The 144179-nt window shown below is 38.3% G+C and overlaps 5 protein-coding genes, 2 long non-coding RNA genes and 1 pseudogene across 7 annotated transcripts; 5 read left to right on the forward strand and 3 right to left on the reverse strand.

Annotated features, from left to right (window-relative positions):
- Window positions 1–2956: 2956 nt before the first annotated feature.
- On the forward strand, window positions 2957–4688 carry LOC135671037 (ethylene-responsive transcription factor CRF1-like). The gene is made up of 2 exons (XM_065178910.1): window positions 2957–3176; window positions 3503–4688. The coding sequence occupies exon 2, from the start codon at window positions 3564–3566 to the stop codon at window positions 4482–4484; it is 921 nt and encodes a 306-aa protein (XP_065034982.1). The 5' UTR covers window positions 2957–3176; window positions 3503–3563; the 3' UTR covers window positions 4485–4688.
- A 4507-nt stretch (window positions 4689–9195) lies between these two features.
- LOC135670942 (large ribosomal subunit protein uL10-like) lies at window positions 9196–11813 on the reverse strand (annotated as a pseudogene).
- A 1156-nt stretch (window positions 11814–12969) lies between these two features.
- On the forward strand, window positions 12970–17673 carry LOC135671038 (protein ENHANCED DISEASE RESISTANCE 4-like). Its single transcript, XM_065178911.1, has 5 exons — window positions 12970–13489; window positions 13661–15737; window positions 16549–16609; window positions 16693–16916; window positions 17464–17673. Exons 1-5 carry the CDS (start codon window positions 13366–13368, stop codon window positions 17516–17518), a joined length of 2541 nt encoding a protein of 846 aa, XP_065034983.1. The 5' UTR covers window positions 12970–13365; the 3' UTR covers window positions 17519–17673.
- A 4078-nt stretch (window positions 17674–21751) lies between these two features.
- Window positions 21752–25537, forward strand: LOC135671027 (protein trichome birefringence-like 26). Its single transcript, XM_065178896.1, has 3 exons — window positions 21752–22160; window positions 23635–23912; window positions 24620–25537. The coding sequence occupies exons 1-3, from the start codon at window positions 21944–21946 to the stop codon at window positions 25394–25396; spliced, it is 1272 nt and encodes a 423-aa protein (XP_065034968.1). The 5' UTR covers window positions 21752–21943; the 3' UTR covers window positions 25397–25537.
- Window positions 25538–59198: 33661 nt separating this feature from the next.
- LOC135670999 (uncharacterized) lies at window positions 59199–68581 on the reverse strand. The gene is made up of 3 exons (XR_010512603.1): window positions 67133–68581; window positions 61538–65131; window positions 59199–59503 (listed from the first exon to the last, which is right to left on the reverse strand). It is a non-coding gene; the product is annotated as an uncharacterized LOC135670999 (long non-coding RNA).
- LOC135671000 (uncharacterized) lies at window positions 59512–62192 on the forward strand. Its single transcript, XR_010512604.1, has 2 exons — window positions 59512–60322; window positions 60355–62192. It is a non-coding gene; the product is annotated as an uncharacterized LOC135671000 (long non-coding RNA).
- Window positions 68582–96653: 28072 nt separating the features above from the next.
- Window positions 96654–98238, reverse strand: LOC103999681 (hydroquinone glucosyltransferase). Its single transcript, XM_009421500.3, has one exon. The coding sequence runs from the start codon at window positions 98175–98177 to the stop codon at window positions 96768–96770; it is 1410 nt and encodes a 469-aa protein (XP_009419775.1). The 5' UTR covers window positions 98178–98238; the 3' UTR covers window positions 96654–96767.
- An 11758-nt stretch (window positions 98239–109996) lies between these two features.
- Window positions 109997–121316, forward strand: LOC103999698 (transcription factor SPEECHLESS-like). Its single transcript, XM_009421517.3, has 3 exons — window positions 109997–110482; window positions 110579–111097; window positions 121238–121316. The coding sequence occupies exons 1-3, from the start codon at window positions 110168–110170 to the stop codon at window positions 121301–121303; spliced, it is 900 nt and encodes a 299-aa protein (XP_009419792.1). The 5' UTR covers window positions 109997–110167; the 3' UTR covers window positions 121304–121316.
- Window positions 121317–144179: the final 22863 nt, after the last annotated feature.

Genomic DNA, 144179 nt, shown 5'->3' on the forward strand with positions numbered 1-144179 from the left:
ATATGTTTCTCATGTACATACAATTGATCGCAGTTAAGATTTCCTCAATTGAATGAGGAAATCTCTTGAGGAAATCTCACTAGACAGTTGAGAGAAATCCTCTCTTTCCACATGTGTAAATAAGATATTTTATTCAAGCATTTAATATGTGATTTTATCATTATAATTCAACTTATCAATATCATCATTTGACACCACCGACATCATCTATCATCACCAATTGGAATATTAAAATTATATTTTTGCCCTTTGTTTCATGTTTTTGTTAGTAAAACTAACGATATTAGGATAAATAGACGTAGATATTTCACTTTCGTAATTATGGATATGTCAATATAATTTTTTAAAGTGTAGGAACCGAAAACTAAATATAGCTAACTATAAGGAGTAATATGTAATTAACCCATATATAGTTAGTATAAAATTTAAGGTATTGATTCGTATTTGCAATATGGTCAAGGAATTTTTTGTTTATAGAGTTAATGCACATGTAAATCTTATATATATGGAGAGATGCTAGAGAGATTAACGTTATTTTAGAAAATAAAATATAAAAATATTTTTTTCAGTCACATTTAGATCTCATATTGATGAGAGAGTTAAGAACCACTTTTAACCAAAAAGCTAAAGTGGGTTCATCCTAAAAGAAGAAATTGCATGGAAAATTTTGATCCAAGAATAATGCTATTCGGAGGAGTTCTAATCAAATTCAAACTCTTTAGTGGATTAAGAATTAGATTTAATTAAAAATTTAAATAAAAAAGTTAGAATTAGGATTTATCTTTATAAATACATCTTTAGTCTCAAAGTTTTGACGAGAGAGAGAGAGAGAAGACACTTAGTGATTTGAGGGTTTCTTTTTAGTGAATCTAGAGAGGATTGAAAGAAAAATTTTTAGAGTTTCTAGGAGAGAGCATACAAAGAGAGCCATGCTTGAATATAAATAACTCAAGGATATTGTAATTAATCTCGTATATTGAATAATTCAATTTTCTCTCTATATAGATAGAGAGTTACTGAACCATATTACATTGCATCAACTTTTTGGTATGTTGCTTATTCATTGATCTCTTGATTTATTCTTTTATTTTTGAAGTTGTCTTCTATTCGTTCCTATCACTTTCATGGGGATCCAAAAGACTTGGGTTTCTCGACTAAGGGCTTATATAAGATCATATTGAATTTGGTATTGATCGGTGACTTGAAAAAGTTAAGACTTATTAGATACTTGTTTTTGGATGAACGATAAAATGTTGCTAGGTTTACTCAAAAGCAAATAATTTCTTATCAGGACTCAGAGAATTCATGCAAAGTATATCAAAAGAGAATCAAAATTTTCATAACCCAAATGAAGAGAAATAATAGACATAACATATTCATCAAGTTAGAAAAAAAAAACAAACAAAAAGAAAATATCGAAACGGCTAATTAACGATTATAATATTTGCTAAAAATAAAATGAATTTAGAATTAAGAGAGCCATTTTGAGTTTTCCTCCATCGCATCTTAGCAGATACTTAGTCTAACCCAAATTGAAGCGTTGGAATTTTGAGAAACACTCAATTGTTACCTGCATTTATCTTTTTTTTGAATGGATTAGGGTTTCACTTTTGTTCCATAGCTGAATGAGGTCATTTAGGAGTTGCAAACCCCAACAGATCCTTAATGGACACTTGTTGGGAGTTGAGAAGAAAGGGATTAGGAAAATAGAACCACTAATAAAAGATTGAATCATCCACGAGATGATCATGGAGGTTGGACCAATTAATGCCAACCCTTCTTGTCCAACTGATGATGATGATGATGATGATGATGATGATGATTGTGATAGAGAGAGAAAGAGAGGTTTGGGAGTGTTTTTGTACAAGTCAATGAATTCATTTGAAGGCAAGCATGATGAAAAGACACCCACAGTAAAGAGTGTTGGACTATGTGTTGACAGGTGTAAGTCTCGGCCACTAAAATATGCACGTGAATGCTTTGTTCACTTCCTCTCGTCTCTCCTTAATTACTTTAGCTTTCTCCTCATATGATAGTGTTTGGGGGGATTCCCAACTCCTAAGAGAGTGAGGAGAGAGATGACTTGGGAATGCTTCAGCCTCATCATCTTTTCATTTCTCATATTATGATATATATATATATATATATATATATCATGTTAATATTAAATCAAAGTAAAAATATATATTAAAATAAAATATTTATTATGTTCGTCTTGATTCAAAAGAAAAAAAATTAACATACAACAGAAAAGAGGACTCTTATAAAGTGAAATAATATCGATTAAAAAAAAGCTCAAATCCTAAAAAATTATGTTTACGTTAGTTTAGAGTCCTAAAAATTTAGATAGATTATAAATCTTTATAAGAATAAATATACTAAAAGTTTAGAGGGGTCTTTTTATAGTAATTTTTGGGATTATTGTATTCGATGTCATAGTTAAATTCTCGAAATAGTTACTAGTTTTCATAAATTGAATTGATCATCACAACGTTTCATCCGAAAGATACTAATGTGTTGATCACATAATGGTGAGGTATTGATTATGTGGTGGTGATATTTCACGTGATTATGAGATATCGATAATCTTTCCTATGTCATTATATTCATATTATAATCGAATCAAGTTTATTTCTAATTTAATATTATCATTATAAAAAATAATCAGAGGATGGTGAAGGTTTTGAGCTTACACGCCCGTACAGTGACAAGTCAGCATCCTGCTAGGCTTCCCATTGGCCCACCTCTTGGTGGGTTCCACCTGCCAGCTGTCATATCGGAGGATGCGGCGGTCCGTCGAAGGTGGCTGGCGGCGCCAGATGGGTTCACGGGCGCAGCCTCTGTCATCCAATTCATCGATTTTACTTTTAATTCTAATTATAATGAAACACAATAAAATAAAAATCAGAAAATAAAATCAATTGCAGCGCGAGATTTCCCATTCAGATCCTATTAAAGTTCGTGTTCCCGTACTCACTCTTCCACCACACACACACACACACACTCTCTCTCTCTCTCTCTCTCTCTCTTACTGTTCCCTGCTGTGTGTTCTGCTACTGCTGCTGCTTTCTCTCTGCATCTTCTTCTCTTATCAATTCCCAAAACCAGAAGCCCGTCCTGAGGTTAACTCCGTTCCAACCACTCTGTGCTCACCTGCTGGTCCTCCACTTTCTGAGGTTAACTCTGTTTACTCTCTCTCTCTCTCTCTCTCTCTCTCTCTCTCTCTCTCTCTCTAAAAGCCCATTTCCTCTTCTGTATACAATCTATGAGGCTTATTTGCTGCTGTGTTGGGGTGTTGTAAGTCGTCACTGTTTCGCTGCTTGATGTTCCTTTCATCAGTAAAAACCTCAGCTTTGAGTCTGTTTCTTATCTGCTTGGGGTGCCTTCTTTTGCGGTCTGCCATATAACGCTTTTGTTTGGGCCTTCAGTTTCTCTTGGAGCTTTTGGGATGCCAAAGATTAGATTTTTATGGCTGGTTTCTTGTCGTCGTGTTGGAATGCAGGCGGAGGAAGAGGAAGGAAGCCGATGGCAAGAGAATAGAGTAGCATCGTGGAGTGAGTTCGATGGATGCTGCTTTTCTGGTGCCTGTGAAACGGACGGAGCAGGTGGTGGTCGTGACGACGTCCAAGCCCCTCGCGCCGCCTCCGCGCACCGTGCGCGTCTTCTGCAACGACTACGACGCCACTGACTCATCCGGCGACGAGGGCGAGTACTGCCGCTCCCGCCGCCGCGTCCGGCGGTACGTCCAGGAGATTCGGTTCGAGGCCCACCGCAACGCGGCGGTCGGGAAGAGCAAGGCCGTCGGGAAGAAGCGGAAGGCCGCGCCTGCTGTGGCATCCGGCGGGGAAGACGGCGTTCGGAGATTCCGCGGCGTCCGGCGGCGGCCGTGGGGGAAGTACGCGGCGGAGATCCGGGACCCGTGGCGGCGCGTCCGGGTGTGGCTGGGCACGTACGACACCGCCGAGGAGGCCGCCAAGGTGTACGACTCCGCCGCCATCCGGCTCCGCGGCCCCGACGCCACCACCAACTTCGCCTGCCCCCCGCCTCCGCCGCCGCCCACGAAGAACCTCAACCTGACCCCCGTATCAGGCAGGTACGACTCCGCCGAGGAGCCCCGAAACCTCTCCTCCCCGACATCCGTCCTCCGCGGTTTCTCCACCTGTTCCGCCGCCGCCGCGACCAAGACCAGCGACCCGGCGGAGCAGCAAAAACCGCCGGTGGAGCAGGGCGGGTTCCTGCCGCCGGAGGAGGAGGAGGAGGCTTTCTTCGTGGACTTGCTCGGCTTCGGCGCGTCGGATCCGGTCAGCTTCTTCTACGACGGCTCGGCCGAGGTGGGCTCGCTGGCCGATGACTCGAGAGACGGGTTCTTCCTCGGCTCGAGGCTGGACCTCCTCGAGCTGTCATCGACGTGGCAAACGGGAGACGGTCTTTTCGCAGACTTGGGCGATTTCTTCCCGATCGAGCTGCACCCCGCCGCAATCTAAGCCTTTCAGTTCGCGATTCCGTCGCCTGACGCCGATTCATCGGCCGATTTTGCCATGGCGTTGAGCCATAAATATCGGCAGTTTATTTCCCTCGTGTTTATTTTTTTGTCTCTCTAAAAAGAATCTCCGTCTGTTAACGGTGACGGGAACTTTCCGTGTAAGATAATAAGAGGAAGAGATTCGGAGCGGTGTGGTATTATTTAAGACGGAGATCTTTGGTGCGTCCTTCTTATTTAACGACCATCAACACGTGGAGGTGTGGCGCTGGGCGTCGCCGTACGCTTTGGCATCCCAATGACGGACTCGTGGCCGTATTCGACGGGCTTTGCCGACGCTTTGTCGTTGGCTGACACGTGGAGCCCAGACGTGGGTCCCGACGTACTGATGGCGGATTAGGCCCAATCAACATGTTTTAGAAAAATGAGAGAGGAGAGAGATTGGGGGGAAAAAATATTTTGCGGAGATTTTTTTTTTTCTATAAATTGATCCGAATCAGTCCAATTATAATAATTTTTATACAATATTTGCATTACTGAAAACTATAACTTAATATAATAAATACTATATGATAATATTTTTTATAAAATTTATATAAAAATATTATGTTACGATGTTTTTATACCGATATTTTTTGGATGTTATTGAAAACATTATAACATAGTGCTTTTTTTTAGGAATTCGTCCGGATTAAAATTTAGAAAGATTTCAATATAAAAGAAACATCATGTAAATTAGGATATGATTGTGTATGAATTATCTAATATATCTTTAGATTTTGATTAAAAAATAGTATAAGAAATGATTATCTAATATAACGTTTGAAGTGCGAAGCTTATTTTTGCACAACCAAACTGCTATAATTTAGAGAAATTTCATATGGTAATTGATGTATGTGAGTCACTGTCAATTCTTTTGAGATAGGAGAACTTTATACCAGCAATGTGTGGGGAAATATTCTTCGGACAACAAATCTATAAGGGAATCTCACACCTCCTTAAATTCCCCCCAATTTGTTAAGGCAAAGAAGGTGGATCAAAGTACAATTGGACACCTCAACATCTCTTTAGTAAAGGCGGATTACAGGTGATGGATTGATTATTCTCCACTTGGCTTGTTTGAATCTGAGTTGGACAGAACAGTCCATCATGCGTATCATTGTGCAAACTTTTTTCATGTCACACTCACTAATCTCTTGAGATTATGTATCGCTGTGTCAAGCAGCAGTGGTTTAATCCTATATTAAAAGTGGATAAAGATAAAAAAAAGGATTAATTTATAAGGATAAGTCGAGTATGCTAATGTTAAATTGTGCTTAATTATTTTCGATCGGTGGCTCAGACAAAAAAAATTATCAAAATCAATCTAGTATTAGATCGACAAAGCAAGAGGACGATATTATTGGATTAAATCTCAAATTAAATGACAATATTAAGCATAAGCATTTTGGATTGATAATTTAAACTCAATGAAATTAATATGAGATAACATTGCTTTTACAATGTAGGCATGCATTGGAGTGCCTATACCTTAAATGAGATGAGAATTGTCCACATAGTAGGCATGCTTGTTTGGAAGGTGGTGGGTAGGATGAATGTTTCTGAATAATGCTGCTGCAAAGTGATGTGATTCTAAAGATCTACCAAACAGAAGCATAAGAAAATAAAAATATTTCTTAGTGGAGATGCATCAGAATATTCTTAGGTCAATGCTTGAAGCATGTATTTAATAGTGGAAATGCTTTCAGGTTGGAGTTGTAACAATGTTTCTCCATTCTGTCACCCTTCTCTGCTGATTTATTATTCTGATTCAAGCATCCTGATCTTTAGTAGCTCATATCATCTCTCTCTCTCTCTCCCTCTCATTCTCATTCTGTCATATAAATCTGATTCACCTCTACTTTTGAAGCTTCCTATTAAGTGCAACTCCAAGCATAAAATCAAAGGTTTTGGATGCTTACAGTGTAGTCCTTTAAAGAACTCAAAGCACTATCAGCTGATTATTTTCTTGATTTATTTTGACCAACCAAAATCTATTTCTTGAGTCTGATATTGTACCAAATATGATCATCCTAAGCTTTGGCAAGTGTGTATATGTATGTATACATAAGCTCACCTCTACATATAATTTGGTTATATTTTTTCTTTTATGTCAACAAGTCTTTTGAGAGAGCTTATGCTTATAGTAAAAGAAAATTAGTTCATCTTTTAATTTAAGTTGTCAAAGGACATTGATTTATTTACTATGAATTAAAGTACATTGTAGCACTCTTCCATACTGATTATTGCTAGTTATCATATATATATATATATATATATATATATATATATATATATATATATATATATATATATATATATATATATATATATATATATATATATATATATATATATATATATATATATATATATATATATATATATATATATATATATATATATATATATATATATATATATATATATATATATATATATATATATATATATATATATATATATATATATATATAAAGAGAAATCATATTAAACATGTTGACACTTCGATTAGTACCCTCCAACATCAAACATAACAATCAATTAAAGGGCTCCCTTTGGGTATAAACTCATAGTTTAACCATGTGATTAACATTTATGACGAATTTAACTTTCCCTTTAATCAATCAACAAAAAAAAAGATATAATAGAATACCATATAAAATAAATATTAAAAAATTAAAATCAAGAAATAAAGAGGTTGTTTTCATGATTGAAATCATTTAGGTCATAAAGAAATAATTATATCGATATATCGACACCCATCCTTCTCGATCTTGGAATTAATTCAAAGGTTAAATGATATGCTGGTATAAAAAAATAATATAGATTTAAAATTTTAATTTTGTAGTTCTTTTCCTTTTTAATGCCTTTTTGTACAAACCATACAATTTAGGTGACAACAATTGAATTCTTTCCTTGGAAAAAAAATGCTGGTAGAAGTAATGGCTGATGGTACTAAGTTCATTAAAGTATGGCATGAAGAGGGCCATAAATTTGGGACAGGTCAGATCTAAAGCTTGGGTCAAATTGCCACCGAGAAAATCTACACCAAGATATCCAAGAATCTATGTTTCCATTCAACATTATAGCCCTATTTAATTTGAGGTACCATAATTTTGATGGCATGTCTCAAAATACTAAATGCATCGCTATTAAGTCCATTTATATCTGTATAATATAATTCATATATTCTCAACCTCTTTCTCCCACTTTCGATGTGACAATGACTTATAAAATAATTAAATTATATATATATCCTTTTATAAAATAGGTGTCAAAAGTTATTGCATGACTTAGACAAAACAAATGAAGTTTTTAACCTATCATTATTTGTCCCAAAAAAAAAAGATTAGTACTCATTATGATGAAATTATTAGGTATTTTATTATTGTTAAATGACAATTATATTAGATTAGATTTTATGGAGAACCCTTGATTATCCTTCACTTAAATAAAATAAATTTTTTTATAGGTATTTTGCCTTAAAAAAATCTTTCCTATTGAAATTTTACTAATGACATCCCTAATTGGTTGTTACTTAAGGGAACCTTTTATTTATCACTTTGACGAAGATATCTCCTTGTTGCAACCCCCATCCCTAATCATCGACACATTGTTGCTAGCACCACCATTGCCATCCTTCCTCACAGTTGTCTTTGTTCTATCATGAGGTGACGTTCATCCTTTCTCATCGTTTCTTTTCCCTCATTTCCTCCTCCTCACAGTTGTCTTTGTTCTATCATGAGGTGACGTTCATCCTTTCTCATCGTTTCTTTTCCCTCATTTCCTCCTTGCTTTCCCTTGCTCTTTTGTCTCTCTACTCATCGTGAAAATAGAGAAAAGAAACAATGAGTAGAGAGAGAGAGAGAGACAGAGGCGGAGAGCAAGAAAAGGATAAGTGGCAACAAAGGAAAGGATGATGCCAATAATGGGGATAGAGGTAGAGGGGATCAACGAATACAACGTCGTCATGGTGGAAGAGTATTTTTATCAAAATATATCATTAATTAAAAAAAATTTTTCTTATTGGGGGTTTGAGTTTGAAGAATTTATATCAATTATAAGATTTACATATTAAACATATTTGATTTAGGTGGTGCAAAAAATAATTTCGTTAGAAAACTTGTAAAATGTGGGAATATATCAAACATAATTATCAAATACATTTTGTTGAATAGAGAATAAAATAATTATCAAATATAATTACCTAGGGGTACCTTTTTTTATCACTTTAATGAAGATATCCCTTCGCCACCACTCTTGTCCTTAATCATCGACACATTGCTGTCAGCACCATCGTCGCCTCCGTTTTATCATGAGGCAATGTTGCCTGTTTCTTTCCCAACATTTTCTTTTCTTTTCTCCCTTCTTCTCTTTTGCTTCACCTCTTCCTCCTCTTTGCTTGTTAGAGAGAAAAGATAAGTGGTGATGAAAGTAATGATAACGACGATAATGGGAGTAGTGGTAGAGAGGGATTTTTGTCAAAATGACAAAAACTATACCACCAAGTGGTCAAAAGACATTTTTATCAAAATATATTATTAGTTAAAAACCCAACAATATGAGCCTTTTTTTCTAAGGGGTTTGAGCTTAAAAAATTTGTATTAATTATAAGATTTACATGTTAAACATATTCAATTTAGAGAGAGCAAATAATAATTTAGCCTGTAAACTCGTTAAATGTGGCATGGAAATTCTAATATAACAAACATAATTATCAAATTGTTTAAGAACTACATAAACAAAACTTTGAAAGGAATCCAAGCCAAACATGGAAAAGAGAAGAAAATATGGTAGAACAAAGGAATGCCACTACCATTCATACTCTTTTGAATACAGTCGAAACTAAACCTAGAAAATCATAAGACGATCCTTGAGCTCCCTAGTCGAACAAGCTAAAGCCCATACCGTCCTCGGATTCCTCAGCAGGCTGCTCTTTCTTTTCTTCCACAGGTACTGCTGCAGGTGCAGCAGCAGCCTCCACTGCAACCACGGTAGTGGCAACAGCAAACTTGCTTGGATCCTGCACCATTTGGAGAATTTAGAACACTGTACAAACTTGTAATGTCGTATTTGGTCAAAATCCAATGACTACAAGTATGCAATCTACCTTGAGGTACTCCTTAACTTTCTCAGCCTGTGGGAAGGTGTACTCTGTCGCAATTGCAACTGCTAGCACATTCTTGTATGCGTTGATGAACATAACGGGGAGCTGCCGCAAGTGACCGGTAAGAAATGGCCAAAGACAGTGAAGTAACCATGGAAAGACCAGCTGCAAACTTTTCAATGAGGTCTTCCTCCGTGAGATCTAGCACCTCAGGACTGAAGACAGATCCATTATCATACACAGACAGAATAACAAGACCATACGAAAAAGGCCTTATCCCAAGCTTTGCAAGGAGTGCAGCCTCGGAAGAGCCCACTTTGTCACCCTTCCTGATCAGCTCGACGGGGGTAATGATTTCTACAGTACCTTTGTTAATTTTGGTTGGGATGTTGAGCACCTGATAGAAAGCAAAAGGGGCGGGCTTCAAGAAGAAACTACAGGAAATATTTTGTATGGCACACAAGACATATATCTTATTAACCTGAAAGAAAGATGTCTGTGAAGGGTCCAATCCAGTGTTGCCAGGAGGGACAACAACATCGATAGGCGCAACAAGCCCAACACAGGCAGGAGCTCCAACCTGAATATAAAGGAAAAGAGGATAATTGAAGAAAACTTCCAAGTTTTACCAACAGAAGATTTTCATCCATGAACCAGTCCATCGAACAAGATGAGCAGTAGATCAGTGCCAAAGATATCAGCAGAAGGAACAAAGGAGAGTACTATACTGTATAGACCTTAAAAATGATATCTCCAAGTAATCAGATAAATAGGATGCCCAGATCTTATAGAAAATCTTACTAATTACTTTTGCATGGACTATTTGCATTTTCAAACTTTTTTTTTTTTCAGAAGTAAGGCATTCCCAAATTTGTTTCTCATATTGCAATAGAATGGCTTAGTTAGATACGCAAGAATATGATTGTCATATCATCAGTGACAATCTAACATTCAACCTAACTATGATGAGTTAGAAATTTGTAAAACTAATGTAGAAGCAAAATGGCAGGATCCATCAATTTCTTCTGGAGATTTACACATTATCTTGCTCCTCAATGCAAAGTTTCTACCACTAAATAAAGATGAATCATTTATCTAGTATGATCTGCAAGATTACACAAGAAAAACTTTGATAGCCATATTCGGCCATCATATTCTTTTGGGACATTACAAATCATTCCAACTCAGCCATTATACACCTTATTATGGCTTCTTAAGAAATGCAACATCACAAAGAACTTTTTGCATCAAAGATACTTCATAGTCAACATAACTCATCACAAATATATCAAACATTGGTGCATGTTGAATTATAATGAACATCTGGATGGAAACACTGTAAAGGCTTGAACATTGGCATGATTCCAGCATTTTTTATATTTGATCTCGTTTGCATTCCACAAATTCTAACATATATAACTTGAAACGAACCAAAGATATTTACGATGATAAAGTTGTCATATTCAACAGGATCTTAAACAAGCAAAAGGCTAAACGAACATGATAATAAAATCTCACTTGATCATATAAAACAGGCTAACTTTTTTCGGTACAAAGAAACCATTTTTGACCTCGAAACCAATCCGCTAGCAAGACAGGAAAGCATACCTTGTACTTGGCAACCTCCTCACTAACTTCCTTGAGATCTCCCTTGGTAAATATCAGTCCCACATTTCCCTGAATCGGACGAATAATACAACCACATAAAGAACGTCATGAATGAGTGAGAGAAAGAGATATCGGGCACAAAGCCATGGCTTTTCCGGTAGAAGAGGGGGAAACGCACCACGAGGAGGGGGAGGAGGTTGAGGGAGTTCTTGTTGCGGGTCTTTCAGCGTGGATCTTGATGCAGCGGCGTATGAGAGTGTTCTTGCCCATGAGGACGATCGAGTCGCCGCGGAGGCCCTTGCGGATGTTCTGGAGCTGGTTGGAGCCAACATTGTCGGCGCCAGCGATGAGCACCTTGCTGTACTCGTCCAGCAGCGCGCACAGCTTCTTGTCGTACACCACCTTCTTCTCCGCCTTCGACAGCTTTACCGTCATCTTGCCTTGCTTTCTTCTATACGACCGGATCAGCAAAAGAAGAAGATAACAACACCGAAAGCAGAAGCAACAAAAGATCTTCTTTTGAGGACCAAAACGAGGCCAAAGCTTCGTCAAGGCTGACAGAGCCGGCAACCGTGTCTCTTTGACCTCTCGAGAAGAAGAGACGAGAATAAAAGAGAAAACCCTAAAACCTAGCAGCCAGCGAGTGAAACCCTAACGGTCCTCGCCGCCGTCCTCTTATAGCCGACGGCGGAGGGATGTGGGTGCGAAATCTGGGCCGTGGACGGTCCAAGATCGAATCAAATTGCTCCGGCCCGGGTTTGAAGAGGGATTCTGGAATTTACGGCTCAGGATTCGACGCGGTTCGACCCAAATCGATGAGTCCTCAATGAACTAAACCAGGCCGGGCCGGGCCGGGCCGGGGGGGTCATCGTTTTAGACCCTTGTGCTTTCCCTTACATTGGACCCGGTTCGACCCAAATCAATAGTCCTCATGAGCTAAACCATGGAAATAGATCTCGTGGTGCGCGCCGGACAAGCGTATAAAGCAAGAGCCTGGACGCAGCAACTTGTCGCCTTTGAATTCTTCTGCTGACCGACACCCAACCCCACCTCGTTCTGCACGAAGCACAGAGCTCTCGAATTCCCCAAAAGCCCCTCTCTTTCCCGCCCCTCCTCTTCTTTGATCCCGGTCGAGTCTGGTACACAACTGGCTCCTCTGACTCTCTCACTCTCTCTCTCTCTATTCTTCGAGGGAGAAGGTCAAAATGGTATTTTTGCGACAGAATGGTAATTGTGTTGGAAGGATTCGGCGAGGGGTGCTGCAGCGGCGCTGGAAGACCGAGAAGAAGCCTCTGCAAGAAGACAAACGTCACATGTTGATATTTTATGGTCAAGGTGCATGATGAACCAGGTAAACGATGGAGACATTGATGCCAAGTTCAAAAGAGGAATGAGTCAGAGTGTGATCGGCGGTGTGTTAGATCGAGAGGGATGTGTGCATCAGACTTGTCCTCTTCCTCCTCCTCCTCCTTCCTTTGACAGGGACAGCAAACTGTGGCAGCAGCGGTCGGAATAGTGGTACATGGGTCACCACGTTAAAGCGACGTTCTGGGTGGTGTGGAGGGACTCGGAGAAGACCTTGACGAGGTAGTAGAAGCAAAAGCGCTCGTGCTATGCTCAGTGGGTGGTCACTTCACTTGTGCCCGTCATTGGCGCGCTTCTGACGACCGAGTTCAATAAATCGCACCGCCATTCGCTTTCTCCTCCCTCCTCTCTCTCTCTCTCTCTCTCTCTCTTAATTACTCCAACCAAAATCCCGCCTAACCTCTCTTGCTTTCGAATCCCCTTTCTCTCTCACATGGTGGAAGGGCGGTAGAATAAAGCTGGGGGAGGAAGAAAGACAGGGATGCTTTCCCCATTACCGAGAAAGGAGAGGCTTTGATCTCAGTTTCTTGCAAAAGTTCGAGGAACTGGGGTCGCTGTCCTGTTCCTGAGCTGCAGTTGTTCTGGCTTTCGCCAAGGTGACTCCTTTGGGTTCCATTTATCTCCCTCCTTTGGTGGTACTGGTATAAAGGAGGGATCTTGGTGGGTGGGATTTGAGGATGTGGAGAAAGGTCGGAGCTTGGCGTTTCCGGTAGGGTTTTGAAGGGTTTAAGGGTGTTCCACAGGATCTATTCATGTGAGCAAGATGGCGGAGGAGGGATTCAGAGCGAAGGTTCGAGTGGTACGGTGCCCCAAGTGCGAGAAGCTTCTCCCTGAGCTCGCCAACTTCTCCGTCTACCGCTGCGGTGGCTGCGGCGCGACTCTCCAAGGTGAGCCCCAAGCTTCGTTTCACTGTGTATACCTTCACTCAGCAATTTGACCCACATCTGTGGGACTTTCATCTTTATGCCTTGATTGATCTGAGCATTCAAGCCGACAAAGTTTTGATTTTTATCTGGTCCTCCTTGCTAACAGCAATTTGTTGTTTGGAAATCATGCAGCCAAGAAGTCTGTTCCAGGCTCGGTGGTTTCACTGGAGAAATCCGAGGCAGAGGGCATCAAAACTATCGAGGTCTTTGAGCTTGATACAGAGAAACATGGTATGGTCTCCGATGCAAACTTGGAAACCGATGACAAGGGCAATATAGCTGAGAGCAGGTCAAAGAAGTCCCTTCCACAAGGGGCAGCGAGTTCCCATGATGTATCTGTGACCGGAAATGGAGGTAGTGGTACGAGGAAGGAACACATCGTCTCAAAGTCAGATGGTCTTCCCAAAGAAAATGGAGTGGATAGTATGGAGAGTTCTAAATCTCGGTGCCAATGCAAAACACCATCAAGTGAACACAGCCGACATGTGACCGAACACCCAGAGAGGGACCGAACACCCAGATCTCCTCCCATGGCAAGCGTTCATCCTGATCTACATCCCACTGAAGGCCCATCCGATCACCTTCGGAATCCTAGGCATCCTTTTGCCAATGCTGACGGAGAAAGCAAGCAGAACTTGGATGGCGCTAGCAGAGTTGGCCACCTCGAACAAGATCGAGCAAAGCTCTTGAGAATGCTTGATGAATTGAGAGATCAAGTACGTCGAAGTTGTGAGACTACAGACCGGCAGAAGACAACTGCTCCAGTGGATAACGTGACAACCTCATCGAATTCATATGTCCATCATGACAATGCCAATTGGTTTCCTGAAAGCTCGTCATCCTCAAACTTGAATCCGTCTCGGTATTTTCCAGTGCGGCATGACCATCACACCAGCATGTTCAATTTCTATCCTAGTATGCCTGCTCAGAGTGACATACCCATTTATGGGGATCCATTTGGTCATAGGAGAGCTCCTCTTCACCTGCCCGGAGAGTGCACACAAAGACAAATGGACAGTTTCCTTTTTGGACACTTTGATCCTGCTCCTGTCATGCCTTATCATCACGATGGTTTCTATCACCAGCCTGCTTGCTCATGTCCCCAGTGCTACCAGAGACCATTCGTGCTTCCTGCAAGAGCCCCACCAACAATCTTGGGCTATCAGAGGGTTCCATATCCCACTACTAATCATGAGCTCTATGCAGTTGATGGTACCAGAAGTTACAATTCGAGGGTTGGAAATGCTGCTTTGCACAGGTTTGAACCAAGATCGCAATATGATTCAAGGTTGAGCAAGAATGCTGCACGTTCTTGTCAACCTGTTGTCGGTGCTGCTCCATTTACTGTATGTCCTAGTTGTTTTGAACTTCTGCAACTACCTGAAAAGTCTTTGCTACTGAAGAATAAGTTTGATCTGCGATGTGGATCTTGCTTCAAGTTAATTTCAATCCAATATGAAGGAAGTAGGCTTGTTCTATCTGCCATCACAACAGTCTCACATGTATCTTCCGAGAACCATAACTCCTCCTGTGATAGCCCAGTAGGTGGAATCCGGTCTATTGGTGAGAAGCTAGTTTTACCTTACATTTTCACAAGTAATGATCATGAGATGATAGAAGGGGGACATGATTTACACTCAAGTGAGTCAGAGAAAACGCATGGGTTGTCTTTATCTTCCACTACATCTGGGTATGTTGAGAGCCCGGAAAGTGCAATTTCACAGAAGGATGTTCCAATCTCGCCTGGCGTCTCCTTAGAAACTCAGGTGATCTCACGAGTTCCAAGTTTACCGCTTCGTGAACACTTTGGATACTCACTATCTGATCAAGCAGTTGATGGATCTGGCAATGGAAGCAGGAGTACACGTTCTGATCAAGTGAGAAATATATCCCTAAATGGAAATTTCAAGCAGAACTCAGCAAAAGATGTACAAATGGCTATTCAGATGGATTTATCAGATGACGAGGATCCACCTGCTGGTTTGTCTCAAGACTCTTGGCACATGATAAGCAAAGATGACTTTCAACCTAGATTCATGAAGGCTAATGATTCGTTCCTTGCTGGCTTCATAAAGAAGAGCCTTCGTCCTTTTCACCAATCACTCGGGCATGGTGGATTTAAAGTTTCAATTAACGGCCAATCTGTCTCTGACCGTTCAGTTAAAAAGGCTGAAAAGCAAGCTGGTCCAATCTTTCCTGGTGATTATTGGTGAGCGTCTTCTTCAAAAATGAGTTATATGTTTTGAGCTTCTTTAGATGCATGTTTTTGTGTGTAACAATTGAACTGAACTATCATGTTAAAGGTTCGAATGCAGGCTAATAATAACAAATTAGTAAATATTTCACAGGAACACATGCCTTTTAGTTTTCTTGTTGTCTGGGGACTCTTTTCCCCTCCATCGAGCTGGTGCTCCAATATGTCTGGTGAAATCTTTATGATCAATATTAGTTATTTGAGTCTGTTCCACGTGCAAGTTCCTTGGTTTGCTAGTATCATTGTCATGCTTCTATGCATATCGTCTAGTGCCTGCCCTCATGCGTGTACATTAGTAGACTGATATGGGTGGGCATGCCATAATTATGGCACTAGTGTGCTCTATGATATTATATTCTAAAAGGAGTATGGTAGCTGCCTTTGAATTGCTCGTCTGTATGATATGTGACTTGTCTGTATATTGTTGATCATACAATGCAGATTCTATGGATTGCTTGTGGTGCGCTTTGCTTATTGAGCAGTGCAGTGCTATTAACATGACATGATGCCATGTCCTACCCTGCCAGCCCAATTCTCAAACATGCCGAGGCCTCTGCTTGTCACAATGCAAACTTTTATACTAATAGGTTATAGTGAATTTGCTGCCACCCAGTTGCCTGAGCCCAGTTTTATGAAGTATTTGTTTGTGCATATCGTTGATCCTATTGCTAAACAAATCTATCTACATTTCTTGTTCCTCAATGGTAGCTTTCTTTTTTGCTGGGTTGTAATTCATCATTTATGGATCTTGTGCTTCCTCATTCAGGTATGACAACCGTGCTGGATTTTGGGGTGTGATGGGACAACCATGTCTTGGAATAATTCCTGTAAGTGTAACTTTATAAAACAGAAATCTATAAGCATTGCAATTCGGCGGACAAGAAAATTTAATGATATATCCTTTCTGCAGCCATTCATTGAAGAATTTAATTATCCTATGCCCAAGAACTGTGCTGGGGGAGATACTGGTGTTCTTGTGAATGGGCGAGAGCTCCATCAGAAGGATCTGGATTTGCTTGTTGGTCGTGGGCTTCCACCGACCAGAGGTTCTTCCTATATAATTGAGATTTCTGGGAAAGTTTGGGATGAGTCATCCGGTGAAGAGCTAGACGGTCTTGGCAAACTTGCGCCAACGTGAGTTCTTGCATTCTTTTTTTGATTTTGTGGAGTTAATTATTTGTGCCATCGGAAGCATACTACATAAGTTGTGTTATGATCTGCATATCCTTTATTGCTCAAACTTATTTCATACTTGTGTAGCAAATTTGCATTTTACACGGTCATCTACTTTAAGAAAGATAATTAGGATGCATCCTAACCTTCTATTTACGTGTCTGTCGCATAGCCAAGAAACATAAGTCCTGGTAGGTGCTTAAGCAGTGTATACAAACTCGGCAGCCTTCCTGCCATAGGAAAGCAACCGTTCTCCAGTGTCTTTGCTGAAGCATTGAGGTTCAACTAGGGTTCTTTAAAACGTAGGCTTGATTTCTTTCTGTATCTACGTGCAAGGATTTGTGTTGCTTGTAATCGTCCAAAGGTTTAGTTAACTGCCCTGCATACTCCTCAACTGCAATTAGGTAGCTTTCTTGAATGTACATGTCTATGTTTGGCTACCATTAGTCTCCACTATCTTGCATCAGATTGTACATATGATTTTTCTAATTCCTGATGCATTCGACAGAGTTGAGAAAGTGAAACATGGATTCGGCATGTGTCTTCCATATGTCTTTGCTTAAGTGATGATCTAAAGGGACGACGGTGATGACACCAAATCATCCGATGCAGATTTCAGTTCCCACGGATGTAAAGGGCATGAAGTCAAGACTAATGTATGCGGCTGTTCCGCTCCGCTTATCTACTGAATTCATTTGTATCTTAACGAGGTTCTTGTTTGCCAACTTTTCGTATCTATCGTGGTTTGTCTTGGAAAGCTTCAGCCGTGATGTATTGAGATCAAAATACTTTGCTCCTAAAAGCTTGTGTGCAGTTGTTAGTGTTGTATTTCTAACCATATTGGAAAATTGGTAACTCTCTTTGTATTTATCTTGAAATAGTTGGTAATGCATTCTGCTTGGACTTGAAGCTTCCGAGTGTAGATAGCTATCAATTCAGAACTAGATAGATGTTTTGATTTGATTGAAATCATGCCAATAGAAAGAATTCAATTCATTGATTCATCTTTTCATTGATGTGTTACAATGTTCTAGTTCTATTTATGGACTCAAACTAGAAGAATAAAAAAATATATTATATATATCTCATTTTCATCACTTATTTTTATATAAAAAATAAAAAAATATAATCGTATCAAATCAAATATATTTTTTCTTTGAAGAATATAATTTCTTAATTTGATTTGGGAAATAATCTTTCTCACTAATTGATATTTTTGATTGATAAGTTTCCATCTTTATAAAGATAAATTTTTAACATATTCAATTAAGACTTATAATCTTCAATACTATGATTTCTTTAATATATATATATGTATATATATATATGTGTATATATATATATGTGTGTATATATATATGTGTACATATACATATATATATATATACATATATATATATATATATATGTGTATATATATATATATATGTATATATATATATATATATATATGTATATGTACACATATATATATATACACATACATATATATATATATACACATACATATATATATATACACATATATATATATATATATATATACACATATATATATATATACATATATATATATATATATATCTATCATACTGATTTAGTAGATGTTGATATATAACTTATTGAATATACCTAAATTATATTATGAATAAATCAACTAAAATGTTTCTACAACAATAATGACATCAATAGATGAGCATATGTGATCGTGAGATCGAGCGGTGTACAATTTTATGGTAATTGGATATTGTCATCGTGCATCATTATCGACACAACTATCTCGAGTCAGCTCCCTTCTGATTCGGAGAAGAGTGTGGCTCCGGTCGTCTATTGCATCTCTCGTGTGCGTGGTTTGCATGCCAAGAAAGGTGGAGGTGTTGATGCTTGCATCGAGTAATTTAAGCTTGCATGTTTGCTTCGTCATCCATGGTGGACATGCTTCGTTTTGGTGTCTTTCTTACTTGCATTTGTTGGATGATAACGTTGAAATTATCCTTTCCTAAATTGAAATGTAGACACTAATGTGAGTGAACATCAACATCGACACCTACGATAAAATCTATTATGCTTGATTGATCACATCAGTAGTTGTTTCAATTGAATGAATTGTTCACTATTCGAAGAATGTTTTCCTAATCATAAATAGTTAGGGAGCTTCGGTTATAAAGAATCTTGATTGCAAGTAATCCCTTGAAACTCCTCCGTACAAACATAAGTAGGAAAGGAATCAAGTTAAGAATATCAAAAATTACTTCTCTATTATATATGTATCTCCGAAAGGTCGAGAGTTCCATTTCAAACTCCTCGCTAATATAGGTATCGAAGGGATCAAGTCAAGATTATCTAATAGAGAGATAAAAGAAGATAATACATAAGAATAATCAATCCTTTTTTTTTCTCTCAATAAATACCTTATCAATAATGACCATTTTAAACTTATAATAAACTCGAATCGATTCCACGTGACTCATGATAAACTTAGATGGATCATGATAAATAATCTAACAAGTAAATCGGATAGATCAAAATCGAATCTAGCTCTTATAATTCAGATCAAGACTGGACTATATAGTGAGGTTATATTTTAGATGATCAAATAAGTGGATCAACTTATAACTTAGCTTAAGACCAGATATTATAGATGATTCCATAGGGTTGTCTTCTTTCTACAAATAAAGAAAAGGATATATGGTTGGTAATTAATATTTTTTGTTGCCAATGGATTTCAATTTGTTAGAGAAATGATAAATCATAAAGATATTCTGATCAATAATATAATAAAATAATATATTAAAAAATTAAAATAAATGATTCAAAAGTGTCAGGTGACATATTGTCCCAAGGTAGGAATTGATCGAAAAATCATCATAACATACAATCAAAAATTGTTTATCTACGAGCAGGAACACGAGAGCGGAAAAGACTTTCTTGTGCTAGCAAGATAAGATAAGAAAAAACTACATCCTTAGTTATTATTTATTGTTTGAACCAAAATTTTAATGTTCTCGACCCAAAATACATAACCTCTAAAGAATCGTCCCTACAAGTGATATTACGAAACTATCTTAAAAACCCAATAGCATGATGGTATCTATCATAAGAGAGATGTTAAATATAAATAGAATTACATTAATTATATATTATTATTATTTTATAATAAATATTTTTAATTTTTTTAAAATATAAATAGTATATTTTATTTTTTTGAATTATACTATTAGTATAAGATCGAGCTTGATATGAATAAAAATAAAAATAAAAATAAATTTGATGATGATGTGATTGATAAGTGTACTTTGGTGGAGCTGAATAGGGCTGTCGTGGATAAGATGATGATGAAATCATTATTGGAAGGCTTCTCACTGTCTGAGTTTTTGTCCCGACTCTTCGCTCTCATCTCCTCACACCGAGAGAGAAGCCAATGTGCTCGTCGCTTGAGAGATGGTGACAAGGCATGCATCCTTTGGCCCGCCCTTTCATGAACTGCCAAACTCACATCCTCTCTCTACTTGTATCAACTTCTTTAAATGATACTTTGGAATCACAGTGACTGACTCAGATGTGTTTTTGATGATGTTAATGACTCCCATCCCCATAGCATTTGGCATCCAGCAATGCTAGAGCTGAGCTACCAAACTAAACAGGTTAAGTTCATCATACTAATCCGAATCTTTACTGTCATCTCATATCATCATCCATTTTCTTCTTGGGTTCTGAAGATTTAGTATCAGCAAAAGAATAATTCAGTCACAGTAGTTAATGATGTAAGCATAAAAATATTATTATATATTATATATAATACGAAAAAAAAATTATATTAGGATTGAAATTAAATAATTATTAGATCGATTTTACGATATGTATCTTTTGATGCAATCTAAAAGTGATCTCTGTGTGGTGATCTGTAAAGGCATCGCCTTTAGATCCAAAACCGTTGACAAGAGAACGAGACTTCATTTTCTTATCTTTTTATTTTTTTCACAGGACTACTTAGATTGATGCGTTATAACATGCCTTATCCGGTCTTTAAAGATTATGTCTGTTAATAGGCGAGAGCAAAGGATCTAAAATAAGTTATTAGGAGAGTTTCTCCTATCAAAGATATTCTAAAAATCTTATTATAATATAATTTTTTTTTTTCTATTGATCAATATCTATTATCAGAATTGTAGCAAAAATCTTGTAGTGTTACACACTCGATTCTCTTTCAAACCTACTTATGGTGCTTTCATGATAGATATTTTGATTGGATTAGTTCATTTGAATCTATCTTAATTAGAACAGTTTGTCACTCTTCAACCTATTCCTCCACCATTATCTTCCTAATTAAATGTTCCCAAACAATAAGAAAGAGAACTTCTCCAAAAAAAAAAAAATTCTTTATTTGAGATCTCCAATTAGGCATCTTAATACCAAGAGAGGTAAAAGAAAGCCACTCCTAGAAAGATTTTAACAAAAAAAAATATAAATAAAATTTTATATTTTTTTATTTAACTAAAAATATAGTTTTTTTTTAATTTATAGATTTCAATAGCCAAAATAATTAGGACTTTATAGTTTTTTATTATTATTACTGTATACTTCAAATTTTTTCATATAAGATGGAAGAACATAAATAAGCTATAAGACAATATGCATATAATAATAGCTAGATTTGGATCTCCATAAAAAAATAACAAGTAATTTTCTTACATGAAATTAATCCCTGCACAGTGCTCAGCCACATTATTCCTCCCAACAGTAAAAAGGCCAACAAAACAAAAAGGCTCTGTTTTGCTCCTCCCCAGACCGCTTTCTCTTGGCCTCTCTCTCCTCCTCTCACCCTCTCCCTCTATCTTAAGACTCCCTTGGCCTCCTCCGGGTGGCTCTTCTTTGGTGCACAACGCCACCCTTCCCTTCTCTTCCTTGCTGTCTCTCGTCAGGTTCCTTCTTTCTGGGTGAACCTCTCGTATTATTTGGCCATCGGAAGAGAGAGGTGGTGCGGAGGGATGGGTCCGCAGCCCTGGACAGGGGTCGAGCGGAGGAGCAACCACATCCCCGTCAAGCTCTTCGCCCTTGTGCTCCTTGTCTACCTCACCTTCCGCATCCTATTCTCCGGCTTCGTCGTGCTCCTGCCCGTGCCGGAGTCGCCCGCGGTCCCGGTGGACAGATCAGACTCGAGGGAGGTGGCCGTCGGCGTCGTCTCGGACGCGAAGCCTCGCAAAGGTTGGTGATTTCTGATCGAAAAATCTGATCTTTTTTGGTGGAAGGCGTAATGCGGGGCTCCGGCGTTCGACAAAGAGCGTAAAGGAGAAGTTTTCGGTGTCCCTCTTCGTGCTTTCCTTTATTGGAACGGTTAAAGAGCCGATTTTGGATGGTTTCGCTGTTGGATTCTGCATTTTTAGCGTGGAGGGTTGGGAACTTTCCACAAGAGCGAGGCCTATCTTTTTAACATCTGGATTTTATGTTAGAGAGAAACTTCACCAAATTTCTGTCCTTTAGTTTGACCAGAGAGTTTATATGACCGAATCTTGTAAGGTCTTTTTTTTTTCTTTTTTCTTGAGAAAGAATTGATTTTTCTTTTCCCGTTTCTGAATAAAGTCAAGGTTCTTGAATTATGTTGGTGGGGTTGAGATATCGAGAAATTAGAGGCTTACTGTTATGGAGTATTAATTCAAGAGAGGATGAGAAAGCCATGCTTTAAAGGCTTACTGTTGTCAACACCACTTCTAGGAAAGCCGTAAGGTAAGAATTTAATATATGTGATGTTATTAGTTGTTGAATTTATGTAAGTGTTTCTTCAACTGTTTTGTGGTTGCATTCGGGGATCACATCAGGATGATCTGTGATACTGTCATCGAATGCTAGTGAAGTGCATGTAGAAAAAGGCATTATTCTAAATCTATGAAAAACCGAATGAAACTGATTGGAGACTAGATTTGTTGATCTGTTAAGTTTACATTGTGTAAGAGAGAGCTATATTTCGGAAGCTTTAGCGGTAAGATTTCACCAAAAAAGCTTGGCAGCTGTTGTAGTTTATTGTGGCCATTAGATATCATCCCAATGCAATTATCTTCTCATCTCATGTTGTTGAATATCTTTTGCTTGCTCAATGACTCATCGTCAACAGATTCTGATTATCCAGTTCCAGAAGCTGCCCCGGTGCTTGGAGAAAAAAAAAAATGAAATCAACAAGGTAGTGAGTCTCAGAATTCAGATTTGAATTCTGATGGAAAAACAAATAGGAAAAAATAGTTCCTAGTCAAACTTGCACAACTTTTTTGTTGCTCTGCCCTGTCGAGCAGCTAAGTTCAGCCAGGAAGAAATTGTCATTTTTGTTGCTGAATAACTTCTCCCAAGTCCTTTTCCGTGTTCTGAGACAGAATGTAACTGAAGCTGAAGTGAATTGTACGTCATTCTTGATATGATCGGACAGAGTAAAATCAATGTGCCTCTTGTTTGTTTGAGACATAGCAAATAGCATGGCTGATAACGACATCTTAACTGGTGGCAACTGATCTTGCGATATTCGTCTACTTTTGTGGTTGTCCATTGTGTAATGTGTTTTAAATCTCTATTGTAACATTTTCATAGTTTTCTTCTTTTCCCTCCCTCTCTCTCTATTTCATTTGTCATTTTCTTTGTTTTGCATGCTTATTGGGCTGGTATTTGAATTGGGTTATGCACTATGGTAATGCAGATAAGTGTAATCTTTTTACTGGGGAGTGGATTCCAAATCCTTCAGGACCAGCATATACCAACGAAAGCTGCCGATTTATAGAATCTCCTCAGAATTGTATGAAGAATGGGCGTCCTGATATGGGATATCTATTTTGGAGATGGAAACCACACGGTTGTGATGTTCCTCCTTTCAGTGCCCAGAAATTTATGGAAGTTATGCGGAACAAAACTTGGGCGCTAATTGGTGATTCAATTCTTCGCAACCATGCACAGTCATTGATTTGTCTCCTTTCTAAGGTGAATTTCCTTGATGTTATATCATCTAACTAGCCTTTAAAGTTTAGTCAAAGCAATTTGTCGGATTTTTATTATGGCGCGTTGTAACCAAAGTGAATATCTGATATCTTACGACTAGCATTCCACATTTTCTCCAAGATGATTTCAGATAACATATGGCACATTGTAACCAAGATGGACAATTTGAAACAGGAAAAAGATAAGTTTGAGAATGAGGATACCTGTGCAAGATGCACATAAAATCAAAAGCTTTAAATTAAAGTTTTGGGTAAACATGAAACAGAACTTTTGATAAACTTGTTTGTGGCATGATGGAAGCATTATGAGGTGACGAACCATATCTTCAATATTAGAGTCAATAGCTTTTTGATGATTTCTCTTTGTTATCAATCCTTGATAGTATGTTATGCAGGACTATATTTTCTTCATCCTCACGTATCGTCTTTTGTTCAAAGCGTTGGCCCAGACTGGGGCTGGATTATCATGGTAATATCAGTCGTAGGTTATAGAACTTATTGAAATGGTGTGTTGTGCCTGGATCCATTAATGCAATCCTGATACCGGTCGGTTGTTTAGAACCGTACAGACTAATCTGAGTGTTAAACAACATTATGGTTTGTATATTTTGGTTCACTGCTTCAAATGTTGCTATAGTAAAATCACACGTGCTATTTGTAAGCCAAATTGACCATCTTATCACATTTCAGGCTGAAGATGCTGTTGAGATCTATCATGACGAACAATACAAATCGAGAACGTGGCGCTTTCCTTCCCACAACTTCACCATCTCACTCATCTGGAGCCCGTTCCTGATTAAAGCAGAGATTTTTGAAAATGATGATGGTGAGTCAAAATCTGAAAACCGGCTCCATCTTGACACCCTCGATGACAACTGGACAAGTCAGTATACCAGCTTCGACTACATGGTCGTATCGGGCGGGCAATGGTTTTTGAAAACTGCAGTCTATATGGAGAATAACACAGTTGTTGGCTGCCACTACTGCCCCAAGCTGAACTTATCAGAACTCGGTTACGAGTATGCTTATAGTAAAACCCTCAATTCGGTCTTCCATTTTGTCGCTACTTCTGAGCACAAGCCGATTGTTATTTATAGGACATGGGCGCCAGACCACTTTGAATATGGTGAGTGGTTCAGTGGTGGTGTTTGTAACAGGACCGCACCATACAAGGCAGGGGAGTTTGATGGCAGAGAAGTGGACCGTGTGATGCGAAAAATTGAGCTAGAGGAGTTCAACAGAGCGGTGGCACTCGATGGAACAGAGAATGTGGCACACCTCAAACTCCTGGACACTTTCCAACTCTCTTTGCTAAGGCCTGATGCCCATTCAGGACCTTACAGGAGATTCCATCCGTTTGAGAAGGATAAGAATGCGAAAGTTCAGAATGATTGCCTGCATTGGTGCTTGCCTGGCGCAATCGATGCTTGGAACGACTTGATAATGAAGCTTATATTGGATGAATGATCTCGGTTACAGATTTTTCGAAGCCGATATCCCTGCTGAGATTGATTTATTTTGGACAGCCAACGGCGAGATTGTCGAACAGCTGCACCGTTCCACTGCAGATGATTTAGTATGGTAGGCTGTTATTAGGTTTAGATTGTAAATCTTGGTTCATGAGAGTCTTAAATTGGCTTGTCATGATTTTTTTTAGACATTCTTTTGATATCATAAGATATATGCTTACTGTGGTGTGCTTGAAAAGAAAGTTGCAAGTCCAACTACTCTGATGTGTATTCTCTTAGTTATTTTCTCTCTTCTCTTTATGTAAAATTTAATTATGAAAAAAAAAAAATCGTGTTAGCTGAATCCCAAATAAGTCAAACGACGTGAGTTGTTGTCGTTATTGTTAAATTATCCTTTGACTATGCTGATCAACTCCATTGATTAGCTTCATCACTAGTAAAACTTGAAGCTTTCTTTTCAATGTTAGACTAATTTTAAAGAAGACAGACCTTAATTAAGATTTGTGGCTCAACTCATTAACCACATGATAGTACTTATTTAAGTACCACTAACCTACAAAACTTAAGTATTTCATGTTGGTTTAGAAGACAAATAACAACTTAATTAAATTATTTATATATATAAGGAAAATATTTGTTTAAACTAATAAAAAAATTTATTATAGTATCCTATTCTTAGTTTCATTTGTATCCTACATATATGACTCTAAAAGTAGGATGTCACGATAATCTTAAAATTAAAATATAGTATTACTAAACAAAAAGTGTTATGGACACTTGTATATAATTATAACAACAAATCAATAGAAAAATATAGATATAATATGTCCAAAATTTACATACAAAATGCTCACATTGATACTTGCTCTGGCATGTGCACATGCTCACTTAATTGGATAGGAGACTAATTCTACAAAATATGGTATATAGTTAGTAATCGCTTAGTAGGTATAAGTCTTTATAGATTTATTTAGGTAAGCATACGTCATGTCATGTCATGTATATAATATTTCAAAATCATCGATATAAGACATTTAATGATAAATATTTCATCATATGACTTTTTTAGAAAGTATAATCGTACAATATAATATATACAAAAATAAAGAGGTAAAATTCTACGTCAAAATAATTCAAAATATTTATATGCATATATAGGAAACATAACAAATTCATAGACTTCTATACTCATATCATAGCATATACATATACTTCTAAACCATACATTATCGTAATATATATGTGCACTCCCACATCGCATGCTATAATATATATACACATCCTGACCATGTTAGAATCTTAATGGCACTAAGAGAGGGGTGAATTAGTACGATAATATTTTTAGTCAATTTTAAAACTTGATCAATAAATCAACACGTTTTTCGAAACTCAATTGATAAAGTTAAAGTTACAAGAGAATAAAACTACGTCCATAATTAAAAGGTAAATAAAGAGAGACAAATCAATTTATAGCAGTCCGATCTTCCCAATCTACGTTCACTTCTGGTTCTTCTTCTCTCGAGGCCATCAGTTTTCACTATCGATCTTCTTTCTAATGGGTGAAGATCGACTACTCTTGTTACACCTTTCTCATTTTTCAGGTTGAGGAGATAGCCTTCATACTCTCTTTTTACATAAGATCTCTTACCCCTTATAACTTAGAATTATAATCAAACTCAAGAGGAGGAGACTCACACTATGCTCAAAATAAGAGTTTACAATACTTTTTTGCTTAGGAAATAAATACTCTATCAACCAAGCCTGAGTGGATTATTTATAGATCCCAAAAGACTTCAAGAATGGAGCCAAAAATTCAAATCCTTGAAATTTCAAGATATGGGCATTACTACCATCAGTATTGAATGGTACTATCGTCACAACCAAGCTGTGAATATTGGCTTTGATGGTACTACCATTGCCCTAGTTGGTATTACCATTATCATAGGTGGTACTAATATTGGAAAGTCTAACAAGCACAAAATATTACTTGTGAACTGAATTAAGTGATACTATCACCTTAGCCTAATAGTTTTATGCCTATGCCTGCTTAAGCCCACATGTTTAGCCTCTTAAGCCCATTGACTTTCTTGACAAGTTAGCATTTCGACCCAATACCAACTTAAATTGATGTAAAATGATCATGATCAAGACTTTAATTAATCAACCATATATTCCACACATTTAGGAAGCTTTCAGCATGTTGTATGCTCTCTTTCGACATGTTGTATGCTCTCTTCTGCCACTTCGTCAAACATCTGACATATTGCTCTTTTCTTTGGCATATTACTTATTTCACCGACATATTGACTTTCTCACTGCTAGTCATAGGTGCCCTACAAGCCAATCACGTGAGTGATGGCACGTGTGACTTGACACGTAGTCTTTTTGCTTATTATATTTTGACATATATTATTATATATATATATATATATATATATATATATATATATATATATATATATATATATATATATATATATATATATATATATATATTGTGATGTCCTTGGATCTATGCAATGAGAATCAAATCGTGATGAGATCACGATAATGAGACCGATTTGCCTTTAATCACAGATCCTAAATAATCCCGGTCATATGTTACTCAAGAGAGACATCGAGATAACCGGACAAACTGATGTGTTGTATACCTATCCATATGATGGATGCAGTTGGTCTCATAGCTGCTCGTGTGGGGACACTAGGGATACAATACAAGTGCTCATTGGGGAATGAGTTCACTGATTGATCCGCTTACGAAATGTTGAATTGTTGATGATTACTTATTGTCAAACAGTGATTTTGCAATCATAGTGGTGTATCTGATCCTTAGACTTGAGACACCAAGGATGTCCTATATGAGTGCTCCACTCTTTGATACCAGACTTATAGGTTTGGATGTCTCAGATCTAACATAGTCAATCATCGAGAGTGGTAGTCAACCTTATGAGGACTATTGAGTGTCGATAGAGGATCATCCACTCTCGGTGTCATGAGAGGAATGTCCCATATGTTCTTGCTAAGACAAATTCCTGGCTAGGGTCATTCGGATTGAGAAAAAAAAAATTCTTCGGGAGAATCCGATTAGAGTAAGACTCGAGTAGAAACCATATAGGTCTAATAGCACCATGCCCGATATACAGTTTCTGGAATATTAGATAGATGAGGGACTATAGGTACACGGTAATTGAGGACAGATAGATTCAATGGATTGGATTCCCTTGTATCGTTTGGGGACTGCGACGTAGTGGCCTAGTACATCCGCAGTCGATGAGTCGAGTGAATTATTATGGAGATAATAATTCACCGAGCTAGAAAGAGTTCTGACAAGTATGACTCACGGCCAGCTCGATATTGGGCCTAGAGGGTCACATACATATGATAGGCATTGTGATGAGTAGAGGTTCACATATGAGATATCCGCCAAAGCCACTATCTTATTGGATATCAAATAAGCCCTTAAATTATTGGATCATATGGATGAGATCCAATAAGAGCCCATGAGAGATTATTGGATAGAGATCCACTAATCTAAGAGGCTTGGGTAGTTGAATGAAGATCTAATACCCAATATGAGAGGATCCATTAGAGTTAAGTTGACAAGGAACCTCTATAAATAGGAGGGTTTCAATAGTTTATAGGCTAGAGCTTTTTGCTTCCTCTCCTATTCTTCTCCCCCTCTTCACCTCAGAAGGCTTGGAGTTTTGAGTTTTGAGAAGCGTCATCACAGCTCTACTATGTGGATCACTACTAGAGAGGAGGGCGCTTGACCTCCTTTACCCTCTCATAGAGATCTGTAGGGATTCAAGGATATACGATCTCTCTAGGTAACACAATTTATCTCATAGGTGATTTTCTATTTCGTGGATTTTTGCGCACCAATCTTCGCACGATGACGAACATATCTTTGGGAATTAGGGATTTTGTTTTCTGTTCTTCCGCTGCGCATGTGATGTCACCCCGTAGATTTCCCAACACCCACGACATTCAATTTTTTGACGTAATATTTGATTCTTTCGACACAATGCTTGAACATATAGCACAATGCTCGATCTCTAACACGTTAACCAATTATAGCACCCGAGTCTTACACATTGAATTTTGACTAACTTATCAATAAAAATATAAATAATATATATATGTTATCTTCAAAATATCTCATTTTCAGTGTTTTACAAATGACTAAGCATGCATAACATTAACATTTACATTAAATGTAGTGTAACTAGTGACTTTGATACGATATTAAATTATCTTAATATTTAAGATCAAGTAGCAATAATTGTATTCGAGGATTAATAATTCAAATGAAAAATATCTTAAGTTTTATATGTTTTAACATAATTAATTATATGTGATGTCATGATATAATTGATATGTAAAGATATATTAATCTTGAATATTTTATATTAGATATGTGAAGTTTAAAGGATTAAAATCTTCATTTAAATAGAAGTAAGTGATTTTTATGTTTATGAGGATCTGTTTATAAATATAAATATTATATATACTAAATAAAAGTAAAAAAAATTGAGGAAAAAGGGTGATTTTTATCCCTGCGCCTCCCGCTCACCAATGCTTCCGGCACGAGGAGAACAGAGCACGGGTGGTGCGTCGGTGGAGGAGAAGAGAAGGGAAGAAAGAGAGAAGAGAAGAAGAAGAAGAAGAAGAAGAAGAAGAAGAGAAGGGGAAGAAGAAGAGGCTGCGGCTGGGGGAGAAGAAAGGACGGAAGAAGAGAATGGGAGGAAGGAAGGAAGGAGAGGAAGGGGGCTGCAGCTGCGACTGCGGCTGTGGGAGAGAGAAGAAGGAGAGGAAGAAGAGAAGGGGAAGAGGGGAGAGCAGGCGACTGCGCTCCTCTACCTTCCACACGAGGAGCTGCGGAGGCCGAGGAAGAAGGGAAAGGGAGAGAGAGAAAGAGGAAGAAGGAGCAGGAAAGCAGAGGAGGAAGGAGAGGGAAGAAAGGGCTGCGGCTGTGGGGGAGAAGGGAAGGAAGGGAGAAGAAGGAGAAGGGAAGAAAGGAGAAGAAAGAAAGAGGGGAAGAGAAGGGAGAAAGTAGAGGAGGAAAGAGAGAGAAGAAAAGGCTGCGGCTGTGCGAGAAGAAGGGAAAGGGAGAAGAGAGAATGAGGAAGAAGGAGAAGGGAGAAAGCAGAGGAGGAAGGGAAGAGGACGAAGGGCTGCGGCTGTGGGAGAATAGAAAGGAAGAAGGGAAGAAGAGAAGGGGAGGAAGGAGAGGAAAGAAAGGGCTGGGACTGTGGGGGAAGAAGGCAAAGGGAGAAAGAGAAAGAGGAAGGAAGGGAGGAGGAAAAAGAAATGAAAAATTAAAAGAAAGAAAAGAGAATAAAAGAATGGGAAAAAAAAAGAAAAAAAAGGAAAGAAAAGGTGAGGAAGAAAGTTAGAAAAGAAAAAAAAAAGAAAAAATAATAGTTGTATCAGGTAAGTATAAGTTTAATTACTGTATGTAAAATAGTAGTTGTACGTATTTTTACATGCATAATATATTTCAAAAAATATATTTTAATTTATTTTAACATAGAATTTTATGTTTGGAATGTGGAAGTATGTTCCGAATTATTTTAAGATAGAATTTTATATTTTAAAAATATTTAAAAAAAATATGTTTTGAATTATGTTAATAGAGAATGTCATGTTTTGACTGATATGAACTCGAACTAAATGTAAATGCATGTGTTTTGAAAATATAAATATATATAGATTATGATGAAAATATTTTTATGCATATATATATATATATATATATATATATATATATATTATAGTAAAGATGTATAATTTCATTAATAGTTACATTTTATCCATGTGCACATATTTATATGATAAAGATACATAATTTCATGAATAATTATGTTTTATCAATGTATGCATGTTTATACGGTAAAAACATATAATTTCAGGAATAGTTATATTTTATGTATGTGCGGAAAAGATGAATAATTTCATGAATAGTTATGATTTATTTATGTGTACATATTTATATGGTAAATACACATAATTTTATGAATAGCTATGTTTTATTCACATGCGCATATTTATATGGTAAAGACACATAATTTCATAAATAGTTATATTTCATATATGTGTAGACATGCAAAAGAGGAGTGGACTTATGTATCATGGTAAAAGTGCATAATCTCATGAATATGTTTTTCACATGTGTCCATATTTATTATGATGTGGGGAATGTAAAATTACTTTACGAATTATTACATTTTTGTATGTGCATATAAGAATTTTAAATTATTTTAAATGTAAAATTTTTCGCCCCGGGTAAGATTAAATGTTTTATGCCAATCATTTTGAAACATTATATATATGACATGATATATATGTTCATTTAATTAAAGCTAGGAAGGCTTATACTTATTATCCATTATATATCATATTTTGCAAGGATACTAGCACCTCACCCAAGTAACTGGGTAGGAAAGTGAGCACGTGCAAGCTCATGTCAGCGCGGATATGGACGATGACCTATGAGCATTTTGTGTAGAAAAATTTTGGATATGTTATATTATATTAATTTTAAAAATATTATGTCTAAGATTTTTTTTATTTAGTTAAATAATATATAAATCTTACCGGCATCAAAATTATTATGTACAAGTGAAATCTTATTGTTTTGTTTAGAAATTTGCATACTTCAAAATTTAAAATTTCACAACTTTCGTTGCATTCATATCGATAATAGTAGTAATATAAATGAAAGAAACATGACATCCCATCTTAGTTCGACATGTAGAGTATCGATGGGACTAGGAGTGGGCTACTATAGAAATTATGATATCAAACCCAAGTCATGAGTCCTATAGACTATTCGTAGCTTTCATATCGATAATAGTAGTAATATAAATGAAAGAAACGTGACATCCCATCTTAGTTCAGCATGTAGAGTATTGATGAGACTAGGAGCGGGCTACTATAGAAATTATGATATCAAAGCCCAAGTCATGAGTCCTATAGACTATTCGTTTCTACAAAAGAATGGGTGCACTGCTCAACTATTCTATAAGTTTTAATAATTGAGTTGCATTGATTTCCTTATCATTTTATGATGCTCTTATATTTGACAACTAGGGTGTGAGCAACTTGGGATTAATTATGAAGATATCATGAGAACCAGATAACAAGCAAGCAGTTTTGGTAATATTCAGGAGGAGACTCTCGATGATAGAGAGGCATCTATACAGGGAGATCAAAGAGATATGATAATAAATAGACTAGCGGTGAAGGGACAATCTTGATAATTGGAATAGTTATTGGTTCGAGGATAGGAGATGGTACCGGTGGTAGTTTGAGTACATAGTGTTTTAGAATTAGCAAGTGAGTGGTTTAGAAAAAAAAAAGATTCATTACTCTTTGAAAGTGATATAGATCCACTAGTGAAAAGTAAGCACATAATATTTGCCAAATGTGATTGATACTTGTCAGGAAATCTGGGGCAGCATCACATGTGTAGCGGAAGAATAGAAAAATAAAATCCCAGAATATCCCGTGAAAAAAGTGTTGAATCTCATATTTTGATGATGAAACCAATTGTTAAGTGTTTATGATTTGATCTGCGTTTTGAGTGACGCAAGATGCTTCGATCAGGGAGAGACATTTAAAGTAGGAAAAATCATGTTGGGATGGGGAAACATGTTAGAAGGTTGGGCGTCGCACCGAAGGATCAGTTGATGTATCGATAGAAGGCTTTGGGCCAAAAAGAGCGGATATTACGCCAAGTGTTAGGAAAAGAGTCGGCACTAAGAGGGGGGGAGGCGGGGGGTGAATAAGTGCAACGGTAAAATTACATCGGTTCAAAAAAACCTTCGTACGATAAAAACTGATTTCGACGAAAATCGTTTTGAAGATAGGTTAACTTTAAAGTGTTTTCGTAAAGATAGCTTGAAAGCGTACAGAAGATGCGTAGTGGATATAAAGCAAGTTAAGAGGTTTGCAGTAAAGTAAATTGCTCAAATATAGAAATGCAAGCTAGAGAAGATCACGCCAATTTTATAGTGGTTCGGTCGTCGTGACTTACATCCACTCCACCGATTCCTCTTCCGTCGAGGCCACCAGCATCCACTATCGATCTTCCTTTATAGACAAACATCAACCTCCATTTTATAGCCCTTTTTCCTTTTACCGGGTTTAGGAGATAACCCTTACACCCCCACTCACTCCTCTCTCAAACTATTCTAACACTTAGAACTTTGAGAGAAGTTTCACACAAGATTATAGCATATTTTCTTTTCTTTTTATTCTCAATACTTATGTGTATATTAACTAGGGATGAGAGGGTTATTTATATGCCTCAAGTTGATTCAAACTTGGAGCCTAAAAATATCTCATCCCGGGTTTCCTGGCTTCGGACAGTACCACCGCCTATGTTGGGCGGTACCACCGCTTGTGTTAGTCTGACATTGACACTGCACTAGGCAGTACCACCGCCTAGGATGCTGTGTTGGGTGGTACCACCGCCCAGACTAGTGGTACCACTGCCTGAGCCTCTTGAAGGTGTTGGGAAATCTTGGGGGCGACATCATATGCGCAGCGGAAGAACAAGAAAACAAAATCCCCGATTCCCAAAAAGATGTTCGTCGTCGTATGAAGATTGGTGTGCAAAATCTGTGAAACTTAAAACTCCATATAGAGTAGATTGTGTTACCTAGGGAGATCGTATATCCCTGTTTCCTTGCAGATCCTTAGGAGAGGATGAAGGAGGTCAAGCGTCCTCCTCTCTAGCGGTGATCCACACAGTAGGGTTGCAACGACGCTCCTCAAAACTCCAGGCCTGCTCTGAGGTGGAGAGGGAGAGGAGAATAGAAAAGGCAAGCAAAGGCTCTAGCCTATGAGGCTCTGAATCCCTCCTATTTATAGAGGTCCCCTGTCAAACCCTAATGGGTCCTCCCCTGGTGGGTATTGGATCTGCATCCAATAAGACAAGGGCTCCGTCGGATATCTCATATCCGAACTTCTACTCATCGCAATGCCTACCATATGTGTGTGACCCTCTAGGCCCAATATCGGGCTGGCCGTGAGTCATACCCGTTAGAACTCCTTCTAACTTAGTGAATTATTATCTCTGTAATAATTCACTTGACTCATCGACTACAGACGTACTAGGCCACTACGCCGTAGTCCCCAGACGATACAGGGGAATCCAATCCATTAGACCTGTCTGTCCTCATTTACCGTGTACCTATATGTAACACCCCTCATTTCCGAATTTTCGTATAAATTTCTGGTGATAATGTAAGCATCTATTTTAAATTGACAAAGAAATAGAGTATGAATTAGAGGTAACTTATTTTTAAGATTTGGGAGATCCGTTCAAAAAAAAAGAAGAAAGAATCTAAGGACCTATATGTAAACCCTAAGGACCTAATCGTGAATATGATAAAAACAAGGACTAAACTGCAAAACGCATAAAATGACAAATTCCACCGTTTAAGCCTCTCTGCCTTCGTTCTTAAGGAAGCAGAGAAGGTAGCTCGTGGGTGATCAGGGAAAGAAAGAAAGAAGAAGAGGAAGAAGAAGAAGAAGAAAATTGGGGCTTTTGGGGTTCTTGCTTTAATCTTTTCACTTCGGGTCAAAATTCTCAAAGGCAAGTGTTTCTAACCCCATCCTACAAAAAATTAGTCTCTGTTTTTATGTTGTTTCAAAATAAACTGAAGGATTTCTATCTAGAAACTGATATGTCTCTCTTTGGACATAGAACCATGGATTCTGAAATTTTTCGATAAACTGACCCCTATACACTGTTTCAGCTATAATTTTTAGTACAAAATGTGAATTCAGGCAGGAACTATTTGGTTTGAAATTAGACTCTTATATCTTCCTTTTGACACTGATTTTGTAGATTTTGGACACCGAATACTTACCAAAACATCTGTTTCAAATGAGCCTATAGACGCTGTAAAACAGGGTTCAAGATTTCTGACCTGTCGATACTAAAATGCCTATAACTCCCTGTTGAAAATTCTGATTTGTACCAAATTGATTTCATTTGAAACTAGACTTGAAAATCTTTCTTTTGACATATAGTTTGAAAATTTTGGAACTCAACTGCCTACCCTATTATCTGTCGAATCCGACCCTATAAATTATGCAAAATAGTGATTGTGTTTTTGACCTTGTGTTACCAAATCAAAGGTAACTCCGTGTTGGGAACCCTGTTTCATATGAAATTTGTTCCATCAGAATATAGATTGATCTATGGTTCGACCATAGCTTTCTTATGGGTATTGGAGCATAATTGATATTCTGAAATATTTGTTTGATGTGCCACTGGAATTCTGTCCGAAATCGAGCTTTGGTCGATTTCGCGTATTCTGTTCCATTCCTTTGGATATTTGAATTCGTCTAACCTTCTTATTGGAATTGAGCTAAATATGATTGCTTGGAATCCCTGTACACTCTTGTTTTCATTTCATTCCAAATCTGAATACATTTGTGAGAGATTTGTTCTTTGTTTCATATTGTCTCGAAAAGGCACATGCACGTTTTGTTGTTCCGCGTGTGCTTCCGATATATGCTACTTATTGTTGAAACTGACCTCTTGTACTCTGGTGTGTGGGATTGTCTGGACCTTTGCCAGAAATGGTAAAGGGTATGCGCTTATTGCCCGCTATGTGGGGTCCTGCTATGTGGGATGTTCTGGACCTTTGCTAGAAATGGTAAAGGGTATGCGCTTATTGCCCGCTATGTGGGGTCCCGCTATGTGGGATATTCTGGACCTTTGCCAGAAATGGTAAAGGGTATGTGCTTAGAGCCTGCGATGCTCTGCCGGCCCCTCTGACTTCACCTAGACGTGGGTGGATGGAGCTCCCAGACGTGGGAGACTTTTGTCAGGTGGTCATTCAGAAATGGATGAATCACATTCTGACTGAGATCCCACTACACCTTCTATATGTTTGATATGACATCCAGAGTTTTGGTGAGTTGTTTCTGTTCATGCTCTGGATAAGAATGATATGATTGCAACGTCAAGGACGATGTTTGAGCTTCTGTACGATATTTGTTTTTTATATGCTCTGAAATACTTCATTCACTGATGATTTTGCTTCGAAATGTTCCATATGTCGTTGATATGCTTCGGAACATTTTATATGCCATTGATAAGCTCCGATATGTTTCTTTTGTTTCTAATATGCTCCAATCACTCTATGCCCCATCTGTCAGGAACCAAATATGTAAGATTGAAAGGACAATTGTGTTTCTTCTCCTAATGATATTATGTCTACGAAATCGTATATTCTGCCTTGTATTTTGAAACTGTATCTCTTTGGAAATTATACTATTTTGATATGGATATGTTAGTCACTTGCTGAGCTCTTTATACTCACCCCGTTTGTTGATAAATTTTTCAGGATAGCATATCGCTTGCTTAAATGTTAAGATTGGGCTGAGGCAGTTTGGGCAGATCTTTGTTAGCATATATGTTTTTGTTGTATAAGATACTCTGCATCTTATGAAATGTGACGATGAATCTAAACCTGTGGATTTTGTGTAAGATAAAGGATCCCTCATGTATAGAATTTTGGAATGCTAAGTTAAATTCATGTAATGATATGATCTTATGGTAATCGTTGGTTGGTGACTGTATAGACTTCCCCATTTGTGAATTTATGTTGTGGTTATTATTTTGACGAGTTGAGTTCAGATTGTATGAATTATCGAGTGATGTGTGGTATGTTTATGAATTGCACAGGGTTATGAATTTGTAGTCTATAGAGGTGAAATTTTGATATGAATGTTTTCTTAGTGACCTCAAATGTGTGTTTGGATCCTGGGTTAGTTATGATGAAAATTTTAAATATTGTCGATATTTGGAGGGGCGTGACAGAGGTGGTATCAGAGCATGATTTGAGAATCACTAAGAATATTATCTTTATTTGAGGTTTATTGACTATCATTAGAGATTGATCAAAGAAAATGTTCTTTTGATGTTTTAGGAAGCGAGGATGACGAGATCATCCGGTTCTCCTGTTGCATCTACTGCTGATCAATTGAGTGGTATTATGCGGACTTAGGAGACTATGGCACAAGTGATGCAACAACGACAACAACCTGTCCAACAAGGAAGTAATGATGGAACAGAGACATCAAACCAGACGGGGTTGGGAATTGGACAGTTTAAGAAGCTTAGTCCTCTCAGTTTTAGTGGTGAGTCTGATCCAATGGTGGCAGAACAATGGATGATGCAGATAGAGAAAATATTTGATGCTTTAAATTACCCTGATGATCAAAAGGTTTTTCTTGCCACCTTTATGCTGGAAGGAGAAGCTGAACACTGGTGGAGAATGATTAAGAGGATGTCTGAAATCAAACATGAGCCAATGACATGGAAGTTATTCCAAGAAAAGTTTAATGACAAATATTTTCCAGATTGCATGAGAGAGCAAAAAGAATTGGAGTTCTTGAATCTTATCCAGGGAAGTATGACGGTTACAAAGTATGAATCTAAATTTACTGAGCTCTCCAGGTTTGCCACACATATGACTGATGATGAATCTAGAAAAGCAAGAAGGTTTGAAAGGGGATTATGGCCAGCAATAAGAAGCCGAATGTCAGCTTTAAAATTACAAACATATGCTGATACGGTAGAAAGAGCTTTGAAAATTGAAAGAGACATGAAGGAAATTCAAGAAATCATCGGCAAGAACAAAAGGGACAAATTTATTAGCAAAAGCAGGAGAGAAAATGAATATGAAGATAGTAACAAGAGGTTTAAGACATCTGGATTTGAGAAAAGGAAACCATTGTGGAGGACTCAGTCATGTGCAAAATGTGGATTAAATCATGAAACAAGTCAGTGTTTTCGGGTGACTGGAGCATGTTTTGGTTGTGGAAAGTTGGATCATCAAATAAAGGATTGCCCTTTGAGGAAGAAGAAAGAGCCACTGTCTCCTAGACCCTCAGCCCATGCTAGAGTGTACGCTATCACTGAACAAGATTCTAAAGCTTCTAAATCAGTGGTGGAAGGTATTCTTCATGTTTCTAAAAGAAATGCAAAAGTTTTGTTTGATCCCGGCTCTAACTTATCGTTTGTTTCACAATACTTTGCTTGTCACTTGGATATTCTACCTAAACCCCTGGATTATATGTTATATGTAACAACTGCTGTTGGAGATTCATTGGCAACAAACTTGGTCTACCCATCTTGTTTGATCTCTATTGGAGACCACGAACTCCTTGCTGATTTGATTCTCCTAGAGATCCAGGGCTTTGATATTATACTTGGCATGGATTGGTTATCTTCTCATCACGCTAGTATTGATTGTTACAAAAAAATAATTACTTTCTGCATACCAGATCAACCTATATTTTACTTTGAGGGCATTAGGCATGATTTGCCTCCTTGCTTGATATCAGCACTTCAAGTTTATCGTCTTATGTAGAAAGGTTGTTTTTGTTATATGGTGTGTGTAAAGGAGCATCCAAATCAGGAAACCCACCTAGATGAAATGGTAGTGGTCAAAGAATTCCTTGATGTATTCCCAGATGACTTGCCTGGTTTACCTCTAGATAGAGAGGGTGAATTTGCTATTGATCTAGTCCCTAGTACAACCCCAATATCTAAGCTGCTAGTCATAGGTGCCCAGCAAGCCAATCACGTGAGTGATGGCACGTGTGACTTGATACAGAATCTTTTTGCTTATTATATTTTGGCGTATATCACTTTATAACTATTGCATAAATGCATATATATATTGTGATGTCCTTGGATTTGTGCAATGGGAATCGGATCATGATGAGATCACGATAATGAGATCGATTCACCTTTAAACACATATCCTAAATAATCCCGGTCATAGGTTACTCGAGAGGGACATCGTGATAACCAGATAGACTAGTGTGCTGTATACCCGTCCATATGATGGATGCAGCTGGTCTCATAGCTGCTCGTGTAGGGACACTAGGGACACAGTACAGGTGCTCATTGGAGAATGAGTTCACTGATTGATCCGCTTACGGAATGCTGAATGGTTGATGATGCCTTATTGTCAGATAGCGATTCCGTAGTCCTAGTGGTGTATCTGGTCCTTAGACTTGAGACACCAAGGATGTCCTGTATGAGTGCTCCACTCTTTGATACCAGACTTATAGGTTTGGCTGTCCCCAAATCTAGTACAACTGGTCGTTGGGAGTGGTAGTCGACCTTACGAGGGCTATTGAGTGTCAATAGAGGATCATCCACTCTCGGCGTCATGAGAGGAATATCCTATGTGTTCTTGCTCAGACAAATCCCTGGCCAGGGTCATTCGGGTTGAGAGAGAAAGATTTCTCCGGGAGAATCCGATTAGAGCGAGACTCGAGTAGAAACCGTATGGGTCTGACAGCACCATGCTCGATATACGGTCTCTGGGATATTAGATGGATGAGGGATTATAGGTACATGGTAACTAAGGACAGACAGGTCCAATGGATTGGATTCCCCTGTATCGTCTGGGGACTATGGCGTAGTGGCCTAGTACGTCCGTAGTCGATGAGTCGAGTGAATTATTACAGAGATAATAATTCACTGAGTTAGAAGGAGTTCTGATAGGTATGACTCACGGCCAGCTCGATATTGGGCCTAGAGGGTCACACACATATGGTAGGCATTGCGATGAGTAGAGGTTCGGATATGAGATATCTGACGGAGCCCTTGTCTTATTGGATGCAGATCCAATACCCACTTGGGAAGGACCCATTAGGGTTTGACACGGGATCTCTATAAATAGGAGGGATTCACAACCTCATAGGCTAGAGTCTTTGTTTGCCTTTCCTATTCTCCTCTCCCTCTCCACCTCGAGTTTTGAGGAGCGTCGTCGCAACCCTACTGTGTGGATCACCGTTAGAGAGGAGGACGCTTGACCTCCTTCACCCTCTCCTAAGGATCTGCAAGGAAACAGGGATATACGATCTCCCTAGGTAACACAATGTCTATACGCAGTTTTGTGTTTTGCAGATTTTTGCGCACCAATCTTCGTACGACGACGAACATCTTTTTGGGAATCGGGGATTTTGTTTTTCTTGTTCTTCGGCTGCGCATATGATGTCGCCCCCCAATGATTTCCCAACAGTGGTATCAGAGCCCGGTCGTTCGTGCGAATGATTGGTTTTGAACTGCGTGTGTTGTGTTTAGGAAGAATATTGACGTGAAAATCGTTGACGCAAAAGGGGCAGCAACAGTTGCTGCCCTCGATATGCGTGCGTGCAGCGCAGCCGAAGGCGGGCAGCGCAGGGGCTGCGTCTGCAGCAGCCGGCCGGCGGCCTGCTTGCAGCAGGCTTGCTGCCGGCGGGGCTGGCAACCCACGGGCAGAGGCGCCGCAGGGCAGCGGCGCCTGCCGCCGAAAGGAAGCGGCGCCTGCCGCCGCAGGGCAGCGACGCGCGACGCCTGCCGCCGCTGCTCCCGCGGGCGAAACCCCCCCCCCACAGGGGCGGCCGCCCGGCGGTACAGCACCGCCTGCGGAGGCAGCGGCGCCCGAAGGGGGCGCCCACCCGCAGCGGCATCGCCGCCAGCGGGCGTGCCGCCTGCAGGCGAGGGCAGTGCCCTCGCCCCGCCGCACAGGCCGCCGCCGGCAGGGTGGCGGCGGCGGCAGCATCGAAAGGGGGAAAGGGTATTAGGGTTTTCTGGGCAAAAGACAGTTTTGCCCCTCGGAATTTCAGAAATTCCAGTTTCTGTCTTTTGTCCAAATTACGAAAATACCCTTAGGAATTGAGAAATTCCCTATATGTCCCTGATTTCAGAAAAATATTAATTAATTAAAATGTTTAGTTGATTATTATTATTATTATTATCTAGTAGTCCTACATGATGATGATTATTTATACATGTGATGTATGATGTGTGGACGAATGATCATAGACCGTGTGATGTGTGTACTTGTGATTATTATTATTGAGGTTTGCGAACCTCTATTATATTTCTCGTTTATTGTCGGGCCTGCGTGCCTATGATTAAGTTGTAATCATATGAGGAGGTGCAGCGGGAGCGTGGATGCGATAGCGGGACTCACGAGACGGACGATCGTGATGCATGGAGATGCATCAAGATGTCGACGGAACCGACGAGGACGAGATGGATGATCACAGGGCATGGAGATGCACCGTTGCACACATAGATCTTGATGTGAGTGATTAGGCCTACTGGCTCGGGCCTAATCATATTAGGTTGTGGTCCATGATCATCTGGTGTGATTGCTTATACACATACTAGATATGTATATATATTTGCATGCGATGTAGATATATATTAAATATGTATATGTGTGACATGTCATATTAGGAGACCAAATCATAGAAACATCTCTCGATAATATTAAGTCGATAAACGTGAGGCAATTAGATTGACCCACGTGGCCTTCCATCGTTATGAGTAGGAACCGATTCCCGGTGTAGGTTGAGTTTGTCGAGTCCCTCGAGACTCACCTATATCGTGATTCGCTATCTTGCTTACGACATAGAGATGTCACCGGTGACCTGAGGGCATGGTATGCTTGGTCGAATCCCTCGAGGGTATATCATCAAATCATACTCATCTTGTAACGAAGGTGTTGACTTAACTGAGCATCATGGTTGGTCGAGTCCCTCGAGGCCATGGTGATTCGGAGGCCGAACAAGACGGGAATCACAAGGAGTTGTGATCGGCAAGAGTTGCCTACATTTTAGGCTTAGTGTGATTGGTCGAGTCCCTCGAGGTTACACTAAGACGCTGATTGGATCCTGATCCCCACTAGAAGTCTGCCGGAGACTTCCGTTTCACGTGCTGAGGGTGTCGCGTGACTCGCTAGTAAAATAGTGGGAGCATATTAAGATAGAAGTCCATATCTTGATAGTTTATTTCTTGCAAAATCTGCATGTTATTCATTTCTGCTACATCTTTATTTTCAAAAAATGTCGCTTTCAAATCTCTTACGTGGCATACTTGATGTCAACCGCCTCACTGGTCCAAATTATACGGATTGGCTCCGTAACTTGAGAATTGTTCTCACAACGGAGAAAATCGTGTACGTCCTTGATACAGTGATGCCTACGCCCGAAGAAGGGGCAAGCGAGGATGAGATCGCTCGTTACGTGAAGTACATTGATGACTCCACTCTTGCTCAGTGCTATATGTTGGGCTCTATGACTCCAGAGTTACAAAGACAACATGAAAAGATGGATGCCAGATCCATTCTCCTACATGTCCGCAAATTGTTTGAGGAACAAGGAAGGACTCAACGATATGAGATATCCAATAGCATTTTCCGCTCTAGGATGATTGAGGGGACACCGGTTCAGAACCATGTCCTAAAGATGATTGAGTGGATAGAGAAACTCACAGGTCTAGGAATGGTCCTAGAGGATAACTTGTGTGTGGACATTGTGCTTCAGTCCCTACCAGATTCCTTTTCACAGTTCATAATGAATTTTAATATGAACAAGCTTGAGGTGACTCTCCCAGAACTCCTCAATATGTTGAGGGAGGCAGAGAGTACTATTAAGAAAGAGAAGCCAGTTCTCTATACTGGTGAGACCAGAAAGAAAAGGAAAGTAGAAAGGTCCCTTAAGAAGGGAAAGGGCAAGGGCAAACCAAGTAAAGCAAAGGTTGCTAAGAAAGACCCAGCAAAGGACAAAGGCCAGTGCTTCCACTATGGTAAAGATGGGCACTGGAAGAGAAACTGCAAAGAGTACCTTGCAGAAAGGGCGAAACAAAAGCTTGATGAAGCTTCAGGTACATTCATGATCAGTCTCCATTTGTCAGACTCTTATGATAACACATGGGTATTGGATACCGGTAGTGCTTATCATATATGCAATTCGTTGTAGGTTCTGGCAAGGCCTAGGAGACTAGAGAGAGGCGAGATGGACCTCAAGATGGGTAATGGAGCAAAAGTTACTATATTAGCTGTTGGCGAGGTCGCCCTACATCTGCCTAGTGGAGCTTTTATTGCATTAGATGCATGTTATTTTGTTCCTTCTATTATCAAAAACATTATCTCCATTTCATGTTTAACAGTTAGTGGATATAAATTTGTTTTTGAGAACAATGGTTGTTCAATATTATTAGATGATAAGATCATCACGAAAGGAACATTGCATAATGGTTTATTTATGTTAGACACTACTCCACATATCACGAATGTAAATGTGTCTAAGAGGAAACGAGATGAGGTGAACAGTGCATACCTATGGCATTGTAGGCTAGGTCACATCCATGAAAGAAGGATTCAAAAGTTGCTAAATAATGGATATCTAGATCCATTTGACTATGTGTCATATGCAACTTGTGAGCCTTGCATTCGTGGAAAACTGACCAAATCTCCATTTAGTAGAACTGGAGAGAGAGCCACTGAGTTGTTGGAACTCATACATAGTGATGTATGTGGACCCATGTCAATTCATGCCATTGGAGGTTACTCCTACTTCATTACATTTACTGATGATTTCTCAAGGTATGGATATGTGTACTTAATGAAGTACAAGTCCGAGGCCTTTGAGAAATTCAGAGAGTATAAGAATGAGGTGGAGAACCAAACTGGAAAGAGTATCAAAACTCTTCGATCAGATCGAGGAGGTGAGTACTTAAGTATAGAGTTTACTCAATTCCTCAAGGACTATGGGATATTATCCCAATGGACACCTCCTTATACACCTCAGCTCAATGGTGTCTCTGAAAGGAGAAATCGTACATTATTAGATATGGTACGGTCAATGATGAGTTTCGCTGACCTACCCATCTCATTCTGGGGATATGCCCTAGAAACCGCAGCTTACCTTCTGAACAGAGTTCCAACTAAGTCGGTAGTGTCTACACCATATGAGATATGGAAAGGGAAGAAGCCTGATCTTAAGGTTGTTAAGATTTGGGGCTGCCCAGCCCACGTTAAAAGACACAACCCCGAAAAGTTAGAATCAAGGACAGAGCGATGCATATTTGTGGGATACCCCAAGGAAACTTGTGGGTATTACTTCTATCATCTCGAGGACCAAAAGGTCTTTGTAGCTAAGAGAGCAGTGTTCCTTGAGAAGGAACACATTCTTAGCGGAGACAGTGGGAGAATGATAGAGTTGAGCGAAGTTAGAGAACCAAGCTCAAGCACCACTCTACAACCCGAGTCTGTTCAGGTACCTAATACACAAGTTTCAACTTTACGCAGGTCTGATAGAGTATCTAATCCTCCTGAGAGATATGTGGGACATATTAGAGGAGAGGATGTAGAGGATATTGATCCTCAGACCTACGAGGAGGCTATTATGAGTATAGACTCCGGGAAGTGGCAAGAAGCCATGAATTCTGAGATGGATTCTATGTACTCCAATAAGGTTTGGAACCTAGTTGATGCGCCCGAAGGTATTGTACCCATCGGTTACAAATGGATCTTTAAGAAAAAGATCGGAGTAGATGGAAAGGTAGAGACCTATAAAGCAAGGCTAGTGGCTAAAGGGTATCGTCAAAGGCAAGGTGTTGACTACGACGAAACCTTCTCACCCGTAGCAATGCTAAAATCCATCAGAATTCTATTGGCTATTGCAGCACACTATGATTATGAGATCTGGCAGATGGATGTGAAAACCGCATTCCTCAATGGGAACCTCGAGGAGGAGGTGTATATGATGCAACCTGAGGGATTCGTGTCCAAGAACTGCCCAGATAAGGTGTGAAGGTTGCTTAGATCTATTTATGGACTAAAGCAAGCTTCCCGAAGTTGGAACATAAGATTTGATGAGTCAATCAGATCTTATGACTTCGTTAAGAACGAAGATGAGCCTTGTGTGTACAGGAAGGTAAGTGGGAGCGCTATCACCTTTTTGGTGTTATATGTGGATGACATCCTCATCATTGGGAATGACGTAGGAATGCTATCCACTGTAAAGACTTGGTTATCTAGACACTTCTCCATAAAGAACTTAGGGGAAGCATCCTATATCTTGGGGATTAGAATCTATAGAGATAGATCCAAGAGGATGCTTGGCTTGTCCCAGTCCAGGTACATAGAAACCATTGTCAAAATGTTTGGCATTGAAAATTCTAAGAAAGGGCGAACATGGATATGATACCCTATGCCTCAGCGATATGGTATATCATGTATGCCATACTATGTACTAGGCCTGATATAGCGTATGCTCTGAGTGTCACGAGCAGGTATCAGGCGGATCCAGGCTTAGAGCACTGGAAAGCAGTAAAGTGTATCCTTAAGTACTTGAGAAGGACTAAGGATCTTTTACTAATATATGGAGGTAATAGCCTTAAGGTTGAAGGCTACACTGACTCAAGTTTTCAGTCTGATGTCGATGATAGCAAGTCGAATTCAGGGTATGTGTACACCTTGAATAGAGAGGAGCAGTGTGCTGGAAGAGTTCCAAGCAAGATACCACTACTGACTCGACCACAGAGGCGGAGTACATTGTTGCATCGGATGCAGCAAAGGAGGGAGTCTGGGTGAAGAAGTTCATCACAGATTTGGGAGTCGATACAGATAGCGACAAGTCGACTTCCTTATATTGCGACAACTATGAGGTGATTACTCAAATAAGGGAACCCGGGTCTCATCAGAAGTGTTCTGAGGAGGTTCCAGCTTATCAGAGAGATCGTAACCCGAGGATATGTAGCAGTGGAAAGAGTTCCATCCGAAGATAACATTGCAGATCCACTGACAAAGCCGTTGTCTCAGATTATCTTTGAGCGTCACAGGGGTCTGATGGGGATCAGACACATAGGTGATTGGCTTTAGGTCAAGTGGGAGATTGCTAGTCATAGGTGCCCAGCAAGCCAATCACGTGAGTGATGGCACTTGTGACTTGATACAGAATCTTTTTGCTTATTATATTTTGGCGTATATCACTTTATAACTATTGCATAAATGCATATATATATTGTGATGTCCTTGGATTTGTGCAATGGGAATCGGATCGTGATGAGATCACGATAATGAGATCGATTCACCTTTAAACACATATCCTAAATAATCCCGGTCATAGGTTACTCGAGAGAGACATCGTGATAACCAGATAGACTAGTGTGCTGTATACCCGTCCATATGATGGATGCAGCTGGTCTCATAGCTGCTCGTGTAGGGACACTAGGGATACAATACAGGTGCTCATTGGAGAATGAGTTCACTGATTGATCCGCTTACGGAATGCTGGATGGTTGATGATGCCTTATTGTCAGACAGCGATTCCGTAGTCCAAGTGGTGTATCTGGTCCTTAGACTTGAGACACCAAGGATGTCCTGTATGAGTGCTCCACTCTTTGATACCAGACTTATAGGTTTGGCTGTCCCCAGATCTAGTACAACTGGTCATTGGGAGTGGTAGTCGACCTTACGAGGGCTATTGAGTGTCAATAGAGGATCATCCACTCTCGGCGTCATGAGAGGAATATCCTATGTGTTCTTGCTCAGACAAATCCCTGACTAGGGTCATTCGGGTTGAGAGAGAAAGAGTTCTCCGAGAGAATCCGATTAGAGCGAGACTCGAGTAGAAACCGTATGGGTCTGACAGCACCATGCTCGATATACGGTCTCTGGGATATTAGATGGATGAGGGATTATAGGTACATGGTAACTGAGGACAGACAGGTCCAATGGATTGGATTCCCCTGTATCGTCTGGGGACTATGGCGTAGTGGCCTAGTACGTCCGTAGTCGATGAGTCGAGTGAATTATTACAGAGATAATAATTCACTGAGTTAGAAGGAGTTCTGACAGGTATGACTCACGGCCAGCTCGATATTGGGCCTAGAGGGTCACACACATATGGTAGGCATTGCGATGAGTAGAGGTTCGGATATGAGATATCTGACGGAGCCCTTGTCTTATTGGATGCAGATCCAATACCCACTTGGGAAGGACCCATTAGGGTTTGACACGGGATCTCTATAAATAGGAGGGATTCACAGCCTCATAGGCTAGAGTCTTTGTTTGCCTTTCCTATTCTCCTCTCCCTCTCCACCTCAGAGTAGGCCTGGAGTTTTGAGGAGCGTCGTCGCAACCCTACTGTGTGGATCACCGTTAGAGAGGAGGACGCTTGACCTCCTTCACCCTCTCCTAAGGATCTGCAAGGAAATAGGGATATACGATCTCCCTAGGTAACACAATCTCTATACGCAGTTTTGTGTTTTGCGGATTTTTGCGCACCAATCTTCGTACGACGACGAACATCTTTTTGGGAATCGGGGATTTTGTTTTTCTTGTTCTTCCGCTGCGCATATGATGTCGCCCCCCAATGATTTCCCAACATAAGCCTCCCTACAGAATGGCACCACTCGAGCTAGAGGAGTTAAAGAAGCAAATACAAGAATTATTAGATAAGGGTTTCATACGACCCAGTGTATCCCCATGGGGTGCTCCGGTACTATTAGTGAAGAAGAAGGATGGGACATTGAGGCTTTGTATTGATTATAGACAGTTGAATCAGGTGACCATCAAAAACAAGTATCCCATACCTAGAATTGATGATTTGTTTGATCAAATGCAGGGTGCACAAGTATTCTCTAAGATTGACCTGAGGTCAGGTTACTATCAGTTGAAGATCAAGGAGGAGGATATTTCAAAAACAGCTTTCAGAACTCGATATGGTCATTATGAATTCTTGGTGATGCCTTTTGGTTTGACAAATGCCCCTGCAGCTTTTATGGAACTAATGAATAGGATATTTCAACCGCTCTTGGATATTTGTGTAATTGTATTTATTGATGACATATTGGTGTATTCAAAGAGTAATCAAGAGCACGAGGAACACTTGAGAGATGTATTGTCCATACTAAGAGAAAAGAAGTTGTATGCGAAGTTCAGCAAATGTGAATTTTGGTTGAATGAAGTTACTTTCTTAGGCCATGTGATTTCAGGGAAGGGTATATCTGTTGATCCAAGGAAAATAGAAGCTGTAGTTGAATGGGAAGTACCAACAAATGTAATAGAGGTTAGAAGTTTCTTGGGCATGGCAGGTTATTACAGGAGATTTGTGGAGGGATTTTCTCGAATTGCTCAACCTCTCACCAAACTCACTAAGAAGAATATGAAATTTGTATGGGGTGATGATTGTAAGCAAAGTTTTCAAGAGTTAAAAAGAAGATTGACTAGTGCCCCTATTCTCACTATTCCAAGTGGTAGTGATGAGTTTGTAGTTTATACTGATGCTTCAAGAAAAGGCCTAGGATGTGTTTTGATGTAGGAAGGGAGAGTAATTGCTTATGCTTTTAGGCAACTTAAAGGTTATGAATTGAATTATCCAACTCATGATTTGGAATTAGCAGCAATTATTTTTGCTCTAAAGATTTGGAGACATTATTTGTATGGTCGACAGTTTGAAATCTTCACTGATCATAAGAGTTTAAAATATATTTTCACTCAGAAAGAGTTAAACATGAGGCAGCGAAGATGGATAGAACTTCTGAAGGATTATGATTGTGCCATCCGTTATCACCCGGGCAAAGCCAATGTTGTAGCTGATGCACTTAGTAGGAAATCTACAAGTTTTATGGCTAGTCTGGTTGTGAAGCAATGGAAGTTATTAGAAGAAAATTTTGATTTGAAAGCTTTGAGGAAAGAGCAAGACTCGATGATATTGATGACCTCCATTCAAGTGCAATCCGATCTTATTCAACAAATTAAGGAAGGACAATTACGAGATCCACATTTAATCTACTTGAGGAATGAAGTAGAAAAGGAATTGAAGCCACAATTTCAAGTTTCAAAGGATGGCCTATTGAGATTTGGGGAGAGGGTATGTGTACCAAATGAACCAGATATCAAGAATCAAATCCTAAATGAAAGTCATACTTCAAAGTACACCCTACACCCTGGGAGCACTAAGATGTATAGAGATCTTCAAAGTCATTATTGGTGGGAAGGCATGAAGAAGGAAATTGCAATGTATGTTTCAAAATGTTTGACTTGTCAGCAGATCAAAGTAGAACACCAAAGACCTGGAGGATTGTTGCAACCTTTAGTTATTCCTGAATGGAAATGGGAATGTATTACTATGGATTTTGTTTCGGGACTACCCAGAACCTCGAGGAAGCATGATGCTATTTGGGTTATCATTGATAGGTTAACAAAATCTACGCATTTTCTACCGATTAATATGACTTATTCGCTTGATAGACTTGCAGATTTATATGTTAATGAAATAGTAAGACTTCATGGTATTCCAAAGGAGATCATCTCTGATAGAGACTCCAGATTTCTCTCTAGATTCTGGAGAAGATTGCAGGAGTCGATGGGCACTAAAGTTAAGTTTAGTACTGCATATCATCCTCAGACTGATGGTCAGTCAGAAAGAACAATTCAAACACTTGAGGATTTGCTTAGAGCCTATGTTATGGATTGGAAAGGTGAATGGGATAAGGATATTTCACTTGTTGAGTTCACTTATAATAATAGTTATCATTCAAGTATTCAGATGGCTCCTTATGAAGCTTTATATGGGCGAAAGTGCATAACACCTATATGTTGGGAGGAAGTTGGTGACAGAAAGTTATTAGCACCGGACAAGGTACAAGAAACTATCGAGAAAATTCAAGTAATAAGGAAAAGGTTAAAAACTGCTCAGAGCCGTCAAAAGAGTTATGCCGACAATAGAAGACGAGATATTGAGTTTGAAATTGGAGATTTTGTATTCTTAAAAGTCTCCCCTTCCAAAGGCATTATAAGGTTTGGGAAGAAAGGAAAATTAAGCCCAAGATTTATTGGACCTTTTGAGGTTCTTGAGAGGGTTGGTTCTGTCGCTTACAGGATTGCCTTGCTATCAGCATTGTGCCATGTCCATGATATATTTCATGTCTCGATGATTAGGAAGTATATATATGACCCTTCTCACATCATTAAGTATGAGCTGGTGGAGATCGATAAAGATTTATCTTATGTGGAAGAGCCTATTCAGATTGTTGATAAGAAAGAAAAAGTCCTAAGGAATCGTGTCATCCCACTGGTTCAAGTAATTTGGAGACATCATTCTGGAGAGGAGACAACTTGGGAGCTAGAGGAGGAAATGAAAAAGGTGTACCCCCGTCTTTTCATCGATAGAGGTACGATAAATTTAGAGGACTAAATTTTTCTTTTAAGGGGGGGAGAGTGTAACACCCCTCATTTCCGAATTTTCGTATAAATTTCTGGTGATAATGTAAGCATCTATTTTAAATTGACAAAGAAATAGAGTATGAATTAGAGGTAACTTATTTTTAAGATTTGGGAGATCCGTTCAAAAAAAAAGAAGAAAGAATCTGAGGACCTATATGTAAACCCTAAGGACCTAATCGTGAATATGATAAAAACAAGGACTAAACTGCAAAACGCATAAAATGACAAATTCCACCGTTTAAGCCTCTCTGCCTTCGTTCTTAAGGAAGCAGAGAAGGCAGCTCGTGGGTGATCAGGGAAAGAAAGAAAGAAGAAGAGGAAGAAGAAGAAGAAGAAAATTGGGGCTTTTGGGGTTCTTGCTTTAATCTTTTCACTTCGGGTCAAAATTCTCAAAGGCAAGTGTTTCTAACCCCATCCTACAAAAAATTAGTCTCTGTTTTTATGTTGTTTCAAAATAAACTGAAGGATTTCTATCTAGAAACTGATATGTCTCTCTTTGGACATAGAACCATGGATTCTGAAATTTTTCGAAAAACTGACCCCTATACACTGTTTCAGCTATAATTTTTAGTACAAAATGTGAATTCAGGCAGGAACTATTTGGTTTGAAATTAGACTCTTATATCTTCCTTTTGACACTGATTTTGTAGATTTTGGACACCGAATACTTACCAAAACATCTGTTTCAAATGAGCCTATAGACGCTGTAAAACAGGGTTCAAGATTTCTGACCTGTCGATACTAAAATGCCTATAACTCCCTGTTGAAAATTCTGATTTATACCAAATTGATTTCATTTGAAACTAGACTTAAAAATCTTTCTTTTGACATATAGTTTGAAAATTTTGGAACTCAACTGCCTACCCTATTATCTGTCGAATCCGACCCTATAAATTATGCAAAATAGTGATTGTGTTTTTGACCTTGTGTTACCAAATCAAAGGTAACTCCGTGTTGGGAACCCTGTTTCATATGAAATTTGTTCCATCAGAATATAGATTGATCTATGGTTCGACCATAGCTTTCTTATGGGTATTGGAGCATAATTGATATTCTGAAATATTTGTTTGATGTGCCACTGGAATTCTGTCCGAAATCGAGCTTTGGTCGATTTCGCGTATTCTGTTCCATTCCTTTGGATATTTGAATTCGTCTAACCTTCTTATTGGAATTGAGCTAAATATGATTGCTTGGAATCCCTGTACACTCTTGTTTTCATTTCATTCCAAATCTGAATACATTTGTGAGAGATTTGTTCTTTGTTTCGTATTGTCTCGAAAAGGCACATGCACGTTTTGTTGTTCCGCGTGTGCTTCCGATATATGCTACTTATTGTTGAAACTGCCCTCTTATACTCTGGTGTGTGGGATTGTCTGGACCTTTGCCAGAAATGGTAAAGGGTATGCGCTTATTGCCCGCTATGTGGGGTCCTGCTATGTGGGATGTTCTGGACCTTTGCTAGAAATGGTAAAGGGTATGCGCTTATTGCCCGCTATGTGGGGTCCCGCTATGTGGGATATTCTAGACCTTTGCCAGAAATGGTAAAGGGTATGTGCTTAGAGCCTGCGATGCTCTGCCGGCCCCTTTGACTTCACCTAGACGTGGGTGGATGGAGCTCCCAGACGTGGGAGACTTTTGTCAGGTGGTCATTCAGAAATGGATGAATCACATTCTGACTGAGATCCCACTTCACCTTCTATATGTTTGATATGACATCCAGAGTTTTGGTGAGTTGTTTCTGTTCATGCTCTGGATAAGAATGATATGATTGCAACGTCAAGGACGACGTTTGAGCTTCTATACGATATTTGTTTTTGATATGCTCTGAAATACTTCATTCACTGATGATTTTGCTTCGAAATGTTCCATATGTCGTTGATATGCTTCGGAACATTTTATATGCCATTGATAAGCTCCGATATGCTCCAATCACTCTATGCCCTATCTGTCAGGAACCAAATATGTAAGATTGAAAGGACAATTGTGTTTCTGCTCCTAATGATATTATGTCTACGAAATCGTATATTCTGCCTTGTATTTTGAAACTGTATCTCTTTGGAAATTATACTATTTTGATATGGATATGTTAGTCACTTGCTGAGCTCTTTATGCTCACCCCGTTTGTTGATAAATTTTTCAGGATAGCGTATCGCTTGCTTAAATGTTAAGATTGGGCTGAGGCAGTGGAAAGTTTAGAAGATTTTGGACAGTTCTTTGTTAGCATATATGTTTTTGTTGTATAAGATACTCTGCATCTTATGAAATGTGACGATGAATCTAAACCTGTGGATTTTGTGTAAGATAAAGGATCCCTCATGTATATAATTTTGGAATGCTAAGGTAAATTCATGTAATGATATGATCTTATGGTAATCGTTGGTTGGTGACTGTATAGACTTCCCCATTTGTGAATTTATGTTGTGGTTATTATTTTGACGAGTTGAGTTCAGATTGTATGAATTATCGAGTGATGTGTGGTATGTTTATGAATTGCACAGGGTTATGAATTTGTAGTCTATAGAGGTGAAATTTTGATATGAATGTTTTCTTAGTGACCTCAAATGTGTGTTTGGATCCTGGGTTAGTTATGATGAAAATTTTAAATATTGTCGATATTTGGAGGGGCGTGACACTATAGTCCCTCATCCATCTAATATCCCAAAGACCGTATATCGAGCATGGTGCTGTCAGACCCATACGGTTTCTACTCGAGTCTCGCTCTAATCGGATTCTCCCGGAGAACTCTTTCTCTCTCAACCCGAATGACCCTAGCCAGAGATTTGTTTGAGCAAGAACACATGGGATATTCCTCTCATGACGCAGAGAGTGGATGATCCTCTATCGACACTCAATAGCCCTCGTAAGGTCGACTACCACTCCCAATAACTAGTTGTACTAGATCTAGGACAGCCAAACCTATAAGTCTGGTATCAAAGAGTGGAGCACTTATACAGGACATCCTTGGTGTCTTAAGTCTAAGGACCAGATATACCACTAGGACTACAGAATCGCTGTCTGACAATAAGGCATCATCAACCATCCAGCATTCCGTAAGCGGATCAATCAGTGAACTCATTCTCCAATGAGCACCTGTACTGTATCCCTAGTGTCCCTACATGAGCAGCTATGAGACCAACTGCATCCATCATATGGATGGGTATGCAGCATACAAGTCTGTCCGGTTATCACGATGTCCCTCTCGAGTAACCTATGACCGGGATTATTTAGGATATGTGTTTAAAGGTGAATCGATCTCATTATCGTGATCTCATCACGATAATATGCAATAGTTATAAAATGATATACGCCAAAATATAATAAGCAAAAAGATTCTGTATCAAGTCACACGTGTCATCACTCATGTGATTGGCTTGCTGGGCACCTATGACTAGCAATCTCCCACTTGACCTAAAGCCAATCACCTATGTGTCTGATCCCCATCAGACCACTGTGACGCTCAAAGACAATCTGAGACAACGACTTTGTCAGTGGATCTGCAATGTTATCTTCGGATGGAACTCTTGCCACTACTACATCTCCTCGGGTTACGATCTCTCTAATAAGCTGGAACCTCCTTAGAACACTTTTGATGAGACCCGGGTTCCCTTATTTGAGTAATCGCCCCATAGTTGTCGCAATATAAGGAAGTCGACTTCTCGCTATCCGGAACGACTCCTAAATCTGTAATGAACTTCTTCAACCAGACTCCCTCCTTTGCTGCATCTGATGCAGCAATGTACTCCGCCTATGTGGTTGAGTCAGCAGTAGTATCTTGCTTGGAACTCTTCCAGCACACTGCTCCTTCATTCAAGGTGTACACATACCTTGAATTCGACTTGCTATCATCGACATCAGACTGAAAACTTGAGTCAGTGTAGCCTTTAACCTTAAGGCTATTACCTCCATATACTAGTAAAAGATCCTTAGTCCTTCTCAAGTACTTAAGGATACACTTTACTGCTTTCCAATGCTCCAAGCCTAGATCCGCCTGATACCTGCTCGTGACACTCAGAGCATGCGTTATATCAGGCCTAGTACATAGTATGGTATACATGATAGACCCTATTGCTGAGGCATAAGGTATCATATTCATGTTCGCCCTTTCTTCTGGAGTCTTTGGGGAAATACTCGTAGAAAGCGATATCCCATGTCTCATCGGTATGAGACCTCTATTGGAATTTTTCATGCCAAACCTTTTGACAATGGTTTCGATGTACCTGGACTGGGACAAGCCAAGCATCCTCTTGGATCTATCTTTATAGATTCTAATCCCCAAGATATAGGATGCTTCCCCTAAGTCCTTCATGGAGAAGTGTCTAGATAACCAAGCCTTTACTGTGGATAGCATTCCTACGTCGTTCCCAATGATGAGAATGTTATTCACATATAACACCAAAAAAGGTAATAGCACTCCCACTTACCTTCCTGTACACACAAGGCTCATCTTCATTCTTAACGAAGTCATAAGATCTGATTGCCTCATCAAATCTTATGTTCCAACTTCGGGAAGCTTGCTTTAGTCCATAAATGAATCTAAGCAACCTACACACCTTATCTGGGCAGTTCTTGGACACGAATCCCTCAGGTTGCATCATATACACCTCCTCCTCGAGGTTCCCATTGAGGAATATAGTTTTCACATCCATCTGTCAGATCTCATAATCATAGTGTGCTGCAATAGCCAATAGAATTCTGATGGATTTTAGCATTGCTACGGGTGAGAAGGTTTCGTCGTAGTCAACACCTTGCCTTTGACGATACTCCTTAGCCACTAGCCTTGCTTTATAGGTCTCTACCTTTCCATCTACTCCGATCTTTTTCTTAAAGATCCACTTGCAACCGATGGGTACAATACCTTCGGGCGCATCAACTAGGTTCCAAACCTTATTGGAGTACATAGAATCCATCTCAGAATTCATGGCTTCTTGCCACTTCCCGGAGTCTATACTCATAATAGCCTCCTCATAGGTCTGAGGATCAATATCCTCAACATCCTCTCCTCTAATATGTCCCACATATCTCTCAGGAGGATGAGATACTCTATCAGACCTGCGTAAAGTTGAAACTTCTGTATTAGGTACCTGAACAGACTCGGGCTGTAGAGTGGTGCTTGAGATTGGTTCTCCAACCTCGCTCAACTATATCATTCTCCCACTGTCTCCGCCAAGAATGTGTTCCTTCTCAAGGAACACTGCTCTCTTAGCTACAAAGACTTTTTGGTCCTCGAGATGATAGAAATAATACCCACAAGTTTCCTTGGGGTATCCCACAAATTTGCATCGCTCTATCCTTGATTCTAACTTATCGGGGTTATGTCTTTTAATGTGGGTAGGGCAGCCCCAAATTTTAACAACCTTAAGATCAGGCTTCTTCCCTTTCCATATCTCATATGGTGTAGACACTACCGACTTAGTTGGAACTCTGTTCAGAAGGTAAGCTGCGATCTCTAGGGCATATCCCTAGAATAAGATGGGTAGGTCAGCGAAACTCATCATGGAAAATACCATATCTAATAACATACGATTTCTCCTTTCAGAGACACCATTGAGCTGAGGTGTATAAGGAGGTGTCCATTAGGATAATATCCCATGGTCCTTGAGTAACTGAGTAAACTCTGTACTTAAGTACTCACCTCCTTGATCTGATCGAAGAGTTTTGATACTCTTTATAGTCTGGTTCTCCATCTCATTCTTATACTCTCTGAATTTCTCAAAAGCCTCGGACTTATACTTCATTAAGTACACATATCCATACTTTGAAAAATCATCAGTAAAGGTAATGAAGTAGGAGTAACCACCAATGGCATGAGTTAACATGGGTCCACATACATCACTATGTATGAGTTCCAACAGCTTAGTGGCTCTCTCTCCAATTCCACTAAATTGAGAGTTGGTCAGTTTTTCACGAAGGCAAGGCTCGCAAGTTGCATATGATACATAATCGAATGGATCTAGATATCCATCATTTAGCAACTTTTGAATCATTCCCTCATGGATATGACCTAGCCTACAATGCCATAGGTATGCACTGTTCACCTCATCTCGTTTCCTCTTAGACGCTTACATTCATGATATGTGGAGTAGTGTCTTGCATAAACAAACCTTTATGCAATATTCCTCTCGTCAATCTCCCCTCGGCTTTGCTAGAATTTACAATAAATTGTAGATATAATAAGCAATACTGGTATCCAATACCAATGCACTATCACATAAATCTACCAATTGGAGATTGATCATGAATGTACTTGAAGCTTCATCAAGCTTTTGTTTCGCCCTTTCTGCAAGGTACTCTTTACAGTTTCTCTTCCAGTGCCCATCTTTACCATAGTGGAAGCACTGGCCTTTGTCCTTTGTTGGGTCTTTCTTAGCAACCTTTGCTTTACTTGGTTTGCCCTTGCCCTTTCCCTTCTTAAGGGACCTTTCCGCTTTCCTTTTCTTTTTGGTCTCACCAGTGTAGAGAACTGGCTTCTCTTTCTTAATAGTACTCTCTGCCTCCCTCAACATATTGAGGAGCTCTGGGAGAGTCACCTCAAGCTTGTTCATATTAAAATTCATTATGAACTGTGAAAAGGAATCTGGTAGGGATTGAAGCACAATGTCCACACATAAGTTATCCTCCAGGACCATTCCTAGACCTGTGAGTTTCTCTATCCACTCAATTATCTTTAGGACATGGTTCTGAATCGGTGTTCCCTTAGTCATCTTAGCGCGGAAGAGGCTCTTGGATATCTCATATCGCTGAGTCCTTCCCTGTTCCTCAAACAATTTACGGACATATAGGAGAATGGATCTGGCATCCATCTTTTCATGTTGTCTCTGTAACTCAGGAGTCATAAAGCCCAATATATAGCACTGAGCAAGAGTGGAATCATCAATGTACTTCACGTAGCGAGCGATCTCATCCTCGTTTGCCCCTTCTTCGGGCGTAGGCATCACTGTATCAAGGACGTACACGATTTTCTCCGCTGTGAGAACAATTCTCAAGTTACGGAGCCAATCCGTATAATTTGGACCAGTGAGGCGGTTGACATCAAGTATGCCATGTAAGGGAATTGAAAGCGACATTTTCTGAAAATAAAGATGCAGCAGAAATGAATAACATGCAGATTTTGCAAGAAATAAACTATCAAGATATGGACTTCCATCTTAATATGCTCCTACTATTTTACTAACGAGTCACGCGACACCCTCAGCACGTGAAACGGAAGTCTCCGGCAAACTTCTAGTGGGGATCAGGATCCAATCATCGTCTTAGTGTAACCTCGAGGGACTCGACCAATCACACTAAGCCTAAAAGGTAGGCAACTCTTGCCGATCACAACTCCTTGTGATTCCTGTCCTGTTCGGCCTCCGAATCACCATGGCCTTGAGGGACTCGACCAACCATGATGCTCGGTTAAGTCAACACCTTCGTTACAAGATGAGTCTGATTTGATGATATACCCTCGAAGGACTCGACCAAGCATACCATGCCCTCAGATCACCGATGACATCTCTATGTCGTAAGTAAGATAACGAATCGCGATATAGGTGAGTCTCGAGGGACTCGACCAACTCAATCTACACCAGGAATCGGTTCCTACTCATAACGATGGAAGGCCATGTGGGTCAATCTAATTGCCTCACGTTTACCGACTTAATATTATCGAGAGATGTTTCTATGATTTGGTCTCCTAATATGACATGTCACACATATACATATTTAATATATATCTACATTGCATGTAAATATATATACATATCTAGTATGTGTATAAGCAATCACACTAGATGATCATGGACCACAACCTAATATGATTAGGCCCGAGCCAGTAGGCCTAATCACTCACATCAAGATCTATGTGTGCAACGGTGCATCTCCATGCCCTGTGATCGTCCATCTCGTCCTCATCGGTTCCGTCGACATCTTGATGCATCTTCATGCATCACGATCGTCCGTCTCGTGGGTCCCACTATCGTATCCACGCTCCCGCTATGCCTCCTCATGTGATTACAACTTAATCATAGGCACGCAGGCCCGACAATAAACGAGAAATATAATGGAGGCACGTAGACCTCAATAATAATAATCACAAGTACACACATCACACGGTCCATGATCATCCGTCCACACATCATACATCACATGTATAAATAATCATCATCATGTAGGACTACTAGATAATAATAAAAATAATAATCAACTAAACCTTTTAATTAATTAATATTTTCTGAAATCAGGGACATGTAGGGAATTTCTCAATTCCTAAGGGTATTTTCGTAATTTAGATAAAATACAGAAACTGGAATTTCTCAAATTCACAGGGGCAAAATTGTCTTTTTGCCCAAAACCCTAATTCCCTCTTACTGTTGCCGCCACCGCCACCCTACTGGCGGCGGCCTGTGCGGTGAGGCGAGGGCGTTGCCCTCGCCTGCAGGCGGCGCTGCCGCTGTAGGTGGGCGCCTCCGCGGGCGGTTCTACCGGCGGGGCAACGCCCGTAGGCGGTGCTGTCCCGCCGGGCGGTCGCCCCTTTGGGTGGGGGGGCGGGGGGGGTTTGCCCGCGGGAGTAGCGGCGGCAGGTGCTGTCACGCCCCTCAAAATATCCATGATTTTTAAAACAATTTTCATCACAAACCAATCCAGGATCCAAACTAACGTTTGAGGACACTGAAAAACATTCTATTCATATTTACATCCATAAAACCTGTGCAGTTTAAAATCATATATCACATCACTCGATAATTCACATTTATGGCAACCCAAGCCAACTTGACAAAAAAATGAACAACATTTATAAATCCACAAGCTAAATAAATTATACAATCAGAACTCCAACTATTCACCACAAGTTCATATCACCATAAATTAGACTTAACATTCTGAAATTCCAAATAAGAGAGATCTCCTAACACTTGGACACAGTATATCCATTTCGGTTCATCGACAACCTTTCATTATATACAAGACATACTTATACAACAATATCGTAATAACCAACCAGACTTGCCCATTATTCTGAATAGCTATCCACTGCCTCAGCCCAAATCAAACATCTCGAAGAGTGACAAGCTGACCTGAAAGATTTATATAACAACGGAGTGAGCCAAAAACGGCTCAGCAAGTGACAAAGCATATTCAGAACAAAAGGAACGGTTTCAAACGAGTAAGGTATCATAATGCAAGGCAGAATACAAGAATTCTCAAGGATACCATCTCAATAGATACCAAATCATACGTATCATGTCATTCAAAACATATTTGATCCATAAGGAATGGGGCATAGAGTAATTGGAACATATCAATGGCAGATAGGACATTTCAGAAACATATCAGTTCATAGCAAATGGAGCACAGAGTAATTGGAACAAATCAATGGCAGATAGGACATTTCAGAACATATCAGTTCATAGCAAATGGAGCACAAAGTGATTGGAGCATATCAATGGCAGATAGGACATTTCAGAACATATCAGTTCATAGCAAATGGAGCACAGAGTAATTGGAGCATATCAATGGCATATGAAATGTTCCGGAGCATATCAACGGCATATGGAACATTACGAAGCAAACTCAACAGTGAAGGAAGCATTTCAGAGCATATCAAACTCATATGTCGTACAGAAGCTCAAACGTCGTCTTTGACGTTGCAAACATATCAATCTTATCCAAAGCATGTACAGAAACACATAACCAAAGCTCTGGATATCATATCAAACATACAGAAGGTGTAGTGGGATCTCAGTCAGAATGTGATTCATCCATTTCTGAATGACCACCTGACAAAAGTCTCCCACGTCTGGGAGCTCCATCCACCCACGTCTAGGTGAAGTCAGAGGGGGCCGGCAGAGCATCGCAGGCTCTATGCATAACTCCCTTTACCATTTCTGGCAAAGGTTCACAACTCCCTTTACCATTTCTGGCAAAGGTTCACAACTCCCTTTACCATTTCTGGCAAAGGTTCACAACTCCCTTTACCATTTCTGGCAAAGGTTCACAATATCCCACACACCAGAGTACAAGAAGGCAGTTTCAACAATAAGCAGCATATAACGGAAGCACACGCGGAACAACCAAACGTACATGTGCCTTTTCAAAACAATGATGCAAGGAACAAATCTCTCACAAAAGTATTCATTTTAGGAAAGAATTGAAAGCAAGAGTGTACAGGGATTCCAAGCAATCATAATCAGCTCAATTCCAATAAGAAGGTTAGACAAATTCAGATATCCAAAGGAATGGAACTGGAATAGGCACATATCAAAAGCAAATGCGGAACAATAGGATATACATGTGCCTATATGAGTCAATACGATATAGCATAAACGTTACACAACAGTTTTCAAGAATGCAATAATTTTAAGGACAAGAGCATACAAGAATTCAAAGCAGTAATATAAAGCTCAATTGAATGAGAAAGCTAAAGGATATCAATTTCCAAAGGAATGAAACCAGAGTATGAGAAATCGACCAAAGCTCGATTTCTGGCAGAATACAGAAGGCACATTGAACAAATGATTTCAAACTATCAATCGTGCTCCAATTTACTCAGAAATAATCATTGGATAATACTTTCAGATAAGATAGGCTTCATATGAATTGAACTGTCCAACAGAGAGAGTTACAAATAATTTGGTAAGCAAGTGTCGTATAACAAAATCTCTGTTGGCAGAATTCATAATGTCAGATTCAACAGATAACTGGACAGGTGTTTGGATTCCAAATCTTTCAATCCATATATCAAGGAAAGGTCTACGAGTCTAGTTTCCAATGAAATCAGTTTTGAACAAATCAGAGTTTCCACAAAGACTTATAGGCAGCTCGGTATCAAAAGGTCAGAATCTCAGAAGTTGCACAGATTCGAATCGTTACGTCTAAACAGGAGATATAACAAATGCAAGGCTAGAATGATTCAAAGTTCCTCATATTCAAAGCAAATGTAGAGATAAAAATGGCAGTGAGAAACAAATCAGGATACTTGCAAGAGAAAAGATTAGAAAGCTTGCAATAGAAAAGGTTAGAACACTTGCAATAAGACATATCAGAGCAATTATAGGAGAAACGATCAGGGAACTTGCAATAGAAAGGATCGAAACAAGCGGGAAACTTGCCTTTCAAATATTTTGATCTGAATATCCAAGGAAGGTGCCAATCCAATCTTTCTACTTTTCCTCCGTGTCCTCTCTCTGTTTCGTTTTGTGCTCCCGTTTTCTTCCTTTCTTCGTAACTACATCACGTGTCGAACATCGAGGCACAGTCACCTGCTCTCTCTTACTCTCATTCCTTCTTTTTCTTTCCCAAACACAGCTGCCACAGCCGCCGTCGCTGCCGCTGCCACAATCGCAGCCACGACCGCAACTGCGATCACAACCGCAGCCCCTTCCACTGCACTATTTCCTTCTTCCCTTCTCTCGTTCCTACTCTTTCTCTTTCCCAAAAGCAGCTACTGCAGCTACTGCAGCCACCACCGCTGCCGCAGCTACCGCAGCCAACGTCGCAGCCGCAGCCGGAGTCGCAGCCACGGCCGCAGCCACCACACTCGCAGCCTCTTCTTCCTCCCCTGCTCATCTTCCTCTCCTTCTTTTCTTCCAACTGCAGCTGCCATCGCCGCAGCCGTAGCCCCTTCTCTTCTTCCTCTCCTTCCCTTCTTCCTTTCTCTTCTTCTTCCTTTCCTTCTCTTCTTTCCCAGCTGCATGCTGCAGTCGCAGCCTCAGCCACGGCCACAGCCTTTTCTTCCTCCCCTGCTCATCTTCCTCTCCTTCTTCTCTTCCAACTGCAGCTGCCATCGCCGCAGCCGCAGCCCCTACTCTTCTTCCTCTCCTTCCCTTCTTCCTTTCTCTTCTTCTTTCCCTGCCACAGCTGCAGCTGCCACAACCGCAGCCGCAGCTACTTTCTTCCCTTCTCCTCTTCCTTTTCCTTCCTTTCTTCTTCTTCTCTTCTTCTCCTTCCTCCCCTTCTTCTCCCCGACGTCACCCACACGCTCTCCTCTGTTTCGTCTGCAGGAAACAGAGGTATCACAACCTCTTCCCCTGCTTCCTCTTCCTCTTCTCTTCCTCTTCTTCTTCTTCTCCTCTTCGAACGCCCCACACCTCTCCTCTGTTTCCACCTGCAGGAAACAGAGGTGCTGCAGCCCTAGCTGCTGCCACCTCTTGCTCCTCTCCCTCTTCCCTCTCTTTTCCCTCTTCTTCTCCTCTTCCCTTTTCCTCCCCAACCCCACACACCTCCTCGCTGCAGCCTTGCCGCAGCTATCCTCTTCTCTTCTTCTTCTTCTTCTTCTTCTCTTCTCCCTCTTCTTCCTCTCTTCTTCTCCCCACGCCCCACAGCTTCTCGCTGCAGCCACCTCCTCTTCTTCTACCACTCTCCTTCTTGTCCTCACGCCCCACCGCTCTCTCTGTTTCTGGAAGAAACAGAGTGCGTGGGAGGCGGTGGGATAATACCGAATTTTCGGTTTTCCCCTTTTTTTTTCTTTTTTGCAACTTAGCAGTTTAGTCCTTGTAATTTCTATATTTACATATAGGTCCTCCAATTTACATATAAATCTTTATTAATAATTTTTAAAAGCGAGGGATATTACACTCTCCCCTCCTTAAAAGAAAATTTAGTCCTCTAAATTGATCATAGCTCAATCAACGAAAAGATGAGGATTATGATATCTTTATTTCCTTCTCCTGCTCTCAAATAATTTCATCAATACAATATAATTACACAATTATCCAAGAGTGACCGAAATATTCTCCTCCTTGATTCTCAATAGACGGTAACCCGACCTTCAATCAATTTCTAAAAATACTTGCGCACCCTACAGTTAATCAAGCAAGTCGTTACTCCAGAAAATACTCATTTTTTATGGTCATCTAATTCAACTGTCTGTAATCATTACAAAGCCTCAATGTTCCATACATCTTTTTAACTAACACCGGAGCACCCCATGATGAAATATTAAGCCAAATAAAATCCTCATTTAACAATCCTTGTAGTTGCTTTTCTAATTCCACTTACTCAAATGATATCATTGTGTAGAGAGGCTTAGATTTTAGGATTGTCCCAAGGACCAAATCAAAAGCAAAGTCACGTTTGGAGGTAATCCAAGCAAGTCATTCTGGGATACATTAGGCAAAGAGATAAATCATGTCCAATACTCTCAAAATAAAAGATCGGCTGATCAAATATGCAAAAAGTGATAATTGGTTATATGCCAATTCATACCGGTATGATAAGAAGATAGCCAATGCATACCAAGTATAATATCATAACTCCAAATCTCTAGGAGAACTAAATCAGCAAAAGTTCAAGTTCTCCAACAAAAATCAGACAAGAGGACTAGATTCAAGTTCGTTATCAAAGAATCTCCAATGATTGTACTTACATATATCACATAATACAGTGGTCTAGGTTGAATACCCAAGTGATAGGCAACATGTTACGAATCAAATCGTAGATAGAACCCATGTTCAAACAAATATTTGCATTCTTTCATAAACATGCATAATACCTTTGACCACTAATTCATAAGTTTCAGAATCATATTCAGTGATAGCATACACTCTGACATGGGCTGATGATTTATGAGGCAGTGACTCTTTCTTCTTGTTCAAAGGGCAGTCTTTTATTTCATGATCCAACTTTCCACAAGCAAAATAGACTCCAGTCACCCGAAAGTACAAACTTGTTTCATAATTTAACTTGTAATTCACACATGATTGAGTCTTTTGTGATGACTTCCCATTTCAAATCAAAGGTCTTGACCCTCTTGTTATTACTTTCTGATTCATTTCCAATCATATTTTTATTGCTAACTTATCCTTATCATTCTTGCCATATATCTCCAAAAATTCTTTTCATTGTTGCCATTAATGATCAGCCTCTATTTCCAATATAAGGTGGCAAAAGAAATCTTTCGATCATCAGAACAATTTTGTACATCATATATCTTCTCTGTTTGCATCATTCATTTTTCTACCACCAATGAAATTAGGTCCACCATGCTTCCGCTGCGCCACTCTGATTCAATATCCTCGATCAATCCTTTCATTCCCCTTAATTAATCAGAAACAAATGAAATAGGAGGACCAAATGTCCTCATCATCTCAGATTCCTAAAATACATCAAAGAAAATTTCCACCAATCACTATAGTTCACTAGACCTCAATATATTTTGCACGTCAACATATCAAATATTTCAGTGATCCTCAAACCATGCTCTGATACCACCTCTGTCACGCCCCTCAAAATATCCATGATTTTTAAAACAATTTTCATCACAAACCAATCCAGGATCCAAACTAACGTTTGAGGACACTGAAAAACATTCTATTCATATTTACATCCATAAAACCTGTGCAGTTTAAAATCATATATCACATCACTCGATAATTCACATTTATGGCAACCCAAGCCAACTTGACAAAAAAATGAACAACATTTATAAATCCACAAGCTAAATAAATTATACAATCAGAACTCCAACTATTCACCACAAGTTCATATCACCATAAATTAGACTTAACATTCTGAAATTCCAAATAAGAGAGATCTCCTAACACTTGGACACAGTATATCCATTTCGGTTCATCGACAACCTTTCATTATATACAAGACATACTTATACAACAATATCGTAATAACCAACCAGACTTGCCCATTATTCTGAATAGCTATCCACTGCCTCAGCCCAAATCAAACATCTCGAAGAGTGACAAGCTGACCTGAAAGATTTATATAACAACGGAGTGAGCCAAAAACGGCTCAGCAAGTGACAAACATATTCAGAACAAAAGGAACGGTTTCAAACGAGTAAGGTATCATAATGCAAGGCAGAATACAAGAATTCTCAAGGATACCATCTCAATAGATACCAAATCATACGTATCATGTCATTCAAAACATATTTGATCCATAAGGAATGGGGCATAGAGTAATTGGAACATATCAATGGCAGATAGGACATTTCAGAAACATATCAGTTCATAGCAAATGGAGCACAGAGTAATTGGAACAAATCAATGGCAGATAGGACATTTCAGAACATATCAGTTCATAGCAAATGGAGCACAAAGTGATTGGAGCATATCAATGGCAGATAGGACATTTCAGAACATATCAGTTCATAGCAAATGGAGCACAGAGTAATTGGAGCATATCAATGGCATATGAAATGTTCCGGAGCATATCAACGGCATATGGAACATTACGAAGCAAACTCAACAGTGAAGGAAGCATTTCAGAGCATATCAAACTCATATGTCGTACAGAAGCTCAAACGTCGTCTTTGACGTTGCAAACATATCAATCTTATCCAAAGCATGTACAGAAACACATAACCAAAGCTCTGGATATCATATCAAACATACAGAAGGTGTAGTGGGATCTCAGTCAGAATGTGATTCATCCATTTCTGAATGACCACCTGACAAAAGTCTCCCACGTCTGGGAGCTCCATCCACCCACGTCTAGGTGAAGTCAGAGGGGGCCGGCAGAGCATCGCAGGCTCTATGCATAACTCCCTTTACCATTTCTGGCAAAGGTTCACAACTCCCTTTACCATTTCTGGCAAAGGTTCACAACTCCCTTTACCATTTCTGGCAAAGGTTCACAATATCCCACACACCAGAGTACAAGAAGGCAGTTTCAACAATAAGCAGCATATAACGGAAGCACACGCGGAACAACCAAACGTACATGTGCCTTTTCAAAACAATGATGCAAGGAACAAATCTCTCACAAAAGTATTCATTTTAGGAAAGAATTGAAAGCAAGAGTGTACAGGGATTCCAAGCAATCATAATCAGCTCAATTCCAATAAGAAGGTTAGACAAATTCAGATATCCAAAGGAATGGAACTGGAATAGGCACATATCAAAAGCAAATGCGGAACAATAGGATATACATGTGCCTATATGAGTCAATACGATATAGCATAAACGTTACACAACAGTTTTCAAGAATGCAATAATTTTAAGGACAAGAGCATACAAGAATTCAAAGCAGTAATATAAAGCTCAATTGAATGAGAAAGCTAAAGGATATCAATTTCCAAAGGAATGAAACCAGAGTATGAGAAATCGACCAAAGCTCGATTTCTGGCAGAATACAGAAGGCACATTGAACAAATGATTTCAAACTATCAATCGTGCTCCAATTTACTCAGAAATAATCATTGGATAATACTTTCAGATAAGATAGGCTTCATATGAATTGAACTGTCCAACAGAGAGAGTTACAAATAATTTGGTAAGCAAGTGTCGTATAACAAAATCTCTGTTGGCAGAATTCATAATGTCAGATTCAACAGATAACTGGACAGGTGTTTGGATTCCAAATCTTTCAATCCATATATCAAGGAAAGGTCTACGAGTCTAGTTTCCAATGAAATCAGTTTTGAACAAATCAGAGTTTCCACAAAGACTTATAGGCAGCTCGGTATCAAAAGGTCAGAATCTCAGAAGTTGCACAGATTCGAATCGTTACGTCTAAACAGGAGATATAACAAATGCAAGGCTAGAATGATTCAAAGTTCCTCATATTCAAAGCAAATGTAGAGATAAAAATGGCAGTGAGGAACAAATCAGGATACTTGCAAGAGAAAAGATTAGAAAGCTTGCAATAGAAAAGGTTAGAACACTTGCAATAAGACATATCAGAGCAATTATAGGAGAAACGATCAGGGAACTTGCAATAGAAAGGATCGAAACAAGCGGGAAACTTGCCTTTCAAATATTTTGATCTGAATATCCAAGGAAGGTGCCAATCCAATCTTTCTACTTTTCCTCCGTGTCCTCTCTCTGTTTCGTTTTGTGCTCCCGTTTTCTTCCTTTCTTCGTAACTACATCACGTGTCGAACATCGAGGCACAGTCACCTGCTCTCTCTTACTCTCATTCCTTCTTTTTCTTTCCCAAACACAGCTGCCACAGCCGCCGTCGCTGCCGCTGCCACAATCGCAGCCACGACCGCAACTGCGATCACAACCGCAGCCCCCTTCCACTGCACTATTTCCTTCTTCCCTTCTCTCGTTCCTACTCTTTCTCTTTCCCAAAAGCAGCTACTGCAGCTACTGCAGCCACCACCGCTGCCGCAGCTACCGCAGCCAACGTCGCAGCCGCAGCCGGAGTCGCAGCCACGGCCGCAGCCACCACACTCGCAGCCTCTTCTTCCTCCCCTGCTCATCTTCCTCTCCTTCTTTTCTTCCAACTGCAGCTGCCATCGCCGCAGCCGTAGCCCCTTCTCTTCTTCCTCTCCTTCCCTTCTTCCTTTCTCTTCTTCTTCCTTTCCTTCTCTTCTTTCCCAGCTGAATGCTGCAGTCGCAGCCTCAGCCACGGCCACAGCCTTTTCTTCCTCCCCTGCTCATCTTCCTCTCCTTCTTCTCTTCCAACTGCAGCTGCCATCGCCGCAGCCGCAGCCCCTACTCTTCTTCCTCTCCTTCCCTTCTTCCTTTCTCTTCTTCTTTCCCTGCCACAGCTGCAGCTGCCACAACCGCAGCCGCAGCTACTTTCTTCCCTTCTCCTCTTCCTTTTCCTTCCTTTCTTCTTCTTCTCTTCTTCTCCTTCCTCCCCTTCTTCTCCCCGACGTCACCCACACCCTCTCCTCTGTTTCGTCTGCAGGAAACAGAGGTATCACAACCTCTTCCCCTGCTTCCTCTTCCTCTTCTCTTCCTCTTCTTCTTCTTCTCCTCTTCGAACGCCCCACACCTCTCCTCTGTTTCCACCTGCAGGAAACAGAGGTGCTGCAGCCCTAGCTGCTGCCACCTCTTGCTCCTCTCCCTCTTCCCTCTCTTTTCCCTCTTCTTCTCCTCTTCCCTTTTCCTCCCCAACCCCACACACCTCCTCGCTGCAGCCTTGCCGCAGCTATCCTCTTCTCTTCTTCTTCTTCTTCTTCTTCTCTTCTCCCTCTTCTTCCTCTCTTCTTCTCCCCACGCCCCACAGCTTCTCGCTGCAGCCACCTCCTCTTCTTCTACCACTCTCCTTCTTGTCCTCACGCCCCACCGCTCTCTCTGTTTCTGGAAGAAACAGAGTGCGTGGGAGGCGGTGGGATAATACCGAATTTTCGGTTTTCCCCTTTTTTTTTCTTTTTTGCAACTTAGCAGTTTAGTCCTTGTAATTTCTATATTTACATATAGGTCCTCCAATTTACATATAAATCTTTATTAATAATTTTTAAAAGCGAGGGATATTACAGGTGCCGCTGCCCAACCCCGCCGGACGCAAGCCTGCTGCAAGCAGGCCGCCGGTCGACTGCTGCAGACGCAGCCCCTGTGCTGTCCGCCTTCGGTTACGCAGCACGCACGCAGATCGAGGGTAGCAACTGTTGCTGCCCTTCCTTGTTTTTGCGTCAACGATTTTGATGTCAAAATTCTTCCTAAACACAACACACGCAGTTCAAAACCAATCATTTGCACGAACAACCTGGCTCTGATACCACTGTTGGGAAATCTTGGGGGCGACATCATATGCGCAGCGGAAGAACAAGAAAATAAAATCCCCGATTCCCAAAAAGATGTTCGTCGTCGTGCGAAGATTGGTGCTCAAAATCCGCGAAACTTAAAACTGCATATAGAGTAGATTGTGTTACCTAGGGAGATCGTATATCCCTGTTTCCTTGCAGATCCTTAGGAGAGGATGAAGGAGGTCAAGCGTCTTCCTCTCTAGCGGTGATCCACATAGTAGGGTTGCAACGACGCTCCTCAAAACTCCAGGCCTGCTCTGAGGTGGAGAGGGAGAGGAGAATAGGAAAGGCAAGCAAAGGCTCTAGCCTATGAGGCTCTGAATCCCTCCTATTTATAGAGGTCCCCTGTCAAACCCTAATGGGTCCTCCCCTAGTGGGTATTGGATCTGCATCCAATAAGACAAGGGCTCTGTCGGATATCTCATATCCGAACCTCTACTCATCGCAATGCCTATCATATGTGTGTGACCCTCTAGGCCCAATATCGAGCTGGCCGTGAGTCATACCCGTCAGAACTCCTTCTAACTCAGTGAATTATTATCTCTGTAATAATTCACTTGACTCATCGACTACGGACGTACTAGGCCACTACGCCGTAGTCCCCAGACGATACAGGAGAATCCAATCCATTGGACCTGTCTGTCCTCAATTACCGTGTACCTATAGTCCCTCATCCATCTAATATCCCAGAGACCGTATATTGAGCATGGTGCTGTCAGACCCATACGGTTTCTACTCGAGTCTCACTCTAATCGGATTCTCCCGGAGAACTCTTTCTCTCTCAACCCGAATGACCCTGGCCAGGGATTTGTTTGAGCAAGAACACATGGGATATTCCTCTCATGACGCCGAGAGTGGATGATCCTCTATCGACACTCAATAGCTCTCGTAAGGTCGACTACCACTCTCAATGACCAGCTGTACTACATCTGGGACAACCAAACTTATAAGTCTGGTATCAAAGAGTGGAGCACTCATACAGGACATCCTTGGTGTCTTAAGTCTAAGGACCAGATATACCACTAGGACTACGAAATCGCTATCTGACAATAAGGCATCATCAACCATCCAGCATTCCGTAAGCGGATCAATCACTGAACTCATTCTCCAATGAGCACCTGTAATGTATCCCTAGTGTCTCTACATGAGCAGCTATGAGATCAACTGCATCCATCATATGGACGGGTATACAGCACACAAGTCTGTCCGGTTATCACGATGTCCCTCTCGAGTAACCTATGACCGGGATTATTTAGGATATCTGTTTAAAGGTGAATCGATCTCATTATCGTGATCTCATCACGATCCGATTCCCATTGCACAAATCCAAGGACATCACAATATATATATATGTACATATGCAATAGTTATAAAGTGATATACGTCAAAATATAATAAGCAAAAAGATTCTGTATCAAGTCACACGTGCCATCACTCATGTGATTGGCTTGCTGGGCACCTATGACTAGCAGAAGGTTGTGTCTGGGTGGTACCACCGCCCAAACCAGTGGTACCACCGCCTAACACAATCTCGGAGAATGTGCTATGACGGTGCCACCTCTTAGGTCACTATTTGGGCCTTTCATTGGGCCTAACATAGCCCCAATCTCAATTATATGCTAACTACAAAATCTAAGATATTTACTAAGCTAAACAAGTCCTATGAGTCAAGTTTGCTTCCAGTGAGCTTCCGATGATCTTCTGGCGAACTTCTGACGATCTCTCGGTAATGTTCCAACGGACTCCCGGTAAGCTCCTGGACTTCATGACGATCTACTTGGCGAGTTCCGACGAGCTTCGTTAGCAAGCTCCGAGACTTCTTGGCTGGTTCCTACAGAACTTTCGATGAATATCCGGACTTCCGATGAACTCTCGAACTCCCAACGAAATCGCGTTCTTGACTTCGGGACTCCATTTTGCTTTATGCCTTGCTATCGTAGTTAATCCTACATATAAAAATATACTTTGATCTAGACAATTAATACTAAGCATGAATCATGTTGTCCGGTATGTCATTGGTCCATCGACACTTCGTCCGATTTTTCGGCGCATCGTCCTCTCTTGCGGCCTATTGCCCAATCGGTCAGTTAACCTCCGCAACTCCAATATCCTTAGCGCAATATTCCCTCTTCTTGGCCCAATGTCCAAATTCGTGGCCCGAAGCCTTTGGCCGATACGTTGACCGATCCTTCAGCGCGACATCCAATCTTTTGATATTTTTCCTCTGGCCCAACATGATTCTTCTTGCTTTAATTATCTCATCCTGATCGAAGCATCCTACGTCAATCAAAACGCAGATCAAATCATAAACACTATCAATTGGTTTCATCATCAAAATACGAGATTCAACAATCTCCCCCTTTCTGATGATGATAATCAATTGATGACGGAGTTAACCTTAACTCCCCGTATCAATATACCATATTGATAGAACCTTGAATTCAAGTTAAATTCAAGTTATTGTAAATTTCATTATGAATATTTGCAACACGTCATCATGCATAACATGATCATACTTCTATTGGGAAAAACCTATTAAAGCGGAATATTCTTTTCCCTCTTTGTGTATCAAAATGGGTTCCTTATCAAAATACCAACTTGATATCCAAATGAAAATATCAACCAGCACAATATAAATAATAGAGCAAAAAATCAATCACATAGTGAGACCAAATCTTTTAACGTGAAAAACCCAATGTGGGAAAAACCATGGAACCGTAGTCCACCTCAAACTTTCACTATCAATAATAATGATAACAGGTTTACAGTAAGTCTTTTTCTAGAATAATCAGAGGATCACAATAACATCAAGAACATAGATCTTGACTCTAGTATATCATCATATAGGATGGATCTCCTCAAAAGAGAATTCTAGGTCTCACAAAGTAGATATAGCAGGAAAGTACCTTAGAGAGGGTAAACTATAGATCAACACTATTAGGATTGTAGAGTTTGCTACAAGGATTTTACACATAAAATTTGGGCCAAAACTGACAACGTTTGACCACCGATCGTCAAGTAGAAATATCAAAAAACCTTACTTTCTCTCTCTATTTCTCTCTCCTCTTTTCTCTGCACGCCGCCGCACACGTTCACTGCGCCTGCACACGCTCACTACACCAAAACCTTCCTCTTGTTTTCTGCCTTCAATTAGTGATTTGGGCTCAATAGGCCCAATTGTCGAAGCCAACATATGGGCTGGACCTAACAATTCTCTCCCTCCAGCTCATATGGTGGGCTGTACTAAGCCCGCTCTTCGCCTACATACTTCAAGCTTCTCCTTAGGCAAAGACTTTATCAATATATCTGATTCATTCTCATTAGTATGTACTTTTTTCAACTGTAATTCTTTCATCTCAAGCACATCACGAATCCAGTGATATCTCACATCAATATGCTTGAATCTAGAATGATATGTTGAATTCTTGGAGAGGTGAATGACACTCTGTCTGTCACAATAAACAATATATCCTTCTTATTTCAAGCTCAATTCCTGTAGAAACTTTTTCATCCATAAAGCTTCCTTGTAGGCTTCAGTAATTGCTATGTATTCTGCTTCTGTGGTTGATAGAGCAACACACTTCTGTAACTTAGACTGTCAAGAGACTGCTCCTCCTACAAATGTCATCAAGAATCCCGAAGTGGACTTCCTGGAATCAGTATCACCTGCCATGTCTACATCTGTGTACCCTTCTAACACAGGTTCATCATTACCAAAACATAAACATAACTTGGAAGTACCTCTTAGATATCTTAATATCCATTTCACTACTGCCCAATGTTCCTTTCCAGGATTAGAGAGAAATCGGTTGACAACTCCAACTGCATGAGCTATATATGGCCTAGTACAAACCATAGCATACCTCAAATTGTCTACTGCAGATGAGTAAGGTACTCTGAACATTTTCAGATGATGACATTATTCAAACTAAGCTTGAAAAGACCTGCAAGTGGAGAACAAACTGCTTTGGCTTTACTCATGTTGAATTTTTTAAGAACCTTTTCAACGTAAGTCTCCTGAGATAGCCAAATCTTCCTTTTCTTCCTATCACGAAGAATCTTCATGCCAAGTATTTGTTTTACCGATCCCAAGTCTTTCATGACAAAAGACTTACTTAGCTCTCTTTTAAGCTTTCCAATTTTTCCAACATCTTGACCAACAATCAGCATATCATCAATATATAGCAGTAAAATAATAAAATCATCATCTGAAAATTTCTTCATAAACACACAATGATCATATGTGGTTCTATCATACCCTTGGCTCATCATAAAGGAATCAAACTTCTTATACCACTGTCTAGGTGCCTGTTTGAGTCCATATAAACTTTTCCTAAGTTTACACACCATATTTTCTTTTCCCTTGACTTTGAAACCTTCTGGTTGCTCCATATAAATTTCTTCTTCTAAGTCACCATGAAGAAATGTTGTTTTTACATCAAGTTGCTCAACTTCTAAATTCAAGCGGGCGGCCAAACCAAGAACAACTCAGATAGAGGACATTTTCACAACTGGAGAAAATATTTCTTTAAAGTCAATACCTTTCTTCTAATTGAATCCTTTCACAACTAGTCGTGCCTTGTATCTTTGTTGTGAGCTATTATTTTTAGTCTTCAATTTGTAAACCCACTTATTCTTGAGAGCTTTCTTCTCTTTAGGTAATTTTACCAAGTCATACGTATGGTTCTCAAGCAAGGATCTCATCTCTTCTTGCATGGCTTTAACCCACTCATTCTTATTCTCATGTAGAATAGCTTCTTGGTAAGTTTCTGGCTCTCCCTCGTCAGTAAGCATAACATACTCATGTGGAGGATATCTAGTATATGGTTGTCGCTCTCTAGTAGATCTTCTCAATGAAATCTCAACTGGTGGTAGAGGTGCTGGTTTAGTTGGTTCAGCATCATCAACTATAGGTGTATCATCATTGGTATTCTCACCATAATCTTCTTGTTCATCTCCCCCATGATCATCATGAACTATAGGTGAAGGAACTGGACCCAAACTCTAAGGAATATAAACAAAGGTTTCTGGCTTCTCAATATTATCACCATCATTAAACAATTGGTCTTCAAGAAACACAACATCTCTGCTTCTAATAATCTTCTTGTTCACTAGATCCCATAATATGTACCCAAACTCTTTATGACCATATCCCAATAAGATACATGCTTTTGCTTTACTATCAAGCTTAGACCTCTCATATTTGGGAATATGAATAAATGATTTACACCCAAAGACTCTTAAGTGATTATAAGATATATCTTTTCCTCTCCATACTCTCTTTGGAATATCACATTTCAGAGGAACTGATGGAGAAAGATTTATCAGATCAACTGTAGTTCTCATAGCCTCCCCCCAAAATGACTTTGGTAACTTGGCGTGGGAAAGCATACAGCTAATCCTTTCTTCAATGGTTCTATTCATCCTTTTTGCCATACCGTTCTGTTGAGGAGTTTTAGGAACTATTTTCTCAAGCCTGATACCATGGAACCTGCAATAATTCTCAAAAGGACCCCTGTACTCGCCACCATTATCTGATCGAATACACTTTAGTTTTCTGCTAGTTTCTCTTTTAACACTGACATGAACTCCTTGAAAACATCGAGTACCTGGTCTTTAGATTTCAAAGCAAAAGCCCATACTTTTCTAGAATGGTCATTAATAAAAGTAACAAAATAAAGAGCACCTCTAAGAGTTCTAGTTTGCATAGTACAAACATCAGTATGAACTAAATCAATAACATATGATCTTCTAGATGATGGATATGTCTGAAATGCAACTCTATGTGTTTTTCCAGCTAAGCAATGATCACAAGATTTAAGAGATGTACCTTGTAACTCTGGTAAGAACTGCTTTCTAGCAAGAGTTTGAAGTCCCTTCTCGTTGATATGTCCAAGCCTCTTGTGCCAAAGATCTATACTTTCACCTTTTTGAATTGTATTAATCTCTCCTTTGTGTAGCTTAGCTTCCATGACATAAAAAGAGTTAAGTTTCTTTCCTCTTGCCATAATCAGAGAACCTTTAGTGAGTTTCCATTTGCTTTCACCAAAATAGTGTGCAAAACCCTCATCATCAAGTCTACCTGTAGATATTAAGTTAAGACGAATATCTGGAACATGACTTACATCTTTAAGTATCAATTTGCTCCCAATACTGATCTTCAAATAAATATCTTCAATACCCACAATCTTAGATGTACCATTGTTTCCCATTCTGACATTACCAAAATCATCAACAGTGTAAGATCTAAAGACTAGCACAACCTTCATCACAAATAATAGTGATATAACTTTCAGCAGCAACTGTATTTGTCTCTTTCTCATTTTTCTTCATTTCATTATGTTCTCGCTTCCAAAACATACACTCTTTCTTCATGTGACCTGGCCTGTTACAGTGAAAACATTTGATATCTCTTCTAGACTTGGATCTTCCTCTATATCCATGTGGGTTTCTACTATGATTTCTTCCATGTCTTTCTTGTTTTTCAGTAACAAATGCACTAGAAGAAGATTCATCTTGTTCTTTCCTTCTAGCATCTTCATTTAGTAAACTGTCTTTAACCATATCTATTGTTAGAGTTCCCTCTGGCGTGGAGTTACAAATAGTCACCACATACGTTTTTTAACTTTCTGGTAAAGAGCTGAGAAGTAATAATCCTTGCATCTCATCATCTATATTCATTTTCATAGCAACCAACTTATTTGCAAGACTCTGAAATAGGCTTATGTGCTCAACAATATTACCACCATCTTTATACTTCAAATTTACAAGTCTTCTGAGGAGAGAAATTCTATTTTTTACTGTTTTCTTCGCAAAGAGATTTTCTAACCTTTGCCAAACAACATCAGCTCTGGTTTCATCTGAAATATGCTCATGCAAGTTTATATCAATCTATCTTCTAATATAGGCAATAGCTTTTCTATGTTAAACTTCTCATTCTTCATTGTCAATAGTAGAAGGTTTATCTTTAAACTTGATGAGCTTATACAAATCTTTGCAATAAAGTAAATCTTCCATCAAATGCCTCCAAGTGGAATAATTTGATGAGTTCAATTTAATCATACCATCTGACTACTCCATTTCAATCACATAAGAAAAACTAGCACCAAACAACATGTTGCTCTAATACCACTTGTTGGGAAAAACCTGTTAAAGCGGAATATTCTTTTCCCTCTTTGTGTATCAAAATGGGTTCCTTATCAAAATACCAACTTGATATCCAAATGAAAATATCAACCAGCACAGTATAAACAATAGAGCAAAAAATCAATCACATAGTGAGACCAAATCTTTTAACGTGAAAAACCCAATGTGGGAAAAACCACGGGACCGTAGTCCACCTCAAACTTCCACTATCAATAATAATGATAATAGGTTTATAGTAAGTCTTCTCTAGAATAATCAGAGGATCACAATAACATCAAGAACATAGATCTTGACTATAGTATATCATCATATAGGATGGATCTCCTCAAAAGAGAATTCTAGGTCTCATAGAGTGGATATAGCAGGAAAGTACCTTAAAGAGGGCAAATTGTAGATCAACACTGTTAAGATTGTAGAGTTTGCTGCAAAGATTCTCCACATAAAATTTGGGCCAAAGCTGATAACGTTTGGCCATCGATCGTCAAGCAGAAATCTCAAAAAACCTTACTTTCTCTCTCTATTTCTCTCTCCTCTTTTCTTTGCACGCCGCCGCACACGTTCATTGTGCCCGCACACGCTCACTGCACCAAAACCTTCCTCTTGTTTTCTACCTTCAATTAGTGATTTGGGCTCAATAGGCCCAATTGTCCAAGCCCACATATGGGCTGGACCTAACAACTTCTCCCAACTTGTCATCGATAGAAAGGAGAAGTGTAACTTTCATTTCTTTGAGATACAAATTCAAATCATTATATAATAAATCTCAAGTTTTATCATCATGTAAGCTAGCAAATTTAGCAAGTGCTATATCATGCAAGCTATCAAGTTTTAGATATGTAAGGTAGTATGATAGCAAGTTCTACAACATACAAGCTAGCAAAAAAAATTTTTCATCATTTTAGAAAGTGTAAGCTAGCAATATATCGAAAGCAAATGCAATATAGCTTTCTAATTGAAGTGTGCAAGCTAGCGATTCTTGCTTCCTTTTTCAAGTTGCAAGTTTTGCTTCTTGAAATCAGCAAGTTAGCATTCTTTGCTTCTCTAGCATATTTTTGCATCTTTTTTGAATTGTGCAAACTAGCAAATCTTTTTCTTTTGAGACATGCACACTAGCAATTCTTTCTCCAACTTTATCATTGGCAAAAAGAAGGGAAGAAACAATGTTGTAATTCTTTTCCCTTTACAACAATTTCTAAATCATGACAAAAGTAAATAACAAAGATGAAAAATCAAGTCATGAATATCAAAATAATTTTTTATCATGAATATTCATCATTGCATGCATCATTATCATAAGTTAAAGTATTGCATGCATAATACCAAATCATCATGTATATAAAATATAAAATCATCATTATATGCATGATTCCAAATCATTATTCTAGAGTATCATTTCATAAAATGATAAATATTGATTTTAACATCATTAAAAAAAATCATAGTGTTGCATGCATTTTTATCTAAGGGAAAAATCATAGTGTTGCATGCATCATCCCAAATCATTTTAAGGCATACAAGCCATAAATACAAAAAAATCATGTCATGAAATATAAGACCACTTGAATACTAAAAGATATGATTCATATAGTAAACCTCTTCTTTAAATAAAATACCAAGAATAAAAATCATAAGTGTACAGAGAAGAGATCTTGAAAAAAAATCTCAAGTAATAAATCCAAGAACTCACAAGAAAAATCAAGATTCATTTAGAAAATCTCCTCTTAAGAAGATAACAAGTAGAAACATAGGAGAACGATTTATAAAAAATCTTGATTCATAATAAATCTCTCGAGTTATAATCAATTCATGAATCCCGAAAGAACATTCATGATTCATTTGGATAATTTTTCTCTTTTGTGAATGACAAAAAGAAGCATAGGAGATATAAGATTTTGATTCATAAATCTCAAGTATATATGAAAGATTTGGATAAAAAGTCATTCAAATTTAACTCATCAAAATCATTTTCATGATCCAAGAGATTCATAAAAATAGGTTCATTAGTCTCTTCTTTTTGAAAAATCGATAAAGTGAGAAATTTTTCAAGGAGAAAGCTTTTCTCTTTTTAGTTTGTTTCATACAAGCATGCCTTTATCTTTTTTATGCCAAATCAAAATATATATATCATCGTTTAAAATGAAAGTATAAGATTTATCATAAAAATCATCAAGATCAATAAATCATAAAAATCATCATGCTCATGCATACAATCATCAATCATGATATCAAAATATTTAATATTTTATTACATCATTATGCATAATTAAATATACAATCGTCAAGCATGATACTTACATTAAATATGGAGCATTTTTAATCACAATCGGAAATCATCATGAAGGATACACATTATTATTATTTTTTTTTATAAAAACATACATAGGATTATCATTACATTTAAATCTAACATTTTTTTATATTTTCATAAAACATGCAATTGTCATTATCATTTTCAAAATTACTATATAAGCATGATTCTTAATTTTTTTACATATTTATTAAACATGAAATTTTTAAGAAAAATAATTATTCTAAACTAAATTAAAAATAATTCATGAAAAGCATCATGTAATTTTGAAGTAAACTAAAGGCATTTTGATTACCTCATCGTTGAAAGCCGTTAAGACGTAGTTTGCCACCTCACCTTTATTGATTTTTTCCTCATTTTTGGAGGAGCTCGATTTGTCTTTTGGTAACTTCTTCTTGCATTCATAGCAAGTAGTTCCGCTCTTTTTAAGTTTATTTTTATTATTCAATTGTTATTTAATGAACTTTTTAAATTTCACGAGGAGTTCAAATTCACCATCACTTGAGCTTATGCTCGAGTGGTCTTTAATTGTTCTAACTCCGAAATCCTTCGTGTTCTTTGGAAGGTAGTTCTCAAGTTCTTCACGTGCATTGCACGTTATTTCATAGGTCATTAGAGACCTGATAAGTTCTTCGATCAAAAAAATATTCAAAATTTTTTATTCTTGAATAGCCGTTATTTTTGAATCCCAATTTTTAGAAATCGATTGTAAAATCTTGTTAATGAGTTCAAAATTACAAAAGCATTTGTCAAGAGCTTTTAAACCATTGACGACATCCGTAAAACGGGTGTACATGTTAACAATGGTTTCACTCGGCATCATTCGAAAAAGTTCAAAATCGTGCATTAAAAGATTTATTTTAGAAACTTTTAATCTACTAGTGCATTCGTGTGTGGTTTCAAGAATGTGCCAAATATCGAAAGCCGTTTCGCATAAAGAAACCCGATTGAATTCGTTTTTATCTAAGGCACAAAATAGAGCATTCATAGTTCTAGCATTTAGAGAAAACGTCTTCCTCTCTAAATTATTCTAATTGTTCATTGGAAGAGAAGACCTTTGAAATATGTTTTCAACTATATTCCATAAATTTAAATCAATAGAAAGCAAGAAAACTCTCATTCGAGTTTTCCAATAAGTGTAGTCCGTCCCATTGAAAAAGAGAGGACGAATGAGAGAAAGTCTCTCTTGAAAGTCGAAAAGAGTCATTTCTCTTGGGTGTTAAATTAAATGAGAAATAATGAGGCTCTGATACCAACTGTTAGGAGAAGAGTCGGCGCTAGGGGGAGGGGGTGAATTAGTGCAGCGGTAAAATTACGTCAGCTCAAGAAAACCTTTGTACCATAAAAACTGATTTCGACGAAAATTATTTCGGAGAGAGGTTAACTTGAAAGCATTTTTGTAAAGATAGCTTGAAAGCTTATGGAAGATGCGTAGTGGATGTAAAGCAAGTTAAGAGGTTTGCAGTAAAGTAAATTGCTCAAATATAGAAATGCAAACCAGAGAAGAACATGTCGATTTTATAGTGGTTCGGTCATCGTGACCTACATCCACTCCACCGATTCCTCTTCCGTCAAGGCCATCGGCATCCACTATCGATATTCCTTTATAGGCGAAGATCAACCTCCTTCTTATAGCTCTTTCTCCTTTTACCAAGTTTAGGAGATAACCTTTACACCCCTACTCACTCCTCTCTCAAACTATTCTAACACTTAGAACTTTGAGAGGAGTTTCACACAAGATTATAGCATAGTTTCTTTCTTTTTTATTCTCAATACTTGTGTGTATATTAACCAGGGATGAGAGGGGTATTTATAGCCTCAAGTTGATTCAAATTTAGAGTCTAAAAACATCTCATCCCGGGTTTCCTGGGTTCGGGCGGTACCACTGCCTGTGCTGGGTGGTACCACCGCTAGTGTCACTCTGACACTAACACTGCACTAGGTGGTACCACTACCCAATCTAGCAGTACCACTGCCTGGGAGGCTGTGCTGGGTGGTACCACTACCCAAACTGGCGGTACCATCGCCTGCAGCCTCTTGGAGGTTGTGTTTGGGCGGTACCACCGTCTAACACAGTCTCGGAGACTATGCCATGACGATGCCACCTCTTGGGTCACTATTTGGGTCTTTCATTAGGCCCAACATAGTCCTTACATGGGCCCAACTGGCCCCTAATTGGGTTGGCCTAAATCCAATCTCAATTATGTGCTAACTATGAAATCTATGACATTTACTAAGCTAAATAAGTCCTATGAGTCAAGTTTTCTTCCAACGAACTTCCGATGATCTCTTGGCAAATATTCCAGCGGACTCCTGACAAGCTCCTAGACTTTACGATGATCTACTTGGCGAGTTCCGACGAGCTTCTCTAGCAAGCTCCGAGACTTCTCGACCGGTTCCTACAGAACTTCCAACGAACTCTCGAACTCTCAACGAAATCGAGTTCTTGACTCCGGGACTCTATTTTACTTTATGCCTTGCTATCATAATTAATCCTGCACATGTAATTTGAATTTTATTTTTAAATCGAGATCATCTTTCTATTTACAAGAAAAAGGATTTGATTTATAAAGTTTTATTCATGGATTTTTTATCCTTCATTTAATAATCATTTCCCATGAATTTTTCCTCACTCTTCTCACAAAAGAAGAATTTTTATTCATGAAATTTTAGTATATGATGATCATTTGCAAGAATAGGGATTTGATTTTGTATGGACATCTTGATCTTTTTAATAAATCCTTTCTCTTTGCTAAAATAGAAGCTTGATTGAATGAAACTCATTTATTATGGATTTGACTTGGTTCAAATCTTTTCATGAATTTGGTTCTTGATTTTTTCTGAAAATGAATTTCTCCCTTACTTTTCTTCTCTTCTTCTTATCTTTTTTTATGACAAAGGAAGAAAGAAACTTACTAAGAAGAACCAAAAAGCTCTTTAAGCAAAAATGCTAACTTCTCTTTTTCATGCAAAGTTTTTGCTTAACTTCTCATTTTTGCTAGCTTGATAAATTAGTGTAAAACTTACTTGATATGCTTTTAAACATTTGTGTTGTTGAATAATTCCCCTTTTTGCTAATGACAAACGGGGAGAAAATAAATGATGAATATTTGCTACCAACAATCTTGAAGTGATAAATGCTTAAAAGTGTTGATTTAATATTTGATATCATGAATGCTTTAGTATCATATATGATATGCCCATAGTGATGATTGATTTATTTTTGGTATCATGCATGAAATAAGAATGAAATGAAATGTTTTAAAATTGTGCATGTTTTAATTTGAAACTATAATGATGCATAACCATATTAAAAAAAGGAATGATACTTTAACTTTGTCATGATTTAAAAATTGATGTAAAAGAAAAAAGAATTATAAATTTATATTTTTTCTTTTTTTTTTTTACAATGATAAAAGGGGAGATAAAATTTGCTTACTTGCATATTTCAAGAAGATGCAAAAACATGCTAGCTTGCTCATCTCAAAAGCAAAATTGCTAACTTGCATAATTCAAGAAGCAAAAGTTGCTTTCTTGAACATCTCAAATATTGCTAGCTTATATTTTCTGAAACGAAATAAAAATTTTCTAGCTTGAATGATGTAAAACTTGTTAGAATTGCTAATTTGAGCATTGCAAAGGAAGCAAAAATTGCACTTCTCAAAAGAGAAGAAAAAACTTGTTGTCTTGAACATCACCAAAAATTGCTAGCTTGCCTATCTTAAGAAGCAAAAGTACAAACTTACAAAATTTATAATCCTGTACATCTTTGGTGATTAGGCATGTTGTAAAGTGATAAAAAAATTTGCTAGCTTGTATGTTACAAAACTTGCATATCTCTAAAACTTGCTAGATGCACTTCTCCTTTTTGTTGATGACAAAGGGGGAGAAGTTATGTTGATGATCATGTATGGGATGATGTGCTTGGATAGTTTGATTATGCATGATTTTATAATGCATGCAATGATGTGATAAATTGGTTATTTTAATACTCACGTTGCATGCAATGTTGAAATACTATGATTTCAAAGCTTCTATCAATATAACATATTGATAGGGGGAGTTAAGATTAACTCTATCATCAATTAGTTATCATCATCAAAAAGGGAGAGATTGTTGAATCTAGGATTTTGATGATGAAACCAATTGATAGTGTTTATCTAATGTACGTTTAAGTGACGTAGGACTAACTTTGATTAGAAAAAGTAAATCGATTAAAGAATAAGGAATCAAACGTTGGGCTAGAGCAAACATGTCAAAGATTGTGTTAGGAATGAGTTGGCACTAAGAGGAGGGGGTGAATTAGTGCAGCGGTAAAATCACGGATTCAAAAATCTTTCATTTCAATTAAAACTAATTTCGATGAAAAATCATTTCGTAAAGATCTTAACTTGAAACAGGTCCAAAAATGTATTGAAAGCCGTAAGCAAATAAAGTGGTTTGCAGTTAAAGTAAATTGCTCAAGACAAAATACAAACCAGATTTTATAATAGTTCGGTCATCGTGACCTACATCCACTCCGTCGATTCCTTTTCCGTCGAGGCCACCGGCATCCACTATTGGTCTTCCTTCAATAGGCGAAGACCAACCACCTTTTACAACTCGATTCTCTTTTTATCGGGTTTAGGAGATAACCCTTACACTCTCACTTACTCTTCTCTCAAACTATTCTAACACTTAGAACTTTAAGAGGAGTTCACACAAGATTACAACAGTATTTTTTTCATTTTCACTCTCAAGTCTTGTATATTTTAACCAGGGATGAGAGGGGTATTTATAGGCTTCAAATTGATTCAAACTTGGAGCCTAAAAATATCTCATCCCGGGTTTCCTGGGTACGGGCGGTACCACCGCTAGTGTCAGTCTGACATTAGGCGATAACATCGCCTGATAGGGGTGGTGACATCGCCTGGCACCCTGTCACTGGATGATACCATCACTTTCAGCCTCTCGGAGACTATGTTTGGGCAGTACCACTGCCTAACACAGTCTCGGAGATTGTGCCATAATGGTGTCACCTTTTTGTCACTATTTAGGCCTTTTCATTGGGCCCAACACAGTTCATACATGGGTCTAACTAGCCCCTAATTAGGTTGGCCCAATTCTAATCTCAATTATGTGCTAACTACGAATTCTAAGACATTTACTAAGATAAACAAATCTGTAAGCCTAGTTTCTTCCGGCGAGCTTCCGGCGATCTTTCGACGAACTTCCAATGATCACTCGGCAATATTCCAGCGGACTCTCGGTAAGCTCTTGGACTTCACGATGATCTTCTTGGTGAGTTCTAACGAGCTTCTTTGGCAAGCTCCTGGACTTCTCGGTTAATTCCGACATAACTTCCGACAAACGTCCGGACTTCCAACGAACTCTCGAATTCCTAACAAAATCATGTTCTTGACTCCAGGACTTCATTTTGCTTTATGACTTGCTATCGTAGTTAATCTTGCACACGTAAAACACATTTTGATCTAAACAATTATTACTAAGCATGAATCATGTTGTCCGGTATGTCATTGGTCCATCGACGCTTTATCCGATTCTTCGGCGCATTGTCCTTTCTTACGGCCTAATGCCCAATCGGCCAGTTGACATCTACAACTCCGATATCCTTAGCACAATATCCACTCTTCTTGGCCCGATGCCCGAAACCATGACTTGAAACCTTTTTTCAATATGTCGACCGATCCTTCGGCGCGACGTCTAATTTTCTGACATGTTTCTCCGGCCCAATATGATTCTTCCTGCTTTAAATGTCTCTCCCTGATCGAAGCATTCTGTATCACTCAAAACGCAGATCAAATCATAAACACTTATCAATTAGTTTCATCATCAAAATATGAGATTCAACAGATTGGATGTCGGGCCAGAGGATCGGTTGACGAGTCGGCAAAAGGCTTCGGTCCATGAATTCGGGCATCAGGCCAAGAAGATTGGACATTGCACCAAGGAGATCAGATGGTATGAGAAGACAACATGCTGATTTGGCAATACATCGAAGGAGAGAACGATATGCTGAAGGATCGGACGAAGCGTCGGAAGAACTAATGACATGCCGGACAACATAGGATTTGGTTGTAATCGATTATGTCTAGATCGAGTTGGTTTAGAGTCTAATTAATTCAGTTTAGAATATAATTAGACCAACTCAATTAGGGGCCAACTAGGCCTAATCTTGGGCTATGTTGGGCTAAGTGGAAGGCCCAAACAATGACCCAACAGGTGGAACCGTCGTGGCACAATCTCCGAGACTATGTCAGGCGGTGGTACAGCCCAGTCTCCGAGACTGTGTCAGGCTGTGGTACCGCCAAACTCTTTTAGGCTCCAAGTTTGAATCCACTTGATGCCTATAACTACCCCTCTCATCCCTAGTTAACTTACATAAGAATTAGGAGAGAAAAAGGAAGAAAATGCTGTTGTAATCTTGTATGAACTCCTCTCAAACTCTAAGTGTTAGAGAAGCTTAAGAGAGGAGGTTTTGGGGATTGTAAAGGTTCTCTCTTAAACTTGTCAAAAGGAGAATCGAGTTGTAAGAGTAGTTGATCTTTACCTATTGAAGGAAGATCGTTAGTGGATGTCAGTGGCCTCGACAGAAGAGGAATCGGTGGAGTGGAAGTAGGTCACGACGATCGAACCACTATAAAACGGTTTGCATTTATGTTTTACTATTTATCTTCCTTGCAAACTGCCTTACTTGCTTTACCTTCTCATTACACTCTTCCGTATGCATTCTGTTAGGATCAAGAGTACTAAGAGGGGGGGGGGTGAATTAGTGCAGCGGAAAACTTTCGACGATTAAAATTACGTTCGTACGATAAGAGTGATTTCGGTAGAAAAGTCGATTCGTAAATCACTTTAACTTGTGATCAAGCAAGATGCAGTTAAAGCAAGTCTATGAAGGCAGTTTGCAGTTATGATGGAAATTAGAATGTAAGCGTAAACTGAAATATGATGTTCGTACGATAAAACTGATTTACGTCTAAACGTCAATTCGGAAAATATTAAACTTTGAAACACGATTGTAAATGCACAGAAGGCAGTAAGCTATTGAGGAGGTTTGCAGGAAAGATAAAATGCTCAAAGTAAATGCAAACCGAGATTTAGAGTGGTTCGGTCAATCTTGACCTATATCCACTTTTGGCTTCCTCCACCAACGAGGTCACCGACGTCCACTAACGATCTTCCTTTACTAGGCGAAGATCAATCTCCTTTTTACACCCCTCTTCTCCTTTTATTGGGTTTAGGAGACAACCCTTACAAGCACTCACTCTCCTCTCTTAAATAGAATTCTAACACTTAAGCTAGAGGAGGGAAATTCTAGAGATTGCAGCAGCATTTTCTCTCTTTTAATCTCTTTGTGCTTGTGTCTTCTACCTAGGGATGGGAGGGGAATTTATAGGCCCCAAACTAGTTTGAATTTGGAGCTCAAAACTGTCATCTCCCGGAATTCCGAGGTCTAGCGGTTGCACCGCTTGACTGGGGCAGTTGCATCGCCTGGCAGAGCTCGAAGACTGAGCCTTTGGGTGGTGCCACCTCTTGTCAGGGGTGGTTGCACCTCCTCCCAGAGCTCGGAGACCGAGCTCAGGCGGTTGCACCTCTGTCAGAGGCGGTTGCACCACCCAGCCAGAGCTCGGAGATTGAGCCCTGGGCGGTGCCACCGCCGACCCAGGCGGTGCCACCTTTGGCCAAGAAATCTGGGTCCGAATAGGCTGATCCATTCAGCCCAATTTGGGTCTATCAAGGGCCCAATTGCTCCAAGATTAAGTTAATGGGATCATCTCCCATTTCTAACTTAATCATCATGCTAACTACGAATTTCTTAAGACATTTACTGCAACTTGCTCCGGTGCGTCAATCGCTTCTTCCGGTGAGCTTCCGACGAGCTTCTGTCGATCATCCGATGAACCCTCAGTGATGCTCCTGCGGACTTCCGCCAAACTCCTAGACTTGTGATGATCCACTTGGCCAGTTCCGACGAGCTTCTTTGGCAAGCTCTTGGACTTCTCGGATTTGTTCCCGTAGAACCTCCAACGACCATCCGAACTTCCGTCGAATTCTCGAACTCCCAACGTGATCATATTCTTGACTCCGGCGCAACTCCTACTGCATGTCTTACTTCCATCGTAGTTAATCCTGCACATGTAAAACAAAACTTCGATCGAGACAATTAATCCTAAGCAATTAACCAAGTTGTCCGGCATGTCATTGGTCCCTCGATGCTTCGTCCGATTCTTCGGCGCATCGTCCTCTCCTGCGGCCTATTGCCCAATCGGCCAGTTGACTCCGCAACTCCGATATCCTTGGCACAATACCCGCTCTTCTTGGCCCGATGCCCGAGTCCACGACCCGAAGCCTTCTGTCGATACGTCGACTGATCCATGTTCTGACATGTTCCTCTGACATGTTCCTCCGGCACAACATGATTTTTCCTGCTTTAATTGTCTCATCCTGATCGGAGCATCCTGCGTCACTCAAAACGCAGATTAAAACATAAACATATATCAAGTGGTTTCATCATCAAAATATGAGATTCAACAATCTCCCCCTTTTTGATGATGACAACTACTTGATGACGGAGTTATCCTTAACTCCCAGAGTTTAAACAAACTCCCCCTATCAATATGCCATATTGATAGAACTTTGAATTCAAACTGAATTCAAGTCATTGCAATATTCATCATGAATACTTGCAACACATCATCATGAACTTATACATAACATCATACTTCTCCCCCTTTGTCATCAACAAAAAGGAGAAGTTCAACTATTCTTGTGTTTGGAATATAAGTTTAACTCATTGCATGAAAAACATAATATCAAATTTTATCATCATGCAGTTTTGAAGCTAGAAAAATTAGCAAGTGTTACATCATGCTTAGAACATTCAAGCTATCAAGTTTTAGATATGCAAGTTTTACAGCATACAAGATAGCACTTTTGGTAATGTTCAAGATAGTAAGTTCTACATCATGCAAGCTAGCAATGTTACAACATTTTAGAACTTGCAAGCTAGTAATTTAGAGATGTTCAAGAAGGCAACTCTTGCTTCTTGAAATATGCAAGTTGCAAGCTAGCAAATTTTTGCTTCCTTTGCAATGTTTGAGCTCGCAATTTTGCTTCCATTGCAAAGTGTAAGTTTAGTATGTTTACTTTTCTTGAGATAGCAACTATTTGCTTCTCTTTAGACTACAAGCTAGCAATTTTTATGATATGCAAGTTTTACTACATACAAGCTAGCAAAAATTTCGAAAGCAAATGCAAGATAGTTTTCTTGTGTAAGCTTATGATTCTTGCTTCCTATTGCAATATACAAGTTACAAGTTTTGCTTCTTGAGATAGGCAAGATAGCACTTTTGCAATTTTTGTTTGGCAAGCTTGTGATGTTCAAGATAACAAGCTCTTTCTTCTCTTTTGAGAAGTGTCATTTTTGCTTTCTTTGCAAAGTGCAAGCTAGCAAAATGCCAAACTAGCAAGAAATAATGTTTTACATGAGGCAAGCAAACAATTTGGCAAGTGTTGCATTTGCATCTTCTCTTTTGAGAAGTGTAATTTTTGCTTTCATCTTGAATTGTGTAAGCTAGCTAGTTTGCCTCTTTTCATGATGTTCACGCTAGAAATTCTTGCTCCCCCTTTGTCATTGTCAAAAAGAAGGGAAAATCCTTTTATCAATTTTCAGATTATGACAAAGGTAAGTATCAATCTTATTTGTGCATCATTATATATTCAAATTAAAACATACATAATTTCAAAAACCTTATTTTTCATGCACAATACCGAAAAATAAATCAATCATCATTAATGGGCATATCATACATGATACTCAAACATTAAAATTTTTAAGCATTTATCAACATGTTGATCATGATACCAAACATTCATCATTTAAAGCATTCATGATACATATCATATACAATACATCATGTACATCATTGTCATAAGTATTGCATGCATCATTTCAAATTCATGAATATTTCAAATCATGATGGTATTAACTTGTCAAATTTCATCCTACCATTCATAATCATAACTTTTCATTTGTATGCATCAAAATAATATCAAGAGTATTTCATGCATAATTTTATATCACCATACAAGGAATATCAAGAAGAAAGTAATTGGGTGATGCGATAAACATTTCATGAATACAAGAAATTGCATAAAAATCATATCATGAAAGATTAGAACATGTGAATACCAAAAGACATGATTTCTTTTTGAAAAACCTACTCATAATTAATCAAAAGAAAATCTTAGGAGATCGATTAATGAAAAAATCTTGATTCATAATAAATCTTAATTTATAAATATCACGGAATCAAGATCATGATTTTGGATAAAACTCATTCAAATTCAAATCACCAAAAATCATTTTTATGGTTTACAAAATTCGTAACATAAGTAGATTCATGATTTCATTGATAATATATTTTTTTCATTTTAAGTATTTCATTTAAAGTGATTGATTTCATGTTAGCATGCTTTTTCATTTATGTTAAATAAAAACATGCATCAACGTTTAAGATCGAAAAATGAATTTTATCATAAAACCATCAAGATCAATAGATTCTCAAAAATGAATTGTTAGGATCAAGAAAATCCAAAAATAAAATTTAACACTTTCATGCATTCGGACATGATTTTGCTATAAATTTTTAAATTTAATCATGAAGTTAAAAATGCTCATGATCATGGAAATTTTTGTATCCAAAACACATAATTTCTAACATGTTATTAAGGCATGTAATAGTGTAAAATCATCATGGTAATTAAGTGATTTGATCATTGAATCAAGAAAGTCCGAAAAATAATCTTACCAAGTTCATGCATTCGGGCATATTTTTGTCATAGTTTTTCAAATACACTTATGAAAATAACACGTGCTTATCATCATGTATGGCTTAAAATCTCATGCATAAAATTATCAATCAAAATATTTAATATTACATCATTATGCATTTCTTCAAATCAAACATGATTATATTTAATCAAAATCGAGAAATAACAATGGAAATAAATGTAATATACATTATTACTTCTTAATCACATATAGCATGATATTAAACTTCTTAATATTTTCATTAAGACATCAAGCATGGTTTTAATCAAAATCGGAAATAATCAAGATACACATTTTTTCTTCTTAAGAGAAACATACATGATCATTAGATTCTAACATTTTATTCCATTAACATAAAACATGTAATTTTTATTATTATTTTTAAAATTACGAGCGTGATCATATTCTTACATTTTTAATTTTTTAATATGTAATTTTTAAGAAAAATAATTATTCTAAAAAAGAAAATACATCATGGAAAACATCAAGTAATTTCAAAATAAATTAAGGGGGTTTTGATTACCTCATCGTTGAATGTCGTTAAGGCGTAGTTTGCCATCTCGCCTTTCTTGATTTTCTCCTCCTCTTCGGAGGAGCTCGATTCATCACACTTTGTGTTCTTCTTCTTGCGTTCAAAGTAAGTAGTTCTGTTCTTTTTGTTCTTCAATTCTCGTTTCATTAATTTTTAAAATTTCTTAGTGAGTAGTTCTTGTTCACCATCACTTGAGCTTATGCTCGAGTGGTCTTCAAATGTTCTATGTCCCAAATCCTTCCTGTTCTTTGGTGATTTTGTTCATCATGTTCATCATGTGCATTGTGTACCATTTCATATGTCATCAACGAACCAATTAGTTCTTCAAGTGGAAAAATATTTAAATCTTTTGTTTCTTGTATTGCGGTTATTTTAGGATCCCACCTTTTTGAAAGGGATCTTAAGATCTTTCTTACAAGATCAAAATGCAAAAAAGATTTACCAAGAACTCTTAGATTATTGACGACATCCGTGAAACGGGTGTACATGTCGCCTATAGTCTCGCTTTGTTGCATTTGAAAAAGCTCAAAATCATGCAATAAAATGTCGGGTCTTTGACTCTACTAGTTCCCTTGTGCATGATTTCAAGTGTTCACCAAATATCAAAAGCCATTTCGCACATAGAAATCCGATTGAACTCATTTTTGTCCAAAGCGCGAAATAAGGCATTCATAGCCTTTGCGTTTAAAGAAAAATACTTCTTCTCCAAATCTGACCATTCGTTCATCGGTTTAGAGGGAAGTTGAAAATCGTTTTCAACAATATTCTATAAATCCAAATTCATAGAAATCAAGAAAACTCTCATTCGAGTTTTTCAATAAGTGTAGTCCAATCTGTCGAATCTCGTATTTTGATGATGAAACTACTTGATATATGTTTATGATTTAATATGCGTTTTGAGTGACGCAGGATGCTTTGATTAGGATGAGACAATTAAAGCAGGAAAATCATGTTGTGCCGGAGGAACATGTCAGAAGATTGGACGTCGGGCCGATGGATCGGTCGACGTATCGACAGAAGGCTTCGGGCCGTGGACTCGGGCATCGGGCCAAGAAGAGCGGTTATTGTGCCAAGGATATCGGAGTTGCGGAGTCAACTGGCCGATTGGGCAATAGGCCGCAGGAGAGGACGATGCGCCGAAGAATCAGACGAAGCGTCGAGGGACCAATGACATGCCGGACAACTTGGTTAATTGCTTAGGATTAATTGTCTCGATCAAAGTTTTGTTGTGCAGGATTAACTATGATAACGATGAAGACATAAAGCGAAACAAAGTGTCGGTGTCAAGCGCGAAGGATTTGTTGCGAGTTCGAGAGTTCGACGGAAGTCCGAAGGTTCGTCGGGAATGCTACCGGAACTAGCCGAGAAGGAGTTGGGAGCTTGCCGAAGGGTTTTTCGGAAGCTCGCCGGAAGGTTCGTTGGGAGTTCGCGGAGCTCTCCGAGAAAGATCGGAGCTTGCCGAAGAAGCTTGTTGGAACTCGCTAAGAACAAATCGTGAAGTCTAGGAGCTTGCCGGGAGTCCGCAGAATGGTTTCCGAGAGTTCATCGGAAGATCGCAGGAAGTTTGTCGGAAGCTCGCCAGAAGAAGTCTTGACTTGTGGACTTTGTAATAGCTTAGAAAATGTCTTTAAAATCATAGTTAGCACGTTAATTAGGGTTAGGATTAGGTGTTAATCCTATAACCCAAGTAGGGGTCAATTAGGCCCAAGTTCGGACTGGTTTGAGCCAAGTTTGGAGCCAAACCAAGTGAGCTGAAATAGTGAAAGAGGTGGCACCGCCCCAGCCAGGAGGTAGCACCGCCCAGGCTAAGTCTTCCAACGAGGCTGGGAGGTGCAACCGCCCCAGCCGGGAGGTGGCACCGCCTGAGCTCAGTCTTCGAGCAAGACTGGGCGGTGCAACCTCCCTGACAGAGAGGTGGCACCGCCTGAGCTCAGTCTTCGAGCTCTGGCAGAGAGGTGCAACCGCCTCTGTCAAGAGGTGGCACCGCCTGAGCTCAGTCTTCGAGCTCTGCCAGGCGGTGCAACCTCTCCAGTCAGGAGGTGCAACCGCCTGATCCCGGAATTCCGGGATTTGATCGTTTTGAGCTCCAAATTTGAACTGGGTTGGGGCCTATAAATACCCCACCCATTCAGCACTGAGACAGGAAGAACTCAAGCCGAAATCTTGATCTTTTCAGTGGTTCTTAGAGCTCAAAACTGCTAGTTTTCCTCCTCCTTCTGTTCTTCAAGTTTGAGTTGTAAAGAGAGGAGAGAAAACATTTGTAAGGGTTGTCTCCTAAGCCCGTCAAAAGGAGTGAATCTGTAAGAGGGTAGTTGGCCTTCGCCTATTGAAGGAAGGCTCCTAGTTGACGTCGGCGACCTCGTCGGTGGAGGAAGCCAAAAGTGGAGTAGGTCAAGGCTGACCGAACCACTCTAAATCTCTGGTTTGCGTTTATTTTTGAGCACTTTATCATTACTGCAAACCTCCTTCATTACTACTGCTCTCTGCGCTTTCACGAACAAGTTCTAAGTGTTGTTCTTCCGAATCTGCATTCAGACGTAAATTCGTATTTTCGTACATTACAGTTTACGTTTACGTTTGATTCTGCAGAACTGTCTTCCGTGCTTTTACGAACGAGTTTCTTTGCAGTTTACACTTACATTTTGATCCTATTGATAACTGTAAACTGTCCTCTGCAATTTTACGAACGAGTTTCAACATTTAGACGTAAAACTGCATTTAGACGTAAATCGACTTTCCTCGCACAATCATCAGATCTCAGTTCACGTTTACGTCTTGATTTCAACTGCATACTGCCTTCTGCGAGTATACAAACGAGTTTCAAAGTTCAGACGTAAATCTGCGTTTAGACGTAAATCTGTTTTTTGCAGATTACTTTTTGAGCTGTACAACAGCAGCACATTGTCTTTATACTTCTGCTTAAACTGCTCCTAGACGCAAACTGTGTTTAGACGCAATCTGCGCTTAGACGCAATCTGCGCTTAGACGCAAACTGCGCTTAGACGCAATCTGAGTTTAGACGCAATCTGCATTTAGACGCAAACTGCGTTTAGACGCTAACTGTGTTTAAACGTAAACTGCACTTAATCATAAGTAATCTTAGAATCGGCTTTTGCATCAAAATAGTCTTTATCGAACGAACGCAGCTTTCGTTTTTTAATCGCTGAAAAAGATCCGCTGCACTAATTCACCCCCCCCTCTTAGTGCTCTCGATCCTAACACAATCCGTTAAACAACGGTGGACGAACAACTGACAAGCCCTCTTGAAAGCCATGAAGAGTCATTTCTCTCGGGTGTAAATCTGAAATGAGAAGTACCGGGCTCTGATACCAATTGTTAGGACCAAGAGCACTAAGAGGGGGGGGGGGTGAATTAGTGCAGTGGAAAACTTTCGACGATTAAAACTGCATTCGTACAATAAGAGCGATTTCGGTAGAAAAGTCGATTCGTAAATCACTTTAACTTGTGATCAAGCAAGATGCAGTTAAAGCAAGTCTATGAAGGCAGTTTGTAGTTATGATAGAAATTAGAATGTAAGCATAAACTGAAATATGATGTTCATACGATAAAACTGATTTACGTCTAAACGCCGATTCGGAAAATACTGAACTTTGAAACACGATCATAAATGTGCAGAAGGCAGTAAGCTATTGAGGAGGATTGCAGTAAAGATAAAATGCTCAAAGTAAATGCAAACCGAGATTTAGAGTGGTTCGATCAATCTTGACCTACATCCACTTTTGGCTTCCTCCACTAACAAGGTCACCGACGTCCACTAATGATCTTCCTTTACTAGGCGAAGATCAATCTCCTTCTTACACTCCTCTTCTCCTTTTACTGGGTTTAGGAGATAACCCTTACAAGCACTCACTCTCCTCTCTTAAACAGAATTCTTACACTTAAGCTAGAGGAGGAAAATTCTAGAGATTGCAGCAGCGTTTTCTCTCTTTTAATCTCTTTGTGCTTGTGTCTTCTACCCAGGGATGGGAGGGAAATTTATAGGCCCTAAACCAGTTTGAATTTGGAGCTCAAAACTGTCATCTCCCGGAATTCCGGGGTCTGGCGATTGCACTGCCTAGCAGAGCTCGAAGACTAAGCCTCTAGGTGGTGCCACCTCCTGTCGGGGCGGTTGCACCTCCTGCCAGAGCTCGGAGATCGAGCTCAGGCGATGCCACCGCCTGACTAGGGCGGTTGCACCGCCTAGCCAGAGCTTGGAGACCGAGCTCAGGCGGTTGCACCGCCCAGCCAGAGCTCGGAGACTGAGCCCTGGGCGGTGCCACCGCCGACCTAGGCAGTGCCACCTCTAGCTAAGAAATCTGGGTCCGAATGGGCTAATCCATTCGGCCCAATTTGGGTCTGTCAAGGGCCCAATTGCCCTAAGATTAAGTTAATGGGATCACCTCCCATTTCTAACTTAATCGTCATGCTAACTACGAATTTCTTAAGACATTTACTGCAACTTGCTCCGGTGCGTCAATCGCTTCTTCCGGCGAGCTTCCGTCGATCATCCGATGAACCCTCGGTGATGCTCCTGCGGACTTCCGGCAAACTCCTGGACTTGTGATGGTCCACTTGGCGAATTCTGACGAGCTTCTTTGGCAAGCTCCTAGACTTCTCGGATTTGTTCCCGTAGAACCTCCGACGACCATCCGAACTTCCGCCGAATTCTTGAACTCCCAACGTGATCATAGTCTTGATTCCGGCGTAACTCATACCACATGTCTTACTTCCATTGTAGTTAATCCTACACATGTAAAACAAAACTTCAATCGAGACAATTAATCCTAAGCAATTAACCAAGTTGTCCGGCATGTCATTGGTCCCTCGACGCTTCGTCCGATTCTTCGGCGCATCGTCCTCTCCTGCGGCCTATTGCTCAATCGGCCAGTTAACTCTGCAACTTCGATATCCTTGGCACAATACCCGCTCTTCTTAGCCCGATGCTTGAGTCCACGACCCGAAGCCTTATGTCGATACGTCGACCGATCCACCGGCCCAACGTCCAATCTTCTGACATGTTCCTCCGGCACAACATGATTTTTTCTGCTTTAATTGTCTAATCCTGATCGGAGCATCCTACGTCACTCAAAACGCAGATTAAAACATAAACATATATCAAGTGGTTTCATCATCAAAATACGAGATTCAATACTTTCAAGTTAAACTCACATTTCCGAAATCAGTTTTTATCGTATGAAGTTTTTTAAAACTGACGTGTTTTATCCGCTGCACTAATTCACCCCCCCCCCCCCCTAGTGCTGACTCGTTCATAACAAGGTTAACTAGTGACACATGTCCATCATTTTTTTTTAACTTTAATATGAATCTTTCATGAATCATATCAAATTTTTAATATTTACATTTAGATCCCTAGATTACAAACAAGCTCTTACAAAATTTTAAAAAACGAGGGATGTTACAACTAAGAACCCTGCCTCTTGAATTATTGATTTATAATAACTCATAGCAATAATTCATAGAAAATTTTTGATAAAATCCCTAATAAAATAAACTATACTCAACTTAAAATTTTATCTAAATTTCACTATTAAGTTTTTAATAATTCATCCTATAATCAAGTAAATTAGTTATTATCACTTAAACCATTACATAATTCTACAAAGAAATTTTACTCCACTATTTTAGTTGATCAAACAATCATGAATTATCGTGAAATTTTGTAAGAAAGTATGAGACATATAAAACTAAATATCTTAATGCACAGATGGGGTATTTACTTAATTCTAAATTTCACATAACTCTAACGAGACATTTTAAGATATATTAAAAGGATAGAGCTTAATCGTATCTCTAATAGAATTAATTTAACTTAAACAGAATCATTTCTTAGAAAATAGGATATCAGGAATACCTCATGGTAGTAATAACTCTATGCATTAATCTTAGATTATAGTCATACTAGAGGTTTTAGAATCATAAGAGATTTATATAAAATATATCTAAAAATAAATTTGTAATATAGGTGACTCAAAAGTAATTAAGAAAATTATTTTATAATATATAAAATCAAAACCCTATGTATAGTAAGAGAAGAATTGTGTTTTTCTTATCTCAATGTTCTTTAGAGCTCAGGATTCTCCGTGAGAAAAGCCAAGAAAATGATTAAAAAAGGAGAGAAAGGGTTATAAATTATCAAGTTAGTAAAGAGGATAAGGTCAAAATAAGATGGATGTGCTTAAAAAGTTACCTTAAAGTCTATGGCTTAGCATCATTAGGTTTTATTTTAAGTTTTTTTTACTAATATAATTCTAATATTACATCATAATTTAATTTGGTTTGATAAAAATGATACTTTGGTCTAAACTCATCCTTCAATCTCACTTATATATTTTAGCATTTAGTATAATACTTCACTTTGATCTATATTTTGTATTTATTTTTTATTATAGCTTATGATCGCCCACATATATAATATTTAAAATTTAAACTTTCTTATGTTAATCATAGTCAAACTCATTCATTTAAGATTGATTATAATTCAACCATCATTTTTAGTTGTATGCTTATTACCATAACTTAATATCATATTCAAGTCGGTTATTATACTATGGCATGCTATTTTATGTTTAAAGTAAATATTAATATTTATGTATACTTAATCAATATTTTATAAAATATTAAAATTAATATTTTTGGAAAGCATCTAATTTAATTTTAAATATCAAAATATTAATATTATATTTATTATATTTATGAAGTATAGATATCACAACATTAAGTGATTGTAACATATATATTGAAACTTAATGTGTCTAAGACTCGGACACTATATTTATTTAAATTTTTTAAATAATATTATAGTATTTTGATATGGGTGTAAAAAAACACTATAATCTTATTTAAAAATACTAAATCGATAATGCAAATATTATACATGACAGATTGGACGAGTTCACTCTATCAACCGATTCATAGGGTGTAATTAGTAAAGAGCATCTCAGAAATTACGATAAATATATGATAAATAGGATAAGCTCTTTGTGAAATATGAGATATAGAGAGCTGTTGGACAACATTTATAATGATAATACATTTTATTCTCTTGATATCCCCATATTTTATTGCGTGTTTCTTTGACGCTTCCATTTTTCTGCCACGTCCAACATGGCCATGCACGAACTCCCTCCTTCCTCCATTGCGCGGGCGGCCGCGTCGCGCAGCTCCCGTGCCCTCCGCTGCAGCCTTTTCCCTTCCTCCCCTTCCATCAGACACCCAATCGCTCTCGCGATCTCCTCCCTGCGCGCCAGCCCGTCCTCGTCCGCTTCCACCCGCAGCGCCACCTTGGCGTCCTCCGCCAGCAACACTGCGTTCATCTTCTGCTCGGCGTAGAGCGGCCATGCGATCAGCGGCACGCCGTGCACGAGGCCCTCCAGCGTCGAGTTCCACCCGCAGTGGGTCACGAAGCCTCCGGTAGCTGCGTGGCCGAGGACGGCGACCTGAGGAGCCCAACGAGGGACCACGAGACCCAGGGCTTTGGTCCTCTCCAGGAAGCCCTCAGGTAAGAAGCTCCCGGGATCATCGTCGTCGCTTTCGGCGCCGAAGAACGTTGCGCTGGCATCGTGCTCATGGGGGCGATTCGCCACCCATAAGAACCGCTGCCGGCTCGCCTCCAAGCCCATGGCCAGCTCGTACAGCTGCGCCCGGGTAAGCGCTCCGCCGCTTCCAAACGAGACGTACACCACCGAACCCACGGGTTGCTCGTCTAGCCACCGCAGGCACTCGTGGCCCTCTCCGGAATCGCTGGAACCAGCGCGGATCAGCGGTCCCACCGGGTAGACCGGAGGGTGAGAGCTGCCTTCTCTGAGAGCTTTTATGGCGCCGGGCTCCAACGCCTCGAAGCTGTTCACCAGAACCCCCTCGGCCTCGAGGAAGCGTTCGGCGATGCGAAGGAAGGTGGCGTAGACGGGGTTTCCCCGGTCCTGAATCGGCTCCATGAGGTCCTTCCCGTGCACCGAGACGCACCCGGGCAGCCGGACCGGCTCCGGCAGGTCGCGGAACTCGCCCTGGAAGGAAGCGTCGAGCTGGTGTAGGTGGAAGGCGAGGGAAAGAGACATGCAGGAGGAGGTGAAGAAGACGTAGGAAGCGACGCCGAGCTCGGCGGCGACCGGGATGGCGTCGAGGCAAAAGGGATCGACGACCAGCGCGGCGAACGGCGCAAGGTTCCCGAGGAGGGACCGGAGGCGGGGGAGGCTCGACATCACGGTGCGGAACACGCGGTCTTCGATCTTGGTACCGGCGGTGAAGTCCTCGGCGGGGAGTTGAGGGAACAACACGAGGTCGACAGCATCGGGGAGGCTGCGGAGAAGTGATTGCTCAGCGGCGGAGGGAGGGTCGCCGGTGTGGGCGATGAGGGTGACGGAGAGGGCAAGGTCGCGGGAGAGGCCGCCGGCAAACACCACTATGGGAATGAAATGACCCATCCCTGGGCTGCCCAAGACGACCACATGGGGAGGGTTGCCATGCTCCATTGGCGTCGACTCCAATCTACGTGTGGATAAGGTCGGAAGCACTTGGTGGTGTTGTATTACTATATTTATGTTGACTCGGTGGCGTATGGTATATATATATATAGATGAGTTGGGCCATGTGGGAGTGATGAGCCAAATAGGAACGCGCCAATAATAATTGGTGCTACAACATTATAAATGAGATCCATTCGAGTAATCGAGCTGTCCTCTCTCGTCTCCTTCTCACTCGTGTATATATATATTCCTCTGCATATATATTATATATATTATATATATATAATAAATATAAAATCTAATAACTTTGTGTTAGTATTCTTTTTCTTTTTAAAGTGTCATCCACGTGGGAACGACTGAGACGGATAAAATTGCTGAATTTATCTTTCAATATAGATCTCGTGAAACGATAAAAGGGAAAACGAAAAGTTAGGTCTGGATGGATCTCCACCTTATGCTAAACACCATCTTCAGATTCCACTCGATCCATTGGTTCACTATACTATATATTGATTGAAATGAAAGAAATAAAAAATAATATATATAAAGTTAAACTAATCTAAACCATGGTCAGGCTGCACATGAGTAAATTTCTTGGGACAATAATAATCTTCTCGTTTGGACAAATATAATCTGCATAATACAAGATAATTTTTTTTAATTAAACTAAGAATTTAAATATTTATTTATATTTTTCGTTCTGTCATTTTATAGGTCAACTTCAGACCCCTTGTCAAACTACTCCTAATAATTAGTCTCTTTGGCATCCAAGAAACAATAATGTCATGATTGTTTAGTAGGTTAAATGTTAAGATAGGAATCATTCATTTATTTGAATCCGGATAAGATGCTACTTACTTGTTGGACAAATCAAAGTCAACAAAAAATAAATACTAATCGATGTTAGTGCCAAATCTACTTAATTATTAAGTTTATGATTTAATCAATTTGATAAAAAGTGATATAAGACTAATTTCAATCATAAAAGGAAAATCAATTGAAGTAGGAAAATCAGATGTTAGGCCGAAATCAAAGATCAAGTATCAGGCTAGAAGGATCGAATATTGCGCTAAGATCGGATGTTGCGAGAGTCAATATACCGATGGATCAAATAATACACCGAAGGAAAGCACGACATGCTAGGAGTTCGGATGAACCAATAACATGCCGAACAATATAGGATTCATGTTTTGTAATCGTTTGTATCTTGATAGAAGTAGTTTAGGTTTTAGTTGATTTGGTTTTGGGTATAAATATGTTAACTTGATTAGGGGCCCATTGGACTTGAATTAAGGCTGAATTGGGCCTATTGGAAAGCCAATTTAGTAGCCAAAAGTTGGGTCAAGCAATGGAACCGCTTATGAGCTGGAAGGTACGGAGTGTAAGTTTTTGAAAAACCCGATGGTGGTACCACCAATATCAAGCAGTGGTACCGCCTAAGCAAGTGGTGATACCGCTAGTGCTTATTGTTGTAGCTAGTGGTACTGCCCAATATTGGCGATAGTACTGCCCAATATTGGCGATAGTACCGCCAATACCCAAAAAACTCGAGATAAGACTTTTTGGCTTCATTTTTGAAACAATTTAAGGCCTATAAATATCCCACTTATTCTTGCTTGAGATGGCAAGAAAAGAGCTCAAAAAAACTTATGATTCTAAGTGTGTAATCTCTATTAAAAGTGTTAAGTTCCTTCCTCCTATAGCCTCTAAGCTATTCTAAGGGAGATGTGAGTATCACTTGTAAAGAGAGTTGTAAAGGTTCTCTTGAAAAGGAGAAAAAAGTTATAACAAGGGTGGTTGATCTTCACCTATTGAAAGAAGATCATTAGTAAAGTCAATGCCTTAATAGATAAGAAATTGAGAGTGGACGTAGGTCATGATGATCAAACTACTATAAATTCGATGTACATTTTCTTTGTGTTTTTTATTCTTATTGCTTACTGATTTAATTACTTACTACTTTTACTCACATTCTAAGTTAAATGTATTTTCGATATGGGTTTGATTGAATAAATTTTTGAATCGTTTCAACTTTTTGAAAGCACTAATTCACTCCCCCCGTCCTCTTAGTGCCTTTATAATCCTAACAGTTGGTATCAGAGCTAAGTTCTCTTAGTTAGTTTAACACCTAAGAGAGATTATATGACTTTCTTTGATAATCAAGAGTGTCATTCTATCACTCGCCCTCCTATGTTTAATATGATGGATTATACATATTAGAAGATACGAATGAGGATTTTTTTTATTTCTATAGATTTTAATTTATGGAATGTTGAATGTGGTTTTCAAAAATCCTCTAGACCAATGAATGAATGGAATGATCTAGAGAAGAAAATATTTTCTTTAAATGCTAAAGCGATAAACATTTTATTTTATACTTTAGACAAAAATGAGTTTAATTATGTTTCTATATGTAAAAGAATATAAGAAAAATAGAGTAAAACTGCACATGACATACACTTGAAGTTACTTATGAAAGCACAAATAGAGTAAAAGAATCTAAGAAAAATCATTTGGTACGTAGTTATAAATTGTTTATAATGAAGCCAAGAACCATTGGTGATATGTACACTCATTTTAAAGATGTTTTCAAAGATTTGAAAGCTCTTGGTAAATGTTTTACTAGTCTTGACCTTGTTAATAAAATTCTAAGATCTCTTTCAAAAAGGTGGGATCCAAAGGTAATTGTAATTTAAGAAGCAAAGGACTTAAACAATTTTTCTCTTGAAGAACTCATAGGATCATTAAGACCCATGAAATGATTTACAAGATATATGATGAACATGAGAATAACCTTCCAAAGAATATAAAGGTATGACACTTAAAACCAAAGAAGACTATTCGAGCGAAAGCTCAAGTGATGTTGATGACTAGACACTTCTCACAAGAAAATTTAAAAAAATTATAAAAAGGAACAAAACAAATCTTGTAAAACAAGACTCTAAGATTAAAAATGAACTCAAAAAGTACACAATCATATGTTATAAATGTAAGAAGTCGAGACATTTTAAAAATGAGTATTCACAACTAAAAAAGAAGTTGTTAGCACAAAAAAAAAAGAAACCACTCAAGATGACTTGGGACGAATCAAGTGTATTAGAAGACAAAGAGCAAACCAATGAAGATGAAGTGGCAAACTACACTTTGATGGCTCTCAACGATGAGGTATGTGACTCTACTAAAATCCATTTATCTTATAATGAATTACTTAATGCATTTCATGATTTATATGATGAATTTAAATTAGTTGATAAAAATATAAATTACTAAAAAAAGATCATGTTTCTTTCTCTAGTAAATTTGATAAATTAAAAATTAAGTATGATAATTATATGTTAACTTCTTACACTAAATGTGAAGAGTTAGAGTTAGAGTTAGACTCAGTCAAAAATAAAAATATGTTATTACAACAAACATTTAAAAATTTTAAAATTAGAAGTAAATCATTAAACATGATTCTTATTAAGAAAGGTCATATACATAGAAAGGAAGGAATTGAATTTGTGAGTTATATGTTTCTCCTAAAGATAAATATAATTTTTGTGGTAGATATGGTCATTATGCCTATAAATATTTATTTAAAAAATATAGCTTACATAAATTAGTTTAGGTTCCTAAAGAAATAATAAATAATTTAATGTCAAGATAGTAGATCTAATCACGAGGGACCCAAAGTTAAATTAGTACCTAAAGCAAACCTCCCAGATATGTCTACAATTGAAAGATAGGAGCAAGAGATTGTATCTTGATAGTGGATGCTCAAGGCACATGACCGGAGACTAAACACATTTCTCTAAGCTTAGTAGCCAAGATGAAGGATATGTCACCTTCGGAGATAATAACAAAGGAAAAATTATTAACAAAAGAAATATAGGTAACAAATCAAACCTCTTGATTGAAGATATTTTATCAGTAGATGATTTAAAACATAACTTACTAAACATTAGTCAATTGTGTGAGAAGGGATATAATGTCAAATTTGAATTTAATATTTGCATTATAGATATACCATACAAAAATAAATCTATGATTACCTCAAGGAGTAATAATGTGTATACTATTGATCTTGATGATTTTTGTGATGAAACTTATTTTTCGATTTTAAACGATGATGCATAGCTTTGGCATAGAAGATTAGATCATGCAAGTATGAAACTAATTTCATAAATTACAACTAAAGAACTTGTAAGAGATATGTCTATAATTAAATTTGTCAAAAATAAAGTTTATGATGTATGCGAACTAAGTAAATAAATTAAGAGTAGCTTTAAATCTAAAAATCAAGTACCTCTAGACCACTATAATTAATTTATATAGATTTATTTAGATCAATTGATATCACAAGCCTAGGAGGTAGTAAAAATACTTTTATGATTATTAATAATTATAGTAGATATATTTAGGATAGACTTCTTGGCATATAAAAGTGATTGCTTTAAATATTTTTTAAAGTTTTACAAACAAGTTTAAAATGAAAAGGGTTTTATGATTTCCTCTATTCATAGTGATCATGGTGGTGAATTTAAAAACCATAATTTTTAAATTTTTTGTGATTCAAATAGTTATGATCATAATTTCTCTACTCGTAGAAACTCATAATAAAATAGATTTGTTGAGAGAAAAAATAGAAGTTTACAAGAGATGGCAAGAACATAGTCTACCTAAATATTTTTTGGTTGAAGCCATTAACACGGTATGCTATATCAAGAACAGGGTTCTAATAAGACAACTACTATCTAAAACTCTTTATGAATTGTAGAACGATAAAAAACCCAACATTTTATATTTCAAAGCTTATGGTTGTAAATATTTTATTTTAAATGAAAATGATACCTTAGGAATTTTTGATGTAAAATTCAATGAAGTCATTTTTCTTGGATATACTTCTATTTCTAAAACTTATCAAGTTTTCAACAAAATGAACTTTAATTATTGAGGAATCTATCCATATTATTTTTAATGAGTCTTCCAAATTTAAGAAAACTATTTTGATGATTATTTTGATTTTGATACTTTGAATTTGAATAAGAATTCTCCTCTGCCAAGCAACTTCGATGTATCTACTTCCAAAGAATCCTTATCTAAGGAATGGAAGTATATAGATGTATATCCTAAGGAGCTAATCATTGGAGATATATTAAAAGTTGTTCAAACTCATTCTTCATTTAAAAATTTTTATGCAAATGCTATATTTTTGTTTCAAATTGAACCTAAATAAATTGACGATGCTATGAAAGATAACTCCTGCATTTTTGCAATACATAAAGAATTGAATTAATTTGAGAGAAATAATGTATGGATGCTTGTTTATAGATCTAGTGATCATCTTATAATTGACACTAAATGGGTCTTTAGAAATAAGCAAGATGAACTTGGTATTGTAGTTTGAAACAATACTAAATTAGTGGTCAAAGGTTTCGACCAAGAAGAAGGTATAGACTATAAAGAAACCTTCACTCTTGTGGCAAGACTTGAAGCTAAAAGGATACTCCTTGCCTATGCATGGTATAATAATTTTAAGTTATTTTAAATGAATGTCAAAAGTATTTTTCTTAATGACTTTATTTTTAAAAAGTTTATATTGAGCAACCACCCGATTTAAGAATGTTTTTTTTTTCCAAACCATATTTTTAAGTTATCTAAGGTTCTTTATGAGTTGAAGCAAGCCCCAAGGACTAGGTATGAGAGACTTAGCTTATTTATTATTAAGAATAATTTTTTGAAAGGCAAGGTCGATACTATATTATTTATTAAGTATTTTTATTATTCAAATTTATGTTGATATTATTTTTTGTTCTATAAATGAAACTTTGTAGGAATCATTTGCCAAAAGTACAAGCTAAGAATTTGAAATGAGTTTAATAGGTGAATTGATATTTTTCATAGGATTGCAAATTAAGCAACTAAGTGATGGAACTTTTGGTAGTCAAACTAAGTATACTTTGGATCTATTAAAATGATTTCACATGGATAATGCTAAGGCTATTAACACACCAATGAGTACTTCTACAAAGATATGAACAATGAAGCAGAATATTTTGATCAAAAGACTTATAGAGGTATGATAGGTAGTACTATGCCTCACAGCAACTAGACCCGATATTATATTTAGTGTTGGACTTTGTACGAGATTTCAATATAATCCTAAACAATCTCATTATAAAGCAACTAAAAGAATTTTTAGATACCTAAAAGGAACTCCTATTATAGGATTATGGTATCCAAAATCTAAAAATTTTGATTTGATTACTTATGCTGATACTAACTTTGTTAGATATAAAATGGATAAAAAAAACATATTTGGAATACGTCAACTCTTAGGACATGCACTTATTTCTTGGTCCTCCAAGAAACAAAATTCTATTGTATTATCTACGATCGAGGCTGAGTACGTAGTAATAGGTACATATTGTGCACAAGTAATATAGATGAAAAACACCTTAGAAGAATATAAACTTTAGTTAAAAAACATCCATATAAAATACGATAATACTAATACTATTTATTTAACAAAAAATCTCATTCAATACTCTAGAATTAAATACATTGATATTATATATTATTTTATTAAAAATTATGTTAATAATCATGATATATCTTTAGATTTTATTGACACAAAGCATCAATTAGCAGATATTTTTACTAAATCATTGAATGAGGAATAATTTGATTTTATTATAAGAGAATTAGGCATATTGAATCTTTCAAACACATGAATATATATTTTTTATGGATCATTATCTTGATTTCTCAATTTTTATGACTTGAGTTTTCTTTTGAATCATGGTTGTTTACTATGATTGTTTCTTTTTATTATTTACAAAAGAATTGATTTGTAAAAATGAATTATGATATTTCATATTTACGACTTGATCTTTGATGATCTTTAATATATTTCATGTGATGATTAGAATATTGATGTAAATTTTTGCACTATTGTATCCTTCACTTTTTTTTTTGATAATGACAAAGGAAAATAAAGAATTGCTATCTTGCGCATCTAAAAAAATTGCTAGCATGCATATTTTAAAAAGAAGCAAAATTTGCTAGCTTGCACATCTTAAAAGAGAAGAAAAAACTTGTATGTTTCAAAGAGAAGTAAAACTTACTAACTTACTAGCTTGAATGTTTTAAAAACTTTCTATTGCATTTTTCTCATTTTTGTTGATTAAAAGGGGGCAAAGTTATAATGATTTTTAATATTTTGGAATCATACATGTTATGATGTACCTTGATGATTTGGAATCTTAACTGATATTATGATGATGCATATGATGTATGCAATGATATATATATGAAGTAAGTAATAATTATTTTGATATGATGTATTGTATATGATCACTATGATTCATGATTAAAATTGTTTTGACTTGAATTAAAAAATATTATAATTAGAAAGTTATTATTTTATGAATTCAAAGTTTATTTCAATATGATATATAAATAGGGGGAGTTTTGTTAAAACTCCATCATTAATTAGTTGTCAATCATAAAAAAGGGAAAGATTGTTGAATCCTGAATTTTGATGATGAAATCAATTGATGAGTTTATGATCAAATTAGTATTTGAGAAAAATGATACAGAACTAACTTTGATCATCAAAAGGCAAATCGATTGAAGTAGGTGAATCAAACATTGGGCCAGAGTCAAAGATCGGGTATTGATCAGGAAGGATCAGATATTATGTTAAGATTAGATATTGTAAGAGTTAACATGTCGATGGATCAAGCAATATACCAAAGGAAAGCATGATGCGTCGAGAGTTCGGATGAACCAGTTACACGCTATACAACATAGGCTTCATGTTTTATAATTGTTTATGTCTTGATTAAAGTAGTTTAGGTTTTAATTGAGTTAGTTTTGGGTATAACCATGCCAACTTAATTAGGAGCCCATTGGGCTTGAATCAAGGCTTATTGAGCCTATTGAAAGGCCAATTCAATGACCTAAAGTTTGGTCGGGTGGTAGGATCATCAAACCAAGCGGTGGAATTACCTATGAGTTGAAAAGTACAAAGTGTACATTTTTAGAAATCCCGATAGTGGTACCACCAATGTCAGGCGATGGTACCACCCAAACTGGCGATAGTACTGCGAGAACACAGTCTTATAAGTTGTATCAAGTGGTGGTACCACTTAGGCAGGCAATAGTACCACTTAGGTAGGTAGTAGTATCGCTTAGGCAGGTGATGGTATCTTTAATTCTTAGTGCTGCAAGCGGTGGTACCGCCCAGCATTGGTAGTAATACCACCAATATCTTGAAAACCCGGGGATATGATATTTTAGTTTTATTTTTGAAACCATTTAGGGCCTATAAATATCCTACTCATTCTTGTTTGAGATAATAAGAAAAGAATTAGAAAAACTTATGATTCTAAGTTTGTAATATCTATTTAAAGTGTTGAGTTCCTTCTTCCTTTAGCTTCTAGGTCATTCTAAGGAATGAGTGAGGATCACTTATAAAAGAGAGTTATAAAGGTTTTCTCATAGACCTATGAAAAAGAGATGAGAGTTATAACAAGGGTGGTTGATCTTCACTCGTTGAAAGAATATCATTAGTAAAAGTTGATAGCCTCAACTGAGGAGGAATCGAGAGTGAACGTAGGTCGCGACAATTGAACTACTATAAATCCGGTGTGCATTTCCTTTATGCTTTTCATCCTAATTGTTTACTGATTTAGCTGCTTACTACTTTTATTCATATTCTAAGTTAATATATTTTCGAAACGGGTTTGATCGAATGAATTTTTGAATCTTTTTAATTTTTTAAAAGTACTAATTCACCCTCGACCCTCCTCTCTTAGTGTCTTTACGATCCTGACAATACATTTTTAAATAATCACATCTCCTATAATAAATATTAGTTTGAATCATTTTTAACAATTGAGTAAAAAAAATCAATAAATACTTCTTTTTTTGTTTTTGAAGGACAATCCAACAGTAGTAATAATTGAGTAAAAAGAAAAATAATCAATAAATGCTTTTTATTTTGTCTTTGAAGGACAATCCAACATTAGTATTAATGTATGCAAGTTGGCACAAAACTTGTTCTATTTTTACCTTAATTGCATTAGCTTTCGGTACTGTTTATAAGTCTCGTTAGAAACTTTGATTTATATAAAACATGTTTTATTAAAATATTTGATTTGAAAGATTTGAAACATAAATACAAAGTTAAGCTTCTCTTTCATGGGCTATGTTGACTGGGGCAAGCAATTCAATATTAATTCCGTTTTCTCTCTATAATTTTTTTTTTGTCATAAACAAATGATTTCCACCTTAAGTTTCATTTTGGTTTGGGTACAATAAATCAAAATTAATTATATAATTTGGAGACTGAGAAGACATTCAATAACTCTGAACAAGTCTCATTATAAAAGTAGAAATTCTAATTATTTGGACATCAACGTAAGGCGATTTATATATTTTTTTTTTCTAAATTATATTTTATGTTTCCTTCTTCATCTCTTCGCGTGCATCCCACCATTGGATCATTTAATGCGGAGGGAGAGGCCGGCTTGAATGCTCCTTCTTCTTCCCCTCCCCTCTCCTGCTTACTGCATTCAAATTTCGATTCCGTAAAGTACAGCATGCATTAGTTTGGCTGTCTGCAGTCATCGCCTCCATCTTCTTAGCGCAATCATCCAAAGACGTGTAAATATATATCAAAGAGAGAGCATAAGTCATTTGCCTAATCATCATTAAATGAAAAGACGAGGGTGATTGAGAGGCTAACAAGCACGGATAAATCATCAATATGGTCGGACACATGTCCAGTCAATCTACAATTATATTTAGAACTATTTTAGCTTACATGATGATATTTATTTGATCACATTGTTGAGTTTATAAAAATCATGTTAATTAAATATTACATACATATAATAAATGCTACTTCTTAGTTGTGAGGTGGTGGAAATATTATATTTTTGTCTTATAATTATTATTTCTTTACATAAAATTAAATTAAGAATGTCTCGTCTCTTTTATACGGTTTAGAGGGATAACTAAAATCATATACATTAAGAATGTCGTCGTCTGATGGCGACTAGTCGGCGGTCTCGTAATCTTTGTTGCTGGACTCGGTGGCGCCGCGGGGGCCGCCACCGCCGGGACACTCATGCATGCACCATTTCCCGTGTTCATGAATGCAACCCAACCCGTCTTTAAGGTGGTCATCAGATGGGTGTCCGCGTCTGCGTCTGCGTCTGTCACTGCTCTCAGGTCTAAAGATTCTCTGTCTCTCTCATTTCCCTCTCTCATACCTCTTCCGTGGTGGCATTGAATGTCTTGTGGATGAGCCTTAATTGAAGCCCTTAAAAGAAAGGATCCGCGAAGCAGCCATACACTGTCTCCACAGCTTTTTCATTGCCACGCGCTCTGACGCTTTAACTCCTTCGCGTTATCAGCATATTTATGTGGCTTGGAGAGAGCGAAACATGTCCACCGTGCGTAGTATTTTCTACGGCGAAGAGGCTTACATATATCGTATGCCAAAGGCTGGTTAAGACGACTGCATCAGTAGTGCTCGTGAAATAGTTGTCAGAATACCATTCGAACCAATCTTTTCTTCTTCTTTTTTATTTCATGTGGAAGTCAACATTTTGATTCTATTGTCTTCTTTGGAGTCCATTGCATGGGTTGTTGGGTGTGGTAACTTTGGGAGCGAGTAAATGAGGAGAGGCTGACAAACATGAAGAACATAACAAGGCCGATGACGGCTGATCACCAAATGGAGATGCCATTGCAATTGCATGTACCATTGTTTTCATCTGTTATATCCTCCTATTTATTTCATTTAGCATCGTACTGCATCTTTGTGCGCATCCCATTCAAGTCTTCTGACAGATGGCTACTGCCTCTCATATTCTTTTGGCACTCGTTTCTCGCATATGTTGCTGAAATCAAGTGGTTGCTGCATGCTAAAGGGAAAGTTGATGGGTAAGAGGGATCGCTTGATCACACAACTTTTGTAATTTATGTTATATAAATGCTTTTGCTTTTAGTTATTATTATTATTATTAACTGCTGCTGAATACCTCTCAGGGGGAGGCAAAAAGAATGATGCCTCTCATAATGGGCAATGAACACTCCATAATTGCCATCTGCATACATCACCTTGTGAAAGCAGGAATGCTGAAACAATAAGCATTCTGCTTTAATGCATGTAAGGATGGTTAGATATTTAGGTATATATATATACATACATACATACATATGATAAACAATGAGAACATGTGACATAGTGGTGCAGCTTTTATTTCAGTCGAGAACATTTTAGTGGCTTAGGGTTCAACAGCTCTCTCTCACTTCATGCATTACACAAGGTGATTTTTCTCGTAATATTTGGTTTCATACTCAAGATTTGGTGATGGATTTATGATCTTTCTCATAAAGCATGAGTATGTTACTGAGTTTTAGAGCAAATATACAAGAGAGAGAGAGAGAGAGAGAAGTCATATATCCACTTCATGATACCCCGTGAAGGTGCATCACGTCCTGGGAGCTTATCATACACATGGCACAAATCAGTATCCATCTGCAGAAGTCGAGCGCTTGATGGACCCGATGCTACAGGAAGCTTATGGGTAGCACCGGGGATGATGGAAGAAGGCAGCTTAACCAGTGGCCATGCCTGGTGATGCAGTTAACACCATGGCCCCCATCTCCTTCTCCCCCATGTTTGTCTTCTCCGATGCCTTCAGTGCCCAGAAACTAAAGCATCCGTATGGCGGCTTGAATCCCCCAGTTTAATGTGCATGAGGAGCCGCTATAAACCCTCATGCAGATACAAGCAGCAGTCTCACAGACGATGAGCATTTGCTTCTCTCCTCACTGCATCCCCCAACGGTCTCTTTGCCATCTCTCCTCCTCTCTCTCTTGCCTTTCCGCAATGCCTCCATGTTCTTAGTTCTTTTCTGCACGACCGACATCTTCATGAATCAGTAGGCTTTTGCTCACTGACACTGAAAGAGACTGAATCCGCAGGACTCATCATGGGAGAAAGCCTGTCGGAGCTTTTCGAGCACCCAGATGCGTCGCCGGAGGACCTCTTCAGTATTCTGGAAGCATTTGAGGATGCCGTCAGCAGGGACATGGCTCCGTTCGACGGCAGACAGCAGAGGAGCGGCCATGAGGACGACGAAAAGGCCGGTAAAGCTTTGAAGAAGAGGAAGCTGTCGGATGCTCCGGGCGCTCAAACGGAGCAGCCGAAGACGTCGCACATCACGGTGGAGCGCAACCGGAGGAAGCAGATGAACGAGCACTTGTCGGTGCTGCGCTCGTTGATGCCTTGCTTCTATGCGAAGAGAGTAGGATGACGAGACCAGCATCAAGTTCATCCTTGTTCTTCCATGATGCTTATTTGTGTCGTCTCTCCCATCTATCTATCTGATCTCTCGTCTCAGGGAGATCAAGCATCCATCATAGGAGGGGTCGTCGAGTACATCAAGGAGCTGCAGCAAGTGTTGCAGTCGCTGGAGGCCAAGAAGCAAAGGAAAGCTTACGGTGAAGTGGTGCTGAGTCCAAGGCCGGTTTCCAGCCCTCGGCCTTCACCTTGGAGCCCCAGGCCTCCACCTCTAAGCCCTAGAATGGCTCTACCCATCAGTCCGAGGACTCCCCAGCCGGGAAGCCCTTACATGCCGAGGATGCAGCAGAACTACGCCCCCCCCACGGTTCCTCCCTCCCATGAATCCTCTCCTTCCTTCGGCAGCAGCGCGTCTGAGCTAACCGCCAATTCCAACTCCGCGGTGGCCGAGGTGGAGGTCAAGTTCTCAGGTCCCAATGTCATCCTCAAGACCGTGTCGCATCGCATCCCTGGGCAGGTTCTCAAGATCGTTGCAGCTCTCGAGGGGCTCGCCCTCGAGATACTCCATGTTAGCATCAGCACCATGGATGACACCATGCTCAACTCATTCACCATCAAGGTACGTACTACTACTACTGCTCATCAAATGTGCTTCTGCTAGTATTCACACTTCCTTCAGCTTTTTGTTGCTTTGTTTACTAACCCCACCTATCAAAGCGGCTAGTAAATACTCTCTCTCACCTGCCGGTATGCATATATTTTTGGCAGCATACTCGAAGAGAGAGAGAGATGTGGGAAGACTTAGAATTTTATCTACAAGAAGAATATAAAAAAAAGAAAAAAAAAGATAAAGATCATTTCGAGAGGATCCTAAAGATTTAAATATTATTTTTTTATGAAGAAAAGAAACAAATATATCACTATTTATATATTTCTACTTTTAAGTTCATTAAGACTTAGACTCTTAATTAAAATAATAAATCTTAAATAAGATTTCTAGCTGCAAACTAGAAGGTCTAGTCAACTTCTATTGGAGCTAGAAAACTCAGAAACTCAGAAATTCAAGGGTTCCTAACATTCTTCACCCCTTTAAATTAGCTTTATCCTCAAGTTTGAGCATCATCAAATTTTAGGAACTTCTCTTTCAGCGTATTATAGGACTCCTAAGTGGTATCTTCAATTAGTAAGTTGGTCCATTGTATCATTACTTCAGTCATAGGATATTTACGGTGCATTACAACTCGTTAATTAATTAAGTAGAGTCTTCACTTTGTGATAGTGTAAGCAATTGACTGACATTCTAGTTTAGTAGCCATTGTAGTCTTTTGAAGAGCCCTCTCTGTCCGATAGCTAATAATAGTTGTGATCTTACTTTCACGTCTTTACTTTAGGATCACTTGCTTTTCATTAATAAAAACTTCATGATTAGTTTAGAAAAATTTCAGAAAACATCACCCAGGATTGATAGTCATTCAATTCTAAGAACCACTTCAAAATCTTCCTAGGGTAGCAAAAAGAAATCCATAAGCAATTCTTGACCCTACATAATCAATTTTATCTTCAAACACTTGCTATCACAAGTTAGAATTCGTCCATCAATGATCTTTACTTCAAATTTGTCACAACCTTCAATGTTCTAGACCAATCAGGCAACAACCTTATTGTCTATAAAATTGTTAGTGCTACTAGTATCAATCAAAATAGTAATAGGCTGATGTTTTAAAATTTCTTCAACTTTCATGGTTTGCAGGTTAGAGTAGCCAGCCAATGTATGCACTATATGTGTGATAGGTAAAACATTATTATCAATATTTATACCATCATAATCAGAGTTCACATTGTCAGCTTGGTTCCTCCTCGATCAGTTCAATCATCAAAAGCTTCCTTTGTTTATATCAGTGCTCCTTACTCCACTTTTCATCACAATGCCAGCACAAACCCTTTGTTGATCTTTCCTTGAGTTCTTCTCGGGTTACTCTTGAGGTGTTAGGGTTTTGATAGGGAACATATGAGGTGGGTGGCCTGATGATCATCTGTTTGTTGTCACTTTTGTTTCGTTGATTCTCCATGTTGATTTTTTTTCTCATGCGAACGTGCAAATGAGATCGTAGCTATCATAGTGTAAGGTTGGCGAGCCTTGACTTCACATCGGACATCTAGACTAAGTCCTTCAATGAATGTACCCACCAGTTGTCGTTTGAACCAATATTTGGCTTGATTTGATAGTCTTTCAAATTTTCTATGATATTCTAACACTGTAGAAGTTTGATGAGCTACCCATCAATATTCTTATTTTTAGATGGTTCAAAGCGAATAAGAAGTCATCTCTTGAATTGCTCCCATGATGGGACCTTGTGATAGGTTTTGTACCAATCATACCATTGGATTGTATCTCCATCTAGTTGGATTGAAGCTATTTCCACATTGGATTCTTTTGGATTGCTATGAAAATGAAAAAAATTCACATCTTAGAAATTTCACCTTCATGCGTGAGTAGCTTGTGTCATGTTCTTGGTGCCTTTTTCTATTAAGACCATATCGACACTAAGAGAGGAGGGAATTAGTGCTTTCGTAAAAACCTCGGTTTGAAAATTTCGAATGATGAAACTGTCTTAGAAATGCATTTAAACTTAGAGAGCAAGTGAGAGTAGTAGACACTTGAATTAATAAGCAATGGTAATAAAAAGCAAAAAAGAAAATGCACACCGAGTTTCTAGTGGTTCGGTCGTCCGACTTACATCTACTCTCAATTCCTCTTCCGTCGAGGCTACCGACATTCACTAATGATCTTCTTTCAATGGGTGAGGACCAACTACCATCTTTATAACTCTTTCTTCTTTTTACAAGTTTAGGAGAGAATATTTACAAGTCTCACCTCTCTTAGAATGAACCGTGTACGGACGGTACTACCACCAGTCTAGGTGGTACCATCGCCTGACATTGGCGGTACCACCATTGGGTCTTCTAGAAAATGTATACTTCATACATTCCAACTCATATGTGGTTCCACCACCTGGTCTGTGGTGCCACCACTTGACTTAACTCTGGGTTACTGAATGAGCCTCCCAATGGGCCCAACTTAGCCCAGATCATACCTAATGGGCCCTAATTGAGTTAGTAGGGTTACACCCAAAACCAACTCAAATTAAGACCTAACTACGATTGTTAAAACACAAACAATCATAAGACAAGAAATTTAAGTTGTTCGACATGTCATTGGTTCATCTGAACTCCCGACTAACTTCTGGTGTATTGTTTAAACTTTCGACGTATCGCCTGATCCATCGGCATGTTGACTCCGATCTTGGTGTAATGTCCAATTCTTTCGACCCGATGCTCGATCTTTGACTCAGGCTTAATATCTGATTCTTATGCTTTAATCGTTTTACCTTTTTAGGATCGAAGTTAGTCTTATATTATTTTTTTCAAAACATAAATTAGATCGTAAACTCATCAATTGATTTCATCATCAAAATTCGGGATTCAATAATCTCTCACTTTTTCAGAAAATGATAACTTTATAATTCAAGTCAAAATAATTTTAATCATTTTCTTTGCAACATCATTTCACACTTCATATACATAGTTAAAATAACATTGCATACATCATATGCATCATCATAATATCAAAAGTAATCATTACTTACATTATATGCATATCATTACATGCATCATCATCGTAAGTTAAAGTATTTCATGCATCATCATTTAAAATATAATTTCAAATCATCAAGGTATAACATGCACAATTCTAAAACATTACAAATCATCATCACTTTGGGCATAACATACATGATACCAAAACATTAAAATTTTTAAATAATTCATCATTACTTTTCCCCCTTTATCGTCAATAAAAAAGAGAAAAGTGCAACTAGCAAGTTTTTGAAATATGCAAGCTAGTAATTTAACAAGTTTTACATCACTTTATAACATGCAAGCTAGCAAGTTTTTCTTCTTTTTGAAATATGCAAGCTAACAACTCTTTCTCCCCTTTTGTTATTATAAAAAAGAAGCGAATAATACAATGGTACAATTTTTTTCCTTTTACATCAATGTTTAAATCATCACTTGAAAGATATCAAGAAAAATTAATTTGGTGATGAGGAATACAATTCATGAATACAAGGGAGTCAAATAAAAATTATGATATAAAATATATTAATATCAAAGATCAAGTCGTGAACACCAAAAGACATGATTTGTTTTGACAAATCTCATCTTTAGTAAATAGTAAAAAGAAATAAGGTGAATAAAAGATCTTGATTCATATAGAATAAATCTCAAGTTATAAATATCGAGGAATCGAGAGAAAGAACATAGTTCGTTAGGATGAATCTTATTTTTAACGAAAGAATCATACGAGAATAAATAGTAAGAGATCTTGATTTATAAAAAAAATCTCAAGTTATAAATATCAAGAAATCAAGATCATGATTTGGATAAAACTCATTCAAATTTAATTTATCAAAATCACTTTCATAGTTCAAGAGATTCATAAAAAATAATATACATAGATTCACCAATCTCTTATTGAAAAACTCGATAGACTTTAGAGATAGAGAAATTTTTAACAAAAATGCATTCCTCTTTTAGTAGTTTCTATTTATGTGATTAATTTCATACAAGCATGTCCTAATCTTTTATGTCAAAGCCATGCATCATCATTTAAAATAAAAAAATAAGCTTCATCATAAAAATCATCAAGATAAAAAGAATATAACACATTAAACAATAAAACATCTTGGATTTATTACCAATAATTCTAATTCAAGTGATCTTTCTTTTATTATTGTTGTTTCGGCTAGTGAGCTTTGTGAAGTATGTTGGATCTCAAATCATATGCCTTGAGCATCCATTATCAAGATATATTTTTGCTCTTAGCTTTCGATTGTTGACATTTCTATATGAATGGTGGATTTACTTTAGGTACCAATTTGACTTTCGGTCCCTCATTGTTAGATCTACCTATCTTATTTTTTGGCATAAAGTCATATATGGTTCCTTTAGGAACCTAAACTAATTTATGCAAACCATACTTTTTAAATGAATATTTATAAACAAAATGTCCACATCTACCACAAAAATTATATTTATTTTTAGAAAAAATATGTAATCTGGGTCCTTTAACAAATGTGATTGGCTTTTGTTGAGTGTTACTCACAAAGCCGATTCCTTTCTTTCTACGGACATGACCCTTATTGGCAAGAATCATGTTTAATGATTTGTCACTAATTTTAAAATTTTCTAATATTTATTGTAATACTATATTTTCTTTCTTAAGTGAATCTAACTCTTCACACTTAATGCAAGGAGTTAACAAGAATTTATCATACTCACTTTTCAATTTATTAAATTCATTAGAGAGAGAAGTATGATCATTTTTTAATAATTTTTATTTTTTACCAACTAATTTAAATCCATCAAACAATTCATGTATATCAAGTAATTTATTATAAGGTAAAGGGGTTTCGGTTGAGTCAGTTACCTTATCGTTAAGAGTCATCAAAGTGTAATTTGTCATCTCATCTTCATTGGTTTGCTCTTCGTCTTTCGATGCACTTGATTCATTCCAAGTCACCTTGAGTGCTTTCTTCTTCTTCAGTTGTGGACATTCACTTTTGATATGCCTCGGCCTTTTGTATTCATAGCAAGTTATTGTGTCCTTTTTATATTTATTTTTTTCTTAGTTTCTTATTTTATGAATTTTTTAAATTTTCTTGTGAGGAGTTCAAAGTCATCATTATCACTTAAGCTTTTGCTCGATTGGTCTTCTTTTGTTCTAAGTATCATATCCTTTTTGTTCTTTAGAAGGTTATTCTCATATTTATCATATGTCATATAAGTCATTTTAAAGGTCATTAATGACCTTATAAGTTCTTCAAGAGGAAAACAGTTTAAGTCCTTTACTTCTTGAATAGCAGTTACTTTTGGATCCTAATTTTTAGGAAGAGATCCTAAAATTTTATTAACAAGTTTAAAATTAGTAAAACTTTTACCAAGTGCTTTCAAACCATTGACAACATATGTAAAACGAGTGTACATATCACCAATGATTTCGCTTGGCTTCTTTCGAAACAATTCAAAACCATGTAGTAAGAAATTAATCTTAGATTCTTTAACTCTACTTGTACTTTCATGTGTAACTTCAAGCATGTGCCAAACTCATTTTTGTCTAAAGCATAAAACAAAGTATTCATAGCATTGACATTTAATGAAAATAATTTTTTTTCAAAGTCATTCTATTCATTCATAGGTTTAGAGGGTTTTTGAAAACCAAATCAATAATATTTCATAAATTTAAATCTATAGAAAGCAAGAAAACTCTCATTTGTGTTTTCCAATACATGTAGCCCTGGACGTCTATAGGCTGGGAGGCAGCGATGGTGGTGCAGTTGGGAGCAGTGTCGTCGAGAGCTCGTTGTGATCGTTGCGTAGAGGGTCGCTACTATCGAGAGCTAGGAGGTAGTGATGCTAATTGCGGTCGCTGCATGGAGGGAGTGCTGCTACTGAGGGTTAGGAGGCAGCAGTGGTGGTGTGGTTGGGAATAACATCACCGAGGGCTTGCTACGGTCGCTAGGAGGTTGTGGGAGCATCGAGGGTCCTGGCAAAAACCCTAGCCCTCTATGCGGTGGTGTCTATAGTGAGAGCAAAGGAGACCACGATGAGTCGCGGGGGAAATGCAGTGACGACGACGAAGTGAGGGAAGAAGAAGGGCTCCATTAGGAAGCCGTGGCGATCATGCGACTGGTTAGTAGTGGGACACCGAGTGATTGGTATGGGAATTGTAGATCAGCGAGCTACAAGGCACACTGCTAGAAGGAGATACTAGTAGCATCGTTTTTGGCAGAGGCATGATTAAGGAGAGAGATGGTGATGGAGGGGGCGAAGGCAGTGGTCCCAAAGTCAATGTTGAAGAAGAGGAAGAGGGAAGAGCAATGGGGGCTGGTGATAAAACAAGAGCTCGATGCCAAGAAGAAGAAGGCTTACGAGAATCAAAGGTTAATCTTTAGTAAAGCCCAACAATATGCTAAGGAGTACGAATCACAAGAGAAGGAGTTGGTCCGTTTGAAGAGAGAGGTGCGGCCGAGGGTGATTGCGGCGAGAGATGGGATATGGGGAGTTGCAGCGAGAACACAGAAGATCATTGCTATGATATCAGATGGTAAGACTCTTAGAGTTTTATCATAGAAGAAGAAAAGGAAGAAATGAATAAGATCACTTTGAGGGAATCGACTTCCTAGGGTTTGCCAAAGGCTGAAATGTTATTTTCTTTATAAAGAAAAGAAGTAGATACATTCCTATTTATAGAGTTCCACTCCTAAGTCTATTAAGACTTTGACTCCTAATTAAAATAATAAATCTCAAATAAGGCCCCTAGTCGATTAGAAGGCCTAGTCGACTCCTATTGGAACTAGAAAACTAAAGAGAACATTACATCATTTTAGGAGTCAAAAACTCAAAAATTCAAGGGTTCATAACAAGATAATATTTCTTATTCTCATTAAGTAATATAATGAGATTAAATTGGGTTAGAGTTCATTTTAACCCTTATGATTTAGGTCATGGATCTCTTAAGCCCTTATGGTTTACTCACGTCTAAAATAATCTCTATATTTTAAAAAACGTAACATATAAGTCCCTTTCATCAAGTCTAAATTAATAGAAGTTAGAGTCTACTTACATGACATGTTGACTCACAATAAATCATTAATATAGTAATACATATAATTTAAGTTAAAAAACTAATAATAGATGGATTTAAAAATATGGACCGGTTGCCTAATCAATCTTGTGAAGGCGAGCCAAGAGATACCAATCTTCACGGTGGAGTGCTCCCACGCCTTCCACTTTCCCTGTATTGTTGCCTACGTTAGGAGCCACACTAGCCTCGATTGCTCCATTTGCTCTACCTCCTAGCACCAAGCGCCCTTCCTCTTTATTCTCCGCCACTAAGAAGATGATGCACCTGCTGTTGAGCAAGGGGCAATGGGAGAGACGAAAAACCAAAATCCAAATAGGAGAATTACAAATGGTGACAACCAAAACACCAGCAAATACAAGGAACGGTAGTTGGGGGAGAATAAAGTGGTTATTATCGTCGTCGCTGCTATTGTTGCTTATTGAATCCTGAATTTTAATGATGAAATCAATTTATGACTTTATGGACTAATAAGTGTTTGAGATAAGAAATGCAAGAGAAACTTCGATCATGGACTTAAACCATCGAAATGCAAATCATTGAAGTAGAAGAATCATACGTTGGGCCAAAAAATATCATGTTAGAGATTAGACATTGGACCGAAGGATTCGTTAGCGCTAAGAAGATTGGATGTTACAGGATGTCAATATGCCGATAGATCGAGCAATACATCGAAGGAAAGGACGATGCATCGAAGATTAGGACGAAGTGTCGGATGAGTAAATGACATGCCGGACAACATGCTAAAGGCTTCATGAGTGGTTAAATCTTGATCGAAGTGGCTTGGAGTCTAATTGAGTTGGTTTTGGGCTAAAACCATGCCAACTTAATTTAAAATCCATTGGGCCTGAACTAGGGCTGAATTAGGCATGTTGAAAGGCCAATTCAGTGACCTAGGGTTAGGCTGGATGGTGGTACCACCCAGGCAGGTGGTGGTATTGTTAGAGCCCAGGTTCCCAAGCTTTATATGAGGGTAGTACCACCCGACACAAGCGATAGTACCACTAGTATCTCAAAAACTCAAGGATTTAAATTTTTGGCTTCATTTTTAAAGCCATTTGGGGTCTATAAATATCTCACTCCTGCTTGCTTAGTAAAGCACAAATACCTTATGATTTAAAGTATATAAACTCTTTTGAAAATATTGAGTCTCTTCCTCTTTAAGTTTAGAGGTCATTATAAGGGAGATGTGAGGTTTTCTTGTAAAAGAGAGGTGTGAAAGTTCTCTTCTAAGCTTGTAAAAAAGAGAAAGAGTTATAATAAGGATAGTTGATATTCGTCCATTGAAAAGAAGATCGGTAGTGAAAGCCAATGGCCTCTAGGGAAGAGGAATCGGGAGTGGATATAGGTCGGGACGACCGAACCACTATAAATCTAGTTTGCATTTCTCTTTATGCTTTTTCTTACTATTACTAACTGATTTAGTTGCTCACTATCCATACTCATACTCTAAGTTAAACATATTTTTGATACGTATTTTTTGATCAAAAATTTTTAAATCGAAACTTTATTTTGAAAGCACTAATTCACCCTCCCCCCCCCCGCCCCTCATCCTCTTAGTACCTTTATGATCATAACACTACTAAGGTCTATGATGACGACGAGCCACTACTACTAGTATCGAAGCCCAAATAGGGAGGGGGCATGTAGTTCAATCATATACCAAAAGCAACTAATGAGGACAAAGATGAGGAAGATTACGATGATGACAAGGAGATAAAGGATGTGGAATGAGAGGACGAGTTCTATGGGCTCCTTAAAGCCCCTCGCGCTTGATCTAGTAGCCACACTCACAGAGGAATCCTTTGTCAGCCAACACCGAGGTCCAGGTCTGGTGGTGTCCTTGTGAGCATGATGTCATAGGATGCCCTACTCTCGGAAGAGCAAAGGCACCAAAGCTACGTGGTGGCTCTTAAGGTGAAAGCTCCATTGATAGGATCCTTCGCCTCTCTCCATGCCTCGATTGATCTAGTGACAATGCTGAATGTGAGCTAAGGCATGATAGGGGAGAAGCTCCGGATGTTGAAGCACATAATGTGGCTAGTGGTTTCCTCTTTAGGCCTAAGGGATCGGCTCTCTATTGTAGCATTCTCGGTCATTGTAGGTACTAAGAGGCTCCTCTCTCTACGATGGATATTGAGGCAAGACTAGTATGCCGCCCATCAGATCATGAAAAGGCTTGTTTTGAAGAAAATTAATTAGGCAGTCGGTACACATTTTCAAATCCACATATTATTATTATTTTTAATTTAAATTATACGTGTCATTATATTAATGACTTATTTCGAGAGCATGTCACATATGTAGACTTTAACATATGTTAATTCAAATTTGACATGAGAAGCTTATATACTATATTTTTAAAAATATAAGGGTTATTTTATATGTGAGTAAAATATAAGAGCTTAAGAGGTCCATAACTAAAACCATAAGAGCTAAAATGGACCTTAATCCTTTATTATGACTCAGCATGCTACATAAATAAACTTTAATATTTGTTAACTCAGATTTGACAACAGGGCTTATATGTTATATTTTTGAAAATATAAAGATTAGTTTAGACACGAGTAAATTATAAAGATTTAAGATGTACATAATCAAAATCATAAGGGTTAAAATGGATCATAACTTGATTAAATTACATGCCTTCTTTTATGTCTTTTCTAACATCTAAATTAATGATGAGTAGATAGATATATTAATTATTCAGAGTCGATTAGAGATTTTGAGGGAATTAGATGGAACTAAGATCAGAAAACTCTATGATATTTTTACATGAGAGCAATATATAAGTACACTTGGGAAGTGAATTTATATGTGCTAAGAAATATATAGTTACTCAAAAGAATAATTTAAGAGATAATAAAAAAAAAATGAAGAATCTTTGTGAGAAAGGTGAGAACTTCTAGTCCATTTTAGTTAAAGAGATAATGAACATTTCATATGATTATAAAATTTTAATTAATATTACTGCAAGTAAACACTCAAACCATTGAATGAAAAATGATGTATATTCTCATATTCTAAACGTGAACTAAAATTATTTGTTTTCTACAGATCGGAATTGAATGCGAGCTCAGTGCTGAAGAACTTGCACATGAAATCCAGCAAACATTCTCGTAAAGCTGCTTCAAGATATATATATATATATATATATATATATATATATATATATATATATATATATATATATATATATATATATATATATATATATATATATATATATATGTGTGTATATATATATATATATGTATATATATATATATATATATGTGTGTGTGTATATATATATATATATATATATATATATATATATATATATATATGTGTGTGTGTATATATATATATGTATGTATATATGTATATATATATATATGTATATATATGTATATATGTATATATGTATATACATATATATACATATATACATATTTATATATACATATATATATGTATATGTATATATACATATACATATATATATGTATATATATATATATATACATATATATATTGCTTCATGTAATTTGTGGTCTTTATTGCAATCTGAACCTGCTTTTGAGCGTGAATCCATTTATTTTCTTCTATTGCTGATGGTTGCTTTTTTTCTCTGAATGTGTTGGTTTCCGGAACTGTGAAGATCCATATATAAAATGTCTAGCAATTGCTACTGTTGGTATGAACAACATGTATATAAATAGGATAGCAATCTGCATATAGGACCTCTGAGGAATTCTATCAAGAACAAGAAGCTACAGATTCTTCTGTATAAAGCTAAAACTAAGAGGAAACATTTTTTGCTACATGAATCTCCAAATTACATTGGTCCTACTGAATTCAACAACCTTACTATTTTAGACTTTGGATTTGGAGCAAGAGGCATTTACAGTTGATTCCGGTCCCTCTCTGTGATCACAAGTTTCCAAGACTTCCCTTTCTGGGATTGAACAGGCAACTTATTTCTTTGAGCCTTCATTTTTATAAACAGCTTTGAGTTTTATATGTTCGTAGGAAAAATAATAATGCCCACCTGACAACCAATTCATCCGGTTAGAGACTACCACTTAGCTAATGACATGGTTGAAAGAGCATGCGCTGTTCCTTGTAGTCGTTGATAGTAGTACGATCGATCGACCCCTACCCAACTCGATATCCATGAGAGTCTCGCGAGTTCGTCGTAGAATGCATTAATCCATGATCGCAAAGTCCATCCCTTCTTTTTCCCTTCCTTAGGTCATTTGTCATCAGCAAACTGATACATCCCACTAAACCATAGTTTCAGAAAGACCCATACATCGAGTAGTATAAGGTATTAATTCCAAGTGGTGTGGTCTAGTTTCCCTTTTGTCTCTTTTTAGACGCCTGATGTAGGGGGCCATTCTTGCTTATCCCAAATAGGCCCAAGCTTTGACAAATGACACCATCGCTATTGTCCTTCCTTGACACTACCCATAGAGAGGTGGGCCCGTCAACCATTAATATTAATGAACCTTGAGATGATGTAAGGGGCACTCTAACCCACCACTAGCCTCATGCTATCGACGACTCATATATAAAAACTAACCTCCAATTCTCAAAGAGGACAAGTAGACTATTTTTCACTTCTCTACTAATTAAATCATCAGAGGGGTCGGGTGGGGAACATCCCCCCGATGCTAACCGCTTGTGCAGGCACCTCGATAAGACTAAGACACATCTCGGGACAACACAAGATCCACCCTAACAAACAAGCAGCACCTCGAGATCGTGCCAATCAAGTTTGCACCCCCCCTACTTAGATTGCCCTCATGTGACCCCCCATAGGGCCCTTGGACGAGGTTGTATCTTCGGGATCGAACTAAGCTGTGTCGACTTCTAGGTCGACTTCTAGAGGAAGGACTTAATTATCGTAAGAACGTCCACTTACAAACCCCCTCAATAAGTGCTCTAGTGAGGATGACCACTACTTATGCACAATGCCTTCGGGCAAGGAGGACAACTACCTTCCCTTCCATAAGTGGATGCCTCCACCTCAACATAGGCTCCAGGACACTATTGACATCTATTCAATGACCCCGGCCTCTCTCCTCCAGGGTCAAGCATTCAATACTTACTCGTCTCAACTGATACCTTCCTAAATCTCATTCATCAAGTATAGACGCTTGCCGATATGATGCAGATAGTCACCCTCCTCTTGCCCCAACTGGCTCAACAAGCAGCTCCAATGCTGCGACTAATGGTCCAACCCTCGTTCACTCTAGCACCCTTGGGGGCATCCTCGACGGATCCCCTACCAATTGTAGGAAAATCTAGGGGCAACATCAAAGGTATAGCGGAAGAACAGAAAATAAAAACCTTAAATTTCCTAAAAAGGTGTTCGCCATCATGTGAAGATTGATATGCAAAATCCGTGAAACTTAAAATCACATATGTAATAGTTGTGTTACAGATCTATAGGAGAGAATGAAGGAGGTCAAGCATCCTCCTCTCTAGCGGTGATCCACATAGTAGGGTTGCGATGATGCTCCTCGAATCGCTACTTAAATCTCCACACTTGCTATCTGAGGAGGAGAAGGGGAGAGAAGAATAGGAGATAGCAATCAAGAAAACCTCTAGCATATGAGCCTTTGGTTCCCTCTTATTTATATAAGTCCCCTATCAACTTAACTCTAATGGATTCTACCCTATTAGGTATTGGATCTCCATCCAACTATCCAAGCCTCTTAGATTAGTGGATCTCTATCCAATAATCTCTCATTGACTTTTATTGGATCTCATATATAGGATCCAATAATTCAGGGGTTTATTGGATATCCAATAAGATAGGAGCTCCGACAGATATCTCATATCCAAATCTCTACTCATTGCAATATCTACCATATGTATGTGACCTTATAGGCCAAATATCGAGCTAGCTATGAGTCATACTTATCAGAACTCCTTATGACTCAGTGAATTATTATTACCATAATAATTCACTTGACTCATTAACTACGAACGTACTAGGTTACTACGGCGCAGTCTCTAGACGATACAGGAGAATCCAATCCTTTAGACTTATCTATCCTCAGTTACCATGTACATATAGTCTCTCATCCATCTAATATTCCAAAGACTATATACTAGGCATGGTGCTATCAAGCTCATATGGTTTCTACTCGAGGCTCGCTCTAATCAGATTCTCCCAAAGAATTATTTTTCTTTCAATTCGAATGACCATGGCTAAGGATTTGTTTGAGTAAGAACACATGAGATATTTCTCTCATGACACTGAGAGTGGATGATCCTCTATCGACACTCAATAGTCTTCATAAGGTTGGCTGCCACTCCCAATGATCGGTTGTGCTAGATATGAAACTTTCAAGCCTATAAGTTCAGTATCAAAGAGTAAAGTACTAATATAGGACATCTTTGGTATCTCAAGTCTAAGGACCAGGTATACCACTTGGACAATGGAATCATTATTTGACAATGAGGTATCATTAATCATCCATCATTCCATGAGTGGATCAATCAGTTAACACATTCTCCAATGAGTACCTGCACTGTAGCCCTAGTGTCCCCACACAAGCAACTATGAAACCAGTTGCCTCCATCATATGGATGGGTATACAACACATCAGTCTGTTTGGTTATCTCAATATCTCTTTCAAGTAATCTATGACTAGGATTATTTATGGTCTGTGTTTAAAGGTGAATTAGTCTCATTATTGTGATCTCATCATGATCCGATTCCCATTGCATAGATCATTGGACATCATAATATATATGCATGTATGCAACAAGAAATATAAAGTGATAAAATACCAAAATATAATAAGAAAAAAGAATGTGTATCATTCACACGTGTCATCACTCACGTGATTGGCTTATAGGGCACCTATGACTAGCACCAACTCCCCTAAAATGCCCTTGACAAACTGAAGTGCCTCCCAAAGCGGCAACATCCCCGATGGTAGAGTTCAGTGCCCCACCACATTGTAGGATAGCCATACTCGATATGGGTGGTCACCAACCAACCATTATGTTAGAGCTAGCCCCAAGAAATTTACCAAAGGGTAATTTTGGCAACCCAATAAAGACAATAAAGCGAAAAAATAAAAGCAACAAGAACACCAGATTTACGTGGTTCAGCCAATTGATCTACATCCACGGACGAAGGAGGAGCAAATCACTACTATAAAAGAGGGACTATTATAAATGACTTAGGAAGATGTTCCTAGGCCATAAAATACCCGAATCTATTAAACAAGAAAAACCCAAATTATAAGCCCAAACTATTTAACTAAGTGTGGACTTAAACCCAAAGCAAACACTTAGGTTTTTCTTGTGGTGCATCTGACTTCAAAGCCTAGACCCTTATTTATAGTTCCAATAGGAGATAACAAGCCTGATTTTCCCGATGTGGGACTATGGGACTTGCCAAACTAACAAATCTCCACCTTGGCATGTCCCAACAAAACTTGCTCCACCTTCTTCATAAAAGCCTCAACGGGCAATCACCAATAATGAACACCAACCAAGTCTAAGCACTGCTTGAACTTGTGAACCGAAAGAGGCTTCGTAAGCATATCAGTAGGATTGTCCTTCATATGAATTTTCTGAATAAGGACCTTTCCCTCAGCAATGATATCCCGAATAAAATAAAACTTCACATCAATGTGTTTCGTCCTCTCATGATACATCGGTCTTTACTCAAATGAATAGTACTTTAACTATCACAGTAAATTATAGTAACACCTTGATAAAAATATAATTTGCTGAACAAACCTCTTAACCATAAAACTTCTTTGATTGCCTCTATCGCTGTCATATATTCTGCCTCTGTAGTAGATAAAGCCACGATAGGTTGTAAGGAAGCTTTCCAACTAACTGCACAACTGCCAATGCAAAAAATACAACCTGTCAAAGATCTTCGTTTATCAAGATCCGCAGCATAATCAAAGTCGACGAAACCAACAAAAGTGTCACGATTTTTCCCAAACTCCAAACAAGCATCTGAAGTCCCTTGCAAGTATCTAAGAATCCACTTTATAACCTGTCAATGTATTTTACCTAGGCGAGACATATATCTACTAACCACACTGATTGCTTGTGAAATATCTGGATGAGTACAAACCATTGCATACATAATACTGCCGATGGCATTAGAATATAGAACTTTCACCATATATTCTTCCTCTTCAACTGATTGTGGTGACTGAGCAGCAGATATCCGAAAATGGCTAGCAAGAGGAGTACTAACTGGCTTAGTATTTTTCATGCCAAACCTCTCCAAGACTTTCTTGAGGTAATTTTTCTGAGTCAGAAATAATTTTCCAACTCCTCGATCTCTTTTGAACTCCATGCCAAAAATTTTCTTAGCTGCTCCCAAATCTTTCATTTCAAATTCACTACTCAGCTGTATTTTCAAAATGTGAATTTCTGACAAATTCTTAGCTGCAATAAGTATGTCATCAACATAAAGCAACAAATACACAAAAGAGCCATCAGTTAACTTCCGAAAGTAAACACAACTATCATACATGCTCCTCGTGTAACCATGACCTAACATAAAAGAATCAAACCTCATATACCATTGTCTTGGAGACTGCTTCAATCCATACAAAGATTTATTTAATAAGCAAACATGGTCTTCCTTACCATCAACTTCAAATCCATGAGGTTGCTCCATATAAATTTATTCTTCAAGTTCACCATGTAAGAAAGCTATCTTAACATCAAGTTGCTCTAATTCCAAATCATACATGGCAACTAAAGTAAGCAAAACACGAATAGAGCTATGTTTAATAACAGGTGAAAATACGTTATTAAAATCAACACCATGTACATGACTATAGCCCTTTGCAACCAATCGTGCTTTGTACCTTGCATCTTCAACCCCTGGAATACCTTCCTTCCTTTTGAACACCCATTTGCGTCCAACAATTTTCTTACCCGAAGGTGGCTTCACAAGATCCCAAGTTCTATTCTGATGGAGAGGTTCTATTTCTTTATTCATCGCAATCAACCACTTAGTGGAATTATCATAAGAAACATCATCTGAGTAGGTAGTAGGCTCACCAACTTCACTTGTTTCTTCTACAACAGACAAAGTATATGCAACCAAATTTACATATATTTATGATGGTCGAATATTTCTCTATGGTCTATCCTTGGCTATGGAATATTGCTCTTCCTCTGGATCAACTTCGTTAGTAGACTCAGGACCATCTACTGATATTTTTTGAGAAGAAGAGTTAGACTGAAAAGAATTAGAACTACCAATCTCAAGCTCCACCTGCTTCTGCGCAATATCATTTGTACAACTAGTAGATTCTTCTTTAGAAGATAACATAGACAATTCATCAAAAGTAACTACTGATTATAAATTTTGGGGATTTGGGATCAGAACACCATAATCTGTATCCTTTCACCGCAGAAGCATACCCAAGGAAAATGTACTTTTTCGCTCGAGGCTCTAATTTTTCTTCATTTACTTGCATGTATGTTGGACACCTAAAAATTTTTAAATCAGAGTAATCAACAGGAGTACCTGACCAAACTTCCTCCGGAGTTTTAAAGTTAAGTGCCGCAGAAGGAGCGCGGTTGATAACGTAACAGGCCATATTAATCGCCTCTGCCCAAAAGTCCTTTGTTAACTCTGCATTTGAGATCATACACCTTGCTTTCTCCAAGAGTGTTCTGTTCATACATTCGACCATACCATTTTGTTGAGGCATCATCCTAATAGTGCGATGTCGAACGATTCCTTTATTTTTGCAAAATTCATCAAAGTCACCTTCACACAATTTCATGTCATTATCTGTTCGAAGCCGCTTAATCTGTTTACCTGTTTCTTCTCAATCAAAGCCTTCCATTGTTTAAAGGTTAGAAAAACATCATTTTTATGGTTCAAAAAATAAACCCAAACTTTCTTAGAATAATCATCAATGAAAGTCAACATATATCTAGCACCACTCTTAGACTGAACATGAGCTGGACCCCAAAGGTCTGAATGAATATAGTTAAGAGTACCTTTTGTTTTGTGAATTGCCGGAGAATTGAAGTTGACTCTTTTCTACTTTCCAAAAATGCAGTGTTCACAAAAATCCAATGGCCCAGTACTCTATCAATAAAGTAGACCCCTTTTGCTCAATATGCTCAAACCTTTTTCACTCATATGACCCAAACGCATATGCCATAATTTGGTGATGTTAGAATCAGATAATGATGATGACGAGACTGCAACCGAGCTTATGACAGTAGTTCCCTGCAAAATATACAAGCTACCAGACCTACAAGCTTTCATAACAACAAGAGCACTTATAGAAACTTTCATAACTTCACCTTCAGCTGCGTATTTACACCCAAGAGCCTCTAGAGTGCCTAAAGAGATGATATTCTTTTTTAAATCAAGAACATGTCTAACATTAGTGAGCATCCTCACAATACCATCATGCATTTTAATTCGGATTGTTCCTCTACCAACAACATCACATGCTGTATTATTGCCCATCAAAATAATTCCACCATTATAATATTCATATGTGGAAAACAAATCTCTATTAGGACACATGTGATAAGAACAACCCGAATCTAAAATCCATTCAGTTTTAGACCTCATCCTGTCATCAGTAGCAAAGAAAATATTTCCATCATTCTCATCAGCCGCTACACTAGCTTCAACAGACTCAGTAGTTTTTTCAACAATTTTTTCCTTTTACTTTAATTTATTTTTTAATTTAAAGCAATCAGTCTTAATGTGCCCCATTTTATGATAATATCTGCATTCCAAATTCCTATGTCTGGATTTAGATCTACTATTGTCAAATTCTCTTTTATCCATTCTACCCCTGACAACCAAACCCTCAGCCTGATTCCCTCTACTTTCCCTAGTGATTTCTTTGTCTATCTGCTCCTTAGATTTTAGTGTAGATTTAATTTCCTGATACAAAATTATTTCTTTTTCATAAATCATAGTATCAAGGAAATGCTTAAAAGATTGGGGAAGAGAACACAAAAGTAATAGGGCCTTACCATCGTCATCAATTTTCACATCTATATTCTCCAAATCCATAACTAAGGAATCAAATTTATCAAGATGTGAGAGTATAGATGTACATTTAGTCATCCAAAGCATATATAAACTCTGCTTCAAGTAAGACGATTCTCCACTGTCCTCTTCATATACAAGGCTTTAAACTTGTCCCACATGCTCTTAGCCGTAGTCTCCGTAGCTACCTACCGTAAAACCTCGTCAGAGAGATTTAGAATAATGCTGGATCGGGCCTTCTTATCCATACCCTCAAGATCTTCTTTTGACATACCATTTGGAATGTTCTCAGCTCCCTATAGTGCCAAATCAACTCCGTCTTGAACCAGAATGACCTCCATCTTGAGTTGCCACATGTCGAAGTTGGCATTTCTGTCAAATTTCTCGATAACAATATTTGTTATTGTCATCGTTGCCAAAAGATCCCGAAACCAGGCTCTGATACCAGTTTATTAGAGCTAGCCCTAGGAAATTTACCAAAGGGTAATTTTGGTAACCCAACAAAGATAATAAAGCGAAAAAAATAAAAGCAACAAGAATACTAGATTTACGTGGTTCAGCCAATTGACCTACATCCATAGACGAAGGAGGAGCAAATCACTACTATAAAAGAGGGACTATTACAAATGCCTTAGGAATATGTTCCTAGGCCATAAAACACCCGAATCTATTAAATAAGAAAAACCCAAACTATAAGCCCAAATTATTTAACTGAGTGTGAACTTAAACTCAAAGCAAACACTTAGGTTTTTCTTGTGGTGCATCTGACTTCAAAGCCCAGACCCTTATTTATAGTTCCAATAAGAGATAACAAGCCTGATTTTCCCGATGTGGGACTATGGGACTTGCTAAACTAATACATTACAATAAGTCCTCTCAAGATTCGATATCTCGGGACAAATGCTGAAGTGGTCAGTGGAGCTAGGATAATTTGACATTCAGTATATCCCGAGGACAACCATTAAGTTCTAAATGTTAGCGGATTTCATGTCGAATCTGACACCGTCTCTCGAAGGTGAAGGAGAAGAGCCCATCACCTTAATTTGGACCTTATTTATCGACAACTCGACCACATCAAAAAGAGGTAGGGCTGGACTCGTGTTGAGAGGCCCAAGAGATTAGACAAATGAGCACACCCTACGGTTTGAGTTTAAGATCACAAATAATGAAGCAGAGTATAAAGCCCTTCTCTATAGGCTATAGCTATTACATGAGTTAAATGTGTAATAGATAGAGGTGTATAGTGACTCACAACTAGTCGTTAGCTAGATTGACGGGAGCTATGAAGCCCGAGATGCAACCATGGTGAAATACCTAATTGAGGTACACTGACTTGCCTGTAGCTTTCATTGACTTACCATGCAAAGGATTCCTCGGACAGACAACGCCTAGGCAAACGCACTAGCCAAGCCAGCCTCGACTCAATTAGCAGGAAAGAGCCACCTGATGGTTGAAATTCTCCTTGCTTGAACCATTGAAGCACAAGATATTGCCACCACGGAGCCCAAGGCAAGTTGGATGGATGAGATCCTATATTATAAGAAGGATGGTGCACTACCCAATGAGCCTACCATGGCATGATGGCTCCAACGCACCCAAGCCTAGTACTACATCCTAAATGGTTGACTATACTGAAGAGAGTTTAGTCGATCACTCCTTCGATGCCTGTCACCACTTGAAGCTGAGGGAATCTGCAGAAAGCACATCGAGGGGGCACACTTTGGCCTTCAAAATTCTCTAACAAGGCTACTATTGACCCAGCATGCGGAAAGATGCAGTCGCTTACATGTAGAAGTGCTAAGAATGCTAGAAGCACGCTTGCGTACAACATCAACCAATGGTCTTGCTAAGCCTCATTGATAGTGCCTGGCCATTTGCCCAGTGAGGAATGGACCTTGTAGGCCCTTTCCCACTTGCATCAGGCTAGTAGAGGTTTCTCATCATCAAGGTGGATTACTTCACTAAGTGGGTAGAGGTCGAGCCCCTAGCATCAATCTCCAGGAAGCAGGTGGAGGGATTCATTTGGAAAAACATAATCACCAGATTTGGGATCCCGAGGGCCCTCATCACTGAGAAGAGGACATAATTCAATAACTCAAAATTCAAAGAATTCTACTAATCTTACGGGATTCAGCTAAGGTTCAGTTCGATGGCCCACCCATAGACCAACGGCTTGACCGAAGTCACCAACCAAGCCATCTTGGAGGGACAAAAGAAGAGGGTGATGGGGGCAAAGGGCACTTGGGTCAATGAGCTCCCAAATATACTATGGGCATCTTGGACCACTCCTAAAACTGGCTCGAGCGAATCCCCCTTCAACATGGCTTATGATGCCAAGGCGATCCTTCCACTTGAGATTGTCTTCCTGACTCCTCGAGTAGAGAACTTGGACAAAGTTGCATTTGAAGAGCAACTCTAAGCCAGGCTGGACCTGATCGACAAACTCAGGGCCGAGGCGCACCTATGAACCCCGAGATATAAGAAAGCAATGGCTAAGCTCTACACCCGATGAGTTTAACCATGACAAGTTTGAGTCGGAGACCTGGTCCTTTAGAAGGCTTAGGTTAGTGACCCAACTAGCTCTAGAGGGAAACTAGTGCTAAGCTTGGAAAGACCCTACTAAGTAATTGAGGTGGTTCGAGAAAGGATTTACCAACTCGAGACCATAGAAGGCAAGGTGCTACCTTGGACTTGGCATATTGCTAACTTAAAGAAATTCTATCATTGAAGCAAAGGGTGAATTTCTATTGATTTGGTTCCTGGGATAACCCCAATATTTAAGCCTCCCTACAGAATAACACCACTCGAGCTAGTAGAATTGAAGAAGCAACTACAAGAACTATTAAATAAGGGTTTCATTCGATCCAGTGTATTATTATGGGGTGCTCCGGTAATATTAGTTAAGAAGAAGGATGGAACATTGATGCTTTGTATTTATTATAGATAGTTGAATTAGGTGACCATAAAAAACAAGTATTATCTACCCAGAATTGATAATTTGTTTGATCAATTGTAGGGTGCACAAGTATTTTTCAAGATGGATCTGAGATCGGGTTATTATCAATTAAAGATCAAGAAGGAGGATATCCCAAAAATAGCTATTAGAACTTGATATGGTCATTATGAATTCTTATTAATGTCTTTTGGTTTGAGTAATGCCCCTGTAGCTTTTATAGATATAATGAATAGAATATTTCAACCACTCTTAGATGACTATGTAATTATATTCATTGATGATATATTAGTATATTCAAGGAGTAACTAGGGGCATGAGAAATACATGAGAAATGTATTATCCATACTAAAAAAAAAGAAGTTATATGTAAAGTTTAGCAAATGTGAGTTTTGGTATGAATGAAGTTGTCTTCTTAGGCCATGTGATTTCATGGAAAGGTATCTCAGTTGATCCAAAGAAAAAAAAAGTGATAGTTAAATAGGATATGCCAATAAATGTGATAGAAGTTAGAAGTTTCTTGGGCATGACAGGTTATTATAAGAGATTTGTGGAGGGATTCTCTCAAATTACTAGTCCTCTCACCAAACTAACCCAAAAGAATATAAAATTTGAATGAGATGATGATTGTTAGCAAAGTTTTGAAGAGTTAAAAAGTGTTAGGATCGAGAGCACTAAGAGGGGGGGGGGGGGTGAATTAGTGCAGCGGAAATCTTTCAGCGATTAAAATCGAAAGCTGCGTTTGTTCGATAAGAATTGTTTCGATGCAAAAGCCGATTCTAAGATTACTTATGATTAAGTGCAGTTTACGTCTAAACACAGTTTGCGTCTAAACACAGTTTGCGTCTAAATGCAGATTGCGTCTAAGCTCAGATTGCGTCTAAGCGCAGTTTGCGTCTAAATGCAGATTGCGTCTAAACACAGTTTGCGTCTAAGCGCAGTTTAAGCAGAAATATAAAGACAGTGTGCTGCTATTGTACAGCTCAAAAAGTAATCTGCAAAAAGCAGATTTACGTCTAAACGCAGATTTACGTCTGAACTTTGAAACTCGTTCGTAAAATTGCAGAAGACAGTTTGCGGTTATAAATAGAATCAAAACGTAAATGTAAACTGCAAAGAAACTCGTTCGTAAAAGCGCAGAAGACAGTTTGCAGTTACAAAACGTAATCGTAAACTGTAATGTATGAAAACACTGATTTACGTCTGAATGCAGATTCGGAAAGATCAGCACTTAGAAACTTGTTCGTAAAGGCGCAGAGAGCAGTAGCTATGTAGGAGGCTTGCAGTAATGATAAAGTGCTCAAAATAAACGCAAACCAGAGATTTAGAGTGGTTCGGTCAGTCTTGACCTACTCCACTTTTGGCTTCCTCCACCGACGAGGTCACCGACGTCAACTAGAGGCCTTCCTTCAATAGGCGAAGGCCAGCTACCCTCTTACAGATTCACTCCTTTTGACGGGCTTAGGAGACAACCCTTACAGAAGTTTTCTCTCCTCTCTTTACAACTCAAACTTGAAGAATAGAAAGAGGAGAACTAGCAGTTTTGAGCTCTAAGAAACACAGAAAGATAGCAAGATTTCGAGTGTGTGTTCTGTGCTTTCAGTGCTGAATGGGTGGGGTATTTATAGGCCCCAACCCAGTTCAAATTTGGAGCTCAAAACGATCAAATCCTAGAATTCCGGGATCAGGCGGTTGCACCTCCTGACTAGAGAGGTTGCACCGCTTGGCAGAGCTCGAAGACTGAGCCCAAGCGGTGCCACCTCTTGACTGAGGCGGTTGCACCTCTCTGCCAGAGCTCGAAGACCGAGCTCAGGCGGTGCCACCTCTTTGTCAGGGAGGTTGCACCGCCCAGTCTTGCTCGAAGACTGGGCTCAAACGGTGCCACCTCTCTATCAGGGAGGTTGCACCGCCCAGTCTAGCTCGAAGACTGAGCTCAGGCGGTGCCACCTCCTGGCTGGGGAGGTTGCACCGCCCAGTCTCACTGGGAGGCTTAGCCCAGGCGGTGCCACCTCCTGGCCTAGGCGGTTGCACCTCCTAGTGCAATCAGGTCCGAATGGTTAGCTTCATTCGACCCAATTTCAGTCTTTCAAGGGCCCAATTGCCCCAAGATTAAGCTAATGGGATCACTTCCCATTTTCCAACTTAATCAATGTGCTAACTATGATTAGATCTAAGACAATTTCTGTAGCTTTGCTTCGGTGCGTCAATCGCTTCTTCCGGCAAGTTTCCGACGAACTTCCGTCGATCATCCGATGAACCCTCGGTGATGCTCCTGCGGACTTTCGGCAAACTCCTGGACTTTGCGACGTTCCACTTGGCGAGTTCCGACTAGCTTCGCTTGGCAAGCTTCTGGACTTCTCGGATCTGTTCTCGCAGAACCTCCGACGACCGTCCGAACTTCCGTCGAACTCTCGAACTCCCAACGTGATCATGAACTTGACTCCGGCGCAACTCCTGCTGCTTGTCTAACTTTCATCGTAGTCAATCCTGCACACTTAAAACAAAAACTTCGATCGAGACAATTAATCCTAACCAATTAACCAAATTGTCCGGCATGTCATTGGTCCCTCGACGCTTCGTCCGATTCTTCGGCGCATCATCCTTTCCTGTAGCCTATTGCCCAATCGGCCAGTTGACTCCGCAACTCCGATATTCTTGGCACAATACCCGCTCTTCTTGGCCCGATGCCCGAGTCCACGGCCCGAAGCCTTCTGTCGATACGTCGACCGATCCACCGGCCCGACATCCAATCTTCTGACATGTTCCTCCGGCACAACATGATTTTCTTGCTTTAATTGTCTCATCCTGATCGAGGCATCCTGCGTCACTCAAAACGCAGATTAAATCATAAACATATATCAAGTAGTTTCATCATCAAAATACGAGATTCAACAATCTCCCCCTTTTTGATGATGACAACTACTTGATGACGGAGTTAAACTTAACTCCCGGAGTTTAAACAAACTCCCCCTATCAATATGCCTTATTGATAGAAACTCTTAGATTCAAAAATCTAAGCAACATGTCATCATAAACAGAGTTAACCTTAACTCCCAAAGTTTAAACAAACTCCCCCTATCAATATGCCATATTGATAGAACCTTGAATTCAAACTGAATTCAAGTCATTGCAATATTCATCATGAATACTTGCAACATGTCAACATGAACATATGCATAAACTTATGTCATCAACCTACTTTCATCAACATACTTCTCCCCCTTTGTCATCAACAAAAAGGAGAAGTATCACAATCAAGCGTTTGTGATATTGGTTCAACTCATTGCATGAAAAACATAGTATCAAGTTTTATCATCATGCAATTTTGCTAGAAAATATAGCAAGTTTTATAGCATACAAGATAGCACTTGGTATGAAAATTAGAGATGTTCAAGATAGCAAGTTCTACATCATGCAAGCTAGCAAATTAGAGATGTTCAAGAAGGCAACTCTTGCTTCTTGAAATATGAAAATTTTGTCCACTTTGCTAGATGCGCAAGTTAGCATGTTTTGCTTCTTGAGATAGGCAAGATAGCACCTTTGTTCTTTTTGTTTCTTAAGATGTTCAAGATAGCAATTTCTTCTCTTTTGAGAAGTGAAAATTTGCTTTCTTCTTGAATTGTGCATGCAAGTTATCTCCTCCTTAGTCATTGTCAAAAAGAAGGGAAAACCCTTTCTGTCAATTTCTAAATCATGACAAAGGTGAGTAATCATTCAAAATTCCATAATTGAGATAAACCTTGAATTCAAATCAAGGCAATTTTAATCAAGGTTCATATCATATGCAATACATTACGTAGAAAGCATAAGTATTGCATGCATCATCGTAGCATTTCATCACATGGCAAGATATCATCAAGTAGAATTACGATGCAAGTTCTTGATATCTTAATATGATGAAAATTCAAATATGGCACTTATAGTATCAATTCATATATTTCTCCCCCTTTATCATCAACAAAAGGAGAAGTAGCTCTAGCTATTTTAAAATATATGCAAGTTTTTATAACATGAAGCTATATTTTCATCACAACATATAAGCACAAAAGCATAGCAAGATTCTTAGGTTCAATCATGGCAATTCAACACTTGCTTCATGTGCAAGATTGCACTTGCTTTTCTTTGCATGTTCTAACTAGCAAAAGCTTTCTCCCTTTTGTTTTTGTCGAAAAGAAGGGAGAAATCAATGGCCAAAAATTTTTAATTATTATACAGGCCATATTACAAAATCTTGTCATGATATCAAGAAAGTTCAAGAAGGACATGATCCATTCAACAAATCCTTTTAATAGGGCAAAGGAATTATATAACCAAGAATCATGATTAAAATATTTCAATATCATAGATCAAGTCATGATTCGTGATTCATCATAAAGAAAATTAATTTTCAGTCATCACATAAGGCATTTAAAGAATTTTTGAAACATAGAAGAATGATTAATTTAAGCATGTAATGTTTCAATCAAAATCAAGTCATGAATACCAATACTTTCATATTGTGAGTATCAATTCATGAATACCAAAAGATATTATTTGTGATTTCAATTTTGCAAGATCATGATTATGATTTAGACATAACTTATTCAAATCAAATCGTCAACTTGAAACTCATAATCAAGTCATTAAAATTAATTTCGAAATTCACAAAATATCATGAAATCAAAAGACAAGTTGCATTTCATTTGAAGAACTCCTTTTTGATAAATGTAGGGAGCATAATGAACGATCTTGATTTATAAAGAGCTTCATGTTATAATTATCAAGATCATGATTTTAATAATTATTCTCTTTAGCAAAGAATCACAAAAGCACTTTATTTTTGCATAAGAAATCTCATTGTATTATGATTTATAAATTCTTTTTCTGCACATGAATCATAGGAGATATGTATGTGAAACAAATCTTTGCAAGCAAAGACACTATCATTCATATTTCAAGATGGAATTTATAAGCAGGAATCATTTAATCAAATCTATTTTAGAAAAATATTTTTCAAAAGTGTATGAGAAAATCCGATTGTTAGGATACCAATTGTTAAGTGAATCCGAAAATGAAATTAGTACTTTCATGCATTCGGATAAGATTTTGCTATAGATTTTCAAGTTCAATTATGAAGATAAAACATGCTCATGATCATAAATATTTATGTATCCAAAACATATAATTTCCAACATGTTATAGTGTAAAATCATTATGGCAATTAAGTGTTTTGAACATTGAATCAAGAATGTCCGAAAAATAATCTTAACACGATCATGCATTCGAGCACATTTTTGCCATAGTTTTTCAAATATACTCATGAGAATAACACATGCTTATCATCGGCTTAAAATCTCATGCATAAAATTGTTAATCGAAATATTTAATTTCATCATTATGCATTTCTTCAAATCAAACATGATCTTTAATCAAAATCGAGAAATAACAATGGAAATCAACGTAATGCACATTATTACTTCTTAACCATGATTTCATATTTTCAATCAAGATCATTTTATTTGTTTATCATAAAATATGCAATATTATCATTTTCGAAATTACTTAGTATGATCATAATAATTTTTTTTAACATGTAATTTTTAAGAAAATTAATTCTAAACTAAAAGAGAAAAATACATCATGAAAGCATCAAGTAATTTCAAAATAAATTAGGGGGATTTCGATTACCTCATCATTGTGGGTTGATAAGGCGTAGTTTGCCGCCTTGCTTTTGTTGACTTTCTCTTCTTTGGAGGAGCTCGATTCATCCCAATTTTTATTCTTCTTCTTGCGTTTAAAGCAAGTAGTTCGATTCTTTTTGCTTTTTAATTTTCGTTTCATTTGTAGTTTAAGTTCACCATCACTTGAGCTTATGCTCGAGTGGTCTTCAAATGTTCTATGTCCCAAATCCTTCCTATTCTTTGGAAGGTTGTTTTGTTCATCATTGTCCTCATCACTTGAGTCATCGCTCAAGTGGCATTCATTTGTCCAGAGTTCCAAATCCTTCCTATTCTTTGGAAGGTAATTGTGTTCAACATGTTCATCATGTGCATTGTGCACCATTTCATATGTCATCAATGAACCAATTAGTTCTTCAAGTGGTAAGTTGTTTAGGTTTTTAGCTTCTTGTATTGCAGTTACTTTTGAATCCCACTTCTTAGAAAGAGAACGCAAAATCTTGTTTACGAGTTCAAAGTCCGAAAAATATTTTCCAAGAGCTCTTAAACTATTGACGACATCCGTGAAACGGGTGTACATGTCGCCTATAGTCTCGCTTGGTTGCATTCGAAAAAGCTCGAAATCATGCAATAAAAAGTTAACTTTCGAGTCTTTGACACTACTAGTTCCCTCGTGCGTGATTTCAAGGGTGCGCCAAATATCGAAAGCCGTTTCGCACAAAGAAACCCGATTGAACTCATTTTTGTCCAAAGCGTAAAATAAGGCATTCATAGCCTTTGCGTTTAAAGAAAAATACTTCTTCTCTAAATCCGACCATTCGTTCATCGGTTTAGAGGGAAGTTGAAAACCGTTTTCAACGATATTCCATAAATCCAGATTTAGAGAAATCAAGAAAACTCTCATTCGAGTTTTCCAATAAGTGTAGTCCAATCCGTTAAAGAACGGTGGACGAAAGACCGAAAAGCCCTCTTGAAGAGCCATTTCTCTCGGGTGTAAATCCGAAATGAGAAATACCCCGCTCTGATACCAATTGTTAGGATCGAGAGCACTAAGAGGGGGGGGGGGGTGAATTAGTGCAGCGGAAATCTTTCAGCGATTAAAATCGAAAGCTGCGTTTGTTCGATAAGAACTGTTTCGATGCAAAAGCCAATTCTAAGATTACTTATGATTAAGTGCAGTTTACGTCTAAACACAGTTTGCGTCTAAACACAGTTTGCGTCTAAATGCAGATTGCGTCTAAGCTCAGATTGCGTCTAAGCGCAGTTTGCGTCTAAGCGCAGATTGCGTCTAAGCGCAGTTTGCGTCTAAACACAGTTTGCGTCTAAGCGCAGTTTAAGCAGAAATATAAAGACAGTGTGCTGCTATTGTACAGCTCAAAAAGTAATCTGCAAAAAGCAGATTTACGTCTAAACGCAGATTTACGTCTGAACTTTGAAACTCGTTCGTAAAATTGCAGAAGACAGTTTGCAGTTATAAATAGAATCAAAACGTAAATGTAAACTGCAAAGAAACTCATTCGTAAAAGCGCAGAAGACAGTTTGCAGTTACAAAACGTAATCGTAAACTGTAATGTATGAAAACATCGATTTACGTCTGAATGCAGATTCGGAAAGATCAGCACTTAGAAACTTGTTCGTAAAGGCGCAGAGAGCAGTAGCTATGTAGGAGGTTTGCAGTAATGATAAAGTGCTTAAAATAAACGCAAACCAGAGATTTAGAGTGGTTCGGTCAGTCTTGACCTACTCCACTTTTGGCTTCCTCCACCGACGAGGTCACCGACGTCAACTAGAGGCCTTCCTTCAATAGGCGAAGGCCAGCTACCCTCTTACAGATTCACTCCTTTTGACGGGCTTAGGAGACAACCCTTACAGAAGTTTTCTCTCCTCTCTTTACAACTCAAACTTGAAGAATAGAAAGAGGAGAACTAGCAGTTTTGAGCTCTAAGAAACACAGAAAGATAGCAAGATTTCGAGTGTGTGTTTTGTGCTTTCAGTGCTGAATGGGTGGGGTATTTATAGGCCCCAACCCAGTTCAAATTTGGCGCTCAAAACGATCAAATCCCGGAATTCCGGGATCAGGCGGTTGCACCTCCTGACTGGAGAGGTTGCATCGCCTAGCAGAGCTCGAAGACTGAGCCCAGGCGGTGCCACCTCTTGACTGAGGCGGTTGCACCTCTCTGCCAGAGCTCGAAGACCGAGCTCAGGCGGTGCCACCTCTCTGTCAGGGAGGTTGCACCGCCCAGTCTTGCTCGAAGACTGAGCTCAAGCGGTGCCACCTCTCTGTCAGGGAGGTTGCACCGCCCAGTCTAGCTCGAAGACTGAGCTCAGGCGGTGCCACCTCCTGGCTGGGGAGGTTGCACCGCCTAGTCTCGCTGGGAGGCTTAGCCCAGGCGGTGCCACCTCCTAGCCTAGGCGGTTGCACCTCCTGGTGCAATCAGGGTCCGAATGGTTAGCTCCATTCGGCCCAATTTCAGTATTTCAGGGGCCCAATTGCCCCAAGATTAAGCTAATGGGATCACTTCCCATTTTCCAACTTAATCAATGTGCTAACTACGATTAGATCTAAGACAATTTCTGCAGCTTTGCTTTGGTGCGTCAATCGCTTCTTCCGGCGAGTTTCCGGCGAACTTCCGTCGATCATCCGATGAACCCTCGGTGATGCTCCTGCAGACTTCCGGCAAACTCCTGGACTTTGCGACGTTCCACTTGGTGAGTTCCGACGAGCTTCGCTTGGCAAGCTTCTGGACTTCTCGGATCTGTTCTCGCAGAACCTCCGACGACCGTCCGAACTTCCGTCGAACTCTCGAACTCCCAACGTGATCATGAACTTGACTCCGGCGCAACTCCTGCTGCTTGTCTAACTTTCATCGTAGTCAATTCTGCATACTTAAAACAAAAACTTCGATCGAGACAATTAATCCTAAGCAATTAACCAAGTTGTCCGGCATGTCATTGGTCCTTCGACGCTTCGTCCGATTCTTCGGCGCATCGTCCTTTCCTGCAGCCTATTGCCCAATCGGTCAGTTGACTCCGCAACTCCGATATCCTTGGCACAATACCCGCTCTTCTTGGCCCGATGCCCGAGTCCACGGCCCGAAGCCTTCTGTCGATACGTCGACCGATCCACCGGCCCGACGTCCAATCTTCTGACATGTTCCTCCGGCACAACATGATTTTCCTGCTTTAATTGTCTCATCCTGATCGAGGCATCCTGCGTCACTCAAAACGCAGATTAAATCATAAACATATATCAAGTAGTTTCATCATCAAAATACGAGATTCAACAAAAAGAAGATTGACTAATGCCCCTATTCTTACTATTCTAAGTGATAACGAAGGATTTGTAGTTTATATAGATACTTCAAGAAGGGGCCTTAGCTATAGTTTATACAGATGCAAGATGAGAAAGTGATTGGCTATGCTTCTAGATAACTAAAAAGTTATGCATAGAATTATCCAAATCGTGATATGGAATTAGCAACAATTATTTTTACTCTAAAGGTTTAGAGATATATTTATATGAGCGAATATTTGAAATCTTTACTCATCATAAGAGTTTAAAGTATATTTTTACTTAGAAAGAGTTAAATATAAGATAGTGGAGATAGATAGTATTAGGATCGAAAACGACACTAAGGGGTGTAGGGGGGGGGGGTGTGGGGTGAATTAGTGTTATTGGAAACTTTCGACGATTTAAAAAATTTTGTTTGATGAAAATCAGTATCGAGTGAGCTTGACTTAAAGTAAGTGTAAAGTGGAGAAAGCAACAAAATCAGTAAGCAATAAATGTAAACAACAAAGGAAAAGAGCACACTGGATTTATAGTGGTTCGGTCATCGTGACCTGCGTCCACTCTCGATTCTTCTTCCGTTAAGGCCACCGACTTCCACTATCGTTCTTTTTTCAATGAGCGAAGATCAACTACTCTCTTATAACTCTTTTTCCTTTTCACTAGTTTAGGAGAAAACCTTTACAAGTCATTCATCCCTACCTTAAATAGAAATCTAAACTTAGAACAAGAGGAGGGGAACTCTCAAAGGATTACAATAGTGTTTTCTCACTTAGATCATAAGTTTTCGTTTAAGTTCTTCTGTTGACCGAGCATGAATGAGTGAGGTATTTATAAGCCTTAAATGGTTTCAAAATTGGAGCAAAAAATGATCTGATCCCAGATTTTTGAGGTATTAATGATACCACCACCAATATTAGGTGATACTATCGCTTGTTAGACTAATAACTAGCAGTACCACTGTCTGTCAGTCTAACATTAGATAGTACAATCACTCAGTCTGGGTAGTACTACCGCCTAACATAGTCTAGGAGATTGTGTTTGGGCGGTACCATCACTTGACCCCAACGGCATCACCGCTCGGGCTTCCCAGAGATATACACTGTCTCACAAGTGGTTCTACCACCTAGACTAGCTTCAGAATATTGAATTGGGCTTTTAATTAGCCTAATTCAACTTTGATTTAGGCTCAATTGTCCCATAATCAAGTTAGCATGGTTACACCCAAAACCAACTCAATTAGACTCTAAAACTACAATGATCATGACTTCAACAATTACAAAACATAAAATCTTTTGTTATCCAGTATATCATTGGTTCATCCGAACTCTCAGCGAACTTTGGATGCGACATCTAAACCATCAGTGTATCGCCCAATCTATTAGTATGTTGACTCCCACAACTTTCGATCTTAGCACAACATCCGATTCTTCTGGCCCGATGCCTAATCTCTAACTCTAGCCCAACTTCTGATTCTTCTTCTTTAATTAGTTTACCTTTTCATGATCGAAGTTAGTCTTGCATTATTTTTCTCAAAACACATATTAGATCGTAATCTCATTAATTGATTTCATCATCAAAATTTGAGATTCAACAATCTTTCCATTTTTGATGATGACAACCAATTGATGATGGTATTTTAACTAAACTCTCCCTGTCTATATGCTATATTGAAAGAAACTTTGAATTCATAAAATGATAACTTTAGAATTCAAGTCAAAATAATTTTAATTATTTTTTTGCAAAGTTCATTAATTCGCACTTCATATGCATAGTTAAAATAACATTGCATTCATCATATGCATCATCATAATATAATTACTTCCATTATATGCATTACATGCATCATCATCGTAAGTTAATGTTTTGTATGTATCATTCGAAATCATAAATATTTCAAATCATCATGGTATAACATGTATAATTTCAAAACATTGTAAATCATCATCATGCATGATACCAAAATATAAGATTCAAATCATCATTACTTCAAATCATCATGTATAATTTCAAAATATACAATTATTTATCATGTGTAATTTCAAAATATACAATCATCAAGCATGATACCAAAACATTTATATTTTCAAAACATTCATAATTTCTTCATCATTATTTTTAACGCATTCGTTATTACTTCTCCCCCTTTGTCATCAACAAAAAGAAGAAAATTGTAACTAGCAATTTTGGTTCTCTTGAGATATGCAAGCTAGCACTTTGCTTCTCTTAAGATGTGTAAGCTAGTGCTTTTACTTCTCTTGAGATGCTAGCAATTTTAGTTCTCCCCTTTGTTATTGAAAAAAAGAAAAGAAAAGAAGGGAAGAATTCAATGGTGCAAAAATTTCAATCATCATATGAACAAATAAAATATCAAGTCATAAATATGAAATATCATGAATCATTTTGATATATCTTCTTTTATAAATAGTGAAAGGAGGGAATCATAAGAAGTGATCTTGATTAAAATAAAACTTAAGTCATGAAAACCAAGAAATCAAGATAATGATCTGAAAAATATATAAGAAACATTTATACATTTGGTAGATTTAACATGCCTATTTCTCTTTTAATAAAATTAAATAGCTCCCCATTCAGTGATTTTATAAAAATATATGCTAATTGATGCTTTGTATCAATAAATTCTAAAGATATATTATAATTATTAACATGATCTTTAATAAAATGATATCTAATATCAATATGTTTAGTTCTAAAGTATTGAATGAGATTCTTTGTTAAACATATATAACTAGTGTTATCACATTTTATAAGGATGTTTTTCAAGTAAAATCTATCATCTTCTAAAGTATTTTTTATCCAAATAACTTGTGCATAACATGCACCTACTGCTATATATTCAGCTTCAACTGTAGGTAATGCAACAAAATTTTATTTCTTGGAAGACTAAGAAACAAGTGCATCACCTAAGAGTTGACATGTTCGCTTTTTCTATGTATTCTATGTTGAAACTCAGATTTTGATGATAAAGTCAATTATCATTTGTTATCTAATCCATATGTTGAGATAAGTATGCAGGATTAACTACGATGAAAGTAAGACATGCAGCAAGAGTTGCGCCGGAG

Source organism: Musa acuminata, unplaced genomic scaffold (assembly GCF_036884655.1).
Source record: "Musa acuminata AAA Group cultivar baxijiao unplaced genomic scaffold, Cavendish_Baxijiao_AAA HiC_scaffold_1137, whole genome shotgun sequence".
Lineage (NCBI taxonomy): Eukaryota > Viridiplantae > Streptophyta > Magnoliopsida > Zingiberales > Musaceae > Musa > Musa acuminata.

Coding starts and splice junctions, on each gene's coding strand:
- LOC103999698 (XM_009421517.3), top strand. CDS start 110,168: ATGGGAGAAAGCCTGTCGGAGCTTTTCGAGCACCCAGATGCGTCGCCG. Junction 110,483..110,578: donor CTTGCTTCTATGCGAAGAGA/GTAGGATGACGA, acceptor CTCTCGTCTCAG/GGAGATCAAGCATCCATCAT. Junction 111,098..121,237: donor TCAACTCATTCACCATCAAG/GTACGTACTACT, acceptor TGTTTTCTACAG/ATCGGAATTGAATGCGAGCT.
- LOC135671038 (XM_065178911.1), top strand. CDS start 13,366: ATGGCGGAGGAGGGATTCAGAGCGAAGGTTCGAGTGGTACGGTGCCCC. Junction 13,490..13,660: donor CTGCGGCGCGACTCTCCAAG/GTGAGCCCCAAG, acceptor GAAATCATGCAG/CCAAGAAGTCTGTTCCAGGC. Junction 16,610..16,692: donor CATGTCTTGGAATAATTCCT/GTAAGTGTAACT, acceptor TCCTTTCTGCAG/CCATTCATTGAAGAATTTAA.
- LOC135671037 (XM_065178910.1), top strand. CDS start 3,564: ATGGATGCTGCTTTTCTGGTGCCTGTGAAACGGACGGAGCAGGTGGTG.
- LOC103999681 (XM_009421500.3), bottom strand. CDS start 98,177: ATGGAGCATGGCAACCCTCCCCATGTGGTCGTCTTGGGCAGCCCAGGG.
- LOC135671027 (XM_065178896.1), top strand. CDS start 21,944: ATGGGTCCGCAGCCCTGGACAGGGGTCGAGCGGAGGAGCAACCACATC. Junction 22,161..23,634: donor GGACGCGAAGCCTCGCAAAG/GTTGGTGATTTC, acceptor ATGGTAATGCAG/ATAAGTGTAATCTTTTTACT. Junction 23,913..24,619: donor TGATTTGTCTCCTTTCTAAG/GTGAATTTCCTT, acceptor ATCACATTTCAG/GCTGAAGATGCTGTTGAGAT.